Below are 121,896 nucleotides of genomic sequence, written 5' to 3' on the forward strand. Positions count from 1 at the left end.
ATTCTTGTCACACATGGTTGAGTCAGGAGACACCGCCCAAGGTTCCTAGGACAAGAAATCAAGATTTAATAACTTTATTTAAACACATAACTCAAAATTATCTGTAGCAGTAAAACACTTAGAGGACTATAGGGAAAAATTGATTATGTTTTTCAGAAAGGAGTCACTAGATACTATCAAGGGTTACTAAACAAGAAACAGAAGCCTAGGCTTATTATTCCACATTACAGCAGTAACTTTCAAGAGGACTGAAAACTGAAATTATTAAAAAATGGTCAACCCTGGGAAGTGGCACTGAGGAAGGGGAAGGGTTTGTGAAAGTCGTCAAAATCAAAATGGAGTCACTTGTGTTAAACAAAACAAAACACCCTGACAGACAGAACTGGGAAGGCAATGAAGAGAGGGTTCTTACACTTTGTATGCCTGATAACAAAACTCTCACAAAAGATTCTGCAGAAACCACAACCTTGCACAAAGGCCATTGCAACTTACACAGAAAATACTTCTGCGGGGACATCTGTTTAGCAGCTGCCTGTCCAACCTTGGACAGACGTCAGCCTTGTGATTGATCCTTGTAGCCAAGGATAATCATTTGAAAGCAAGTGTGTCATCCTCTTAATCTTTCCTTTAAAAACCTGTCTTCCTTTACCTCCCTGAATATGCATATAGTTTACCACGGTGCACGTATTCCCACTGCAATGCCCTAGTCCTGAGGAAGCCTCTTTTTCCTTTAGAGAGCCTCTGTTATTTAAGGTGACAAGTTGCATGATAGGCTGTTGTTTTCCATATTTCCTTTTATATCATTTAGTTTTCATATGCATGTATTATTTTAACGAAATGTTTCAAAATAAAGTAATCCAACAGTAAAATATGTTTCCAAAGTAGAGATGGAGGGAGAGTGAAGAAGGAGTAGAGGAGGCTGGAGAGCCATAGAATGGGGCCCCTCTTTCCTAGTCCCGGGTATCAGGTACCAGCTCCCAGAGAGGACAACTTGTAATGGACTGCAGAGTTCCCAAAAGGTCTCTGGTGTCACAGGGCCCCTGCTTGTGCCTATGCCTGAGGGCCCACATTTCATAAGCCACCTTTGGCACACTGGGGAGCGTCCATGCCAAGCTTGGCTTGGCTCACAAATCCGTGAAGACTGGGAATATGGGGGGATTTAAAGATTGACGTAAATCATCCAGGATGCTTTTTGTCCAAGAGTAGAAGTGCTGATGATGTCTAACTGGTCTTGATTTCGTTTGAAAAGGTATCCCTACCATTAGTATCTGTAGCAAGTGGCATGGCACGTTGCCAGCATTCATGGACTTGCAAGGCAGCCAGAAAATGCCGGGGTAAATTTGGAGTTGGAAGAGGTTTAATTTTTTTTATTAGAAAGGGGTAGAGAAGAGAGAAGTCATTTCCATCTAGTTCCACACAGTTTCCTCTCCCTCTCTCGCTCTCTCTCACTCTCTCTGCCTCTCTCCATTTAAAATTTATTTCAAAGATGGGTTTTGGAAGGCAATTTTGATTATGTAGGGGATATGTAGCTATGTCTGTCAAAGACAAAAAAAAAATGAACCCTTTCACTAGGTACTGGAGAAGGCTGTGCTCGGAAATGCAAGGCACTATCTACCACTCAACAATTTTGGGGGTAAAAATCTCACTTTTTGTATTCTTCACCAAGTTTGTTCAAGAATTCAGGCATTTGCTGTTTACCATCTAAAGCCCATAGGAGCAATGAGGACAGCTTCTCTACAAGATTCGGGAGACAAGGGAGAGTGGATGACAGCAGCTGTGATCTCCTCCGCATTCCTCAGGGCAAGTTCTTCTTGGGAAAATGTAAATTAATTTGCAAATGTAGAGCCAGGAACCTGGGAAATTAATCACTAATGCTGATACAGACCTGGAACACATAAATATAGAAAGGACTCAGAGCTCTAATTTGGGAGTAAAAAACCTGGGTTTAAATTCCAACTCTGCTTCTTAGTGGTGGCTTATTTGTTTGTCTGAACTTCAGTCTCTGAAAAAGAAGAAAGCAGAATGACCAGGTGCAGAAATCACTGGCTTTAGAATCTGATGGACTTGTATTTGAATTCTGGATTTGTGTGGATTTACCCTCTCTGAATCCTGGTTTACCCTATGAAATTGGGCATAAAGATTAAAGGAGACGAAGTGTGCAAAAATATTGGGGACAGTGTAGTGAATATTCCACCAGAAGAGGTAAGAGCTGAGGAGGTAAAAATAAAATAAAAGTCTGCCTATGAAAGTGAGGTAGGAGAAAGAGGGAGGAGAGGTGGGAAGGACTGAAAGTGAGAAAGAATCCCGATTTTGAGGACATGACTGGGAAGAAGACTCTCAGTTGTTCCTTGTCTTAGCAAAATTAAAGGTCCATTGGCTTAATGATATAAGTAGATCAGATATGATGAGTCACCATATATTTTGGGGTCCATTTGCTACTGCAGCTATGCCTACGCTGCTATTGATGACAACTGGAGCTGAGGGGTAGTGGAGATTGCCCAAGGGGAGTTTGTAGGAGAGCAATTTGGACAGAACCCCATGGAATGCCCGAGTGAGAGGAGTGGACAGAGGGAAAAAGAACCCACTAAGATGTCTGAGGAGTGGGCTTTGGGGCCGTTCAGAAGCCAAGGGAAGAAAGTGGCCCACAGAGTGGTTGCACATTCTTTAAGGAGGAAGGTTCAATGGCATGAAACACTGCCAGGGATACAAGTAATGACCTTGCCAGAAGGAGGTCTTGAACAATCGTGTCAAGATAGTGGCATGGTGAGGACAGGGTAAGTGGACACGGTGGGGTAATGAGGGCAAGGGGAGAAGTGGTAGTTGCAGGAAGATGTGCTTTCTTCCTTCTTCTTTTCTTTCTTTTCAGTTCTTTCCTTCATTCCTCCTTCTTTTTCTTCTTTGAGCAGAGGCCATGTTTAAATTCTAATGAAAAAAGGGAAATTAAAGATACAGGCAAATAATTTCCAAAACTCTCATCTACTGTCCAGGTGGCTGTCTCCTTCCAGGTGTCTTGTGTCCAGGTGGCTATCTCATGTCCAGGTGGCTGCCTCATGTCCAGGTGGTTGTCTCATACCAGGTGGTTTTCTCATACCCGGTGGCTGTCTCATACCAGGTGGTTGTCTCATGTTCAGGTGGCTGTCTCATGTCCAGGTGGCTGTCTCATACCAGGTGGCTGTCTCGTGTCCAGGTGGCTGTCTCATGTCCAGGTGGCTCTCTCATATAACAAATTTGTTGCCAACCCAATGGCTCCCTCTGGGTGTCCCTTGGACACTTGAATTTCAACATGTCTAAAACTGGCTTTCCTGTTTTTTCTCCCAGTCTCTTGCTTCTCTTATCCTCCTGCCTGGCTCCACCATCCATCCTCCCAATGGCCAAGTCAGATGCCTATGGACCACCAAAAAATCCAACTTCTCCCTCCCCACACAGTGCTGGCTTGCTGCCTCTTAACACCCACTGTCACCCCTTAGTAGGTGTCCTCACTGTCTCTCCAGGGACTACTGACAGAGTTTTCTGAATGGCTACCTTGTCTATATCCTCATTTCCTTAAGATCTTTCCGCAATTAAATAACGTAGTCTTTCAAGGAATTCTTCTCCTTTGGGATTCCAGCTGTAGGAGAAGGTTTGTAGCATTCCAAATGTGATGTGGCTTTCTTGTCTTTACCTGTTTGCATTCATCATCCTCAGCCTGGAGTGGCTTCTTATCCTCATGGCTCAGACCCAACTCCAGGGCTTAGTCTTTTCTGATTCCCAGACAGAACTGAGGACCACCTTTCCTTTGTCTGGGGACAAAACTAGTATTCTGATCTGACTTCATATATCTCTCTGTTCCTTCTATCCTACAGAGCACATTCTTTCAGGGCAAGGATAATATCTTATTAACCTCCGTACGCCTAGTAGCTGGTTCAATAGTAGGAGCTCCATGAATGAACAAATGAATGCATAAATGAATAAATTAAATGAAGAAGATAGGGATAAATGCAGTTTTGTGGTACTGATTCTTCATCCCACTTTTTAGGTTCAGATCCTTTACTAGGCAGAAAGCCCCCAGATCATATTGTTACTCTCTGGGCTCATTCCTCTTATTGCCCATAGGACATCTGCCATAAAAGGGCCTGCATGTTGGCTGCATTTCCCGTGGTTTGCCCCTAGGAACCACTAGTCTTTCAAGATGTTCTGTGAGAAAAGGATACCAAGGTCACAATAACTTTTGGAAACAGTGTGTACCCTTCCCTTCTTGGGAAGAAGTTTTACAGTAAAAAGCTTAGTTTAGTCGCCCAAGGCCTCCCAAACATGTTTGAAATGGAACCCTTTTTTCTTCAAGTCACATCTTGAAGTTTTAACATCTCCTAAAGTTCGCAAACGCCGTGCTGTCATCGTCTTTCAGTTTACTAACATGGTGGGCTGGCTCTAGTTAAGATAGCCCACTGGATTCCTGTGCAGTGACTCGGGCAGTCTTCTGAAAACAAAATGGCTATGAGTTTTCAACAGATTTCTGCTTTTCAAATGCACAATATATTTTGAGTTTATGACATGTTTTATAAATTGATTATTTTTTTCTCAATTAGGAACATCTATGCTTATCTAAGAGATTCCCTTTATTTTATGAGGTTTATATTCTTTTTGGTAGAAAACATTTTGTTCCACCTTAACTGTTTGAGGATTAATAAAGTAAGATGTATAAATGTTATTATTTTGATTTCTTAATTGAAATGTAATTTAAAGTTGGGTCTTGCTGCCTTTTGGGGCTTCGTGCCGGGCACCTGAAGGAAAGACAAATTAAATTATTCTCCAACGTGCTCTGGATGGTGAGCCTCAAACCTGAATATTTTGTGTTTTGAAATTTGAGTTTTCAGAGTCAGAAATTTAGAGTATATCCATACAGATATCCTAGAATAAAACATATACTTCTTATTTAAAAGTAAAGTTTAAAGATACTTTATCATTGAAATCATCCATCCATCTAGTTGATTTCTACAGGTGAGCTAGCATAATTAAATCATTTTCCTTTCATTTCCATTAATATTGGCTTTTCTGAAAGGATAACAGGAATCTCAAATTCTGTTATAGAGCTGATATTTAAAAGTTCAATTTCGCCATTTTTCCAAACCCAATTTTCTAAGTATTTTGATTAATTAATGCTATGTATACATCATACTTTCAGCCATCTGAAAAGTCATTCCTAGGGCATTTCATGAGTGAAGATTATGCCAGTGCTTCAGACATCACATCTGTAAAAAGATTTTTGATATTCTCTAACGGAGATTTCACAGTCATAAAATATCCAAGTGGAAAGATTTTTCAAATCAGTTTGTCTACCGCTATATCTGAGGTATAAAAATGCACCCCCATTGAACAAAAGTCTGCCAACAACACAAACTGAGGATCTTTTAGGTTGCATCTATATGATACCTGCAAGGGCAATGAGGCCATAAATCAACTCTCACTCTGGCAAGTTTCCTTTGTAAAGTTGTTGTGTTGGCATCACCAGCTCATGACAGGCTGCTCAGAAGCACATCCGAAAACGTCAGTGGAGCAATAATTAGCAACCGCGTCAGGCATTTGGGCCCATTTTGATAATGTGAGATCATGGCTTTCCTGCTCTTGGATGAACAAAAAATAATGGTGTTTGGAAACCACAGAAGACCTAATTTATTTTGTTCACTTGGGTATGGGGGAAGGTGTGATTAGATCAAATCATTTTTTAAAAAAGAGGTGCAGAAAATATGGATATTCTAAACTCATAATCAAATGAGTCGTTGGGTTTTCCTCAAAATGATTCAGAGAGCTAAGGAATTATTTGTAGAATATCTAGTGATATGTCCTGCACTACACTGGGCATTTTTCACACAAGAGAAATATAGAATACAGTGCCTGTGTTCAATAAGATTAAGGACACAATAATAACTTATTTAACACAATTTTTAAAAAGTACTGGTTAGGTGCAGTGGTTCATGTCTGTAATCCCAGCACTTTGGGAGGCCAAGGTGGGTAGATCACTTGAGCCCAGGAGTTTGAGATCGGCCTGGGCAACATGGCAAAACCCCGTATCTTCCAAAAAATATGACAATTAGCTGGGTGTGAGAACACACACCTATAGTCATAACTACTTGGGAGGATTGCTTGAGCCTGGGAGGTGGAGGTTGCAGTGAGCCAAGATCATGGCACTGCACTCCAGCCTGGGCAACAGAGAGAGGCCCTATCTCAAAAAAGAAAAAAGAAAAAGGCTGGGGGAACTTCCTGCTAAGGGTATGCTATTGAATGTTAAGTGGTTTGACGTGAGCATAAATATTTAGGAGTTAAGAGAAACAAGCAGAATTTAGGAAAGAGGCATGAGGGAGGTGAGATTAAGTGCAATTTGGAAATGGCAAGAATTTTGAAAAACAGTTAACATTGATCAAACCCTTCTTTTTTTCTGACTCTATGATGAGCAGTGGACTTACAGGGTTTCTTTTGTTTCTCCCTACAGTTCTACAGGGTTGATACTGTTATTTATCCCCATGTTACCAAAGAGGAAATGAAATGCAAAGAGGGTGAGCAATGTGTCTGACACATAGCAAATGAATGACAGAGGTGGAATTTCAGAGCAGCTTCTAGCAGTTGGCCGCTTGGCCACCTTGCTGCAATAGCTAGCTATGTTGATCTACAGGGAGTGGGTATAGATATGATATGGGTATAAATGGAGATGTAGATATTAGATGTGGTGTGAACGGGAGACAGTGATAAGAGAGATCATCTCAGATTGAAGAGAAGGATTAAGCACATGTATGAAGTGGGAATTGGCATGGGCTTGGGGGTGGTGATGAAAAGACTGACTGATAAAGAGGGCTTATCTTGCGAGGGGTCACATGATTGGGGGATGGGTTATGGAGGCCCCAGTGGGTTAGTGTTAGCATGTGACAGGAAGTGTTGGCTAGTCTAGAATGAAGATTCAAGTGTGTAGTTGTTGATCAAATAGGTGACCACCATACTTTTTCTGTGGGCTTAGGGCACACAGAATATTTAGGGACACGAGCCTAGATGCCAGGGATATCCCCTGATTTGATTGGAGTCCAGGAAACCTTTGGGAGAGAACTCGAACTCTGACTGTACTTGGGGTTCAGACATGCCAATCTGAGGGATAAACTGGAGCTGGGAGCAGTGGGAACCTGTGGGGGGCTGGAAGGGAAGTTCGTCCAGTTCCCTTTCACTCCTATCCAGAGAACAGAGGCCCCTAGTGAGTGTGCACTAAGAGATGTGAACCTGCTGTTCCTGGCATTCTCAAGCCTCCCACGTGTACACATCACCAATTGAATTGTTTACTTTCCAGCAAGATGATTCCTGTGCTCAAGCCAATGGCTTCATCAAACCCCTGACCAGAGAACCCATGATCTGTTCTCATTCTGGATACCGAAAAGGCATTCAACTATGATTCTTAACCATGTACTATTTTCTTCTTGTGCTCTGACTTAATAACTTGCCTATGAGTAAAATGCACATCCACAGTACACATGAGACACCCACACCCATCCTTGTCCTAGAGATTCCTAGAAAGGTACAAGAAGTGCAGAAAACTGTCAAAATGATGTTTGGGGAATTATAAAAATCAGTCCCTGGGAACTCCCAGAGACGTTTGAGTGTGAGACCACCGCGAGGACAGGGCTTCCTGCAGGACTGAAGAATGACCACTACTGAGGTTCACACGGAGATGTTGAAGGGGTTGCATTTGTAAGCACAGACAGTGATGCCCCGGAGAGCAAGGTATTAAATACAAACTGTTCGGAGGTACATTTAGGTGTGTTGTGGGATGTGCACACACAAGCCCTATGCACCATGCTGTATTGTTGTATTCATTAAGCAAAGATAGCAAGTCTTTTGCAGTAAGATCACTAATTAACACCAGTAACTAAAACAGTAAAAGAGTAGAAGAAACACAAACATTATTTTTTTCAGTAATGGCCTTCTTATAAGACTTCGGCTTGGGGAAATATGCTTGGTCACCATATTTGTAAAACTTGTTTCTTTGCCCATTCATCTTTAGATGAATGCTTATTTCAAAGCAGAAGAAACCCATAGCTGTGGCTTCCATTTCACTTGTCCTCTGTGTTATACCTAAGGTCACAGTCACAGCAGGTTGTAGACCACCCTCAAGCTACAGATGGGTTGGACTTCAAGAATACAGTTGTGAATTGATTCTCTATAACACAGAAGCATTTCCCTATAGAAACAATGCTAGGAAAGAAGCCTCGACTCTCAGGCCAGCCTGTAAAACTCTATTTAGCCCCCTGAGCTCTGAAGTGTCCCAAGAGCCCCCGTGCACCTGTAAGGCTGAAGATAGAGCAGACCTGGGAGGCGGGGCTGGATCTGGAATTCAGGGGCTGCCATGTCTGTTAAAGGAGGAGCACCAGGGTATGATCAATTTTGCAAAGTTTTTCAGGACTGGTTGTCCTGCTGTGTATCATCACTGAAAAAACAAAACAAAACAAAATGACTTTTTGTTCTGAAGTAGTTCAAGACTCACAAGAAGTTGCTAAAATAGTACAGAGGGGTTCTATCTACCCTTCAGTCAGCTTCCTCAATGACCATGTCTTTCAGAAGCAGAGTGCCTTGTCAGAATCAAGAAGCCGACGTTGATACAATGCTATTATCTCAGGTAGAGAGTTTATTTGGATTTGATTTATTTCCTTTTTTCTCCCTAATCAAATACAGTGCTCTGGAATTATTTTTCAAGTGTTATAAATGCTAAAAATCTTTATTTTTGCAACAAAAGCTTCCATTCTTCACTGTAGAAAAACTTTACTGACAATGTTATTTGAATGAAGACTGGGTAGGTTTTACATTCATACAAATTAATTTCAATATAAATAAAGCAATTTTTTAAATGTGTAGAATATACTGTAACCAAAAGGAGATTTATGAAATGAAGGATTTAAAAAATGAATTTGAGGCAGTGTGTTTATCACAGTGCATGGGCCTGGGCCCTATTTCCACTGTTGCTATAAACTGAGTAAAGTTGCTTTAGTTGAGTCATTTAATCTCTTTGGTCCTTAATTACTTTATTGTAAAGCAAGGAAATTAGATTACATGGCTTCTAAAACTTCTTTCAATTAAATAAAAATCCTAAGATACCTTCATGTCTAAGATATTATGTAGAGATCATTGTAGAACGCATAAAATGGTTTTATTTTTTTAAAAAAATACTAGAACTTAATTGAAAAGAAAAAATGCCTTGTCAGAACATAAAAGTCATGGGGAAAGTTGGAAAGAAAATGTAAAGGTGTCGCGAGTGTCCAGGGTACCAGGAGACCTGTGGGTGACCCAGAGCAGCAGGAAGGGCTGGCTGTGGGGCTCCACGAGGGAGCCACTTCAGCCCACATGACATTTGTACGACTGATGCCAACATTTCCAAGCCTCAGTGTCCACACTTGTGAAAGGCTGGCAGCCCCCATCAGTGTGGTTCTGAGGATTACAGGACCACAATATGTCCAGCACACAGCAGGGCCCCTGGCACAGAGCCCATTCCGTGGAGGACAAGGAGGGCCTAACCCGTGGGAATGAAGTATAGCCTGGGAAGAGTGCGAGTTGAACGATGCAGAGGGAACCGGGGAGCCAGCCTGCCTTTGACAGTGGCTGCTAGCTTAAGTGGGGAGCCCCTGGTTTCTGAGGAAACCCCTGAGGGGAACATGTTGCCATGCTTGGGTGTGGCTGGAACCTGGGCACTGACCGGGCTGAACTGAGGAATGTGAGTGGGCTTTCTCACAAGAGGTTGGAGAGGCACTCTCGGTCTCAACGGGCTCTGAATTGCAGAAAGCCAGAAATGCACAAACCAGAGCTCTCTCATTCATGTTTAGGAAAGGCAAACAGGTCCCACGTACCCTTTATCTCACAGTAAATCTGAGATCAGAATTTGGACTGTGGATTCTAGGGAGAACCTAAGATATCTTAATATAAAAACAAAACAACACTTTGGTGACTTGCTGCTCATACTAGTTTCTTATCCATGAACTCTTCTCTTCTGCCATTCTCCTGGGCTTTTCTCTGAATGTTTACAGTAGCATCTCAGATGGAGTCTTCCCATTGCTGCTACTCAATATAAATTGTAAAATTATCTAGACAATTAGTTACATAAAACAAGAATAAAAGACAGTTAAAACAGAAATATTTGTATATACTCCTGTCATTTACATCAAATTTCCTAATGATATTCTTGTTCCCCTTCTGTTTCTTTGGGACTCATTATAAAAAGTTTTCCTTTTAAATTTTTCAGATGGATTTCACCTTTTCATGTTTAAGACATAGCTTTAAAATCTTACAAAACCAAATATTTCAGGCTGGGCACAGCGGTTCCTACCTGTAATACCGGCATTTTGGGAGTCTGAGGTGGGAGGATCGCTTGAGCCCAGGAGTTCAAGATCAGTCTGGACAACCTAACAAAACTCCATCTCTACAAAAGATACAAAATGTAGCTGAGTGTGGTGGTATTTGCCAGTGGTCCCAGCTACTTGGGAGGTTGAGGTGGAAGGATGGCTTGAGCCGAGGAGTTTGGGACTGCAGTGAGCTGTGATTGAGCCACTGCACTCCAGCTTGGGTGACAGAGTGAGACCCTATCTCAAAAAAAAAAAAGAAAAAAGAAAAGAAAAATTTTTGAATATTTCATCTTCCAGTGTTCTACAAACTGCCTCAGAAAACCTGCCTTAGTTTGTACAGGTTTTGTACAAATATGTACAAACTGCGCGAAAAATAACCTGGATGGCCATAATTTATACATTTTGGTTTCATGATAAAGGAAAATAACTTGAATCCGCTGCATTTTACAACCAGGAAATGGTCTAATGATCTTAATTTTATTGTATTTTGAGGAAGAAATCATTTATTGGTTTATACCACAATGAGAAATTATGATTTGACTCAGAAAAAATCACTTATAATTAAAAAATACAAACAAAAACTAATTGCAAAAGTAATCTACAAGTAGAATGGCGACTGTAATTTAAAATTTTTTTTAAGTATCCCATTAATACTTTTCACAAAAGTTTACATCAAACCTTCACAGTGTTATAAGTGAACCTGCCTACTTTAACAGTGTTAGGAATTTCAGTCTTAGCATTTATTGTGCCAAATCCAATGACTTCTGAACCCAGCACTATGGGCTTAGCATTGGACAGGCTCTGAGCCTGGAAGGTGAAGATTGGTCACATCAGGGTAAAAACAGTTTAATTCGACTCTTATACAACCACATGTGCAACATTATTTGGATAGTGATCCTCTGCACGTAGAGATGAAGCTTCATATTCCATTTTAAGATTTCTACAACACAAGCAAACATAGAAGGCCAAAAAATCCAGGTTTCCAAATTGTTAGAAACCACATCTGTATATGGTTAGAATGGAATATTCTAAGAGAATTTCAGTAGCTCTGTGGGAAAAAAATGTGATTCATTAGATGAGGCACTTTATGATGTGACTTAAGGGACAGGATGCCTGCCCTAAGAGTTGTGGAGGCCGATGAGGAGTATTGTGGCAATGTGGTGCTTCTCCAGCTGCATTGATCAGTGGAAGGTTGACCACCTTTTCACACTCATTCTGCCACTCTCCTTTTCTCTTCCTGTGTTGGACATTCCTAACCAGCTGGGGCCTGTTTTCCACTCAGCCTCAAAGTCAGCCTCAACACTGTGCTCTAGATAGCTCCTGCCAAATGAGAGTGGTGGGGCATGAGCAAAAGCCTAGTTCCCATCCCTGCCCAAAACTGCTTGATGAAAAGATACGAACTCTAGAATTCTCTTGTTGTAATTCAACTCTGGAATATTTAGTCCTATTTAGCATTTTCTTTTTGGCTACCCCTTTCTCCAAAGGTGACTTTAAGTCTAAGATCCTATAGGCTTTAAATATAGAAAAAGCATCTATTTCAAAAGGTCTGTAATAGTTTCCCCAAAAAATGAAGACTTTCCTCTAACAAAGTCCAAATCATAATCCACTGGCAAGTGACAGATAATTATGATTGCTGGTCAATTTAACTCAACTTTAGGGTCTATTTATAGGCCATAGAATAATGGGAGTGCTCTGTAGATTTTATTACATTCACATGCTAAGGTAAAAAACAGCAACTCCACGCCAGATAAGGAAAGAATGAGAGACTTTCAGACATTCTTATCCACTTGTTAAAAAAGTAAATATGAATTTTCATTTTTTTTTTCTGTAGGCTGGAGCACATGTACCAGTTCACCTGCCAAATTTCCCTCCCATGAATCTTAGGAAAAAAGTCTTGAAACCAACATTTATTATAGCATTCCCAAACTAATCTTCTTAGTTCTTTACTCTTCCCAAACTGCATAAGTGTCATGATGACTTAGTTCAGCAACTCAATATGTGGTGAATATTCTGGTATTGGTATATTCATTTCTAAATGCAATAAAACTACCAACTATAAAACTTCAGATGAATAAATTAAAATGATTACCTTTTTAAGAAAAGTTAATGTCAGCATGTTTTTACAAAAGCCTGCGGTTGTGGGGCAATTGATTCTTATTATTGCTATTTAACCAACATTTATTGATTACTATGTGTTGATTAGCTCTGTGCACCAGAATGTCTGGTGGCGACTGAAATGTTCTCTCTCTCTCTCTGTGCAAGCCAATGTGTTAGTTCCTGCACTTGTGGCTGCTGAGCACTTGGAATATGCCTGGAACATAATTATTCATTTTATTTAATCTTAATAAATCTACGTTTAAGTGGGCACAACATTTTGGATGGTGCAGATATAGAACAGATAACGGATGTTTCAAAGATACAAAATTGAGAGTGATTCGGTTTTTCTCTCAAAATGCCTACAATGCCATGGAAGAAAAAAAGTGCATACGTGATTTAAAACTAAGACTTCAACTGATTTTTGTGGAATTTGATAAAATGTAAAGGTTGTGTGGAAGAAAAAGAGTCCAAGAATAGTCAAGGAAATTTTGGAGAGGACAAGGTGAGGGGAGAGGAAAGGTGGGATTTGTCTTATTAGATATTACCAGATTCAGTAGGACAGAATGAAGGCTCAGAAACAGATGGAAGCAGGGGCAGGAACCTAATTTAGGAGACAGGCAATAGTGTAAGTCAAGAAGAAGTTCAGTTAAGTGGCATCTGGGCAAGTGGTTGTCCATTCGAAAGAAATAAGTAAAGTTAGATCCCACCATTCTCTGCACAAAAATAACTCCAGAGATATTAAACCTCAATTTGAAAAATAAGATTTAATAAGAATATATAGAAGAAAGTACTTAAGATCTCACACTAGAGCAGGATTTTTAGAACAAGTCTAAAAAAGCAGAAGCTATGAAGGAGGATGATCAGTTTTACTATACGACAATTTAAAATTTGTGTAGCATCCAAGATGCTAAAAGTTAAAAGACAATCCCCAGACTGAGAAGATTGTATATATACAGCTGGCAGAGAAGCAGAATACACAAATATGCAAATAATTTCCCAAAAATCCAATAAGAAAAAAAACCGCCACAAATAACAAAGAGAGCATAAGCAGATGATAGGAAGAAGCAACTCACAGAAGAGAAAACCTGAATGATGAATAAATATGTAAATGTGTTAGTCACATCCCTGACTAGATCAGAACAATGGGGCCACATTTTTCATCCATAGTATCTGCTAGCGTGGTTGAGTCTAACAAGACCAAGTGTTGGTATGGACGTGAAGCAACTCATGTGTTGCTGGTGGGATGTCAGTTGAGGACAGCCATTGACAGCAATGTCTAGTAAAGTTCAAACATGCACACTTATGGTTCATCTAGTCTACTTCTAGGCATTTATCTTTGACCAATTCTTGCATAAATACATAAAGAAATATGCACAATATGTTCACTGCAGCACAATTTGTAATTGTGAAAAATTTTAAATGAGCTAAATGTTCCCCAGTAGGGGAATGGAAAAGTCATAGGATGACCTTTCAATAGAAAGACACAAGAAGTTAGAGTAAACGAGCCCGATCTCTATATATCAAGGCTAACAGGTCTCAAAAATATATTGTAGAGTAAAAAAAAGGAGGGACAGAAAGCTACATAGAGTATGGTACCATTTATGTAAAATTTTCAAAGCACTCTAAATACTATCTACTGTTTCGTTGCAATACCTGTGTGTTAAAGGCTTCAAACAGATAAGAATCATAGCTTCCTGCGAATTACATCTGGGCAAGAGAGGCCTGGGGCCTTGCGGGTGCCCACTCAGGCCCTACTCCTGACCTCCTCAAGGGGCAAGAGGTTGCGCTCACCTCAAGCCAATCACCCTCACTCCCCAACCCACTTCCAACCACACTCTGAGAGCTGGGACCCTGGGATTCCCTGCCCGGTAGCTCTGAGCCCCATGTCCCAAAGAAAAGACCTAATGGCTGCCCCAAGGAGGAAGGGAGGAGACAGAGGATAGGATCTGAAGCAACAGGAAGGAGACTCCAGTCGTGTCTGTGATATGTCAGGACTTTATAACAATATATCCAAAGCAAACATAAGATGATGTTTGCTAATTCTGGGGGTGGGTGGTGGTTTTATCGCTCTTTTTATTATTAGCTGACTCTTACCTAGCACTTATGTTTCAAGGCCTGTTCTAAGTGATTTGCATTAAAAATGAGAGGGTTCTATTATTACTCAGTTTCACAGAAGAGGCTAAATAACTTGCCCAATATCACTCAGCTATAAGGAGGAGAGGGGGATTTGAATCCAGTGGGTCTGGCTCCCAGGTCCACCATGTAGCTAGCAACTATACTGGATCTATCTGTCCATAGGCTGAGATGACTTCCTTTAAAAAAAAAAAGTAATTAAAATTAAAATACCCTGACAACCACAATACAAAAAAAATATAGTGAACTTCCATGAAAATTTTCTTAGATATGTTAGGAGCACTGATGGGGACTGCATTGCTGAGGGAGGAAGGCCGTGGTGGTGGTTGCGGAAGACTTTAAAGAGGGGCTGTTGACATTTGAACCAGGCCTTGCTGGGTGATGGGCAGGGAGGAATAGGGGGATGAAATTCTAAGAAAAGGAAACTTTGTGTGTACAGGCATAGATTTTAAAAATTTCAAGAAGAATGTGAAGATTGGCAAGTAGTTCTGTTTGGCTGTCCACAGGGAACAATTTGAGGAGAAATACAGGTTAGGAGCTAGAAAGGGAGAGTGAGAAAGGAGGATTTTAGAAAACAAGGCAAACTGCTGAAGGTGGCACCCCCAAGCTGCACTGTGGGAAGATGATCCCAAGTGCAGGCTGGACCAGAGGACAGGTGCTGCAGGGACAGAACCCTGAGGGGAGCCCAAGGCAATCACATAGCTGAGATGAGGGGACATGTGAGTGTGTATGAGTGTGTGTGAGTGTGTGTGGTGGGGGAGTCAAGAAGCATCTGTTTATTTCACAAATATTTACTGAGCACCTACAATGCACCAAGCACTGTTCCAGAAGGTATCGATAGAAGAAAATACAAAACTGTCTGCCCTCATGAAACTTGAGTTGTAATGGAGAGACACAGATAAGATAAATAAATAAAATGAATAAGTATAAATATAAATATATGATAAATGAATAAAAACATATCTATGACAATATATGGTGATGATAAGTGCTTTGGAGACAAAGCAGGAAAGGGGGGAATGTGCTAGTGTATGCAGAGGTTGGGGTGGGTTGTTGACTGGTCCCAGTTCCCTGAAAATTCACTGACAAGAGGCAGATGGCTAGAAGAAAAGGTGTACTTATTTATTTAAGGTGTACATGGGGGCCTTCAGAAGGAAGGCCCAAAGATACAGGGGAAATTGCCTAGTTTTATGCTTAGGTTCAACAAAACATGGAGAGCCCTGTCGAAATAGGATTGGACCAAAAGGGTGTGATCTGATGCTGATACTGAGTGAGGAAACCCAGCGAGGCCGGTGGCTCTAGATTCTTCTTGGCCTCTCTGAGCAGCCTTTTTTTCCTTCTGGGTAAGGGGCAGGTTCTTCTGTGGAATGGGAGGTCTTAGGACTGCAATCAACAAGGTAGAACAGTTGATTTCTTTATGGCCAGTTTTTACACAGACAAGTGAGGGAAAATCACAGTGATATTTTTGTTTTATGACTGGCTTTGGGGAAAAGCGTTCTGGTTTCGATGGCTAGCCTGGGGGAGAATGGGACCGAGAGACAGGAGGGCAGAAGATGACACAGAGACTGCTTCTGAGGCCTTCATTTTGGCGTATTGTTTTCTGAGCTCCAACATTGGCAAAAGGGGTTCCAAGCCGAGATGACCTAAGAGTACAGGCCTGAGGAGTGAGTGGTGTCCCCGCCATACTGAGGTTCTGAGTCTGGGCCCAGGACATGGTTGCACCGAAAGGCAGGGCAGGAAAGGGGAGCTGGGTTGGAGGGGGACAGACTGAGTCTGGGGTCCAGCGGGCAGTTGAAACTGCTGGTGAGGACATGAGGCCAGTTTGAATCCAAGCAGCCTGGCTTCAAACTCCTTGTTCCGGAGGAGGAACCGCAAGTCCTCCCAAGGCCTTGGAGAAAAGTGAGCTAAAGGCAGAACGTGGGCCGATAACGTGGGGGCGTGGGGGGACCGCGACCCAGCCCGGGGAAGGCGTCCCAGCATGGACCCAGCAGCCTGGGCAGCCTGGGCGGGAAGTTCTGATCGCGCTCTGCCGAATTGGCAGGCGCAATAAGTAAGCGGAAAAACCAGGATTCAAACCAACCACCAACACCCTTCCCTGGCGTTCAGACCGAAGGTGGGTGGGAAGGCCCTGGCGAAGGAGGTCTGCATCAGGCCTGGCCTTGAGGCGATCCCTTCTCACCCCAAACCTCCTGGACGCTGAGCAAGCCCCTTCGCCTGTGTGGGTTGCCCGGCTGCCCTCTGGGGAAAGTTGGGTGATCAAATCCCAAGTTGTAGCTCTCGATGGGTCGAGGGCGATGGCCAGCGCTGTGCTGGGAACGGGCAGCCCTGCCCTGCCCTGCCCTGCCCTGCCCTGCCCTGCCCTGCCCTGCCCCACATGGGCGCAGGAGGCCTCCGCACGCGCAAGGGCCAAGGGCTGGAGGGGGCTCTCCCGGGCACAGGCACCGGACCCGGGGCGCGCGCGCGCGTCCTTAGTCCCCGGGCTGCACTCCGGGCCGCTGAGAGATCGGGTCCCAGAAGTTCCGGGAGTGGTCGGGTGACCCTGGAACTTTCTTCTTCTGGAGCCCGACCTGGGGCTGACTGCAGAGCAGGCTGCTGGCAGGGACCAAAAGGAGCTCCGCGCCAGGCCGGAGGCTGCGCCCGTCACTCGCGGTCCCGGCCGGGTCCCTGGCGCGTAGTCAGGCCGCACCGCCCGAGCCCCACCGCGCGCCCACCCCGGCCGGGTGCGTCCGGCTCGCGGCCGTCCCTCCCGCGACCTGTGGCCCGGGGCTGCTGCGGGCGCCCGGGGAAGAGAGGCGGGGGCCGCGGGGGGCAGGAGGAGCGGCTGCGGCCGGCACAGCGCCAGGGCGAGTGAGGCGGGTGGCGCGGGGGAGGCGGCGGAGTAAAGAGAGGCCGCCGGCTGGGTCCGCGGGTCACTCCGAGGCGCGGGCTGCGGGCGGCGGGCGGCGGGCGCACCATGCCCTCCTTCGACGAGGCGCTGCAGCGGGTGGGCGAGTTCGGGCGCTTCCAGAGGCGCGTGTTTTTGCTGCTGTGCCTGACGGGCGTCACCTTCGCCTTCCTCTTCGTCGGCGTGGTCTTCCTGGGCACGCAGCCCGACCACTACTGGTGCCGCGGGCCAAGTGCCGCGGCGCTGGCCGAGCGCTGCGGCTGGAGCCCGGAGGAGGAGTGGAACCGCACGGCGCCCGCCTCCCGCGGCCCAGAGCCCCCCGAGCGCCGCGGCCGCTGCCAGCGCTACCTCCTGGAGGCGGCCAACGACAGCGCCTCCGCCACTAGCGCTCTCAGCTGCGCGGACCCACTCGCCGCCTTCCCCAACCGCTCGGCTCCCCTTGTGCCGTGCCGCGGCGGCTGGCGCTACGCCCAGGCCCACTCCACCATCGTCAGCGAGGTAAGGGCGCCCCGGCCCTTTGGAAGCCGGCGGGAGAGGACGATGCTGGCTCCCAGGCGGACAAGCCGCGTGTGAGACGCTGGCCGCCAGGGGAGGTCGGTGGAGACGGGGACCGGTCGGCTACCTCTGGGGACAGACAGGATTCAGCGCACCCTTGGAAGTGCCGCGTCGTAAATGCTGGGAAAAGCCTTTCGTTATCTGCCTGAGCCCGTGAGTTAATGCACAGATACTTTGGTTTCGGGTGTGAACAAAAACTTTCTTCGAAGCCGAGTTGTAAACGCCTGGCGCACGCCTGCTCAGGAGTCAAAGACCCAGCACCGCGTTCCTTATCTTTGAGGTGTGCGGGCGCCGTCATTGGAAATTATGGTTAGGTGCGCGATAGGGAACTTCAGTCTCTGGGGTGAGCGACGTTGGCAGTTCCGGATTCGCTTATGGTCTCCAGGGTCAAAGGAAAGGGCGAACCAACGTTTGAAGGCAGCAGCAGCTTTTTTCCAGTTGCCCAAATGGTTACTCAAAATGCAAGGGGACAAAGGTCGAGGCTTTCCCGGGGAATGGTTTTGGTAAAATTGCTTTGGGGCAAAGAGCAACATCTGGGATAAGTTGGGAAAACTGAAGTATTGGATAAATTTTAGTTTTTTTTTCTGGTAATAAATTTTAGGAACATAGCGGGAGGGCCACAGCCTTCCAACGCAAATCCCCAACCCATTTACAGGCGGAGGCTGCTGCCGGCGGGTGGGCGGGGGCGATCCCCACATTTTGGGCAGTCAGTGCATTTGGAAGTTAGGGGAGCTTCCTTCACCCTTGCCCTCAGTAATCTGTTTCTGCATCCTTGCTGAAATGGAAGATTGCCTCTCTGTGAGGTCCAGATATAGAGCAGAGTCACTTTGTAATAATCGGAACTCAGAAACGGCCTCAATTGAGCATGGGTTGCAGAGATGAGCAGTTTTACTGAGCTTTGTCTACAATCACAGCTTAAGTTAATTTTAAAAAAAGATTGAATGTGATCAGGTACATTAGGAAAAAAGGTTTGTCTTTTTTTTGTGATAAACTTTAAAAAATCACCTACTTGAAGAGTGGGGAAAACACTGGATGAGGAGGTAGGAGCGCCCTTTCTGCCGCTGTTGCTGTTGGTCTGGTGAGCTTATCTCGCTGCAGTTGGGAGTGTCGGTGGTTGCAATTGTACATGTTTTATACGCCATGTGCTGGTGTGTTCGCACAGTGGATGGCTCTATGCTATGTGCTCCAGGGATAAAACCCATGGCAGGACAGCCAGGCGATGTGTGTATGTGTTTGGGATCTTTCTGTAACGCCGTGTGCTGCTGTGTTCGCACAGTGGATGGCTCTATGCTAAGTGCTCCAGGGATAAAACCCCCTGGCAGGACAGCCAGGCAATGTGTATGTGTGTTCAGGGTGTTTCTATAATGCCACATGCAAGTGTGTTCGCACACTGAGTGGCTCTATGCTGAGTGATCTCAGGATAAACCCCCCTGGCAAGACAGCCAGGCAATACATATGTGTGTTGGGATCTTTAATTTCTACTTAATCCATGGTAAGGCTGGGGACTGCTTTATAATTGGTGATGGTCTGGTTAGAGATTTCACAGTTGAAAGGACAGGGCATGGACTTGGATGAGAGAGGGCATTATCTCTGTGAGTCGCATCTGTTAGGTGGCTTCTTCCACTCCACTCAGCAGCGCTGCCTAATGCTTACTTCCCAAGTGAACCAGAGGACCCACATGGAGGGCAGACAGCTGATTTTTGGAGACATTTAAAGATGAAGAATAAAACGAGCCTCAACAAGTGCTCAAGCGAGGTTTGCATGAGTGAGTATGATCCATGGACATCAAAGAAGACAGACATAAAAATCTGTAATTTAATGCTCTGACGGATACTTTGGAAGCATTCTGGAGTTGCAGGGTTACTAGCATCCCGGGGTTACAATAAGGTGATTTTATGAAGATCAGTGGCTACTAAAATGCAGTGTGGAATGATGGAGGGTCAGGGGCTGGCTCGGTCTCCAGCTGGCTGTGTGGCTTGGGTGAGTTACTCGCCTTCTCTGGGCTTGTATTTTTCCTCTGTAAAATTAGCCATTGGATTCAGCCCGTTACAATGCTCCAAATGCCATCAGGGTCACCACCTGGTTACTGTTTGGTGTGCCCAGAACAATGATTAAAAAGTCTTTAAGAAAGTAGAATGATATTAGGAATGTACCCCGTAAAGCCCCAAAAAAGTTTTTGAAATATATTGGAGAGATTCTTTTTTGTTTTGTTTTGTTTTGTTTTCTTTGAGACGGAGTCTCTCTCTGTCGCCCAGGCTGGTGTGCAGTGGCGTGATCTCGGCTTACTGCAAGCTCCGCCTCCCAGGTTCCTGCCATTCTCCTGCCTCAGCCTCCCGAATAGCTGGGACTACAGGCGACTGCCACCATGCCCGGCTAATTTTTTGTATTTTTAGTAGAGGCGGGGTTTCACTGTGTTAGCCAGGATGGTCTCGATCTCCTGACCTCGTGATCCGCCCGCCTTGGCTTCCCAAAGTGCTGGGATTACAGGTGTGAGCCACCGCGCCCAGCCTCTTTTTAAATTCCAAATAGTTTTGTGCTTCTTTTGGTTTGTTTTTCATGTTTGGTTTCTTAAGAGGAAAACCCCCATCTATTCATAAAGTTCAACTATCCAAAACAAGTCAGCAACTCTCTGAATTCTGCATAGCTAATATTTTGCTGTCTTTGGTTCAACTAATTTTTTTCTTTCAAATTCTGTCTGATGAAAGGAACTGTAGTTCCATCTTCAGCTAACATTATGTATCCAGTGTATTTTTATAAACTTGAAGCCTAAGATACAAATCATGCAAAGGGGTGAATTGGGAGAGTTTACAAAGTGGGCGGGATGACCAGACTCCAGAATGCCTCCATATAGCTATAATACTTCATCCTTGCACCATGGTGGGAGGGGTATCATTGTCCTGGCTTCATAGAAGAGAGACCTGAGGACCTTCCAGGGTCCCACGCCATTTATGTAGCCAAACTGGATTCAAATCCGGGGGCCTTGATTGTAAGTCAGTCCACTTTCCTCCATAAAGTGCTCAAAATCCTTCAAGCAAGTCCATGAAACATAGTACTCAGATCTCTCACACTTTATAACCTGCAGAAACCTCGTTGAAACTTTGTATTTATTTTCTTACTATCATGGTCCTCCAATGGGCTACTTTGTTTCATTTTACGGTGTCAGGATCCACAGTCAGCCAGACTGGCAGATGGGGAGGCTGTGCTTTCATTTGGTGGGAATGGTTCTCTAGCCTCCTGATGTGAAAGTTGCAAAATGGTCATTTAAATCTCATACACCACCTTCGCATCTTACAACTTGAGATAGTTCTAAGACACTAAGTCAGAAATCAATGCCAAGGGCACATCCCTTTATGGCCAGCTCCTAATTTGTGTCTCCTGCTCAAGGCAAGGCAGTGGATTTATCACCCACATTGAACTTCCTCAGTGGAGACTTTTCTAATGTCCGAATCTCGGCCTTATCTTGTTGTCAGATATTGGGCAGAATAAAATACAATGTAACGCAGAGAAGCGAGTCTGACCCCCTGTCCCAAATATTTCAATTCACTGCCCAGGGAGTGTCTTCAAGATTGATGCTAGGATTTTTCAATGCTTGCTAATATGGTATGGATGAAAAAAAAAGAGCTTTTCCCTAGGCTATCACTCAGAGCAGGGCTTCAGAACACCTTTAAAAATAGACTGAATCACATTTGTTTTTCCTTTCCAGATCATTTTGACTTGGAATCACTTTTTCCCTTCCAGATTACCTGGCTGAATCTATAAAAACTGAATCCATTGTTTGTTTTTATTAGAAGAGTGTGTCTTTCCCATACTTTCTGAAACATCAACAATTCAACAAAAATTTTATGTTGGCCCTTGTCCCTCAGAGTAACTAGTCCTTTCTGTTGATGACAAAAGTGTTTTAATAGTGTAATAGGTTTTTGTTTTGTTTTGTTTTTTGACAAAGTCTCGCTATGTCACCCAGGCTGGAGAGCAGTGGTGCAATCTCAGCTCACTGCAACCTTGCCCCCCGGGTTCAAGCAATTCTCCTCCCTCAGCCTCCTGAGTAGCTGGGATTACAGGCACCCGCCACCGCGCCTGGCTAATTTTTGTATTTTTAGTAGAGACAGGGTTTCAGCATATTGGCCAGGCTGACCTCAGGCGATCTGCTTGCCTAGGCCTCCGAAAGTGCTGGGATTACAGGCATGAGCCACTGCACCCAGCCTAATAGTTTATTTTTAATGGAGTGAAAGCAGGACTCTAATGAGTGAACAGCCACCCCACTAGGTGTCTGATTCTTGGTCTAGGCAGCAGAATGGCCAAACAGATTCATGCAGCAATGCTTTCTGGACCTCAGAACAAGGAAAATATTTACAATAAGGACCTTCATTATGAGAATGTGCAAGAGTATCTCCTGCTCCTCTCTGGCAGCTGATATTTTGGATTATCAACATCAGTTCAGCTGAAGTTTATTTAGCATTTATTTTATTCTAGGCACTGGGCTAGGCTGGGGATACAAAGATACACGAGTCTTTCTCAAAACAGCGTGAAGCTTGGCAGGGAAAATTGCAGCGATAATGTGATGACAGTGGCTGTGGGTGTGATAAAGGGTACCACCCTCTGATGGGACAGAGGAGTGAACCAGGGCAGAAAGTACATTGACCTTAACCTCAACCTCTGAGTACAAGGAGGAGTCCAAGAGGAAAATATGAGGGAAAAGATGTTCTATTCTCACACCCTCTCATCTTCATTATTTTCTCTGCACCCATTTATTTTGTGCCCTCAGGAGCAGTGGTTGGTGTGCATTCTCGGGTCGCACACACAGGGTTTGGAATCAAAAGACGAGGGTTGGAGTTCAGGAATTTTCCTTTTTCACAAACATCTAGGGCCCTTTTCAGATGGTCCATGGACCACACAGAGAGACAAGCTGGGTGTTTCTTAATGAGGAGCATGATGAGAATATAATGACTGGGAGAGAATTGCCAGTTCCACCAAGCACACCCTGGAGACTCTCAGAGGGGAACATTATCCCTTTATCCTCAGACAGGTATCCCAAATCTTATCAGATGAAATGCTGCTGTTTATTTTCAGAGAGCTTTGAGCTCTCCAGGGATGGGCAACTGATAATAAAATCCTGGAATTAACTGGGGAGCGGGGGAAGCCCACAGCTGAACCACACTTTCTGGGAGTCTTGGTAAACCTTAGAAAGGAGCTTTGGGCAAAGGTAGGGGACTCCAACAGATGTTGCAGAGACATCTGTACTTTTGGACCCACGGGTTATTTTTGGCATTGACATCTTAGTAGAGTGGAAAGAATACACATGTCCTTTGGTGTCAGATAAATCTTGTCCTAAATCCCAGCTCCTCTATTAACTTGAAGGGCAAGTCAACTGAGCATCTGCCTGAGCCTCAGTTTCCTCAGCACTAGAATGGGTACAAGAATGCCTGCCTTAGCAATTGGCTTGACATATGCTTGCAAAGTGCCTGGTCATAGGTGGTGCTCAGAACAGTTGGTTCCTGTGAACACATAAAGACCCTTAAGCCAGGTGGGAGTCAGGAGGGAGGGAAGGAACAGGCTATGGGCCAGATTTGACCCTGGAGCTGTAAGTTTGCTGATCCCTGGTCTAGCATAATAAATCACTGATAAATTTGCCTTAAATATAAAGAGTCAAAGCCTTGGCCAGTTGTGGTGGTTCATGCCTGTAATCCCAGGAGTCTGAGGCCAGCCTAGGCAGCATTTTGAGACTCCAACTATACAAAAATATTTTAAAATTTTTAAAAAATTGGCCGAGTGTGGTGATGCATGCCTGTAGTCCTATCTACTCAGAAGGTTGAACCCAGGAGGTCGAACTGTGCTGCTGTATTCCAGCCTGGGTGACAGAGGAAGACCCTGTCTCTAAAAAATAAAATAAAATATCTCGGACACTAATTTGCTCTAAAGGCTGAGAATACCGATACTTTCCCACTGGACCCCACAGGTAGGTCATATTTCCCAGCTTCCCTTGAAGCTAGAGAGGCCACGTGTCTGAGTCCTGGTCAGTGATGTTGGGGAAGTGAATGTGGAACTGCTAAGCCTGGAGCCGGAGCAACCTTCCTCCTGCAGTCCCCGGAGGATGGTGGAACTCTTACACGGAAGGATATGCGTTCCTGGAGGCATGCGAGGCAGGCAGGAGCCCCACAGCTCCCCTCCACACCAATTCATCTGCACAGGAATATGGGATTGCGAATAAGAAATAAGCTTTATTGTGTTACACAACTGAGGCTTGGGAGACTGCTTGTTGCAGCTCTTCCTGTTAGGCTGCTCTGACTCATACAGCATCTTAGTGTGCTTCCTGGCAGGGCACAGGTCACGAGGCTGTGGGCACCTGACAAAATGGTATGGAGGCTGGTGCCTCTAAGAGCATCCTCCCCTAGGTCTGGTACACAAGGTCTCTGTGCCTCCACCCCATGTCTCCGCCTATAGAGGCTTTTCCCTCTCTTAGCCCCCGGGGCTCCCACTCTCCAGGCAGTCACCCTGGGACATGTGCCACAGCTGTCCTCCCCTTGGGCTCTTGTGTGCGCTGTTTCCTTTCCTTTCCTCAAAATACCTGTCTTTCCTCGGCCGGGCACGGTGGCTCACACCTGTAATCCCAGCACTTTGGGAGGCCAAGGTGGGCAGATCACGAGGTCAGGAGATCGAGACCATCCTGGCTAACACGGTGAAACCCCGTCTCTACTAAAAAAAAAAAAAATACAAAAACGATTAGCCAGGCATGGTGGCGGCTGCCTGTAGTCCCAGCTACCGGGGAGGTTGAGGCAGGAGAATGGCGTGAACCCGGGAGGCGGAGCTTGCAGTAAGCTGAGATCGCACCACTGCACTCCAGCCTGGGCGACAGTTAGAGACTCTGTCTCAAAACAACAACAACAACAACAACAACAAAAAACTTGTCTTTTCTCATGAGGCTGTTCCGTTTTGTACCTTTACACACACCAATTCCAGACACACCTTCCCCACTGCTGCCTCTACCCAGGGCTGGGCTTGGCTTCCTTTATCTGTCTAGCTGCCTTCCCTCTACTCATCTTGTGCTCACTGCCTCATCAGACTCTGAGGTGCTGGAGGGCCGGCGCTCTGCCCTCCTAGCCTAACGCAGTGTTTGGCAAATATTTGTGATTAAATTAATGAATGAAAGAGAAAGGGATTCCTTGGCACGTGTAATGCTTTTTATGACCATGGCTAGGCCAACCCTGGAATTGGCTTTCAGAGATTAACCCAGGCCCTCTACCGATGGTGTTGCTTCCTGTTGACTCCTAACGCCGATTCCTTGCCTCATCCTCCGCCTTCATCATCTTCTGCCTTGCATCCATGAGGTGTGATCAGTCACAGGGTGAACAATCATCGGCGGCCATGGCCGCCCGCAGACCTCTGGAGCAGGAGGAAAACAGGCCTCCACTTTACTTGACTCCTATCTGCTCATGGGGTCTGTGTCCGCAGAATCCTAATGTAGGGGGTGTGACCTGGAACATGAAAGGGACAGGAAGGAATAGAACTGCTGGCTCTTTGGGGCCATAATTTTAATGTGCTGACGTCCATTGTGCAGAAGAGACTTTTCCCAGCTGTCCTGGCACCACACAGTAGTCTGTGTCATCAATCGAGCCTGCTCCAGGGCAGCTGGGCACAGGTGCAAGGCCCGGTGCAGGGAGGAGCACTGAAGGGCCTGGGCTGAGCAGCTCCCAGGGTGCAGCGCTGTCCCCTTCATGGCTATGGAGTGGGGAGCAAACACCACCTACCTTCCAAAACAAACTAAAACCTTTCCAACATTCTGCCTCGGTTTTTTCCCCACCCCCTCTTAAATCATAACCAAGAAAGGACATGTATTTATATTCTGTGAGGAAAAAGCAAAGTTTTAATGGTCTTTGGTGTGGCTTTTTAAAATGATAAATGACTGTTGAGCTTGTCAAATCATGGCTAATACTGTTTTATCTGGGTGAGATCAGTAACAGCTTTTTAAGGGTTACCATGCTGTTATTTCTCTTCGTGTTGGTAATAAAGCAAAATAACTCTGTGGCTGGTACTTGTGTGATAATAGAGAAAATTAGTGAGGGGTGAAGTTTAGGGGCTTAGAAGAAGGTGAATAAATAAATGTAATTTAAACAATTCTGGGGCAGGCATCCATCCCACCTTCCTTAACATCTGCTCTAGATTCTAGTGCCCTGTAGAGTCCAAGGAGGGGAGCTGTCCTTGACTGTGAGCATAGTGGAAACCACTGGATGGAGGAAGGGTAGGCACAAGCCTGGACCTGAGAAACAAAGGCACCTATTCTGCTTTCAAATTCAGTCCTGGGAGAGCAGGTGACCTCTGTCATAGGACTGCTATAGGGCACCAGCAGTGGAGATAACCAAGTGATAAGCAAGTCTTTGGCTTTCCATTAACAGAGACCACTGGTCCCAACATGGAAAAGCGTCCCAGAAGCCTTTCCCAGTTGCTGCGTCCACCTAGCATACACACAGGATGGCTCTGATTTCATGACACTTCTGCCAACGGGAAGCTTTGGGCAATCGACAGCACAAAATGAAAGACAACATGTGTGCTTCCAGGCTAGTGGGGAGGGACGCCGTAAGCTGATGCTTCTGAGACAGAAACCGAAGGGACAAGGTGCCAGGAGCTCCTATACTAAAAACTGTTTGTAGCACATTTATGGGGATTAAGTGGTTGTGGTGAAAACAGCCTGCACGTTTAATATTGATGACGTTTTAAAAAGCAATGCACTGCAAATATCTGTTGAGAAATGAATGCCCTTTAATTGTTCACAAATGAGTATCTTAAAGAAAATACCCATAGAGAAGTCACCTGGATAGTTAAAAACATTAACTACCCAGGGTAGAGGAGAAAATTAGATTGAAACTAATTCAGATTAATTTGGCATCAACTTTAAAGAAATCAAATAAATAAATGTCCAAGTTATTAGAGTGTAAGAAAGTGTTCCAGGAACCTTTTCCACAGAGGTTCTTGATCTTCCTGTGTGGCAGTTAGTGGGAAATTATGTGACAAATTTATCACATCTCTTGTCAGCTCCTAGCATCCTTGTAAGATTGCTACAATTCCCTATCCAGTCTGTATCTAATAGAGCATACATAATGATTTTTATTTTAATTCCAACCAAGTTGAATACATTATAAAACCAAATAAAATTGTCTATTTATCAACTCCAGAGATCATTAGATAATAACAATTTATTGTTGCAGAGTTTTGTGAAAAAATTATCAAATTTTAGATCCAAACTGGTTTAGTGTAGTGTATTGCTAAGGCAAATAGGTGGCTAAGAACGTAGACTTCCTAGTTTTGTGGATGCAAGCAAATGGCTGAATTTGAGGGTTTTTGAGCTCTGGACTAGCCCAGTCCTGAGATTTCCTGGTTTTAGTGGGGAGACTTAGGTAAATAAGGCATTCAAAGTGCTTGTCCTGTTGTCTGAGATATGTAAGTAGCTGGTGATGATCATAGATGCTGACAACAGATACTGAGAAAGTTGACTCAGAGAGGCAGCTTGGGCCTGGAAATTCAGGCAAATGGCAAGCCCCTAGGGCTGAGGGAAGCGTGCTTTAGGCAGGGCACCAAGATTCCAATACTAAGGACGTGGCCAGGGTCCACTCTCTGGAGCTGGTATAAACTGGAGCTTAGTAATGAAAACTAGGGAAAGGCCCAGGGTAGAGGTCGGAGCTACCAGATTTGGCAAGATTTCTCAAGCCCCCGTGGATTCAGTTGTGATATAGAGTGAACAATCCCCCCATCCGGGTGGCTCTGGGGACAAATGAGAAACATGCAGGAACCGCTGAGCATGTGGAAGGTCCTGGGCACATGCCAGTTCCCTCCTTCTTGCTCTTTGTCACTAACTGTGGTGCCCAAGTCCTCCCCTTGCCTGGTCTAGTCTGGGGTTGCTGGATGTGGACTCACTCAGAACCCCACACTTCTTTCCAATTGCAGTCTGAGCAGAGGGACGCTGGGACAGAGCCCTGGACTTTCCTAAAACCGGGAAATCCCAGGACAGGACTAGACCAGAGCTCAGTGAGGGCTGAAGACTCAGCTGTGGGGCTGCAGGGCTTGAACTCCATCGCATGTTTTCTCATGAGCCTGGAAATCCTTCAATAAATATGAACAACAAAAGTGCCCCAAAGGTGCTGTGTTAGAAAGGCACCCATCTGGCTCATGCCTGTATTCTAGTTGAGTCAATAAGGCAAATTTACCTTATGTTGTTTGTGGGCAGTTGCAATGGTCCTATAGGCAATGAAAACATCAGATCACAGTTTGCTTGTGTTGCTGTGAGAATCTGACCTCAAAGAAAATACTCCCCCAACCCAAATCCAAATCTATGAAATGAAGACACAGCAGTTGTGGTGGGGCACTAATTATGAATGTTGAGCTTCAGGTTAGGGTTGAAGTAAATTTGGGCTAAAGTGCTTTATATATTGAGCATTCCAATTCTCATAACATTGAATAGACACTAAAACTTAATTTACGAAAGTAGTTTAATAGCCAATGGGGACAAAAATTTATTCTTACAGTTATCAATACTCACTTCCTGCTTAGAAACTTGTTTTCTTCCTTAATTACCAGAAAACAGAGTACATTTAATAATCAATCATACTAAATTTAAAATTAGGGAAAGAGAGCTTATGGTGTTCAGCAAAAAGGGAAATATCAAAAAAGACATCTTAGCATCTGGATTTTTTGGCCAAAAGGAGAGCCTGCAGTTTAATTAATGGTCTACATCAAACAGGATATTTTATGAAGCAATAGAAAGCTGTAATTAAATCTAGCCTTCTGGATTTGATACATCACAAAACCAGGAGATAAAAACAACAGAAAATTGGTGATAGGGTTGAAACTCAACCTTGTTCAAGAAGCATTCACAATGGAAGCTGTTGACCTATATTCTATATACTTTACATTTCAACAGATAGTCTATGTTTGAACAGTGATTTTTTTATATGTGAAGATTTTCTGTAAAGAACTGTATTAACATTTGTAAACAGAGTCCAAGAAAAATTAATTATGACTCCTTTTTTGGATTTCACATTGGTACAGCATGACCTTTAACTCATTATCTTATTACAACTATTAGAAGAATAGTAAAAACATATTTCATATACTTTTCAAATATTTATAATCATAGTATTCTTTTTATAATAGTTTTCAATTCTTATTTGATAGCATGCTATACAATTATTTTTCCTTACTAAACTTTCATAGACATTTCACTTAAATGATTTTTCTTTTTTTAAACCATATAACCTGTCAAAGTATAAAAGACACATACAAGCGGCCGGGCACAGTGGCTCATGCCTGTAATCACAGCACTTCGGGAGGCCAAGGTGGGTGGATCACCTGAGGTCAGGAGTTCGAGACCAGCCTGGATAACATGGTGAAACCCCGTCTCTACTAAATATACAAAAATTAGCCAGCCGTGATGGCAGGCTCCTGTAATCCCAGCTACCTGGGAGGCTGAGGCAGGAAAATCACTTGAACCCAGGAGGTGGAGGTTGCAGTGAGCCAAAATCACGCCATTGCACTTCAGCCTGGGCAACAAGAGCAAGACTCTGTCTTAAAAAAAGGATATATACAAGGTACAAATTATTTGAATTAGTCTATATTGATCTCCCTTTTCATTCTCTCAGTTTCTCTTTATTAAACCTCTTTCTCTTAAGAACATAAACAAACAACAACTACTAGAAAAGCTTTAAAGTCCAGCATTAGTCAAATTGAAGTACTGTCCTGACCCGGAAAGCATTATCCAAGAAAGTGCATTTCAAGGCCACCTTTCCTAAACCAGTCTCAGGAAGGTCCACGCTCTATTTCCCTTTGCAAAAGCATTTAAGTTAATGCTGATATATGATTTGTATTTATTAACTCCCCCCCGCCCCAACCAATGTAGTCTTTTTTACCTTAACCTATTATTGACTTGGTGACAAGATATAGAGTGATCATGGAGCTGGGATCCATGTTCCTATGTGTCATCAGTTAGAAGAATGAAGAGGCCAAGGGAGTCATTCTAATATTTATATGGAAGAATAAAGGCCCAGAAGCAGGTAAATCATTCTAAAAGAAGGGGTAGGGAGTAAGAGGAGGGCTTCCTCTACCAGAAATTAAAGTGAAATTCCAAGCCAAAGTAATCAGAACAGCATGGTATTGGAACAAGAACAGACAAGTGGACCAGTGAAAAGATCAGAGCACTTGGAGACTGACTCCACCCAGGGGAACATCATATACAATAAGGATGGCCTCATAACTCCATGGGGAGAGGATGGATTGTTGGCTAACTGATGTTGAGAAAAGTAATGACTCATCAGATATGGAGAATGATCAATCTGCCTATCACCATGTACAAAGGTGGACTCAGGGTGAATTGAAGACTTAAATGTCAAAGTAAAAGGTAATATTAACAAAGGAACATACAGAGAAACATGACAAGGTCAGGGAAAGACTTTTTAAAGAAAAGTATAAGCCAAAAATGGATTATCTAGATTATATCAGATTTCTGCCTCATGACAGATACCATCAGCAGAGTTAATTAAGTGATGACAATGATACTGAGTAGAGCCATGCTACTCTAATCAAGGGTCGTTATGGGAGTTATACAATGCATATTGTACAATGCATATTGAAGCCAAAGGCTTCAATAATGTTCACTGTGTGCTCAACACTGTTGTAGACACTTGACATGTGTTCAACTCACTTAATCCCTACCCACTTCATGAGGCATGTGCCATTTTTGTAGATTTTTTTTAGAGGAGGAAAGGAAGGTACAGAGAGATTAGATAATTTGTCCAGAATCTGGAGCTGCAGGATAGGAGACTTGGAAAAGAAATTGCAATGTCTGAACCAACAAGTAATTAACTGACATCTCTAGAACAGGAAAAGAAGTTCTGTAAATCAACAAGTAAAAGATAGCAAGTCTTGCAGAGGAATCAGCAAAGGATACAGATAGTTTTCATGAGAAGAAACTTCTCCAAAAGGCGACTAAGCACATGAAGAAATGTGTGTGTCTGGGGAGCTTTCCCCTTCTAATACTAGGTCAGTTTCTGTGTGGTAACTTGAGAATACAATGAAACATCGTTTAAAGTAACCTGTGGCATGTTACTGGTACCTTGCAGGCTAAATACATCCTAAGTGTGCTAATACTGCAGATACCTTGATCCCCTTAGGACAGTTGACCCAAGCCTTCCCAGGAGCTGTTTACCTGGGGGTGTCACCTGGCTGCAAAACAGGGATGAACAATGCACAGATTTCAGGGGTCACCCAGGGATGCTGCGACCTCAGAACACGTCACATGGAAGATGCCTCTCAGTTTCCATCTGAAAAGCCTGGTATTAATCCAATAATTCAATCACCAAATTTAGTAGTTGCATTCCCCAGATTTTCTTTTGGGCAATCCACAGTTTGTAGAATGCTTTTCTGTGTTCCCAGGTTCAGAATTTCAGGGATTGCTTCTGTCTTCAAGGAGCACTTCAGCTTCCTGGTTAGGAAGAGAAGGTAGCAGACGTGTAGAAAACCCTCTGCGAGACTCTGCTCTGGCAGTTTTATGGGTAGGCGCAGGCCTGCCTGAAACCAAACGCTTTCCTTTTTCCTTCACCCTTTCCCGTTGTTGTCTTTTTGGTTCCTTTGGTATGGTAGTGTCTCCATGTGAGTTTCCAGGGAAGCAGAGGCTGAAGCGAGGGCGTGGGAGCTGTTTCATGCATTAGACTCTCTGGGGAGCAGCCACAGGGAGGGGACTGAGGGACACCGCGGGATGTCCAGAGAGGCCGGTCCCCAGCGGGTGGGGGCGGGCCAGACGGTGCGGAGGGGGAGAGGAGGAAGACTGTGTCCAGGGCATGAGCCTTCTGGCATTGTGGGTTCCCCCACGCTCCAGCGCCGGAGGGGACCCAGGCGGCACCAGCGCGTTAGGCTGCCCCCGGGAGCAGTGCTGCAGGAGCCCCGAGCTCGAGGTGGTGCCGGCAGCCGCGCGCTCAGAGCTCCAACAGGGCTGGGCCGCGGCCAAGGAGCCAGGAGGGTGCACGAGAACGTCCCATCCAGGGACCCACGGATACTTCGTTCCTGCCAGGGTCTCCTTTGGGCCGACAGAGTTGTCTCTAATTGAGTGCAGGCAGCCCCGGAGCCCGCCGAGAGCTGAGGCTGGGCTGGGCTCCCGGGGACTCGGGCAGCTATTTCAGGCAGACGCGGGGCATCGCGCCCCAATGCGCACAGTGTTGCCGAGGGGCAGAAAGAGAGGGTCTCAGCCTAAGCCAGGTGGAAGGTCCGAGAAGAGGCTGGAAGGGGGCGATGGTCCAGCAGGAGCTGGGATGAACAAGGGCTGGAAGAGCAGGTGGGAGTTCCAGGTGAGGGAAGTGACCTGGAAGCGGAGCAGAGGTCGCAGCTGGCCCCTGCTGGGCCTAGTCTCGCTTCTGTCGTGACCCCTTGTCTAGGAAGATCCCATCGCGAAGGCCTCATGAGTCCCACGTGACCGGCACGCCTGTGAGGCAGGAAGCTCAGAGTCCAGGCCCCGTGCCCCTCTTTGGGGGCTAGAGCTTCTCCCAGGTGCAGGCAGCCTGTTCACAAGAGCGGGGCCCTCCTGGGTGAGGCCTCAGGCTCCGGTTGTCACCCCTGGCAGGCGTGTGCCCAGCTTAGATCCACCTGCAGCTGGCTCTGAACGCTGGATGGGGCTGGGTTGGGGTTTTCCTGTGGCCTGGGGTGAGTCCCAGCAAGCCACCACCATCCTTGCCCACTCCCCACAGGACAGAGCATAGACCCTGTTCCTAATCCTCCCAGGCCACACTCCGCAGAATGCTGCTTCTCTGTTTCCAAGCGCCTGCATGTCTTGCATCCCCTGCCACCATCTTTTGTCCGCCTGAAGGGGCAGCCCCATAAACCTTACTTAGACATGTCCCTGCCCCCAGCACAGGGGCTGCCTTCAAGACCGCCTTTGTCTGTGGGGTTTTTCCTTGATGACTGTTCAGCATGCCGGCCCCACTTTCTTCTGCTTGCATCTGGGGTTCTCCCAGGCTGACCAGCTGTCCCCACTTGCTGGGAGTGAAGGGGTTTCCTGGGATACGAACTTTCAGTATTAAAACCAGGAGAGTCCCAGACAAACTGGGACAATTGGTCACCCTAACTGACCCACAAGTAGAAAAATGATTCATAAAATGTATAATAATGAAAAGCTGTGAATTATTTGCATGTATAATAGAGGGAGAACATGGTTAAATAAATGTGGTGTAGCCATTTGAAATAGCTACTACAGGGATGAGGAAACAATACCTATAAAATAACACAGAAATGTTGATGACATATTAAGGAAGAAGAAGTCTGGGTTATACATTTGTGCAAACTGTATGATTTCAACCATATTTGTACACTCCATGTGGTAGATGGGTTGTTGGAAGGTAAAGACTGGCTGCATAGGGGCCCTAAAGGTGAGAGCTTTTCAATACTGCTGCTTACGCTTTCTTCTTAACTAATTCAGATATTATTTTGCCAAATGCAGAGCCAGGAGGTGTGAAGCAGCCTTCATGGTGGCACCACATGTGACACAGATGAGTAGATGGGTGCAGCGTTGACAATAACTGCAGTCATATTGTTCATCTTGATGGGATTTCTGAGTAACAAGTCAAAGATGCAGAAATTAAAGTATACAAATTGGATTGGGTTTTCAGTAAAGGAAAAGGCACCAAATCGTTTCTCAGTAAGGCACAGTAAAGGGAGGCTATCAAAACCTATTGTTAGTAAAAGTACCTATTGATGATCTCTTAAGCAAAATTGTTACCTAGTTGTCCACGTGAAGGAAAGGACTCTCTGAAAAGAGGGGGCTGTTTAGAGAAGAATCAAGCCTCTGGCACCAGAGGGGACTCCCCAGTTAGGAAACTGTTGTAACAAAAGGACTCCATCGCTCAGAGCAGGATCAGATGATAAATCAGGCTGAAATGGTATAAGAAACCTACAATTACCTTCCTCCATATGAATAATTGAAAAGGCAATGGCTTCATTTAGGTTGTAATCTGACTTACAGCTTTTAATAGCTATGCTCTGTTAAAGTGTACACATTATCTTTTACCTTATTGAGTTTATATTGCTTTATATCAATATAATGATTTTTTTACTATGTAAAAAAATACACTTACATAGTAAGTATATTTACATAGTAAAATCAATAATTTTTTTTACTGTGTAGCAAAATACACTTACTTGATTCATGAACCATTAAGTTTTTAAAATCTGTGTGAGATAATGTATTCTCTGGGTTTATTTTGACTACTGAAAATTTCTAGTCACAAGACATTATAGCTAGATACATTCCAGGTGTTTTTAAATGTTAAACTGTCTTCAGCATCAGAAATGGCCTCATGAGGTAAGTCATTATTTTCCCCTATTTTCAAGGATGGAATTGAGGCTGGGAGCAGTTTTGTGACTCACCCAAGTTAAGATGTCATGAAAAATTGTTTCCTTGCAAGGTCTGCCACACCCTAAACCAATGTCCTGTCCCAATCCACCTGACTTGAGGGCTGTTAGATTTTAGATGTCAGAATCACATGGAGGGCTTGTGGAACCAGACTGCTGGGCCTCACTGGAGTTTCTGATCCAATGGGTCTGGGGTAGGGCCTGAAAATTTGCATTTCTAACACTTGCAGTTCCCAGATGTTGCCGTTGTCACAGGTCTTGGGACCACACTTTGAGGATCACTGGTCTAGAAGGAGGCTTGTATTAGCTAGTGATTTTTTTCATTGTGATGATGATGGCTAACCTTACACTTGAACAAAAAATGTGGCTTTCTTTAAAGAAAATCATCAGAAGTTCAGTTCTTTAAAATTCAGCTACTACTCACTGACATGGTGTATTACCCTGTTCTCATGCTGCTAATAAAGACATACCTGAGACTGGGTAATTTATAAAGGAAAGAGGTTTAATTGACTCACAGTACAGAATGTTTGGGGAGGCCTCAGGAAGCTTACGATCACGGTGGAAGGGGAGGTAAACACTTCCTTCTTCACATGGAGGCAGCAAGGAGAAGTGCTGAACAAAAGGGGGAAAAGTCTCTTAGACAACCACGAGATTCCATGAGAGCTCCCTCACTATCATGAGAACAGCAGCATGGGGTAACCACCCCTGTGACACAATTACCTCCCACCAGGTTCCCCCATGACACATGGGGATTATGAGAACTACAATTCAAGATAGGATTTGGGTGGGAACACAGCCAAACCATATCATTCCACTCCTGTCCCCTCCCAAATCTCATGTCCTCCCATCTCAAAACACAATCATGCCTTCCCAACAGTCCCCCAAATTCTTAACTTATTCCAGCATTAACTAAAAAGTCCAAGTCCAAAGTCTCATCTCAGACAAGGCAAGTCCCTTCAACCTATGGGCCTGTAAAACCAAAAGTAATTTAGTTACTTCCTAGATACAATGGGGATACAGGCATTGGGTAAATACAGCCATTCCAAATGGGAAAAATTGGCCAAAATAAAGGTGCTACAAGCCACATCCAGGTTACACTGATGCAAGAGATGGGCTCCCACAGCCTTGGACGGCTCTGCCCTTGTGGCTGTGCAGGATACAGCCCCGTCCCAGCTGCCTTCATGGCTGGCATTGAGTGTGTGGCTTTTCTAGGCACACGGTGCAAGCTGTCAGTGAATCTACCATTCTGGGTTCTGGAGGACAGTGGCCCTCTTATCACAGCTCCACCAGGAAGTACCCTAGTAGGGACTCTGTCTGAGGGCTCTGACCCCACATTTCCCTTCCACACTGCCCTAGCAGAGGTTCTTCATGAGGGCTGTGCCCCACAATACACATCTGCCTGGACATCCATGTGTTTCCATACATCCTTTGAAATCTAGATGGAGGTTCTCGAACCTCAATTCTTGTCCTCTGCCAACCCCCGGGACCAACACCACATGAAAGCTGCCAATGCTTAGGGCTGAGACCTCCTCAGCCTGGATTCCATTGTCCACTATCAGCATTTTGGTCAAAGTAATTCAACAAGTCTCTAGGAACTTCCAAACTTTCCCACATCTTCCTGTCTTTTGAGCCCTCCAAGTCTCTAGGAAGTTCCAAACTTTTCCACATTTTCCTGTCTTCTTCTGAGCCCTCCAAGCTGTTTCAATCTCTGCTTGTTACCTAGTTCCAAAGTTGCTTCCACATTTTTGGGTATCCTTGTAGCAGCACCCCATTCTCTGGAGTACCAATTTACTATATTAGTCCATTCTTATGCTGCTAATAAAGATATAACCAATACTGGGTAATATATAAAGGAAACAGGTTTAATTGACTCATGGTTCTGCAGGGCTAGGGAGGCCTCAGGAAACTTACAATCATGGTAGAAGGGGAAGTAAACATGTCCTTCATCACATGGTGGCAGCAAGAAGTGCTGAGCAGAAGGGGGAAAAGCTCCTTAGAAAACCATCAGATCTCGTGATAACTCATTCACTATTATGAGAAGAGCAGCATGGAGGTAACTGCCCCCATGATTCAATTACCTTCCGCCAAGTTCATGGGGATTATGGGAACTAGAATTCAAGATGAGATTTGGGTGGACACAGCAAAACCATATCACGTGGTTTCTTTTACTGAAGCATTTTCCCCTCCACTGCAACTTGCATACCTGTATTGCAACTTTCAAGTGCTATAAAAATAGCACATACCCCCATCAGGCATTGATAGCACCTCCATGTGCAGATTTTGAAGGTAACTGAAACTTCCTCTGCCCTGACAGGCCATGCTGCTGCTCAGTGTCTTCCGCTGCTGTCTCCAAGTGGTGTTCTTGTCATCCTGGAAGCCCTGCCTTGGGCCATGCCTGAAATGCACTAATATGCTCATTTGTGAGGTAGTACAGAGTGGTCAGGGCATCCAGGCACATCATGGATGATGGGGCACTGTTACGGGTGCTGGGACACTGCCATGAACAAGAGGCCCAGGTCCCTCCCCTGTACCTCTGTAGTCGGTGCCAGCCTCATGCCATTCAGCTACCTTCACCCATAATGTCCCTGCACCCTCTCTGTTGAGTCTACCTCCTCTTCCTCCTCCATCCAGCCTAGGTCTCTGGCCCAGTTCTTCAGCCCATATCTTCCAGTGGCCCCACTGCCCTTCCCACTGGCCTGCCTGGGCTGAGAGCACTGCTGGAGACACCACTCCCAGTACATGCTGCTCTGTCCTCTCTAGTTCCCGGTGTCCTGATATTGCCTGATAGTCATGTTGAGTGTCCTGACGTCCACTCTGGCTCTCCAGACTCTGTTCTCTGCCAACTTCCAACCTGCCCCTCCCCACTCATACCCTCTCCCCCTACTCTTAGCAAACCACTCACTCTCCACTTCCCTGAGAAAATAGAAAACTTGGAATAATACGCTTCTTCGATGTCCTGCACCAGGACAATCAACTTCTCTATCTCTGCTCCCATAGCTTCCTTCTAACCCCACAGCAGAAGAGTTATAATACTGCCCCCTGTTGAAAGCTTATTTTCCACCTGTGCTCTGGTCCCCACCCCTCCTGGCTTCTCAGGTGATTTCCACCTGCCTACCACACCCTTGATGCCTGTCTTCAGTCTCTCCTTCACTGGTGTTCTTTGCTTGTCCACCCTTAAACCTGCTTAAGTTCACCTGTCCACGCTTAAACCTGCTTAAGTTCACCTGCTATTTAAAGCAGTGTCCCTTATCCCTGTGTTCCTCTGCAGCTGAGCACCTGTAATTCCCTGTCATAGGCACATTCATCATCTCTACATTCTCACCTTCCACTCACTCCTCAACCTAGTGTGGTCTCCATCATCCCCGCCACACCACAGAATCTGTGCTTCCCAGGGTCTCTGATGACCTTGAGGTTGCTGTTCACTCACCTCCTCACCCCTGGTCTTATGTATCACACCAAAGTGTCAGCTGTGCAAAAGCCAGGAATAGGATTCCTACTCTGTAGGGACCCCTGTGGCTGGCGCAGGTAGCTGCCATAGTCACCGGTTCATATTTCACCGTTCTGCTCATTTCGTGCTCCCTGGTACATCTCTTATTTCACTGCTTGCATATTCTGTCCAAGCTCTGATAAAGCCAAACACATTTAACAGATGGACACAACTGGCCATGCTTCAGGCTTCTGATTCACCCATACTTCCAGGAGCCATGAATCTGAAATCTGGAGCTGGTCTGTAGAAAGCATTCTATTTAGTGAAATGTTGAAGGAATTTTAGGTCAACTATCATGTATTTCATTGTCTCCAATGCCATAATTTCCAAGTGCCTACTTGAACAGTAGATACTTTCAGGGGATTTTCATATCAATGATTGCATTTTGCCATTGTTCTTTATTTTTTCAGTAATGCTCCATCTGTAAACAACCCAAATTTCAAAGCCTGACATAGTGTATTGACAAATTATTCCTGGATGCCTGTTTTTATCAGGCCAAAATCCATAGTTATTCTAAAATGGATATCATACAAATAATGCTGCTGTAGCATGCTAACATTTTCCAGACTATTATGAAAATGTTTAGCTCATTTACAAGTCATGGGAAACAATATCGGAATTTGCTACTGTGTAGAACCATTACTATAGCACTTCCAGTGATGCCTGCTTGTGATCTTTATTGCCCACTTTATAGTTCTGTATTTTCATCTCCATTTTTTAATCCTTAAATATACAAAGTAAAATGTAAATATCTTTTTTGTGGGTCTTTTAGAATTATTTTTTAGCATTAGCACTTGTAAATTTACTGGAAGTTTCAACAATTTGTATTTCATGTTAGATAAAAGTAAGGAAGCTTTCAAAGAAAAGTCTAACAAATATAACACATGTACCCACCTCCCCAAATGAAAAAATGTTAGCATTTTGTTGTATTTTATTTAGATTTTTTTGCAGAGAAATAAGCCATTATACATCAAGTTGAAATTCTACTTACTATTGTTGTGCGACAAATTATCTCAAAACGTAGTGATTTAAAACAACCATTTTTTTTTACTCACAGATTATGAGAGTCATGAATGCCGAACAGGCACAAGAAGGAGTGTTTCTTTCTGCTCCACAAAGTGCAGCTTCAGATAGGAAGGCTTAGAGGTTGGGATGACCCAATGGCCAGGGCAGGAGCCGTCAGGGTGTCTTAATTTACTGATTTGGCAGAGAGTAGTGCTGTCAGTTGGGCCCTCAGTTAGCTGCAACAACTGCACATGATACCTCTGTGTAGCTTGGGCTTCCTCCTAGCATGGTGGCTGCAGACGTCTTACAAAGTGGTTCAGAGCCCCACAGGTGTGTTCTATAATAGCTCACAAGGCAGAAGCTGCATTGCCTTTCAGGACCTAGCCTCAGAAGTCACACTGCCTCATTTCTGCTGTATTCTGTCAGTTCCAGGAGAGTCACAAGCCCTTCCTGGATTCAAGGGAAAGGGAATTAGATGCCATTTCCTGATGAAGGTGGGGCAAAGTTTTGAAAGAGCATGTGTGGGGGACTCATGCCATCTTTGGATAGTCCCAGTCTCCCTCCTCAAGGACATCAACTCTTGTAGTTTGTCTCCAGTCCAAACATGTGTGGGCACTTTCCCTGCATATGTGGGTATCCACGTGAATGTCTCTTCATTGCTTCTCCATCTTTCTAAAAAGTAATCACAGAGAGTCATGAAATCCAGTGTTAGAACCAGGCATTGTTAATGCTCTTATGTTATTATTATTCAAGCTGGGCTAGGGGAATGTGGCATTAATAAAACAATATGTACATTGGATTTAGTTATACTATACTCTCTATTCTAATACTTTGTAATCATTAGTAATAAATAGTAGCATATTACTTCATGTAGGATTTTGCAAAGCTTAAACTATTTTCACATTTGTTCCTTCAGTCCAGGCTTCCTAAAAATAAAATATAATAAGAGTCTTGAGACTTAAGTTCATATTTTGCATGAATCAGATAAAATAATAGATAGTAAAATGCTTTGTAAACTGTGCAGAGCTATTAAGTTGCCCCTTATCATTAAGTTTTTAAGTCTGATTTTCTGATATTGTAATCCTGTCCTAGGCTTCCTCTCATTTCTTTGCTGTAATCTTTGCTTCTACCTCATTTCTTGTGTCCAAATACAATCAGTTATTCAAGGCCTGGCTCAAATGCTGCCTAGAAGCCTTTCCTGACACAGACCTCCCAGCTTACCTCCTCTCCCTCCTCTGTGCTTTTATCGCATTCTGTGTTTCTCTGGTAGATTATCTTTTGTATTCTATTTCACGTATCACATCACTGGGGCTCACCTGGAAGCTTCTAGCAAACCAAACCCCAGTCTCTGTAGCCCTTAGTGCACAACAACATGCCTCCCACCCAGGAGCAGGCTGTGAAAGTCTTTTTATTTTTTAATTATTATACTTTAAGTTCTGGGATATGTGTGCAGAACATGCAGGTCTGTTACATAGGTATACATGTGCCATGGTGGTTTGCTGCACCCATCAACCTGTCACTTACATTAGGTATTTCTCCTAATGCTATCCCTCCCCTAGTACCCTACCCCCTGACAGGCCCTGGTGTGTGATGTTCCCCTCCCTATGTCCATGTGTTCTCATTGTTCAGCTCCCACTTATGAGTGAGAACATGAGGTGTTTGGTTTTCTGTTCCCATGTTAGTTTGCTGAGAATGATGGCTTCCAGCTTCATCCATGTCCCTGCAAAGGACATGAACTCATCCTTTTTTATGGCTGCATAGTATTCCATGGTGTATATGTGCCACATTTTCTTTATCCAGTCTATCATTGATGGACATTTGGGTTGGTTCCCAAGTCTTTGCCATTGTGAATAGTGCCACAATAAACATACATGTGCAGCGTGTTTCTAGTAGAGTGATTTATAATCCTTTGGGTATGTACCCAGTAGTGAGATTGCTGGGTCAAGTGGTATTTCTGGTTTTAGATCCTTGAGGAATGGCTACACTGTCTTCCACAATGGTGGAAGACAATCCCACCAACAGTGTAAATGCGTTCCTATTTCTCCACATCCTCTCCAGCATCTGTTGTTTCCTGCCTTTTTAATGATTGCCATTCTAACTGGCTTGATATGGTATCTCATTGTGGTTTTGATTTGCATTTCTCTAATGACCAGTGATGACAAGCTTTTTTTTCATGTGTTTGTTGGCCGGATAAATGTCTTCTTTTGAGAAGTGTCTGTTCATATCCTTTGCCCACTTTTTGATGGGGTTGTGTTTTTCTTGTAAATTTGTTTAAGTTTGTTTACAAGTGGGATGACAGTGTAAAGTCTCCCACTATTATTGTGTGGGAGTCTGAATCTCTTTGTAGGTCTCGAAGAACTTGCTTTATGAATCTGGGTACTCTTGTATTGTGTACATATATATTTAGGATAGTTAGCTCTTTTTGTTGCATTGATCTTTTACTATTATGTAATGCCCTTCTTTGTCTTTTTTGATCTTTGTTGGTTTAAAGTCTGTTATATGAAACTCTGGGATGAAAATTATTGTCATTCAGAATGTCGAATACTGGCCCCCACTCTCTTCTGGATTGTAGGGTTTCTACAGAGAGATCCACTGTTGGTCTGATGGACTTCCCTTTGTGGGTAACCTGACCTTTCTCTCTGGCTGCCCTTTACATTTTTTCCTTCATTTCAACCTTGGTGAATCTGACGATTATGTATCTTGGGGTTGCTCTTCTCAAGGAGTTTCTTTGTGGTGTTCTGAATTTCCTGAATTTGAATGTTGGCCTGTTGTCCTGGGTTGGGGAAGTTCTCCTGGATAATATCCTGAAGAGTGTTTTCCAACTTGGATCCATTCTACCCATCACTTTCAGGTACACCAATCAAACGTAGGTTTGGCCTTTTCATATAGTCTCATATTTCTTGGAGGCTTTGTTTGTTCCTTTTCATGCTTTTTTTTGCTGATCTTGTCTTCATGATTTATTTCATTAAGTTGATATTCAATCTCTGATATCTTTTCTTCTGGTTGATTGATTCGGCTATTGATACTTGTGTATGCTTCACAAAGTTCTCATGCTGTGTTTTTTAGCTCCATCAGGTCATTTATGTTCTTCTCTAAACTGGTTATTCTAGTTAGCAATTCATATAACCTTTTTTCAAGGTTCTTAGCTTCCTTGCATTGGGTTAGAACATGCTCCTTTAGCTCAGAGGAGTTTGTTATTACTCACCTTCTGAAGCCTACTTCTGTCAATTCATCAAAGTAATTCTAATTCTCCATCTAGTTTTGTTCCCTTGCTGGCAAGGACTTGTGATCCCTTGGCGAGAAGCAGTGTCCTGGCTTTTGGAATTTTTAGCATTTTTGCCCTGGTTTTTCCTCATCTTCGTGGATTTATCTACCTTTGATCTTTGATACTGGTGACCTTCAGATGGCGTTTCTGTGTAGATGTCCTTTTTGTTGATGTTGATGCTATTCCTTTATGTTTGTTAGTTTTCCTTCTAACAGTCAGGCCCCTCTGCTGCAAGTCTGCTGGAGTTTGTTGGAGGTCCACTTTAGACCTTGTTTGCCTGGGTATCACCAGTGGAGGCTGCAGAACAGCAAAGATTTCTACCTGTTTCTTCCTCTGGAAGCTTTGTCTCAGAGGGGCACTCACCAGATGTGAGCCAGAGCTCTTTTGTATGAGGTGTTTGTCAACCCTTGCTGGGAGGTGTCTCCCAGTCAGGAGGCATGGTGGTTAGGGAATCACTTGAGGAGGCAGTCTGTCCCTTAGCAGAACTTGAGTGCTGTGCTGGGAGATCTGCTGCTATGTTCAGAGCTGGCAGGCAGGAACGTTTAAGTCTACTGAAGCTGTGCCCACAGCTGCCCCTTCCTCCAGGTGCTCTGTCCCAGGGAGATGGGAGTTTTATCTATAAGCCCCTGACTGGGGCTTCTGCCTTTCTTTCAGAGAGGCCCTGCCCAGAGAGGAGGAATCTAGAGAGGCAGTCTGGCTACAGTGGCTTTACCAAGCTTTGGTGAGCTCTGTCCAGTTCAAACTTCCCAGAGGCTTTGTTTACACGGTGAGGGGGAAAACCACCTACTCAAGCCTCAGTAATGATGGACACCCCTCCCCCACCAAGCTCGAGTGTCCCAGGTCGATTTCAGACTGCTGTGCCGGCAGCAAGATTTTCAAGCCAGTGGATCTTAGCTTGCTGGGCTCCATAGGGGTGGGATTCACTGAGTTAAACCACTTGGCTCCCTGGCTTCAGCCCCCTTTCCAGGGGAGAGAACAGTTCTGTTTTGCTGGAATTTGAAGCACCACTGGGGTATGAAAAAAACTCCTGCAGCTAGCTCAGTGTCTGCCCAAATGGCTGCCCAGTTTTGTGCTTGAAACCCAGGGTCCTGGTGGTATAGGCACCCGAGGGAATCTCCTGATCTGCACGTTGTGAAGACCATGGGAAAAGTGTAGTATCTGGGCCAGAATGCATGGTTCCTCACAGGATGGTTTCTCAAGGCTTCTCTTGGCTAGGGGAGGGAGTTCCTCAACCCCTTGCACTTCCTGGGTGAGGCAATGTCCCACCCTGCTTCAGCTCACCCTCTGTGGGCTGCACCCACTGTCTAACTAGTCCCAGTGAGATGAGCTGGTGCCTCAGTTGGAAATGCAGAAATCACCCACCTTCTGCATCCACCTCGCCGGGAGCTGCAGACCAGAGCTGTTCCTATTCAGCCATCTTGCCACCTGTGAAAGTCTTTTGAATGGATGAATGAATAAATGAATGAATGAACTGTTTTTTCACTGGCTTCATATGCTCATGCCTCACTAAGGTTGTAGAAAATACAGGATCTTGAATACTTTAAAGTGGCAATGTCTTGTGAGACAGACATCATCCCTGCTGTCCCAAAATTACCCAGCGTGTGTGGAGAGGCCCCTGGCTTTGGAGATGGGGGGCATTTCCCTTGACTCCCACCTCCTCAGCACCACAGGGCTCATCTCTGGGGACCTGGCTTTCCAGTTAGAGCAGACCTGGATCAAGAAGGGCCACAGGAAAGAGAAAAGAAAGACTTGGCAGTGGGAGGGCAGGGCGTTCAGGCCTCTCCAGGGAAGGGTGCCAACCTCTGGACTTAGCATGATGTTTTTAAAAGAAATGAATGTGTGTCTTGTCTCTACCTTCAACTTGTAAGGCAAGTGCAGTGCCAGAGGCTGGGGTATCTCTGCTGCCCAGGTGCACTCCACAGAGACAGAGCAAGAGCACGTGCAGACTGTGCTGTCCAACTCGCATAGAAGGCTGACAACCACTTCCGTCCTAATGGGGAAAGTGAAGTTGGCAAGGCAGAAATGACCACATGCTCACCCAAAACCTTGGTAGCAGCATGTCTTTCCAGAAATTTTGCAAGCCAGATCTGGAAATTTGATGGCTTTGCTCCTCTTTTTCCTGAAAGAAATGGAAGGAATCAGGCTCATGAAAAGCCAGATTTCACCTCCATGCACACAACCAGGACCCTTGCCTTCCTGAAATGCCCCACAGGCTTTCACAGAATAGATGCAGTCTTAGCAGTGGGCAGCTTGCTTGTTGTCTGGCCTAAGTCTGAGCCAAGATAAAGACATATAAACTGCCAAGGAGACACTCTATTCCAGAACCTTCTCTTCTTTGCAAAGCAAACATAATTTTAAGATCAAGATGCATAACTCTTGTAATCAAAAGCTTACACATTTCCTAGCCCCCCCACCACCCTCCACCCCCAAGCAATGGGTTCTAAGCAATATAAACTGCCAAAGTGGTGTGTAGAGGGAAATAAAAACCAGACTGGTAAGATACCAACTTTTTTATACCAGTTTCAGAAAGTGCTTATGCAGAGCAAGTGTGGGACAATATTCAATTGGCAAAAATATGATGAAAGTAGCTCACTTAAGAAAGGAATAAAGTCTTGTTTATTGAAAGAACAGTGACAAGTTTTTTTAAATTCTGAAAGTCTTGCATATTTCCTGCACTGTATATTTACCTAAGTACAAGTGTTTTAAGAATGATCTCTTGAGCCTGCTTAAATCAAGAACGCATATTTCAGCAATTTGAAAAAAATTGCATTTCTTTGTTCATGGCTGTTCTCGGGGTTGAGAGGTATGGACCCAGGAGTCAGAGGTCTGAGTTTAGGCTTCCACCTGCTAACTAGCTTGGAACCTCTGACTAGGTTTTTAAACCCTCTAAGTCTTGGGTTTCTCACCTGTAGAATGAGGATAATAATCATGTCTACCTCACAGTATTGTTGGGAGGACTTAATGAGATGTAGAGAAACTAATCTAAAGCCTGGCTCACAGAAAGGTAATGTGAAGTCTCAAAAAAAGTGAATTTTACAATAGCAAAGACATGGAACCAACCCAAATGCCCATCAGTGATAAAGAAAATGTGGTACATATATACCATAGAATACTATGCAGCCATAAAAAGGAACGAGATCATGTCCTTTGCAGGGATATGGATGAAGCTAGAGGCCATCATCCTCAGCAAACTAACACAGGAACAGAAAACCAAACACCACATGTTCTCACTCATAAGTGGGAGTTGAACAATGAGAACACATGGACTCAGGCAGGGGAACAACACACACCGGGGCCTGGTTGGCGTGGGGGCAGGGGGGTGGTGCGGAGAGGGGTGAGGGGAGGGCGAACACCAGGACAAAGAGCTAATGCTCGTGGGTCTTAAAATATAGATCATGGGTTGATAGGTGCAGCTAACCACCATGGCACACGTATACCTATGTAACAAACCTGCACATGTATCCCAGAACTTAAACTAAACTAAAATTTTTTTTTAAGTGAATTTTAGCCACTAGATTTTAGAGTTGAAGCATGCCATGGTACTTGTGATTAGGCATCTACCTGTGTATTTATTCACCTGAACACCTGGATGTGTAGAATAAAAATTGCTCAATTGTTGAAGGCTGCTGCATCGCTCTATGCTACTTGTTCTGTTAAAGTATGTTCAGGGAGCCAGCCCAGAGAGGCACCTCCTTTTAGCTCTGTGAGGCCTTAAAGCTGGGTCACCATGAAGTCCCTGTATATATATTTTTTGTTTTAATAACTCCAAGTAACCAAATGAAAACAATTATTTATAAAATGTATTAAGAAGTAAATGTTATCAATTTGGGACTTTGCACAACTATTATTAATGTGACCTCAGGTCCCATGACAAATTAGAATGGCAATCCTGGGTGAGAAGTTAATTTTGTCCTGAAGCTGGCAGAATCAACATGCACCCCAGTTGTGGGATAGGCCTGTTCTCTCACTCCATCACATCCAACACCTGGCAAGGACAGCTTTTGGTATGCTAAAGAATTTGGGAAAGATGCTGTTGGTGTAGGGGCGGGGAGACTAGAAACAAGATCTTTCCATGGGCAGAGCTCTTCAGAGCTTGATAACAAAGTTTGGTCTGCAGCCTTTGTCAAATAATTATAAACTCTCCAGTTGAAACAGGGAAATGTGGGCTGGCGTGGTGGCTCACACCTGTAATTCCAGCACTCTGGGAGGCTGAGGCAGGTGGATCACTTGAGGTCAGGAGTTCGAGACCAGCCTGGCCAATATAGTGAAACCCCATCTCTACTAAAAATACGAAAATTAGCTGGGTGTGGTGATATGCACCTATAGTCCCAGCTACTCAGGAGGCTGAGGCAGGAGAATTGCTTGAACCCAGAAGGTGGAGGTTGCAGTGGGCTGAGATCATGCCAACACACTCCAGCTGATAGAGTGAGACTCTATTTCAAAAAAAAAAAAAGAAAGAAAAACAGGGAAACGTTTGCAAAGCTTCCATCTCCAGGTTGACTTCAGTCAATAATCCTATTGTCTTAAGGCTGGAGTGGACTTCCTTGAAGCTCTTTGCCCAGAAAACCTTGCCAAAACTCTCCTAAGATTATTAAGAGTTTTCTCGAGTCTCTTTTCCTGATTCCAATCAACTGGAAATGTTATGAAAATAATTCTGTGGTCAAGTCTCACTTACTCTTGCTCTCAAACACAATCCACCAAAAGAACAAAACACAAAGTAAAAGTGGATGCAAGACACAAGAGGAAGAGGGGCCCTCTGCAGAGGCTGCTAAGCAAACGTAGGTTTGGCTCAAAGATTTTTGTTTCTTTGAATCAGTTCACTATTTTTAACCTGTGGAAATTTGTTCACTCATTCTAACAGTAGCTTTTGCTTTGTGAAATTGGTTTATTTAGTGTTATGTTCCTCCTGTAAACCTTTTCATTGTATGTTTTTCTCCTAATCTAATGGTAATCCTCTCAGTGATATGAGTAACCTGGTGTTTGTATTTAACACTCCTTCAACATTCACAGAATCAGAAAATATCAGAACAAGAAAGCCCCAGCCTTCAAGATTGTTTGATTTGTGTTCCCTAATTTTATGTGTGAACAAAACTGAGGCTGTGAAGATTCTAGAATAATATGTTGAGCTCAAAAATATGGTAGTAGAATTAGAATATAGCTTTCTAATATTTGTATAAAAGTCAATGATATTTAGAAGTTTAAAAAAGATACACATTAAACTGGGAAAATACTAAATATTTAAATTCTGTAGGCTAGTTTTCATATTCTGGAAAGGTGGATTTTCATATGGCACTGGTGCTGGTGTTTCATCAGGTCAGCTGTCTATGTCATAAGAGGGTGTTCTTATTAGAAAATGTAGGCTTTGGCAAGCTTTAAAAGGTACACGTGTTACTGCATGTTCTGACGAGATTTTGAAAATCTTTGGCAACTGTGCTTTCCAAGTGGAGAAAAAGGGCTACCATAATGTTGAAAGACGGAAATTAAAATCTAATCAGATATGGTGGCCCTTATCCTCCACCTTAGAATTTCTTTTCGTGGAATGTCTGGTGGACAGTAATATATAGAGGCTCCTCGACTTAGGATGGGATCACATCCAGATACACCCATTGTTAAATTGAAAATATCATAAGTTGAAAAATGCATTTAATATACCTAATCTACCAGACATCATAGCTTAGCCCAGCCTACTTTAAATTGCTCAGAATGCTTACACTAGCCTGCAGTCGGGCAAAATTATCTAACACAAAGCCTATTTTGTAATAAAGGGTTAAATAGCTCATGTAATTTATTGGATATAGTATCAGTTGTTTCCCCTTGTGATCGCATCACTGACTGGGAGTTGTGGCTCACTGCCACTTCCCAGCATATATGACTAGCCTGGAAAAAGATCAAAATTAAAAAACAAAGTACATTTCTACTAAGTGCATATCACTTTCACACCATTATTAAGTCGAAAATCGCCAAGTTGAACCATCCTAAGTTGGGGACCGTCTGTAGATCAGGCAATCCTTGACATTTTATGGCGGCAGATTGCCAAAAGAGATTGGAGTCTAGAAGTCCTGGAAGCAGCCCCAACAATTACACAGAACTCAGCATCATGCCCTCACATCAAGGCAAGGAGGGAGAGTTGTCCCTATTTTTCCTTTCCTTGAAAGGGATAGTGAAACTCATTCTGAGGTTTTTAAAAAATGTACTTTTTAATGCTTTTCCTCTATCTGTTTTGCTCTCCCTTGATACCCTGTCTACATCATGATGGCTGTGGCACTGCTCCTGCTCCTTACATGGGGTCTTAGAATGCACAAAGCTGCCCAATATCACTTTCTCTGTATTTGAGGAAAATTTCTAGTAGCAAAAGAATATCCTCTGACACTCTTTTCAAAATGCCAACTAAATGTGATAGAACTACTTTTTGCAACAGTGAAGTCCCAAAGTCTCTTTCTTCCTGATGGGTTAATTTAGTACCTTCCTTTTTCCAAATCAAAGAACCATAAAAGTCAGTGAAAATCTGCATTATTATTATCCTGTGTGTTTAGTTTTGCTTTTTAGTACTTACCATTATTAAACACTTGGCCCATTTTTGGCTAATTGTTGTGTAATTCCAAATACAAACCAGTCACCATGGATTATTGCAGTTAGAGTCATCAGAAAGCAAGGAGCTATGACTCATGCTCTGTTCTTGCCATGTTTTTCTGATTTGTATTTCATTTCTTACCTGTGCTCACAAGTCACATGAAGATCAATACATCTGAAATATATATGCTGACTATGTCACCAGATTTTATTTCTCCCATCATTGAATCTGGACAGGCTTCTTTCAAAAGTGTTGAGTCATTTTTATGTCTTTATCACACTCTTCTAAAGTCCTTAAAACTCCTAATTATTTCAGAGGATTATTGTCATATAAGGTATACAAAATCAATTATATGAAGAAGTTGTAATCACTATAATTAAACTGAGGCTTATCTAGACAGATCCTGTGTCATATTTTTCACATAATGAGGCTAAAAACTTTGTGGAGAAAATAATGGATATTTATAGAATATACTCAAGTGTATTTATTTTAGAAGGTCTGTTAGACATTTCACAAAAGAATCTGTAATCTACAGAAATTACCAAATTATGTTACATAATATTTTAAAAACTTGTTTTAGAATAAGTTGGAATGTGAGGTTTATAAAACAACTGGAATAATAAACTGAAATTATAATTTAATTTTTATACCCAGTGCATTTATTTTTCTTCCTATGACTTGACTATAGTTTAAAATTCTTATAGGTTTAGTATCCCTTTTTTGAAAACAGGTTTTCAATGTGTTTCTGTAACAATAATGAAAAGTAAAGGCATGTAATCTCTTTTCCAAAATAAAAGATTGGTTTGAGAATTATGATCATATATACAATGTACTAAATGCAACCTTTTATGATGATGATATAAAAGATTCACAGACTCACAAATCATATGCCACTCAACTAAAATACTAAGAGAACATAACTTTATCTTTATAAAACATATACATAGGCATAAATACATAGACAAAGGTCTAGAAAAATATGCATATCAGTGTGGAAATGCAAGTGATGATAATGATTTCTGTTGTTTTCTTCTAATTTCTATAGAGTCACTATGCTATTTAAATTTTCAAAAAATTAAGTTATGTGCAATAATCTTTTTAAAATTATTTGTTTTTTAATCAGCTTTTTAATCTGATGACATAGAATGATAACGTAGTAAATCATAGTTTCTGAACCAAAAAACAGGGACACATAGACTGAGAAGTGCCAAGTTCATTTTAGAGATTAAAAATACAACGGCATTGGGACTTTTCTAGAAAATTCAAGATATGTGGTCACAATTGAGGTGTTCAGCTTCTAGAGCGAACTGAACCAGATATCTGCTAAGGCTCTGATAGAGAACAGCTGGAAGCTCAGAAAGGTAAACATAATTCAAATATTGGTGAATATGCCAGTGCAGCCGAGAAGGTGACAGGATTTGAAAAATGTGCCAGGACACAATGAGAAAGGCCTTGGAATAAATACAAAAAGCCCAAACTTTATTCTGTAAAAGTGGGGAGCTACTGAAGGTTTTAATCAAAGCAGGGATAATCTCATTTCCAAGGCAAAAAAACAAAAAGAGGCATTCCTTCCTAATACCACATGTAGGAGCTGTTCTTATTCTATGGTGGATTATTACTTTAGTAGTATCTTATAAAGACAGTGCCTGAAGGTCTTTTATCTGTACATTGATGTAACACTTTTCAAAAGCATATCAGCAGACACATTTTTGGAAGCATGCATTCTGAAACTTGAACTTCAAATAGGAGTTATGGCTGATATCATGGAGTAAGGTAAAACAGAAGCTGACTCCTCTCCAGTATTCAAGGCTGACTGTTGTCTCTGGAACTGAGAATACTGGGAAAAGTGTGAGTTGGACACTGTGCACAACTCTAATTAACACTGTTCTAAAGGGAAAGTATATGAATATATTGTTTAAACACTAATAGTTAAAAGTTATACTACAATATCTTCAAGGTTTAACACATAAATTGAGACACACACTTAATTAGGCCTAAGAAAGAAGTGGAATGTAAACTCGTTGATTTTATTTTCATAAATGATTTATTTTACAACTATGAAGAGGAATAATAGAGGCCTTTTATTAGCAAAGAGATTATTATGATGTCTATTTTCAGCCATGATTTTTCTACCAATGGAAAGTGGAACTGAAAACCTACTTAGGGTGATGTGTTGGGGTTGGGATCAAAGAGACTACTATAACTGTCCTACCTCTGAGATTCCAGCATCACATGTGGTGACAATAACACTTCATTTAGTTATATTTCTAGTGAGTCCAGTGGAATGGAGAAAATTTTTTAAGTTAAAAATTCTAAAGGACATATGTATAATGGTAGGAATTATTTAGTCTTCTTAATAAAATAAATCATTTATTTTAGAATTATTTTGTAGTCTGAAAGCACATTTCCTATAATTTTTAAATGTGAAAGCAGGCAATATTATCTTGTAGGTATTGTATTATATTACAAGAGCCAAAGCATGCTGATTCCCAATTTCATCCAGTATGACTTGTCTTAGAAAAAGAAATAAAAATGCAGATCCATTTATTCACTTATTAACTGAGTACATTTCCTGAATCCATGTGCACGTTGGGTGATAGGAAGCTGAGGCCCTGCTGGCTAAAGATGTAAGAGAACAGAGCCTAAAACTGGCACACCAGCTGGAAATTAGGAGGGCAAGTTTCCCTAGAAATGGGAGAACCACAGATAGGATGAACCCCAAAATCTGAATATAAACTCTTTCCAAATACTTGGCTGACCACCAACTTATGCAAACATAAGGGAGACTTCAGTAGGCCAGCCTGAAACAAAGCAACTGCAGAAGCTGAAAAATTTAGGGATTTGTCAGTTGCTGCATATCACAGGAGAGCAGAGCTTGTAGTTTGAGTCCAGGTCAGCTAACTTCTTACCAGAACAATAAGCCAATGATCACCAGGAGAGCACAATAGAACTCAGAAAGGCTGCAGTGACTATTATCTACTAGCTTTAGGCCCTGTCCTCTGATATATCAAGCTAGTAAGACATGCAAGGAAACCAGGAATGTGATAATGCCTGGGGCTGGGAGATTATGGAAATTGTCAGTCACCCAAAACTGACTCTAAATAGGCCTCCATGTTGAATTTAGTAGTCAAAGACTTCAAAGCACCTATTGTAGATATGCTCAACCAAAGGGCATTAAAAGAATTAAAGGAAAAATTGTCTTAATGAATGAGTAGATAGGGAATCTCAACAGAGAAATTACATTATTAAAAAAATGGAAATTCCAGAGCTGAACAAGTACAATAATTGAAATAACAAACTTGCTAAACAGTCTCAATAGCATATTGGAGATGGCAGAAGCAAGAATAAGTGAAATTGACAATAGATTTTTAAAAATGGCCCAATCTTAAGAATAGAAAGAAAAAAATACCCACAAAAAACACTATCAAGGAGTCCAGCACACAAAATCCAAGCTCTGCCTGTGCATTAGGCTTCAGGACATGAGGGAATGGCAGTGAATTAGGGCTGCACTATGCCAGGAACACTCATTTACCACAACTGGATTTGTCAGCAGTTCGAGTGAACTTTCCTTAGGCATTATAGAATTAACTGTACTTAGAGAGAGGTTCTTGGTTAACCTCAGTGTTTTCACATTTTAAATTATTTCCTAAGTTTCAAGTGAAACTAAATATCATTTGAAAGACTTTTAAAGGCAGTCTGCCCACCCCACTCCAACTCACCCCAATTTCCACTAACAACTACTTCAAATGTAATTGTCAGAAAGAGCACCCCACTCCACTGCACCCCAAATCAGCCTCCGATAGATATTGCATCTGACCCTGGGGGGCCCTTCCCGCTTTCCTCTTGCTATGCTCACTACACTTTATTTCCCTCAATGAAAACTCCTTCCCCACCCTCCTAATGTGTGACTTCACATTCTATACATAGAATTTCTTTTTTTTTCCAAAGTGAATATAGTTTTATATATTTTTTAACTACATAAAAATAAAACACAATCAATACAAAAAGAAATGGATAAAACGCAAATGTGAAAACAAACTCACCAATCACCAACCACTCAGAACTTTAGGTCAGTTTAATAGGTGTCCTCTTCTGACATTTCAGTGTCCAGTCTGCCCTCCTTATCCATGGGGTCTGCATCCACAGATTTATCCAACCATGGATAGAATATATGTTTTAAAAAGCAAAAAAAAATATATAAATAAAAACCAATACAGTATAACAACTATTTACATAGCTATGTTGTATTAGGTATTGTAAATAATCTAGAAATAATTTAAAGTGTATGGAAGGATATTCATAGGTTATATGCAAATACTACATCAGTTTTGGTGGGGGGGATGGAGTCTCACTCTGTCACCCAGGCTGGAGTGCAGTGGTGCCATCTCAGCTTACTACAACATCTGCCTCCTGTGTTCAAGCAATTCTCCTGCCTCAGCCTCCTGAATAGCTGGGATTACAGGCGCACACCACCAGGACCAGCTAATTCTTGTATTTTTAGTAGAGACGGGGTTTTCCCATGTTGGCTAGGCTGATCTCAAACTCCTGACCCTGTGTGATCTGCCCACCTCGGCCTCCCAAAGTGAGCCACCACGCCTGGCTCAAATACTATATCATTTTATATCAGGGACTTAAACATCTGTGGATTTTGGTATCCAAGGAGGGTCCTAGAATGAATCACCAGATTATGGTCATCTCCTGAGGATGATTGTATATACATAAATTCGGGGTGTTTTACACCAATGGAATCATATGCCCAGTTTTATAATCTGATTTTAATTTTTACTCAGAATGTGGATATCAGTCCAAATCAATAAATATAGACAATAATTGACTTAGTTCAGCAGAGAAACTGGAATCTCACACTAAGGGTGAGGAAGGCGGGAGACAGGAGCATTCAGGGAGGGGCAACTCACACCTTAGAGACCAGGAAAGACTCAGGTGTTTCTAAGCCAGGGGAGCCAGTGGGGCTGAACACAAGAGAATCGTGCAAGCTTTAAGAGGAGCATCCAGATCCCCAGATCTCCGGTTCCTCCAGGCAGCCCCAGGGGTCTGGGAGGCTGGGTGGGAAGGAGATCTAAGTGCTCCCTCCATGACCTGCTGCTCGACTCCCACCTTCCTTCCACCCTCAGAATTTCTCTGTGGGCCTCATTGTGACTCCGCTCCCCTCCTTCCCACCCAGGGGAAGCCATCTCCACATGATGGACTTTATCTGTGTGCCTCATCATGTCTCCACTCACCTCTTTCCCATGCAGGGAAAGCAGGCTCCGCACAGTGGGCTTTCTCTGGGCTCCTCTTCTTGTCTCACAGTCTCCTCCTCTGTGGCTTATGCTCTCAGGTTCCTGGTGCATTTATCAAACCAGCGCTCCGGGTCCTGCTCACTCTCCTCTGGCTGCCAGTGGGCAGCTCCCTGCCTCCCAGTGTTCTTAAGTTCAGCAGTTATAATTTTCATCTCCAATGATTCCTTTTTGCAGGATGCTCCTTTTTCATGATTAATTGCTCTCATTTTGTCAATGCAGCAGACTCTTGTGTCTCACTGAAAGCATGAATTCAGGTTTTTAGTTACTTCTTGTTTCTTGTGTACTGTTGTGCATGGAATCATTTTCTCCAGTTCTGCTCTTCTGAAGAATTGTGCTGAGCCCTGCTGCCCTGCCTGGCCAGCATCTTCTCTTCATATCTGTAGATGGACAGAGTTGTTCGGTGTAGCAGGTGCCCTGCGTTCTGTCATGGGAGACACAGTGCCTTGTTCAATTCTTTCACTTCCCAGTTACTGTATTTTTTCTGGTTGGTGGGGCTCAGGGGGAGATATCCAAGGGTTCAGGAGCTCTGGCCACTTTTCCTTGTGAGAGTTTGATGGGGCTGAACAAGACAGTTAGGGAAGGAGGTAAGCCCTCCCTTCAGGTGCTCAGCCCCTCTGACCTCTGTACTGTCTGCCCCGTGGCCTCCAGTCCCTCAACACACACCTGCACCCAGGACCAAGCTTCCTCGGCCCTACTGTGCGCAGCTGGACCCATGGGCTCCTGCACAACTGGACCCCAGAATCCTCCCTGCAGCCTTCCTCTGCCTTCCAGCCGACGCAGGAGCTGTTAGTGAAGGGGAACAGAAAAATGGATCCATAAATCCTTGCTTACCTCCCTCGCAGGCTCTCTTGCCTGGGACAGATGACATGGCTCCTGCCTGCTCTGCTCTCTGTCAAAACTTCCCCAAGTATTGAGTCTGTGGGCATGACCATTCTCTAGTTTCTATCTGTGGCTTGGAATTTGTGTTAATGTATTGGTTGGGTCCTTTCAATTGGAATGGGGAGAGAGAGGAATCCATAAATCTGTGACTCAGTGACCTTTAGGAATTGGAAGCCAAGGTCTATTTCTTATGTCTTATTTTGTTATTGTGCATAGCAGTGTCTCTCAACTGTTTGAATCCAGGCCCCTGGAGATGAATGTGGACTGTCAGTGGTGTGGCTTTTTCCACCTGCACCTTCTGCAGAGCAGGGTGCACCTTGAGCACCTTGAGCACGGGCACCTTCTGCCTGTGCACCTGTGCACATGAAGGAGCCTCTTGGGGTCTTGCTGCCTTTGGGGCTTTTGCTTTCGCCTCCAGCTCCTTATACTTCTGCCCATATATCTCACTCTCTGTTTTCCAGCCTGTCTTTTCTGTTTTCTGAAGTCTGCCCTTTCCCCTTCATGGTTAGGTGAAGGAAGGGGAAATAGAAGGAAATATTTGAAGAGGAAAGGTTGTGGCACTGCAGGGTATTTGTGACTTTGTCCCCAATTGCATTCTTCAAGTGCAGTTCTTGGTTTTTAGGGTATCTCTTTGAGTGAGATTATCTTTAAGTCTTTTGTCCTTATTCTGAGAAAATCTTATAAAGTTTCCCTATATCTTTTCATAGCCTGGATTTCTCAGAAAACACATGGAGAAGCAAAGCTTCTGCTAGGTTGCTGTGGGAAGGGGAAGTATAGGCCCAGGCGGGCAGAGTGAGGGAAGGGGAGTGGGGCAGAGTGGGCAGGAAAGTGGACACATGTGGGTCCCCACAGAGCCCTCCAGATCCCATGCATAGAGCAGCTGCTGCCACCAGCAGCACAGACATCTTCCAAGGGCTGGCAGAGCCAGGGCACCTGCTCTCCAAGAAGGGCAGAGGTCGGCAGGCATGCACAGCACTTACCCCAAGGCATGGTGTCATTATTGCTGTTGCTTTGGAGCCTCTTATGGGACTGGAATCTGTGGAGAGGATGGAGAGAGTAATGCATCTGGAATGGACCTCCTGGCTCCTTCCTATTTCTCATCTTGATGGTCACACTGCACACTTCCCAGGCCGCTTGGCCACCTCACTGTCATGCAGCCACCAGGACAGCCAGATCCCTGCTCCAAGCACTGCAGGAGGAGTCCTCCTCCAGCAGGGTACAACCTGGCACTGCAGCTGCTGTGACTCATGCGCATGGCATCAAGGCAGCCATGCCCAGGCCCAGCTCTTACCTCTGGGGAAGATAGACAGCTGACAGGTCAGGACACAGACTTTGGTGGCAACTGCCCGAGCACCCACATAGCAAGTTGCCGAGGCCAGGGGCATGCAGAGCCAGGAAAACCTGGGAAGATGCATAAACAGGCCCAGCCCAACTTTGCTTTCTGTAGGTTTCAGGTTGGCAGAGGAAAGCAAATAAGTGAAGAAAGAGTGGTGGGGGAGGAGCATTGGACAGAGGGAAGGAGGCCAAAGACAAACTCTTCTCACTGCCTGTAAGTGAGCAGGAGTCTGACCCCCGGCTTTTCTCCCAGAGCCTGCTTCTGGCTTTACAGTTATCACTGCCACACTCATGAGCAGTATTTCCAATACTGCACAGCAAGAGGGGCTCCCAAGGAAATACATGTAGACCCAATCTCAGCTTAGGCAAAAAGATTTCTTTGCTACAGGATTTGTCAGAACCTTAAAATGTCAATGTATTGGAATGTCTGCATTCAGAAGGGCTATCCGAGACATTATACTAATGTATGATGGTCTCCACTCATGTTTTTGGAGGCCTCATGGGAGTAGTGTTTATAGGCGTCACCTTAGGAAATGCTGCCCTAGACTTTTCTGACTGTTTGCCAGCCCCATCAGGCTTTGGATCTCGTATCTTCAGAAATGCTGTCAGTATTTTCCAAGGTAAAAACTAGTAAAGAAAACCAAACAAAAATCCAGAAATGTGCTCAGTTAATAGTTCTCCTAGTATCTTCCCAGAATAGCATGTGCATTTCACCCTTGTCCTGGAGATAATGTCTATTACCTGGATTATAATCTGGAAATGAATTCTAACTCCTTTTATTATGGGCATGACCTTGTTTCTGTACTCCCAGCCTCCAACCAGCAAGAAAATGGGGGTCTCAGTCCCACAGCCACAAGGACTGGGATTCTGTAAATGCCCCAGATGAGCTGGGAGGCAGATTCCTCCCCAGAGCCTGCAGATGGAGTTCAGCCTGCCCCTGACACCTTGCGTGGGAGACACTAACAGGGAGAAGAGCTGAGCCTCCCCCAGCCTTCTGACCTACAGCACCATGTGATCATGAATATGTGTTATTCTAAGCCACTAAGTTGGTGGTAATTTGTTATATAGCAATAGAAAACAGATGCATTAAGTTTGTCTACAATGCCCATGCCTGCAGTCATATTCTTTGGCTTCCTAGAAGGTGACCAGCAATACATGTCAGAGTGTACAATTAGAAAAAAAAATACAAACAATACATTATGTTGTGGTTCTCAAACGTGAGTGTGCATCAGAATCCCCTGGAGAAGTGTATTCAAACACAGATTTCTGGGACCCACCCCTAGAAATTTTGACTCAGTGTGCCCGAGGTGGATCCCAAGAATTTGCATTTCTGGTAAGTTCCCAGATGATGCTGTTGCTGCTAGACCAGGAACCACACTTTGAGAACACTGTGTTAAGTCATGAGCTCTCCTTTTGAAAATAATGATTTACTAAGTTGCTGTATGTTTCTCAATCTCTACTTTAATTGCTTATTTTATGATAAAAAATATTTCTATAAAATGCTCATAGAAATGCCTCTTATTGTGAGTCCAGTCCCCATTAAGTTGCCTGTCTACATTGTGCTTCTGAATTTAGTCATTTTTCCCTTTGGGACTGTTCTATACACCACCTTATTCACTATTTTTATTTTCTTACAAATAAACTTTACAGGAATCAGCTTAAGAAGCTAACAGCAATTATCTGCAACAAGAATAAGTATGATGAAAATAGAGATGTTACCTGATTGTGGTTCTTTATTAGAGAGTAAAGGAACAGAGAAAGAATTACCCCAAAGCTGCATTGTGCATCAGCTGCTAAGTCATGGCCTGCTTGGGCAGGTACGAGACCAGTGTTAGGAAATGCAATAATCCAGACAACTGGAGCTGCAGGGCACTGGCTGTCAGTTACCCCCAAACCAAGGAGAGAAGCCAAGGGGAAGACTCCCCTCTTGGGCTCCCAAAGAGGTGAATGTATTAGATAGTCACTGGCTAGAGCATCCAATTTAGTCATCTTTCCAGAACACTCACGGTCAGATGACATGATGATGAAATATCTCGTATAGAAGGCTGATCATCTCACTTGATTAAAAAGTTGTGTGACCTGATTTTTCCATAGAATTGGCCCTTAATCATGAGCCATTTTTTTGTCTTGTATTTAATATCAGTCTTGTGCCAGTTCCTTGGAATATCCAACTGACTGATCCAATCAATGAACGAGTGTTTATGGAGAGTCTACCAAGTGCCAAGCAGGAGAACATCAATTCTGTCAGCCAGTCCTTGGAATAATCCAACGTGGCCATGTGGGAGGCCACGGCAAAGGATGGCCAAGCACCTTAACTGACAGGGTTCTGTTCTTGTTCACAGTGGGGAGGGTAATTCTCCAAAATTCAGTCCTGCCACTGCCACTGGAGCAAGTAAGGGGTGTCAGGCAACTGTCACTGTGCCCTGATGTGCAGCGTGGCATGTCCACTTGACTCTGTGACACGTCTCTCCTCCTAGCCCACTGGTAGAGCAGGTCAGAGATTGGTCCCTTCTTGACCATTTGTACTCCCAGTGTTGATGATACTACACCCAGATGGTCAGAGCGAGGCTGCAATTTCAGCTCTTAACTCATGCCCCGGCTTAGCACTCTTCTCTCTTAGTGGAAGGGAAACCCTGGTAGTGCCAGGTTTATGGCTGCAGGGCTGAGAGCAACAAAACCCATCCAGGCAGCAGGACCTGCTGGTTGGGCTGACAGCCTTGGAGACTGTGTTGAACCTGGTCAGCACTGGCTCCAGCAGGGATGGGGCAGAGTCTGTATAGTGAAGTCTAACGTGGTTGGCCTTGGGTGGGATTCTGTGTGGGTCTCATCCTTTTGGATGGAATTGCATTAAATCAATGCAGTGACTCAAGATGTTTAGTTCATGAAAAACAGTAGCTATGCTTGCCAAGTATTTGTGCCTTTGATTAACTTACTTAGAACTAATTAATCACCACTTATAATGTATACTTTTTTAAACAGACTCCTCCAAAATGGGGAGGCATGAATTTAAAATAGAGTAGCCCTATTCAGATGGCTATGATCCACTTGTTAAGCACTCCTTAGCCTGAGTGGCCTAAAAATCGGAGCCTGGGGCAAAAGCTTATATATTAATTCTTGATCAAGGGCTGCCATCCTAGGGAAGGAAGAGGGGGGAAAGCAAGAGCGGCAGGAAGGAGGGAGAGCAATTCAGAGCGAGGAACCCCAAGCCAGCCACAACTCCACAGCCAAGGCACTGGCCTCATTCCCCAGGGAGCTCTGCAAAGTCTAGTGGAATATCTGTGTCTCAGAACAGCCATGGAGGGGGTTGGGCTCCCTCTTCTCCTGTGCTCCATCTTTTACTGGTCAGAGTCTGTCCTGAGAGACAGTCCCATCATGGCTAGGTTGTCGGGTCCTCTCTGCTTGGGAAGCCAGTATCTTGCGGGTCCAGGCTGACACCTGAGAGGTGGGAAAAAGATGTACACTCTCTCCAGGGGGCTGCAACTGGGGAATGAGATGAGTGAGCCACCAGGGAGATGCAGCTGTGTGGACCAGGACTCAGCACAAAGCTCATCCCTGAATTCCAAGGAGTGAGAATGCAGAAGAGAGAGCTATCTTCCTTGTTGTTTTATTAATCTTTGTTTTATGTGAAACTGATAGGAGTATTCATTTCCTAGGGCTGATGAAACAATATACCAGAAACTGGGTGGTTTCAGAAAATAGAAATTGATTCGCTCCTGGTTCTGGAGGCCAGAAGTCCAAAGTCAAGATGTGCACAGAACCATGCTGTCTCTTGGGCTCTAGGAGAGGGTCTGTTCCATGCCCCTCTCCTGGCTCCAGCACTGCTGCCAGTCCTTGGCACTCTTTGGCTGGTAGATGCATCACCCCAATCTCTGTCTCTGGCTTCATATGGCCTTTTTTCTGGTATGTGGCTGTGTCTCTGTTTTCTCTTCTTCAAAGGATACCTGTCATTGGACTAGGGCCCGCTCTGATACAGCATGATTTCATCTTAACTCATTACATCTACAAAGACCCTATTTCCAAAGGTCAACTTCTGAGGTTTCAGGTAGACATAAAATGTAGGGTGTTGAGGGAGGGGGGAAGCCAGTCCTATAAAATACGCTGAAATTAACTATCTTCCAGCAGGTAAATAGTTGATAACCTCTATATCAACTGCATATTAGACTAAATCCTATTTAATTGGACTGGAGTTGGGCTCAGGCATTTTTTCATTTACCTCAAGTAATTCTATATATATATATTTTATTATCATCAGCATTATATCACTGATTATAATGCAATTGGTAACATTTATTGGACAGTTACTGTGTCTCAGGCACTGGGCTGAGTACTTTATGTATATTATACCAATGACTCATCATTCCAGTTCTTCATCTTACAGATAGGAACACAAGAGTCAACAATGTTGGAAAATCGCCAGAGGACACAGACCTGGGAGCGGCCAAGTCAAGACATCCAGGCTGTCTGGCTCCAGAACTAGGACTCGTCTTTGCCAAGAGAACCCAGAACATATTTAGAACCTTTCATCTTCTTCTCGTCTTTAGACAGTCTCAGTTATTTAGAGAAATTGTAAACATTTTAAGATGCGTAACTGCAAGCCTTCACTACAAAGAAATAAAACAGCCTGGAGAGAGAGGGGCTGACGTATCATATGTATCTTGTACAACCTGAGGATGAGTCACCAAGGGCAGAAGTTAATAAATGACAGGAATTATTATTCAAACAGATTTAATACTTTCATGTCTCCCAATTTCACAAGTTTAGAAAAAAAGTGATGCATTTAGAAGACATCTCTCCCTCCTATTTCGAAGCTTAGCTGCCTAACCTACAGTAAAGCCTGATAGTTATGAACCTTGGAGAACAGCTTCTATGACAAGTGAGGATCTAAGAGCCTATATCTCATAATGATGCCTCTCTGCATTAAACTAAATCACCCCATTCTGGGCAATCATTGCAGATCCCCTGGTTTCCTGTCTTGGCCCTGGACCCACACTCCCTTCCCCATCAAAGGTGGGATGGGGAGAAGCAGCTGCCCAGCTTAAAACAGTGTACTTCCCAGTCATGTGCCAGGCAGAACCTTGTTGGCACCCACGTTTCTGTCTCTGTGGCTGGACCTGCTCCTCATCTTGTCTTCAGTGCCCTTCTTTTTCCTTTGATTTCTACCTAAATCCAGCTCATTGTGGGACCTTCTCTGGTCCAACCTTCTTCAAGTCTCCAGCTGCTCTTACCTCCATGGGCCATTTCTTTGTTTGAAATTATCTTACATTTAGTCGATTCCATTCTGTTTAGATCTCAGCTGCTCTACATTTGCTTCACAGAAATTGACCTTGGCTCCCAAACTATATAACAAGTACCTCCCAGGGACAGAAACAAGGTGTGTATATGCCTGGTATTCCTCCCAGCCTTCTCGGCATAATGCCAAGCAAACAAAATTGGAGTGATCTCCAACATACCTGATAATTACTCTTTATACCTGTAGTATAAGAAGTGTTAACTTTTTGACATTAAATGAAGGTGCCCAAATAGTGCCATCAGATCATGTTAAAATTTTTTCATGGTGACCCAAATTAATAATGACATCCTTTTTCCTCATGGAAACCCAAACCAAATTATTATTTATGATTACTATAATTTTTAGCCATTATTAGGCTCTGTTATGGTACTGTGTGGTTGATTAAAAATGGAAGTTGCCCATGGAGGTCTACATGTCATTGTTTTGGCCAGTGCAAAATGTAGCCAGGAGCACACCACACCTGACAGTATCAGTGATTATTATTATTATTATTATTATTTTTAATACTGATGAAGAGTTTAGTGACTCCTGATTTCAAGCTAAGAGCTGATTAGGAAAGGTTCCATTGACAACTCATCCCTAGAAAATTAAAACAGAAGCACATAGATATTGCAATTTGACTTCAGAGACTTCCCTTTCTCCTAGAACAATGCACACCGCAAATGAGGGCTATTTCCGATGGCTTATAACTAAAGTAAAATACTGTGATATCGTCTAATCTTAGAATCTCTTAAGTGAGAATTTGTTCAAGAGGGCTAACCTAGAACCCAGTGGAAAAATCCAGCTGATGGTCACCTGGGTCCATTCCCTATGGTCTGAGGAGCAAATGAGGCCCCTCTCCTGAGTTTATTTATTTATTTATTTATTTTATTTATTTATTTATTATTATTATACTTTAAGTTTTAGGGTACATGTGCACAACGTGCAGGTTTGTTACATATGTATACATGTGCCATGTTGGTGTGCTGCACCCATTAACTCGTCATTTAGCATTAGGTATATCTCCTAATGCTATCCCTCCCCCCTCCCCCTACCACACAACAGTCCCCAGTGTGTGATGTTCCCCTTCCTGTGTCCATGTGTTCTCATTGTTCAATTCCCACCTATGAGTGAGAACATGCGGTGTTTGGTATTTTGTCCTTGTGATAGTTTGCTGAGAATGATGGTTTCCAGCTTCATCCATGTCCCTACAAAGAACATGAACTCATCATTTTTTATGGCTGCATAGTATTCCATGGTGTATATATGCCACATTTTCTATGCCTTTTGAATACTTGCATTATTTTCTGCCTTGCTTCTTACCTTTGACCTTTGTAAATGGGAGATTATTTGTTGCTCTTGTTTTAAGGATAATTTAGAAATGACAACTTTAGCATATATCTAATAATTACTTGCCCCAGCATTTCATCATTACAACTCAAATTAACATAATGTCTGTTTGGATTTTAACAAAGAAGAAAAGCTAAGAAAAACCTTCACTTGGAAACCCTTCAAAAGTTTCTCATTTGGCTACAGTTACTCAGGCTTTCTGCAAAACGAAGCAATGTTATCCTTACATTACACCAACAGTTGTTTGAGTCTTTTATCAGACTGACTTTCTGCTCATGCCAAAAGGCGTCATTTTCTTTGTGTAAAAGTGACTTTGAAGATTAATAAGTAACAGAATGGGTACACATGGATTTATGAACATTTAAAATTGCTTAATGTTTTTGCATGTGTATACTTTGAAAAAAAATAGGAGATGCCCCAGTTGTTCTACATAGATTGCCTTAGGAGAAGGACATAAATGTGCGTCATTGATTCAGACTTAAGTGAATTGTTGGTGATCCACAATGATCTCCCATTGACAAGAGGTGGGTTTTTGGTCTCCCAAGGAACTACAACAAGCTTTTAGTACTTTATATCAGAAAAAAGTACTTAGCCTGTGAAGCTCATGGCTTTGGTGCCCGCTAATCTCTCTTTAAACACGAAAGATACATCGCAGGCCCAGAGCTGTTGCATCAGCAGGCAGGCAGCAAGCTGAGAGCTGATTAGGAAGCGTCAGCCCCTAGAGGCAGAGGTCTGCCCCCTGACTCTATGAGCAAGAGTCAACATCAAGCCCTTCAATCCTTGGGCCTGCAGTTTTCCCTGTACAGGAAACACAAGCGTGTGTGGATGTGTGTGCATTTCTTTAGAAACACATAATTTGTTTGTTGCTTTATTTTCTACCTTTGAAAGATGGCAAGATCCCAGTCACAAAAACAGAAACCAGGCTAGGTATTTTAACCAGAGAGGGATTTAATAAAAGCGTTAGGATTTGAGCTGTTTTGGAAGAGCTGAAGAAGAAGGAGAGGACAGGGGTCAGGAAGGACAGTTCCTGCAGTGTCCTGCCCTGCTGGGTGGCCATTACAAAGCTGGCAGCTGTGGGGCAGTATCCCTTTGCCCCCATGTGGCCAGGCACACGGGGCACTGGCTGACTCCCACAGCCACCACTGTCAGGATTGGAGCTGGAGCTGCTGCCACAGCCAGAAGCAGAATGTCCACTACCTCCCTCCTACCTTCTGATTTTGCACTAGCTCCCTACTGGTACAACCTACACAGAACCCTGCCAGTAAAGGAATCTGAGAAATGTAGTCCCCTGAGGTACAGAAAACACAGAAGGGCAGGCAGTATCTGGCCCAGATGCCTATCATAAAGCTTTAGAAAATGTTGTGTTATCGCTGCACTTTAACCATTGAAGTATTTATTTTAAATTGATTCTTATTTAAATATCAAATATAAGAGAAATCCTATTTGACTATGCCTTTTATGGGACAGTCAAGAAGATAATCAGTATTATATTAAAGAATATTTTATGGGTTTAAAGAATATTTTGGGGGCATTTTAATTCACATAGTTCAAAAGCAGCTGAATACATGTATTAAAAGGCAAGCTCTTGATAGGCCTTGCTATGTCATCTACGAAAAGCACTCCTGTTTGCCTCTGCTAGCTAACTCAGCTATTTGAAGTACAGATGGATGAAGCAAATTCTACTGTTTGGGTTTTTATATTTGACACTGGTTGATACTTTTCCAAAGCAAATGTTGCATTTCCGCTGGTAGTTTGATTTCGCTGTTTGCTTTCTGAAATTCTATGTACTTTTATTTTAGTACATAGAATAACTATGCCTGCTTAATTCCAATGAGAAATTATTTCAGATAAATAATCATCAACTTGTTTACTTAAAATAAAATTTTTGTACCTCGAAAAACCAAAATTGATAATAAAAATCCTTTAAAATGACCATGATTACAACTATTATGCATATCTGTAAATCTCTTTACTTCTTACATCTTGACTGATCATCTCAGCAACTCTGTGAGAAGCCAACTACTACTGCCTCCAAATTTTTTCCAACTATGTTAGGTGACAGGTCATTAGCTGTAAAACCAAGGCAAGAAGTTGGACTTTATAAGTAAATACGATAGTTTACTTATGAATATGTATTTATGAGACTCCTCAAAATTCATATTCCAACCACATTAATTTTCTCTTCATGCTAGAGTCTAATGCAGTGGTTAGACTGCAGCATGAAACTGGGGTAAGCATACCACTTGGAGATTTGCAAAGATGATCACAGGAATTGTCGGCCTGGATAATTTTAAGGGAGCCAGTTTTCAGATCCTCAACCTACATTCGTACTCTTTCCCAAAACAAATTCGTCTAAGAATATGTCCCTTTTAAGGATGCAGGTTCCTACCCAAAATTGTACTTTTCCCACTTTGCAAAATTAATCATGCCTCTCTCTCATCTTTCTCTGAGGCATTGACTTGAAGTTTTAAAATCTTCAGGGCAACAAACAATGGGACAATTTGACATATTGTTCCAGTATTAAGAAAGTAACTTTCTTAATGTAAGACTAATTATAAGTAAATGTAAATGACTGATGACTTAATTAAACAACTTTTTGTAAGTCTGATGGTTTCCATTTTTTTCCTTAGAGCAGAACTGTAGGAGAACTTACATGACATGCTGGCTAATAAAAAAGTAAAAATAATTTGGTGATAGATCACTGTGAATCTTGGCATACAGCTGAGAAGGAGGTTAAAGAATTGAGTAACATTTCTGTAGCAAAACTCCCTTCATTCCCACTGATTTATTTATATGGAAAAATCTTCTTGGCCCATAAATTTATAAAAATGAAAAACAGAAATAGAATTAATTTTGAGCCCTAACTCATTCTAGTAATAAATAATATATCCACTGATTTCATGACCTAACTAGAAAAACTTAGACTCGCTTTTGGCCATGGAGACATACATTTCCAACAAAATTTTACTTCTGCATAATAATTATTTCTTAAAATTTATTACATCTTATTTTTTTATCAATTATGATCTAAAGATAATTGTAATTATAACCCAAGCAGAAAAAATCCAATATTTAGAGACTTATTGCCACAGGAAAATTTTAAAAATTAAATGTCAATTTATATATGTAACTTATTGTACATAGAAGTATGGTGACAAAACCTATAAAATATTTTCTACACGAAATACATTACATTAGAATAAAAGTCTGTGGAAATGAAAATAAGAGCTCAAAGAGAAAAAAATTGATGTCAAATTTCAGACTATTAAAGAACAGTCTGTTTATAGCAATTGGACACCTGATAGCATATAATATTCATACTCTATTGCAGCCATCCCTTCCTTTTTGGCACTAGGGACCAGTTTTGTGGAAGACAATTATTCCATGGATGGAGGGAGTGGGGGCTGTTCGGGGAGATGGTTTCAGGTGAAACTATTCTACCTGAGATCATCAGGCATTAGTTAGATTCTCATAAGAAGTGCGCAACCGAGATTTCATGCGCCGCCCACAATAGGGTTCACGCTCCTATGAGAATCTAATGCCGCTGCTGAGCTGACAGGAGGCAGAGCTCAGGCAGTAATGCTCGTGGCCCACTACTGCTCACCTCCTTCTGTGCGGTCTGGTTCCTAACAGGCCACAAACTGGTACTGGTCCATGACTCGGTGGTTGGGGACTCTTGCTCTATTCAATACGCTTAAAAGAATGATGTTGGCCAGGCGCGGTGGCTCACTCCTATAATCCCAGCACTTTGGGAGTTTGAGGTGGGCAGATTACGAGGTCAAGAGATCGAGACCATTCTGGCCAACATGGTGAAACCCCATCTCTACTAAAAATACAAAAATTAGATGGGCGTGGTGGCGCACACCTGTAGTCCCAGCTACTCAGGAGGCTGAGGCAGGAGAATCGCTTGAACCCGAGAGGCAGAGGTTGCAGTAAGCAGAGATTGCTCCACTACACTTCAGTCTGGTGACAGAGCGAGACTCCATCTCAAAAAAAAAAAAAAAAAGAACGATGTTATAACAACATAGTATACTGAAAATTACATCCTTTGCAGTTATTTAAACAAAGGATATTTATGTGTTAATGTAAACATACGTATGTGATACATTTTCAAAATTTATTTAAAGAGTATATGAGCAAAAATCTTTACAGATCATTGATCTATACAAAAGATAAGGTGTTTTGAAGATCTGCATTCTGGCATGTCTCCATGTGTGTTTTCTTTGTTTTCTCAGTTTGACCTTGTCTGTGTCAATGCGTGGATGCTGGACCTCACCCAAGCCATCCTGAACCTCGGCTTCCTGACTGGAGCATTCACCTTAGGCTATGCAGCAGACAGGTAGGTACCAATGTGACAGCCATTTTATGTCACTATAATACCATGCATTAATACGGGGAGAAAAATGTTTTATGTTAACTATTAAAACAATATTTTTGCTAAATTCGCAAACAATTCTTGATTCCATCATTCATGACATCCACACTTGGTTGGTTTGACTAATTCTTTTCTTTTCAAACTTCATCTCCTTATTCCTTGAACTTCACAAAGGTCTGAGGCTGTTCCCGGTAGGACTGAGAGCATCAGAATGAAAACACAGACCTCCAAAGCAGGAACATCATGACTGGGTTGATGCACTGTTATGCTGAATACTACAGAATCAATCAATTCGATGTGCTTCAGTAACAACTTACTGATTGTGGTTTTATTAATTTAGTCATAAGATTAGCCTATTCCAAATTTGTTTCACCTAATTTTTTTTTAAACGAAATCCTTGTATTTTATTCTACAAATGTAAAACTCTGTGAAAAAAATATTTTTCCAAAAACCACTAAAGGAGTTTTTTTCTATTATTTTGTATTCATAAATGCAACTGCCCAGTGGCAGGCATGGTGAGTGTGTATATTCAAGACATCATGCTTTCTATTTAAATATTCTTCTTCCTTAAGATTATTGATGCTAGCTATTGTATTCATGTTTAACTCTATTTTTAATTCCAATTCTAACTATGAAAATACTTGCAGTAATTTAATATTCCTCTCTATCCCCCTTAGCAGGAGTAATAGGAATATAGACTGGAAATTGCTGACTCATGGCTGTATCTGGCCTAATATTGTTCTGGTTAATCCATCTCTGACTCATGGCCATATCTGGCCTAATATTGTTCTGGTTAATCGAGCCCAGCCCATGGTGGGTTCTTGTGACTGTACCATTCAGTGGGTGATACTAAGTTTACCTTTAGAGAACTGCAAACAGCAATTAATTAGCTAATAGAACAACAAAAGGCCCCATATCCTGTAGCCAATTGAAGATCTGAGTTTAATCAGACCAGTGCTTCAAAATGGGTAGAGCCTTGGGTTTCATTTTCTGTCACTTTTTCTTTCTCTTTCATGTTTCTCTCTCGCCCTCTCCACAGCTGTCCTTTGCATGTGAGTTTCTGCTGGATCCTTTCATGTGTGATGCCCTTTCCCCTTTTTCTTCTTTTTATCGATGTCCTTTTCTCCTGTTCTACTTCTAGCCCTTTCAAGCTTCATCTTTCCTTTCCTAATTTCCCCCACATGCCACTCTTTTTTTGCTGGCTACAATTTGGAACTGTGCAGTTTAAATATTTATTTATTTTGTTTTGTTTTTACTCTTTCTAATTTGGATATTAGGTTTTGCTTCATCTGTGTTTTTTTTCTCTTACTCAGTCAATAACCATATCTCCAAACTAAATTAACGTTACTAAAGTGGGGAATTTCCCCTTCCTATATTCTCATAAGTGATTGAGCATCTGTCCTCATATAGGACTTGCTGCCTTGGAGGGGAGGGGCCAGACCTGGGAAAAAGAGGAGCCATGAATAACTCTGCTTCCTACATTTGGCTTCTTCTCTTCCTCCATATCCATGATTTATATATGTGAAGGAAGAACAAGAAATAACTTAATAGGCCATTTGTCAATGAGAGTACAGTGTAGGAAGGGTGGAAAGTGAATATAAAATCTAGATTGGGGCTTCTGGTTTCCTGTTCAGCCTATAAGGAGCTTAGAATTTGCCACTCAGTCTTGACAACAAGTAAAATGCTGAACAAACTGAAAAATCAATAATTCTTCTCAGATCCATAAGAGAAGTGAGATTACAGGGCAAACTACTACCTTCAGCATCACCCCGCACCCCCAACCCCACTAAATAGAAAGACAGGAGAATACAGAGAATCATAACACAGGCGCAGAAACCTCCTTGAGAGAGCCAGGGTAGATAAACATGAACTGTAATTGATGAATTCCTGGAGGATCACTGTGGATGACCTGAAGGATTAAAAACTCTAGAGGGACTCACTCAAAGGAGGGCCCAAGCTTTTGTGATTTTTTTTTTTTTTTTTTTTTTTTTTGCCACCTGAAGCTCTACAAGGTTCCAAAGGTGAATATTAAGGAAAATCCCTCATGCTCTGGCAGCCAGAGGGGAAAAGGAACAATTTTGAAATATGCCAGAATATCGTTCTTAACAATGTCTGCCCTCAGGAGAAGATGTTTAACCAGAGCCTAATCTTCTGGGGTTTTCTGAGAGCCTCATTGATCTGGGGGAAGGGAAATACCAACTCCAGCCCCTTCTAGCCTTCCAAGTGGAGAAAGAGAAACACCAAATTCTAGCCTCCTCTAGCTTTCAACTTGGAAGAAGGGAAATACCCAGCTCCAGCCCCCTCTAGCCTTTCTCCCCTAGTTCAGAGGAGAGGGATAGAGAAGCATTTGTGAAGTTCACCGTTTAGAGACATAGGTTCACTAAAAGACTGAGAGCTACTCATAGAACCACAGAATGCCTTCCCTCCCCCAACACCTCACCACCACATTACTAAAGGTCTATTTATAGCAGTTCCGTTTACCCAGTACACCATGTCCACCTATCAAGAAAAAATTACAAGACATACTAAAAGCCAAAACACACACACACACACACACACACAGTTGAAGAGACAGAGTAAGCATCAGAACTAAATTCAGATATGGCAGGGATGTTGGAATGATCAGGCTAAGAATGTAAAACAACTATGCCAAGAAGTCTGATGCATAAAGTAGCATGCAAGAACAGTTGGGCTATGTAAGTAGAGAGATGGAAATTCTAAAAAAAGAAACCAAATGAAATGCTAGAGATCAAAAACACTGTAACAGAAATGAAAAACGTTGTTACTGGGCTTATTAGGAGATTGGGCATAGCTGAGGAAAGAATCTCTGGCCTTGAGGATATCCCAGTAGAAACCTCCAAAACTGAAAAAAAAAAAAAAAAAAAAAACCCACACACACAATAACAACCACCTGAAAAAGCAGAACAGAATGTTCAATAACTGTGGGACAATTACAAAAGATATAATATATGTGTAATAGGAATACCAAAAGGAGAATAAAGAGAGCGAGAAATAGAAAAAATATTTTAAACAATAATGACTGAGAATTTTTCAAAATTAATGGCAGACACCACAGATCCAGGAAACTCAAAGGAAATCAAGCAAGATAAACATAAAAAAGTATACCTAGTTATATCGTAGTCAAACTACAGAAAGCCAAAGATAAAGGAAAAATTCTGAAAGAAGAGTGGGGGGATAATGTCTTACTATAGTAAAAGAGCAATGATAAAAATTACACCCTACTTCTTTTCAGAAACCAGGTAAGCAAGAAGAAAGTGGAATACTTAAAGTGTCAAGAAAAAAAATCCAATCTAGAATTCTATACTGTGCAAAGTTATCATTTAAAAGTGAAGGAGAAATAAAGACTTTGTTAGACAAAAATTGAGGGAATTTGATGCCTTGTAATAAATGTTAAAAGAAATTATTTAGAGAGAATGAAAATGATCTAGGTTAGAAATCCAGATCTACATAAAGGAAAGGCATTGGAGAGGAATAAGCAATTGAGAATATGTTTCTTATTCTCAATTGATCTAACAGATAATAGTTTATTCAAAATAATAGCAACAATGTGTTTGGTTGTGTATGTTTATATATATAAGCATACATAAGCATATATAGAGTATTTTTTGTTATAAGGTACTCATACTACTCATGAAGTGATACAGTGTTATTTGAAAGTGGATTTGAATTAGTTATAAATGTATATTGTAAACTCTAAAGCAACTACTAAAAAAAGATTTTTTTTAAAAAAGCATGACTGATATGCTAAAATGAAGAAAATGTGGAATCCTATAAACTGCTGTTCAATGAAACCACAAAAGCCAGGAAAAAGTGTGGAATACAAACATAAGAATAAAAAATAAGGGAAACAAATAGAAGATGATAACAAATACGGTAGACATTAATCCAACCATGCCAATACTCACTTTAAATGTAAGATGGTCTAAATGAGCCAACTAAAAGACAGAGATTTTCACAGTGGATCAACAAACAAGACCCAACCATATATGTTGTCTACAAGAAATCCACTTTCAATATACAGACACATATACACTAATAGTAAATGGATGGAGAAAACTATACCATGATAGCAGTAATCAAAGTAAAGCAGAAGTAGCTATACTATTATCAGCAGAGCAGACTTCAGAGGAAGGAAAGTTATCAGGGATAAAAACGGGCATTATATAATGACAAAGGGGTCAATTCTCCAAGAAGCCAATAATCCTTAATATCTATGTGTTTAGTAGCAGAGCACAAAATTATAAGAGGCAAAAACTGTGATAAAACTGGAATGAGAAATAGATTAATCCACGATTTCACTGGAGACTTCAACATCCCTTTGTTGGAAATGGTCAGATTCAACAGGTAAAAAACCTATAAAGATATAATTGAACTCAACAGCATCATCAATCAACTGTATCTAATTTTCCTCTTTAGACAACCTTATCTAACAACAGCAGACTTAACATTTTTTTCAAGTTCTAATGAAATATTCACATGCAATATTCAAGATAAATCACATTCTGGGCCATAAAACATATATTAGCAAATTTGAAGAAATAAAAATTATACAATCTCTGCTCCCAGAACATAGTGGAATTAAACTAGAAATTCATAACAGAAGGATAGATGGAAAATCCCCAAATACTTGGGGATGAAACAACACATCTATAGTAACACATAGGTCAAAGAAGAAATCTCAAGAGTAATTAAAAAGTATAGTAAACAAAATGAAAATGAAAACACTCAAGACTTTTGGAATGCAACAGAAACAATGTTTAAAGGGAAATTTATAGCATTGAATACATATATTAGAAAAGAGGAAATATATAAAATCAATAATCTAAGCTTTCACCTTAGGAAACTGGAGAAGAGCATATTAAACCCAAGGCAAGTAGAAGAAAAAAAAATACAAATTGGAGCAGAAATCGATAAAATTAGAAACAGGAAATCAAGGGAGAAAATAAAACCAAAAGCTGGTTATTTGAAACGATCAAAAAAAATCAATAAGCCTCCAGTCAGACTAAGAAAAAAGAAAGAGGAGAGAGAGAGAGGTTGAAGACATAAATTACTAATATTAGAAATAAAAGAGGGGACATTTTGACGGATCCCATGGACATTAACAGGATAATAAAGAAATACTATGAACACTCTGTGTTCACAAATTTGATAACCTACATGAAATGGACCAATTCCTTGAAAGATTACAATCTGCCAAAACTCACCCAAGATTATATAGACAATCTGAATAGGGCTATATCTATTAAATAAATTGAATCAATAGTTAATTACTTTTCAAAACAGGAAGCACCAGGCCCAGATGGGTTCACAGGTGAATTTGCCAAACGTTTAGAGAAGAAACTCTACCAATTCCCTAAAAGCTCTTTCCAAAGATAGAAGTAGAGGGATTGCTTTCTAACTTATTCTGAGACCAGCATTACTTTAATACCTAAATTGGACAGACATTACAACAAAAGAAAACTACAGACTAATATATTTCATGAACATAAGTGCAAAAATCCTCAACAAAAATTTGCAAGTAGAATCCAATAGTGTATAAAAAAAATTATACACCACAACCAAATACTGTAGCATACCAAGTGCGTAGTATCCCAAGTATGTAAAACTGGTTCAGCATTCTAAAGTCAATTAATGTCATCCATCAATCACATCGACAAACTAAGGAAGAAAAAATGACATGATCATATCAATAGATACAGACAAAGTATTTGTCAAAATCCAACATCTATATATGACAAAAGCTCTCAGTAAACTAGAAATATAGGGGAACTTCCTCAACTTGATAAGGAATGTCTATTAAAAAAACTACAGTTAACATCATACTTAATGACGATAAACTGTACAGAAGCTTTCTCACTAAGATCAGAAACAAGCCAAATATGTCATCTCTAATAACTTCTTTTCAATGCCATGCTAGAAGCCCTCGCTAATACAATAAATAAGACAAGTAAAGAAAATAACAGGTATACTGATTGGAAAGGAAGAAATAAAAACTGTCTTTGTTCACAGATGTCATGATTGTCTATGTAGAAAATCAAAAGAATTAACAACAACAACAACCAAAAAAAAAAACTCCTGAAACTAATAAGTGAGTATAGTGAAGTTGCAGGGTACAAGGCTAATACACAAAAGTCAACTGCTTTCCTATGTACCAACAATGAACAAGTAGGATTTGAATTTAAACACATAATGCCATTTACATTAGCACCACAAGAATACACAACACTTAGATATAAATCTAACAACATATGTACAAGATTTATGTGAGGAAAAGTGCAAAACTCTAATGAAAGAAATTAGAGATGATCTAAATAAATGGAGAGATATTCAACATTCATGGATAGGAAGACTCAATATTGTCAAGATGTCAGTTCTTCCCAACTTGATGTATATATTCAATACAATACTAATCAAAATCCTACAGAGTTATTTTGTGGATATTGACAAACTAGTTCTAAAGTTTATATGTAGAGACAAAAGACCCAGAATAGCCAACGCAGTACTGAAGGAGAAGAACAAAGCCAGAGGACTGGCACTACTTAACGTCAAGACTTACCGTAAAGCGACAGTAATCACGACAGTGTGGTATTTGTGAAAGAATAGACCTCTACCAATAGTTCAGTGGAATAAAATAGAGGGCCTAGAAATAGACCCACATAAATATAGTCAACTGACCTTTGACAAAGCAGAAAACAAAAGGTACTGGAACAACTGGACAACCACATGCAAAAAAAAAAAAAAAATGAATCTAGACACAGACCTTACACCCTTTAAAAAAAATGGATCACAGACCTAAATGTAAAATACAAAACTGTAAAACTCCTAGAGGATGGGATAGGAAAAAAATCTAGATGACCTTTTAGATACAACACCAAAAGCATAATCCATGAAAAAAAGAACTGATAAGCTGGACTTCATTAAAATTGAAATTTTCTTGTTGTGAGAGAGACATTATCAAGAGAACAAATGAAATGACAAGACACAGACTGGGAGAAAATATTAACAAAAGGCAAATATTTGATAAAGAACTGTTATCCAAAATATATAAAGAACTCTTAAAACACAACAATAAGAAAATAAACAACCCAACTAAAAAGCGGGCCAAAGATCTTAACAGATAGCTCACCAAAGAGAGTATACAGATGATAATAAGCATATGAAATGATGCTCTACGTCATATATCATCAGGGAAATGCCCATTAAAACAGCAGTGAGATACCACTACATATCTATTAGAATGGCCAAAATCCAGAACAATGCCAACACCAAATGCTGACTAGGATGTGGAACAACAGGAATTCTCATTCATTGCTGGTGAGAATGCAAAATGAAAGGTGACTTTAGATGACAAAATTCTTACACATTTTTGTAATTCTTACAAAATTAAACATACTTTTACTAAATGATCCAGCAATTGTACTCCTTGGTATTCCAATTCCAACCCAAAAAAGTTGAAAACTCATGTTCACCCAAAAACCTACACATACATGTTTATAGCAGCTTTCTTCATAATTGCCAAAACTTGGAAGCAACCAAGATGCCCTTCCATAGGTGAATGGACAAACTGTGATACATCCAGACTATGGAATATTATTCCATGCTGAAAAGAAATGAGCTATCAAGCTATGAAAATACATAGAGGAAACGTAAGTACTTATTACTAAATGAAGAAACTGATCTGGAAAGGCTACATACTATAAGATTTTAACTATATGACATTTTGGAAAAAGCAAAACTATGGAGACAGTAAAAAAAAGGATCAGTGGTTGCTAGAGGGTGGGGAGAGGGAGGGATGAACAGGCAGAGCACAGAGGATTTTTAGAGCAGAGAAACTATTCTGTTAGATACTTTAATGGTGGATACGTGTCATTATACACATGTCAAAACACATAGAATTTGCAACATCAAGAGTGAACCCAAATGTAAACTGTGGACATTGGGTGATTATGATGTGTCCCTGTAGGTTCGTCAATTGCAGCAAGTGTACCACTCCCATGGGGAATGTTAACAAGGAGTATGCTGTGCATGTGTAGGGGCAGGGGACAGAGTCCACTAAAAAAAATTTTAGATAAACTAAGGCTACTTCCATCTCTACTCTGCTGACTCAAGCAAGATGCTATATGTACATATTTTATGGAAATTTTTATGAAAAGATGTAATAGAATCAAATCTCTTAATGGACATTGATAGCAAACATTTACCAGACAATAATTTGACACCACTATGCTGAACCAATTCACACCAGTCTCTCAGAATGTTGTGCATGTTACCTTGTTCCTTTTCCTAAACTATTTAATAACACATATGCCAATGGTGAAAATAAAATACAAAATTTAAGAACAACTGACATTGGCTGTGAACTTTGTAGTTTATAAAACACTTTCACATTAACATCTCATTTGATCCTCTCTACAACCTCCCTCTAGAAAAAGGTGGGAATAAACAAAAACAAGCAAGCAAAACCTTCGTTTTGAAGACCTTAGGAATTAGCCCAAGGTCTTATGACTGGTAGATGGTTGAGGTGAGATTCAAGGCAAGGCCTTCTGGCCATAACACACCATTCCTTCTTCTTTCTGCCTCTCTGTCCTTATGACTTGACACATAAAAAATGCTAGAAAGTGTCACATCTGTACCACCGGGGAGACTCTGTGTGAAACAATAGTTTCAAGGAGGGTCATCTTTTCAGAAACTGCAATCACAAAGGATGCATTCTGTACTTTAAATTTTGTAATTCCAGCCTAGGCAACATAGGGACACCCTGTCTCTACAAAACATCTTTAAAATAAAATGATATAATGTAATACAGTATAATATGGTATGATATAATATTTTATGTTATATTTTCCCATTGTGTTGAAGAAAATGTTTAAGGTGAGCTCTTTTCCTGTCTTTCTCAAAAAGGTATGGCAGGATCGTCATTTACTTGCTATCCTGCCTTGGTGTTGGCGTCACTGGGGTTGTGGTGGCCTTTGCACCAAACTTCCCTGTGTTTGTGATCTTCCGCTTCCTGCAAGGTGTATTTGGAAAGGGGACGTGGATGACTTGCTACGTGATTGGTAAGACATTCTTACACCATCTTCTCTATTTGGAAACTAGGGCCAGATAGCCAACAAATGCTAGTTAATCAACCTTCCTCTTCCTCATGTGTCCTTTAACAAAGGAGGTTTCACTGCAGCTACAGTAATTATTTCTGCAGATGGGAGAGCTCAGAGGTAGGATTCTGAGTGCTTTAGAAACTAAAATACCACCTTACTTTGGGAGCCAAATATAGAATATTATAAAGCACTGGGGCAAACTACTTTTATGTACTTCTACACTGTTATAATATGGTTTCTAGCTTTGCTTTATAAGAAATTAATTTTTATAAAATCTCAGTAGCTTCTTGAGGCATTTTTGAGGCATTTTTAAAGCATTTTCTCTGCACTGTGTTATGTGATACAGTTTGAGATTACTTTCCTGTGTTGCCAACTCTCCTCTTTCTGTACAAGTGGGAAACTTTTTACTATGGGAGAAATAGGTTCTAAAAATGAGAAGTTCATTTGTGACCCTTGGATACCTTCTATAGCCAGAAAGTTTGACCTTCTGGTGATGGAAGAAAGAAAAAGTTCACTTTACTTTTTTCTCATGTCCCTTGGGAAAGCCCTGGCTACTCCTTTTGGTTCCATTTCTAGCTTGGGACCAGCCACTTACTTTAAGAGTAGTGGTGGATTTCTGACCAGGAAAATGTGAATTCTCATCTTAGATTATTGCTGCAGATCTTTGCACTTCCACTCTCCTCTGTCACTGCTATACAATCTCCAAGCAGTGCGCATTTTGGAGACCCCTGAAGACCTTTCTGTGAGTGGGAGAAGGAGAGAAGATGATTAGAGGGATTGGTTGTCACTGTCTGGAACAGAAGGAGTAACATTGGAAGGCAAGGCATTTTTAAGGAGACTCAGCCTAGGTGAATCTTCAAAGTTGTGATCTGAGGGCAACAATAAAGTAGCCTATCCCAGGATAATCAGAATATGAGAAACCAATTAGTGGGAAGGGGCAGGAAAGGAAAAGATTTCAGCAATAAAATTTCCCATGTGATTTTTAGAGCATATCCTGTCAATGAAAAGTATAACACTGTGGAGAGAATTATCATTTAATAGAAGTTGTCTTGTGATAACGAAAAGTCTTTGTAGAGTCTTATATTTATAATGAATCTTCTAAGGAGACTAGAATGTGCATATCTCTAGAGATACAGTGATAAAATGTAGCCATCTTAACATATTTATGTTTTGATAATTACAATTACCTTTTAAAATAATCATCACTGAAGCTTTCCTAAAACCAACACAGATATTCTTCGTATTTCCCTATTGTACCCAGAAGAGTGCTGGTCTGGGTGCATAAGAGGAACATGGCAAGTGCCTGTGATAAATGGCAGAGGTGAGAGTGGGAGAAAAGCATTTAGTATCAAGAAGGACACCTCCATCCTTTCTGCAAGTGTGGAAGCCTCCGTATCTGAGTGCTAGCGTGTTCTAGCAATGCTGATGGATGTAACAGGTGTAACATCTCTGTATTTGTTTGTTTATTTTGGAGCTGACCTTGTGCTTCTGTGACCTCTTGTGTTTGTTTTCCTTTAGTGACAGAAATAGTAGGTTCGAAACAAAGGAGGATTGTGGGAATCGTGATTCAAATGTTCTTTACCCTTGGAATCATAATTCTCCCTGGAATTGCCTACTTCATCCCCAACTGGCAAGGAATCCAGTTAGCCATCACGCTGCCCAGCTTTCTCTTCCTCCTTTATTACTGGTAATGTGGTTTTGGTTATCATCATATTTATACTGATTCTGCAGAAATTAGACTCCAAACAGACATGAAAATGAAAGCAATAAAGAAAATTTTCTTTTTTTTTTTTTTTTTTATTATACTCTAAGTTTTAGGGTACATGTGCACATTGTGCAGGTTAGTTACATATGTATACATGTGCCACGCTGGTGCGCTGCACCCACTAATGTGTCATCTAGCATTAGGTATATCTCCCAATGCTATCCCTCCCCCCTCCCCCGACCCCACCACAGTCCCCAGAGTGTGATATTCCCCTTCCTGTGTCCATGTGATCTCATTGTTCAATTCCCACCTATGAGTGAGAATATGCGGTGTTTGGTTTTTTGTTCTTGCGATAGTTTACTGAGAATGATGGTTTCCAATTTCATCCATGTCCCTACAAAGGATATGAACTCATCATTTTTTATGGCTGCATAGTATTCCATGGTGTATATGTGCCACATTTTCTTAATCCAGTCTATCATTGTTGGACATTTGGGTTGGTTCCAAGTCTTTGCTATTGTGAATAGTGCCGCAATAAACATACGTGTGCATGTGTCTTTATAGCAGCATGATTTATACTCATTTGGGTATATACCCAGTAATGGGATGGCTGGGTCAAATGGTATTTCTAGTTCTAGATCCCTGAGGAATCGCCACACTGACTTCCACAATGGTTGAACTAGTTTACAGTCCCACCAACAGTGTTTTCAAACATCTCTAAAATGGCTACATGCTTTGAGAATTTTTAGAGAATTTTAGGATTTAAAGAGAGTATTTGTTGATGATTTTATTAATAATTGTGAAGAAAAATGAATTAATAAAATACCAGAACGCAAAATTTTAAGTAGGGTACTGCATTATGTTTTGTTTTGTAATAAATAGCTTCATGAAAACTATAAAGTAACCAACCATATCTGCCAGTATTTCAACATGCAAATTAAATGCAATGAAGTCTATTTGTTTCTCTGTGTGTTCTATAAAGCAAATGAATATTACTCAGAAATTCTCTGAGGAATAAGGAAATGTTAAGAGCATCAAAAAATTACATTATCAAAAAGCAACAGAAAAGCATTTGATTTTTGTTGTTGCTGTTTTGAGATGGAGTCTCACTCTGTTGCCCAGGCTGGAGTGCAGTGGTGCGATCTCGGCTCACTGCAACCTCTGCCTCTCAGATTCAAGTGCTTCTCCTGCCTCATCCTCCCCAGTAGCTGGGATTACAGGCATGCACCACCACACCCAGCTAATTTTTGTATTTTTAATAGAGACAGAGTCTTACCATGTTGGCCAAGCTGGTTGCAAACTCCTGACCTAAAATGATCCACCCACCTCGGCCTCCCAAAAGGCTGGGATTACAGGCCTGAGCCACCACACCCAGCCAGCATTTGATTTTTATTGGAATGAACATGTTTTAATGATTCTTCTAATTTAATTTTAATATATGGGCAAGTCAGTTTACATAAATCAGATTCCTAAGCTTTTCTTAATATTTACTAAATCCCAATTCTTTTCATATATGGAATCAATATATTGTAAGATAGCCTGGTTTTGCAAGAGCAATGTCATGTTGATTATTTTGATGAGCAATGATCCAATTATCAAGCTAGCATTTTTCCCCATCCATTATAACCTTGCAGGAATAATCTGTATTTCAGGGACCTATTATCAACTCTTATTGACTCCTAAATGTATATCTAATTGCAAGATCCATTTTGATAGAAAAACTCAAGGCAATAGATTTTAGCGTTTGAAATTCCTAGACATAACTCACAACAGCCTCCTTCTTTGCCAGGGTGGTCCCTGAGTCTCCCCGTTGGCTGATTACTCGGAAGAAAGGAGATAAAGCATTACAGATCCTGAGACGCATTGCTAAGTGCAATGGGAAATACCTCTCATCAAATTACTCAGAGGTAATTTCTTTCAGTATGAGTAACAAATATTGCTAAAGCTGGTGAATTGATTTTGTTGCTTCTTGTGTACTTAATGTTGCTTCTTAAATTTATATACAAAATATGCATATTATATATATATATGTATGTATGTATATATGTATACACACACACACACACTACCAAACATCTGGGAAATCATTTTCAGTTTGACTTAACTGAAAAAAATCTAGGGAAAAATCATAGGACATATTAAAGAAGAAATGATTATGAAGCTCTATTAGCATTATAGCCAAGGTTAATTGATCATTTCAGTACATATTTTAATAATTGCACCAAGTTACTTGAATTATTATACTTTACTTACTGTAAGCCCCATAATATTGAATCATTCATCTTGATTGTACAAACTGTAAAACTTTTTTTGACTTTTAATTTAAATCTTTAAGTTTGGCCCTGAAAAAAAATCTGTTTATTCATACCAGAGCTTGAGCAGTAATGTAATATTTCAGCCTCTAAACTCCTATATGCTGGTCTTTCTCCCTTTCTTCTTTTCTTCCTCCATTCCTTCCTTCTTCCAAGAAAGGCTTTTTGGATGCCTCTGCATCAGTGTACCAAGAAATAGGGGAGGGCCGGGTGTAATGGCTCACTCCTATAATCCCAGTGCTTTGGGAGGCTGAGGTGGGAGGATTGCTTGAGCCTAGAATTCTAGACCAGCCTGGGCAACATAGCAAGACCCCATCTCTACAAATAGAAAGTTTTAAAAACTATGTGGGCATGGTGGCACGCACCTGTTGTCTCAGCTACTCAGGAGGCTGAAGCAGGAGGATCATTTGAGCCCAGGACTTTGAGACTGCAGTGAGCCATGATCACACCACTGCCCTCCAGCCTAGGAGACAGATCAAGATGCTGTCTCTAAAAAAGATTTTAAAAAAATGAAATGGGACAAAAATTAAAAGCTTTTGCCCTTTGGAATATTTGATATGCACTTGAGGATATAACATATATTTAAAGCAACCCATAAATAATTAGAGAATAGCATATAAAGAAAAATATGATGATGTTTTAGCTCCAAAGACTAAGTGACTACAGAATAACAGAAAGGTTGTTATAAAAGGAATGTTAGAGAAGAATTTTTGGATGATATGAATCTTGATTTAAGACTAGGTTGTCAACATTGTTTTCTTCATAGCATTCAGTTTGATTTCACAGGAACCTTCTGATAAGAACGTTCTGATAAGAACTGGGTTTTGGGGCTGGGTGCGGTGGCTCACACCTGTAATCCCAGCACTTTGGGAGGCCAAGGCAGGTGGATCACCTGAGGTCAGGAGTTCAAGACCAGCCTGGCCAACATGGTGAAACCCCATCTCTACTAAAAAATAGAAAAATTAGCGAGGAGTGGAGACGAGCACCTGTAATTCCAGCTACTTGGGAGGCTGAGGCAGGAGAATCACTTGAACCCAGGAGGCAGAGGTTGCAATGAGACAAGATTGCCCCACTGCACTCCAGCCTGAGCAAAAAGAGTGAAACTCTGTCTAAAAAAGAACTGGGTTTTGTTGGTTCTATTGTCCCCTCCCCAGCCCTTGAAGCTTGGTCATGTATATTTGGATTTCTGCCTTCTTCCTCTCTCTTATATTAAGTGGCAAGCAGTAGGCTCTTTTCCAAAGGTTTCAACTGAACAGATGTCACTGGTGCAATGGTGCAAGTACATTAATGATGTACCTTGAGGTTTACAGATCATAAAATGTGTGGTAAAGATAAAGCATGATCTTTTTAAACCACTATGATTAGTCCATCCTTGTCACTCTTTGAGTGAACACATTTGAGCTGTGTGTTCCTTTTAGGGAAAAATAATATACCCCTGTTTCCCAGCTTGCACTCATCCATTGTCTATAGTCCTCATAGCCAGGTCAAAGATCTGATCATTTGTATTCAATTTTAATCATCCAGTGAATAATCTCTGCTCTTTTGCACACATAGTCCAGAGGTAAGTCCAAGGTTTTGATCTTGATTTAAAGGTCTAAATATAGAAATATATTTAGGAATATAGAATATAGAAGAAACAAATATAGAAGGGAATATAGAAAAATAGGATCATAGAAAATAAATAGGAATAAAGAAAGGAATATATAAAAATAGGAATATATAAAGTGTTCTAGAAAAATAGGCATCTAGAAAGGAATATAGAAAAATAAGAATATAGAAAGGAATATAGAAAAATAAGAATATAGAAAGGAATCTAGAAAGGAATATAGAAAAAACAGCTGTGTGCTGGTAGCTTGTGAAATATAATGTTGGATTAACCAGGCATGTCATGTGTGATGATAGTGAGTATCACTGAGAGATGAGTCTGATTCCCCGAAGCAGCTGCTGTTACACATCCCATGAGTGTACAGTTTAGCACTGCTCCCACAGACCCACTGACCCAGCTTTATTCATGAGCACCGTAGAGATCATGACAACAGGTAAGTAGTTCAATGTTCCACATGGCTGTGCTTATGAGAGATCATGAACTATGGGATCCAGTGGCTTCCAAGTCATTTTAATTTTAATATGGAAATTTCCAAACATACTCAAAAATACAAAAATAGTTGAATGAATCTCTATGCATATCCCTCAGCTCCAACAGTTACCAACTCCTGATCAATCTTAGTTTTTCTATACTCTGCCTAGTTTCCCTATCCACTGAGTAGGAATCAATCCAGCCATCATAGCATTTCATCTTGTAATATTTTCCTCTAAAGTAGGAACACATAGGTATCTCTGGAACTATGTGTGCACTATCTTCAGGACACTGCTGAAGGAGGAGCAAGAACTATTCCTGTGGTTCTTAAAATTCAATACAAGTAATCACACCTTTGATCCACCTGTGGGGACTGATCCCTCTTGTGGGAGCAAAGATGGGGCCATGGTATATAAAATATAAATATAAAACTAATATCAATGTCATTGTCCTAAGAAAAATAACCATGATTCCTTAATATCAAGTCAGTGTTCCACTTCCCTGATTGTCCTACAATGTTTCACCCTGTCTATGTGCATTAGACTCCTCCTGAAGTTATGGATTATGAATTGTTGATCTCTTTGGGTTTATTTAATTCATAGGTTCCTGCCCTTTTTCATTTCATTCCAACTTTGGGAATAAAAAAATTCCTGGGGTTTTTCTCCTGAAGAATTTCCACAGTCTAAATTTTGTTGATTATATCTGTAGGATCCTTTAACACGTTTCTCTGTCTTTTATATTCCCTGTCAATTGGTAGTTAGATCTAGAGCTTAATCAAGTTCAAGTTTAATATTTCTGGCAAGACTACTTCATAAGTGGCTTAGTACATTTCCATTGAGAGATACCTGGTAGCTGCTTGTCTCTTCTTTTGGAACATTACTTGCCACTGATAATCACTGCCTGGATTTACTAACTCATCAGAGGTTGCCAAATGACAATATTCTCATCTTATCATTACTTCTTCATTTATTGCTGCAGTGCTTAAATAAAGACCAATTTCTCCCATCAACTCTTGGTGACACTGAGATATAGCTCATATAGGGAAGACAAGACATATGCATCATTTTTTCTTTTCCAAATAATAAATTGGCTCCCTACATCCTCCCAAAGTGATTAATGAGTTGAGTGTGTTTATTTAAACATAGTTTATATGTTTCAATCCTTTGCAATTGCATTAGTCTGTTCTCACACTGCTATAAAGAACTGCCCAAGACTGGGTAATTTATAAAGGAAAGAGGTTTAATTGACTCACAGTTCTGCAGGGCTGGGGAGGCCTCAGGAAACTTACAATCATGGCAGAAAGGGAAGCAAACACGTGTTTCCTCACATGGCAGCAGGCAGGAGAAGTGCCGAGCAAAGGGGAAAGCCCCTTATAAAACCATCAGATCTCATGAGAATTCACTCACTATCATGAGAACAACATGAGGGTAACCATCCCCATGATTCAATTACCTCTCACTGGGTTCCTCCTATGACACATGGGGATTATGGGAATTACAATTCAAGATGAGATTTGGGTGGGGACACAGCCAAACCATGTTAACAGTTATTTTGGTGAGTACTCTTTCGGATGCTCAAATTGCTCCATCTTTGGGCACACGCAGCTTATCCAGAGTCTGCCACCCTCTAGTAGCTTCTGAATACCTCCTTGCTCTTTAGCACGATGAGATTTTCCAGTCTCATCTTGTAAGTTCCAGTCTCACACATGGAATCACCTATTTCTCCAAGGGAGCTTTGGTTTTTGAAACATATGTCTTCAAACCGAACCTACCCATCTTTAATCTTTTTAATTGTACAGCGTAAGCAGAAAAGCAAAGTGTTATCTTCAAGAGAAGGATTTAACATTTAAGTTTAAAACACCTTGCTAAAAGCGGAATTCAGCCACATTATGGGCCACGTCATAGTTTTCCATCTCAAAGGTCCTTATGTCCCCACAAGCACCATCCTGAGCAGAAAACCTCTTCGTGATGACGCAGAAGGACTGGCCAGCAGGGTAGGCACTGTACTTGAACTCCAACCCCAAAAATCACAGCAGGATTCCATTATAGGTTTTGTGCAATGACAGGTATGACCAGTATAAATTACTCATATTTTGTGATTCAAATACATACTGTCCGTGTCTATGTTAGGATAGCCTTGAAACTGTATGTTTACACAGTTACTTTCACATTAACCCACATCCCTCTCTCTGGATACAGTTTCCAGGATGTTCAGACCCACGACTGAAGTTCCCAGCAATCTCTTTTTACTTTTCACAGAATCTCTCTTCAGTAACTTCTGACTTTTAGAAGACGTTATCACTGTGTAAATGACCTCATCCTTCACGACCTCTCTAATTCCCACCTCATTCTCAGGGTGCCCATTATAGGGTGCGGAGAAGGTTAGAATGGATTTGAAAGAATGTGGTTGGATTCAAAGAAGCCCTAGGAGACCCAACAAGTCAGCATTTTTCTCTTGTGAAAAGAACCACCTGCCAACCCCAGCCTGTTCCATTGCTGACATCAGAGGATCAGGTATATTTAGGAGAAGCTAAGGACCTAGCTTAAATCTACCCAAGGATGTTCCATATTACAGATAAGCTAAATTAACTACAAACTAAGATTACACCAATCTCCAGAGCTTTAGTGAGAGAAGGGAAAATATGAGAGGAAAATAGTATGACAGATTTGATCCAACATTGAAACAGGTGCATTTTGAGGGTTGTTTATCCTGTAAATCATCTCAGTTACAGTTCACATGGATGTTACTCATTTCATGGGTAGGCAAACTCTGTCTCTGCCTCACTTGTTCCTAGGCTTCCATTTGCCAAGGTTTCTGGCTGGCCTCTGGCTTTGTTGAAGAGATAGCTAGCACTAGCAGGGAGAAATACAGGTGATCAGAGTCCAGGCTCTCTGAACATACAAACAGTATAACTGTTGTTCACTAAATGGAAAAATCCCAAAATCAAAAACCAATGCAAAACAGTGAAGTGGCTTGAGCTCCTAGGAGGTTAGGTAGAAATTAAAGAGAATCAGTGGATGGGTAGAATTTTAAGCAGTAGGTAGTTACCCAATGTAGAACGAGGATTAGCTTAGACACCTAGTCTGGTGGTTCTCAGCCTTTCAGCATTTGCATACGATAACTTTTAAGGCTTACTTAAAAAAAAAAAACAAATTATGGGTAAGTCTACAATAATGATAGCACAGGCACAGCTACAGCATGACAGCGTCTCACAATGTCTTCAGGAGCATCCACAATCATCCACTGACCCCAGAGAGCATGTCAAGGATGAGAACTGCTTTCTGCCCTGGCCACACCCTCTGTTTTGCTCATAATGCAAAGTTCTTTTACAGTGCAGTAAATGTGAAATTTTTCTTTGGTATTAGTTAGACATTATTCCTGCTTGTTACTTGTAGTGCCCTGTTTCTTGCCTTACACCTGGTCACTAACCACTCAATTCAACTTTTCACTCTCATATGATAGACAAGTAATAGTACTGTGTGCAAGTGTGAATAATGGATGGAGTAACAATGCTTATCTGAGGATATGGCCATTGCCCCAGGTACTGAATTTGTGTGCTTGTCAAAATAAAAAAGAATGGGCAAGTACTTCAGAGTGTCCACACTTCTGGTGGTAGTAGACTTGGTCTATTGGTGAGTAATGGAGAGCTGGGATTGTTTCTAAGTAAGCATGAACTGCTAATATCTGTGATAAATTGTATTAATCCTCTCAGCTATTCACTTCCTCTCTGTAAGAGGATTTTACATCCCATTCCCACCCATTGCCAGATGATTGACAGCAGTATCTCTCTGTAGGCAATATACTTCCCCACCCAGTGTCAGGCTTGGCCACCTGACTTGATTGCGCCCAAGGAGCAGAAGTGGCAGAATATCAATTCAGGGCAGAAGCTTTGAGAGGCATCATGAATTCCTGACAGCCCTCTTGCTCCTTCTGTCTGCCACAAGAACAGCAGATCCCAAATCAGTGCTGTTCCTTCAGGGTGGGTCTCAGAAGGAGAGCTACAGCCTGGAGCAGAGCTGCAGCAGCTGACCTACAGCTGCTGTATGGGACATGGCCAAGAAAAAGCTGTTTCCCCAGTAAACTACTGCTCAATGTGTCTGCATGTACTACAGAGATTTGGGGGTATCTGTTCTTGCAGCCAAATCTAGCTAATGCAATTGGTCATATTACTAGTTCAACTGCCAGAGTAGGGTTCAACACATTCTTTGGTGATGCAGGGGTATCTGATTGTGGTAGATTAAATTACTGTTTGGAGAGATTCACATTTTCCCTCATTTCCAAGGGATGGAAATACTTCCTGGGTCTATAAATGTTGGGCATGGCAATGATATTGCTTTGGCCTCATGATAGGTGCAGTGGACTTCCTGCCCTTTGATGTTGGGGTTGACCATGAGACCTGCTTTGGCCAATGGCAGGTTGCTAGATGTGATGCAATAGAAGCTTGAAATGTGCTTGTGTGGTTGGGCTTTATCTCTGCACCTCAGCCATCACCATGAAGAGAAAATTCCCAGGCTTACCTATGGGCCCCAAAGGAGGCTGAGAGACATTCAGAATGGAGTTGACCTAGCAAAGCTTCCTCAAACCTACACTAGCAGGCCCCAGCCAGCCCACAAACACATGAGATAAATGAATGCTTACTATTCTATGCTGCTAAGATCGATGGCTCTTATGCAGCATTATTTATCAATAGCTCTGATGGTAAAGTGTCAACTTGATTGGATTGAAGGATGCCTAGATAGCTGGGAAAGTATTGTTTCTGGGCGTGTCTAGGAGGGTGTTGCCAGAGGAGATTCACATTTGAGTCAGTGGACTGGGAGAGGAAGCCTCCCCTCAATGTGGGTGAGCACCATCCAGTTGGCTGCCAGTGTGGCTTGAACAAAGCAGGCAGAAAAAGGTGGGATAGGATGTCTTGCTGAGTCTTCTAGCTTTCATCATTCTCCTGGGCTGGATGCTTCCTGCCCCTGGACATCAGACTCCAGGTTCTTCTTGCACTTACATGAGTGGTTTGCCAGGGGCTCTCGGGCCTTTGGCCACATACTGAAGGCTGCACTGTTGGTTTCCCTACTTTTGAGGCTTTTGGACTCAGACTGAGCCACTCCTGGCTTCCTACCTCCTCAGCTTGCAGACAACCTATCGTGGGACTTCACCTTGTGGCCGTGTGAGCCAATTCTCCTAATAAACTCCCTTTCATAGATATGTAGATCCTATCAGTTTTGTCCCTCTAGAGAACCTTGACCAATATAATAGCTGACTGTGTCAACACTGAGTGAGCAGCCACTGTCACTGTACTGACCTGGATGATGCAGCTACACAGGTAGTAACTGTGGCAGCAGTTTTGGTTTCCTTTTTACTCCCAGGATCTTAAAGGCCTTTATCCTAAAGATCCCTCTCCTCTGCCCCCAACTGCCCATTCCTCCCGTTTTTGTATGGGATATACTCATAGAGAATAGTAGGTTACAGTTCTAGCTAACAAGAAGTCTCTGATACTACAGAACTGAATATGCCCATATTTGTTAGTGATATTTTATCCTATACTGGCGCAATAAACCCATAAGCTTTGATCGTAGTTTCCTTATTTTTTGGATACACTTATGTATTGTTTATAGTGAATCTACTGCTTTTAAAATTAAACATTAGATGTTATATCAATAATGTTCACACATAAACATGCTTGAGGCAGTTCCCATGGTGGTATGTTTATGTGACATCAGGAACGGAATTTGAGCTTTCCAATTCCAAAGGGATTCCTTTAGGCCCATCATCAATATAAATGATACCATTGTTTGAAATATTTGCAAAATAGAAAAAATTAAAACCTCATTAGAAAGTGTCTTACTGATTTTTTTTATTACCTTAGTTGTCAGGGAGACTTCTAGACCTTAATAGCTACCGTCTTTTCTATAATTTAATGAGCAGTCACACAAACACCAATATTGCTACAGAAAGGGACTTTCCAGCTTTGGGAATATCTGTTTCTGACATTTCCTTTCAAAGGGGGATTTTTATAAACATAATTTTTCTTCTTCCAAAAGAGGAACCACACTATGATTCCAACTTCCATGGAGCCCATCGGGGATGGTGGTATTTCAGTTCAATTAGGGTGCTGTCTTTGTTAACTGTTGTGTTTAGTTGTGATCTCAGACTTCAGATTTGAAATCTCTCTTCGGGGAATTCATTTCAAAAGATCCAGATAACATAGTTTAGGCACATGGAGTATCTGAGGGCAGTCCAGTGTTGGAATGAGAAAGATTGAGTCTCAAAAACAAAGAAAGTCTCAAAAACAGTTATTAGAAAGAAAGTCACTGGGAACCCATCCAGCACTTTCTCCTGACAGGGCTGTCTTCCTCCTCTCACTTTACAGGATGAATGGTGCCAATTCTACCAGCAAAGCCTTCATCTTTAAAATGACTCATAAAAATGGTAACTGTAGTATGTGTACCATCACACTCACTTTGACTTAGAATATGCTTGAATGCATAAAAATATGTCAGGACACTGGACATACTCAACACAGAATGGAACTTTGTAGCCAATAATTAATTTAATAATACTTCCTATTTTAAAAAATAGCCTGAGTTCTAGAAATGGTGTGTATTTAAATGGATTTGTTTACTTTCCATGTCTTTAGCTTTTTGAAAACAAGACTATATCGCATAAAATGAGAAAACTGTTCATGCTACAGTGAAATAGCCATAAAGACTGTACCAGTAAACAGTTCCATCCACAGCATGTCAAGACCCCCAACTTCCTTTCTCAAGCATGGTGCCCAGCACTCATTTCCTTCCCCAAATGGAAACTCAGCCTGGCATTGCTCAGGTCAGTGGGCTGTCATTCAACACCGAAAGATATTGAGGGGAGGATGTTCTCCTACACCTTTAATTGAAATGGAAATTCAATTTAAAGGTGCTTTAAAGAATGAGATTGCAGCCTTGGAGCAGGCTAGGCAGACTTGTGGGATGCCTCATCAGACAGCAGCATTTTGCACAAGGAACTATGGTGAGCCAGGGCCTTTCCCCCTACTCACCCAAACTCATCTTCCAGATTTCCTCTGGGAAAATAAATCATTGGGCCATGCCTTTATCAAAATGTTAACTATCTCTGCTGTACAAGTTAGGGCTTGAAAACTATTCGTCAGAACTGGGAAAGGAAAGCATTCCACATTATGGTCCCATAAACTTCCTGCATTCAGTACTTGCAATCAATTCTGGTGTCTAAGGACATATTACTAAAGAGTGAGTGTATTTACAGAACCTAGGACAACAGAGGGACTCAGGCAGTGTCCAGCAGGGTGGCCAACTGTCCTTGTTTGCCCAGGGCCGGGGAGTTGGGAGTTTCAGAGCTAACACCAAAAAAATGTCTCAGGCAAACTGGGTAGAGCTGTTCCCTCCATGACTGGGTCAGTCCTCATCTCCCCAGTTATGCTCAGAGGAAGATTCCAAAGGTCTACACTTGCAGGCGTCACAAGTCCTCCCTGCCCATCCCATGGGCCCTGATGCCTAGAAGAAGACACGGGATTCCCGCCTGGCTGGAGGATGGGTCTGGGATCTGCTTGCCAGCCGTTCCCGGGATTGGGGGCAGGTTGCTGAGCCTGTCTAGTTGCCTGCCAGGCTTCCCCTTTCTTTCCGCACCCCTTCCTCCGCAGAGCCTCATGTCTACCTGGTTCTTCATCTGGTCCTGAGTCCTTGCCCATTCTACTGTGGCTCTGGCCCTGCTTCATTCCTGCCTGATTCATCCTCAGAAGGCAGGTTTCTGTCCTGTCCCTACACATCCATGGCCTTAAAGCAAGATGCTGACGCTGTCTTGATGGCTGGACCTGCCCTTCCTAGAGACGGCTGCTGCCAACCCATTTCCCAGACAAGTACCCAGGCCACAGACAGCAGGGCCAGCCCACGGAAAACACAAAGCCCTTTTTTCCCTAGCTAGCCTCTCCATGTGGAGGAACAAGTCCTATTGCTTGGTGGAGAGCCAAAGCCCTTTCCTTTCTCACTTACTCTTCTCTCACTGCTACTGGGATCCTGGCAAACCACACAGGCAGGTCCATGTGGCTTATGACACAGGAGTTCCGAGCTTTGCGACATGACATTGGCAACTGCTCAGTTATCCGTGATTAGTTATGAATCTAAATGCGTGGGCTTCCCCCTTTTCCTTCTCAAAGGCTGAGCTTCCCCTTGCCCTTTAGGAGCAAAAGTCTTCCCCTTTCTACTCCAGCACTCCTTGGTAGGCAGAGAAGCATTTACTTCTTCCCTGCCTACCCTGAGCCCCGGCAGTATTACAAACAAAAGTAAAAAGTAAAACACAAGGCAAAACTCATCAGCCACACGGGCTTGTTTTATTCCATTAATATTGGTTGTTCTCTTTTCTGGGAGTTGTGTAGGCATCTAATTTGATTATTTTAGTTATGTGTCCCTCTCTAATAGAAAAGAGGAGTGAGTTTGCCTGTCCTTTTTCCGTTTCAAGCGTCTGCTGGGGAAGGGCCTTCTGATACCCTCTCTGGAATCCTTCCACTCTATCAGTGTGAGGGAAGAGGCTCAGCTTCTTCATGTATGTTGCTCCTTTGCCATTTGGTCCATTCTTGTGTTTTCAGCAAAACCAGTTTCCACAATCCAAATTACTGTGCTTCTCGACTGTGGATAAATGAGAAAATACTCCTCTCTGTGAACGCGCTCCTTCGTGGAGACAGTAATGAGTACAACTTCCAGAGCTCTGCGCAGCCAGCAACCCTGGCAGGAGTCCCTGTGTTATTCATAACCCAGAGCTGTGTTGCCATGGCAGTACTGCTTGCTAGACCTTGGACCCACCAGGAAAATTATCTTTCTTCATGAAATAATCCTAAGAAGAGAGATGTGGCTTGAGGAGCAGATGAAATTCATTTAAATTCCACAGCACTAGATTGAACATTGATGTACACAGATGTGCCCCTTTGACATAGATGAAGCTGGAGGAAATTGTACTAAAAAGTAAGTAAGTGAGAAAACACATTGTCATTCAATCTCTTGAGGTCCCATCCAGGAAGATGATAAAAAAGGTATCAGGTGCTGGATTTTCATGGAATCAATCCTGCTTTCCCTAGAAAGAATTAAAATTAAGATCCATCTCATAAATGGGTGGATGAACACCTGGGTTGTGTTGGCATAGCAACACTTCTTCATGTGGGGGCTGATGGTGGGACCCACCCACTCATACAAACAGCGTGCGGCCCATGCAACACAGAGATGGCTAGATTACTTGGTCTGGAAAAAATAAGATGGTCCTGCTCTGTTTTCTTTTTTCTCTGAATTTGGTGCTATTTGAGAGACGGAAATAGAATTTCATATACAGAAAGGCAAACAGATTGAGACAAAGTCTTTGTAAGGTGTCTGAATAAAGGAGGTGTTAATTGGTGATGAAGTCCTTTTATCCTTTGCGGGAGAAGGATTTAGATGATGTTAGGGAAAACAGCCAGAACCAAGAATATTTTTCTGCTACAGGAATCTTTTGTGTAACAGCAAAACTATGTCACCTTCTTTTTTTTTTTAAGTTATACTTTAAGTTCTAGGGTACATGTGCACAACGTGCAGGTTTGTTACATATGTATACATGTGCCATGTTGGTGTGGTGCACCCAGTAACTCGTCATTTACATTAGGTGTATCTCCTAATGCTTTCCCTGCCCCCTTCCCCCACCCCGCAACAGGCCCCGGTGTGTGATGTTCCCCTTCCTGTGTCCAAGTGTTCTCATTGTTCAATTCCCACCTATGAGTGAGAACATGCGGTGTTTGGTTTTTTGTTCTTGCAATAGTTTGCTGAGAATGATGGTTTCCAGCTTCATGCATGTCCCTACAAAGGACATGAACTCATCCTTTTTTATGGCTGCATAGTATTCCATGGTGTACATGTGCCACATTTTCTTAATCCAGTCTATCATTGTTGGACATTTGGGTTGGTTCCAAGTCTTTGCTATTGTGAATAGTGCCACAATAAACATATGTGTGCATGTGCCTTTATAGCAGCATGATTTATAATCCTCTGGGTATATACCCAGTAATGGGATGGCTGGGTCAAATGGTATTTCTAGTTCTAGATCCTTGAGGAATCGCCACACTGTCTTCCACAATGGTTGAACTAGTTTACAGTCCCACAAACAGTGTGAAAGTGTTTCTATTTCTCCACATCCTCTCCAGCACCTGTTGTTTCCTGACTTATTTTTAATGATTGCCATTCTAACTGGTGTGAGATGGTATCTCATTATGGTTTTGATTTTCTCTGATGGCCAGTGATGATGAGCATTTTTTCATGTGTCTGTTGGCTGCATAAATGTCTTCTTTTGAGAAGTGTCTGTTCATATCCTTCACCCACTTTTTGATGGGGTTGTTTTTTCTTGCAAATTTGAGTTCTTTGTAGATTCTGCATATTAGCCCATTGTCAGATGAGTAGATTGCAAAAATTTTCTCCCATTCTCTAGGTTGCCTGTTCACTCTGATTGTAGTTTCTTTTGCTGTGCAGAAGCTCCTTAGTTTAATTAGATCCCATTTGTCAATTTTGGCTTTTGTTGCCATTGCTTTTGGTGTTTTAGACATGAAGTCCTTGCCCATGCCTGTGTCCTGAATGGTATTGCCTAGGTTTTCTTCCAGGGTTTTTATGGTTTCAGGTCTAACATTTAAGTCTTTAATCCATCTCGAATTAATTTTTGTATAAGGTGTAAGGAAGGGATCCAGTTTCAGCTTTCTACATATGTCACCTTCTTTAGTGATGAACATGGAGGGTAAGCAGACAGGGAATCCTGGATGTTCTTGTTAACACATTCTTGTCTCCTAGCCGCTGTAACCTCAGCCCTGGAGTTGACAAAAGAATCTGTCCCAGTGGGCCACAGATCCTAGGGATTATGGAGTTATTGCAAAGATCCACAAACCATTAGCAACCAAGCCTTGTCTGTTGAATGAATTAATACATCTTGGATTAAAAAAAATGTACTTTCTTCAGATAAAATTAAATACAGTTAGAATTAATAACCAATAATAAATTGAAAGGTGTTATTAAATCATAGTAAATTTGTGTCATTATGTGGTCTCAAAGAACAGAAGTGAAGAGCACAATTCCTGTCATGTGGGCAATCTTTAAATTTTTTTGACATTAATCAGACATCCTCATACTCAAAAAGGATGAGTCACTGTAAGCACAAATAAGGTGTCTCTACCTGTTGCTGAGAGTCTTGACATACATAAACTTCATGACAACAACTTCTAGGATCCCTTCATTTCTTTCATTCAATAAAATACACTTGAGTTCATTATATTTTTATCTTCCACTGACCTTAGGGACAAATTCTGCATGTTAAGTAGGGTGGATTGAGTGCTGTGACTCCCAACTGCCTACTGTCTCTCAAAGGTGAATAGGATGGGTTGAGTACCACGGTTCCCAGTTGCCTGTCTCTGAAAGATGAATCTTGGCCTTTTCTGGCTTACATTTCAGAGCCAACACATGACAAATAGTTTAGATCTTGAGGAAGACTGAGGAAGGCTTATGGAATACTCAGCACAATTATTTTTATGGCACAGAGTGAAATAGAGATTGAATACTTACACACGTTTTGATTAGTATGTGTGTTCCACCAGGCTTACACACTTCTCTTTGAGATCTGATCTAGACACATTTTTCTAAAGACATTTCAGGTATTCCCTCTGCAGTTCATAACAGTTTATGCACTGCATTGATACAGGCTGCTCTCAAGTTAGCAGGGGACAGGTTTTTGATGTCAACTAAGTGAAATATAGTATCAACTTCATGTAGGGTTGCTTGCTGCCATCCCCTTTCTTTCCACAATTCTGTAAACAACTTGGTACATTTTGTTGTCTAGAAATAGCCAACCTCTAAATTTAAACAGGTTGAGTATTAAATTATTGCAGTGAACATTTTTTCACATTAAAAACTGAATCACAGAATTCTTATTTGATCACCACATGTTTAGAAAAACTATTTTAATGTCACTGACATGAAGTTGTCCCAGAAACGAAAGGGTATGGGTATACACAATGTAGCAGTCATTTATCTTCATTTGTTCCTCCATTTATTCAGCAGATAGTTACTGGGTGCTGTATTCAAGGCATCTATTTTTAAAATAACCTCTGTGAAATGTTCATTTCAAAAATGTCTCCCCAGATGCATTCAAGATGCCTTCTATTTTCTCTAATCCTCTATAATTGCTTTTCTTTTTCCTTTTTTCTTTTTGAGCTGTTTTCCTTCTCTCCCTCCCAATAATAGGTCTTTATTTAACTATACTTATTTTCATCATATAAATATGCACAATATAACTAAACACGAAGTTGAAGAACATGCATATAAGACATGTCTTATATGCAATGTCTGGAAATCACTACAGTGTGTTTTAATTTTGATTGATGTACACATAGCCTTTCACATTGAAATCTAGGTAAGGTAAGTACAGCTATTAATTATGGAAACTAGTCTATATATTTGTTGGAATATGATAAATCAAGTCACCGTTCAAAGTTGAATAAATAGTGAACACAATATAACATTAATGCAGATTAATTACCATGGCCCAGAGACCAGCCATGAGACATAACATGCTTCGCTGTCAACAACATTCAGGATTGGAATTCCAGAGATGGCGTGTGCTACTGGCTTATGGCTGATACGTAAGAGAATCTCATCTATCTCTAAATGTTCTGCCTTAAGCCGCACAAAGGACGTACCAGTGAACAATGAGTTACCATGTGCAGAAAATATTCTGCAAATCAAGAACCAGAAAAGTAAGCAACCCGCAAACTCCAAAACTCATTACATGATTGTGATCTTTATTTTGAGGTGCATCTAAACTGATCTTCAAACTCTTCAGCTATACCTGACTTTCTCTGGAATACTTCTCAGCATTTTCAAACTAAACCAAAGGCTTTCTGAGTTACATAAGGAAGGCAAAATTTGGATATTTGACAAATTTGGAAGCACTGAAAATGGAGGAAATTCCGAGATGACAGTGGTTTTGGTTCTTGTGGTTCTTGTGGTTTTGGTTCTTGTTTTTTGAGGGGTGCAGAGTTGGGTTACTTAAGACTCTGTGCATGGCTCAGGCATCATTGGGCTGTGCAACACTCGTCTCATGTCCTACTTGATTTTCTTCTCCCTTTCCTCCTCTATTCCCACTCTTCCCTCGGCAGGTTCCCACTCTAATGTGTCTGATTTATATGTTTGCTATTAATGTGTTCTTATGAAGTGGAGTGTGCTGTGTGTATTCAGGTGATATAAATGGTATTGTGCCACTCCAGATCTTGTATTTCTTACTTTTTCACTCAACTATGTGTTTTAAGTGTCTACCCAACTTGTTCATGTGTGAGTGCATTGCTTCCAACTGTCGTGTGATTTTCATTAGGCCATACCTGCTGTGTCTCTGGTCTCCATCTTCCTAATGATGGGCACCTGGGTTGCCTTCAGTAATTGTGATCGGTGTTTTCATACATGTCCTTTTCTGACCTGCGTAAGGCTCTCCATGGAGTTCAAGGCCTAGAAGCGGATCCCTTGGGTCCTGGTGTGCAGGCAAGCTTTGGACCCTGAATAACGCCAGCTTGCTTTCTGTGTCTACCGCACTAGTGGGACTTGTGGGTCCCTATTGTCTACATCTAGATTTAGTATGCTTCAGTTTCCTAATTTTTCCAGCCCCCTCAGTGCTTTAAGTTGCACATCTCTAGTTACTGGAGATTCTTTGTACCTTCACTGGAGCACTTGGAAAACAGAAGAAATCAAAGGGCAGTCAGGACTCTCCCAGCAGGCAGGGACCAGGTCAGAGTCAGGATGAAGACAAAGCACCCTGAGCAAGAAGCAATGGAAGAGATGCTTGTGACCCGAGCTGATGGGGAAGGTTGAGGGCAACGCAGAGACCCCACTGCCGACTTGCCAAGAAAACGTGCAGGAAATGAGGGAAGGCTCCATTTTCCTGAGAAAAGGGATGGAGGAACATAGGCAGCATCAAGCTCCAGCTACTGGCTCTTTGAGAATGTAGTCGGGACTTGCCCCAGTCACCCTTGCCCTGAGAACTCAGTGACTGGGGCTAATGTCACCCTGGCTGTCCTTGACCTGTGCAGAAAGCACTGCCAACCCTGGACAGTGGGGGAAGGGCCTTATGTGCCCAGGCCCCAGCAGGAGACACCTACCAGGAATCTAGTGGGACAAGGTTTCAGGGATCCTGGAATCCTGCCCACACCCAACAGCTGGAACAGTTCCCTCAGCTGGCGAGTGGACAGGTGGTCTGATGAGCTCATATGTTATTGATGATGATGTTAAAGACCATGTTCCCATAGAAATAATTCCCAAAGCATTCAGAAGACTGAGAAGAAGTGATGATAAGAATTGTTCTGGGCAGGAGTGTGTAGTTTTGATTTTTACTTGTGATAAAGCAGAGGATTTGCTTGAATTCACTCAAACTTGCTTTTTCTCTCTCTTCAAAACAACTTTGGCTGACCAGTGTCTCATAGACACTCAATTTGCCTTTTCATGGAACTCAAAATTTTGTGTATCCATACATGCTACCATAGTTTCAGGCACTGGGCATTTCAAAAATGTGATATTTAGAACCTTTCTATTTCCGTGATGACTGTTGGCATAGATGCTGCTGGAGATTTCGATGACATGTTGGATTCAGTCCACGCAAGTTTTGATGCATATTCCCTTAATTTCTGAGCCTTTAGAGTTAGAGTTTTAGAACTGAGAGTACATTCTCTTCTTTTTTCCTTTCTCCTCTTATGTCAACAGGCTCCCTTCCCCACCCCCCCACCCACACACACAAACAAAAAATAAAAATAAAACGCTCTCAGCTTTGCTTTTAAGAAATGAAGAAATGTTCCAACATGTGACCCACAGCTGCAATCCGTTCACCTTTGCCAATACTGAGGCTGCCCTCTGGGTCCCTCCTGGGACTGCATAGATAGAGGCCCATTTGCTGTTCTGGGCAGCATGCCCAGTCATCTAGGAGGTGGGGGACTGGGGCACTCTTTCAGGCCAACTCAAACTAATGGAATAAAATATCTTCTCCATGCAGTGTCTCAAAGAAAGAGCCACCTGGGCTGCAGGTGACCAGACTCGCTCAGTGCAGCACGGTAGCTCCTAGCCTCATGTGCAGTCAAACACATGAGATGTGGCAAGTCTGAACTGAGATGTGCTATCAAGTAAACTGTACAATGGATTTCAAAGATTTAATAGGAAGCAAAGAGTATGGAACGCCTCATGAATAATTTCATATTGGTTACACCTTGAAATGATCATGTTTTGGATCTATTGGATTAAATGAAAAGTATTATAAATTAATTTCCCCTGTTTCTCTTTATGTTTTTTAATGTGGCCACTAGAAAATGTAAATGTACTCGTGTGGCTCACATTATATTCTTACTGGACAGCATTGGTCCAGAGGACTGGGATTTATTTTTAACTACTTTAATAAACATCAAACATTTGTGATAATTTTAATACAAATATTTCCCCATCGTATATGCTCTTGCATGGTAAATATTTTATCTACTCTTGTTTTAAAGGATAAGGAGGTTTTCAAAAATTGCCGAAGTACTACAGGTAATTTGGCAAATTCTCTTTTATGGGTACCAGATAGTGCTATTTCCACCCAGAAGCTGGCTACAGCTCTGTAATGTGACATGCTTACTCCTGGCTATTCTGGGCTGGTCCTCGTCTGACTAATGAGCTCATTATCCACTGGGCAGTGGGATGGAAGGACATGAGCACCTCAGCTGTCACTGCCGAGCTTCCTCCCAGCCCCACCAGGCCCTCTGGTTCCTGATGCTTGTCTGTAAGACCAATGGGTACTTTAACTTTTGAAGGTGGTTTCTGGTTCCCCCAATCGGTGAGCCCAAAGACCTCAAATAACATTTTATTCACACAGACTTCTTAGAGATGAAAAGTTTCTAGAGAGCAGAGCCTTTAGGGAACTAGTGATGATGCATTCACTGAATAAATCACAGTATTATACTCAAGAGCAAATACGTTTTCTTTCTTATTGGTGTCATCTTTCCTTGTGAAATACGGCAACTGATGAAGAAGTCTCCTATTGAGAATAACCAGACGAAATCACAAGGCTAGACAAGCAGCTACTAACACCATCCCCTTCCCCCTGCCCATGGTAAACCCTGCTGGCAAATGTATTTCTCCCTCCTAAACCTGGGAGGACTCACGTTTCTGCACCCAGAGCCCCAGGTGGAAGTAAACAATGGGAGTGAGCCGATGAGGTGGGATTGCTGTTCCTTGACTCTTAGTGCTTCTCATGCTAGTCTCCTGGGGATGCAGTTAAAATGCAGATTCTCTCTCTAGATCTGGGGCGGGGCTTGTTCAGCAGGCTCCCAGGGGAGACCAACGCTGCTGACTTGTGGGTCATACTTTGAGTTGCAAGGTTGCGTACGTGGTATTTGCCAGTGTGCACATTCATGAAAAAGTATCCTGCCTTAAGCCTGGTAGATCCACAGTTCCAAATCAACATTAAATACATCTGGTATACTTAAGAAAATTCAACATAAAAAGAAATCCATTTCTTAAAAAAAAAAAAGGCAGAGCAACCATTCTCTTTATCTGAGGACCTTTAAAAGCATCTGCCTTTATGTGTCACAGCATTAGCTACTAATTACTAAAGGAAAAAGTGCTGGGTGAATTATCACCTGAAAATAAAGTAACTCTCAAATGTTATAAAACATAAGATTAATGTTGACAGCCTCTGTTACTATGACATATTGTGTGCCAGGTGTGTGTGTGTTATAGGTGCATATATGTATATATATACACACTTGTATGTATCTGTGTATATGTACACATATCTATGTATCTATATAGACAGATGGGTTATTTAAATGAATTTTCAAAACACTAATAAGGTGTGATTTGATAAATGAATAATATTTAATAATAATATTAAAATAATATATTTGAATATTATTATTCTCCTGCTACTGATGAGAAAACTAAGGCTCAAACAGTTTAAGTAACATGCTAGTAAAAAAATGTTCTGAGTAGAATACCACATGTCTGGCCTAACCCTGACTGTCTTTTTTCTGACCCGAGACCAGTCCTCCACGTGGGGAGCTCTGAACACCATATTTATAACAGATGGTTATTTATAATGTCTTTCTCTTCTTTGGCAATTTAAATGAAGACGTCAACTTGAAGAAATGTTTCACCAGGAAGAATTGCAAAGAGAGCTGAATTAATCAAAGAAAGACGAATAAAGTGTTCTTTTAATATGGAGTACATAATTGTTGATGGAAAACACAGTCTTGGCAGAATTAAAAGATAATCAAAGAGATGAATAGGGCAAATAGCAATTCAGCTCATTAAATAAATACAAGGAAACTAACCTCTGCAGTTTAACCTTGAGCGATACCTTTTCCCATGAATAGAGAGTGTCGATACTAGGCAACAAGCCTCTGAACAGATAGTGTTACCCGGAACATCACCCTTTTCTCCCTTTGCTTCAAATCAAAACCAGCATCCCCCATTTAGACAGCATAAAAGGTATGACAAAACGGGACGCCAAGTGAGACACTGTTGATTCTGTTTCTATGAAATTCTAGAAAAAGCAAAACTGTCATGACAGAAAGCAGATCTGGGTTTCCAGAGCCCAGAGTGGGGGGAGGGGACTGACTTCACTGAGACACAAGGAAACTTTTGGGGATCATGGAAAGGGTCCGTACCACGGTTGTGGTGGTGGTTATAAGACTATATATTTGTCAAAAGTCTTCAAAGTGTGCACTTAGAATTGCTGAAGTTTATTGTACATAAATTACATGTAAATATCATAAAGTGCATGTAAATGGTATGTGAGGTAATAAAGCAATTTTTTAAAAACAATTTTAAACCTGGTATAGCATTTTGTTTTTTTGTGTGTCTGACTCAGACCAGGCAAAATTTAGTAACCCTTTGGCAACAGAAAATCAGCACAGATATAGAGCTAGAAGTTATTGTAAAAGAATAATAGTGGCGGCCGCCACGGCGCAGGAGTTGCCAAGATTTTCCTGGATGAATTCCATCCAAGATACGGTTTTAAGTCTCTCAAGGCCTTTGGATGCCTAGAAAGTGGGTCATCTTTCAGAATATCTGCGTCACTGTGGAGATGTTAGTAAATCAAAGACCAGCTGGATTTGTCCTTAAATGTAGCAAAATATGTACTTGCTTGGAAGTACTCTTAATCCTTTCATTCACTGGACAGGGAAGACTGGTTTCACAGTCCTGACTCCCTTCATTCGTTATCAACACCTCGTATTTTTTTTTTGGTAGATGATATATATGAGGCAGTAAACTTGTGGTCTGGAAAAGCAGAGATCATATTACCACTCTGTTTTAACTTCTAAAAGTTTGAAATTAAGACTTATACCAGGTATTTTTATGGAGTGGATTGGAGTATAGAAGCAATTATTTTAACTATTTGCTAAAAAAAAATTGCCTAAAATATTCAGTTATTAAAGGAAAAGCATTGTTCTGGATTGGATTCTTCAGATAATTCTGCTTTTGGCAACAAGTAACAGAAAACCAACTTAAATAGGTTTGGACAATAAGGACATTCACTGGCTCGTGTGTCTGGAATTCTAGCAACAGCAGCATTCAGGGTTGGCCAGACCAGGATCTCAACAATCTTATTAAACCATGGTTTTCTTCTCCTCTCTCCACTCTGTTGACAGGATAGCTTCATCTTAAGACTTGTTGTCTCATCAGTGTAAGATGACTGCTAAGTTGTATGTGAGCCCACAATTTCCTCATTCATTCCTTGAAGGAAGAAAAAAGATTTCTTCAGGAACTTCTGACTTAAAAGCAATGAAGGACTTTCCCAGAAGTCCATTTCTCATTGGCCCGAATTGGGTTGTATGCCCATTTCTCATTGGTTCAAATTGGGTCACGTGCCCAGTCACTGACATGGAGGATACGATTTCCCTAAACTAATCAGGCCTCCCGCTACAACTAGAAGGAGACTCAGCTCCCACAAACATATGAATTGATGGTGCGGGAGAGTGTAGTGGGAATTCTGTTAGGAAAGAGAAGGAAGTCAACAATCGGGTACGCTGTGTCTAATTTAAGTCCATGACTTTAAAAGTGAGCTTTTTTTTTTGTTACAAAAATAATGTAGGCTTAATTTTTTTTTTTTTTTTGAGACGGAGTCTCCCCGACACCCAGGCTGGAGTGCAATGGCACGATCTCGGCTCACTGCAACTCCGCCTCCCAGGTTCAAACGATTCTCCTGCCTCAGCCTCCCGAGTAGCTGGGATTACAGATGCCCACCACCAAGCCCAGATATTTTTTGTATTTTTAGTAGAGACGGGGTTTCACCATGTTGGCCAGGCTGGTCTCGAACTCCTGACCTCGTGATCCGCCCGCCTTGGCCTCCCAATGTTAGGCTTAATTTTTAATTTTCAGAGATTATTTGTAGCTGAAAAGAAGAAAGTAATTAATGAAATGATACGGCATACTTTTAAACAATAAATATCATATTCTACATACTGCAGACACATTACCGCATAATGGTTAAAAATACAGACTTTGCTATCAACCTCCTGGTTCATCTTCTTACTGTCTGTGTGTCCTCCTTGGGTAAGGTACATAGCTTTCCTCCACCTCAACTTCTTTCTCTCTGTAATAGGAATGATAGTAGTATCTGTACAAGTTTCTCCAGCACTAAGCCTCTCATTCAGGGGTCAGCAAACTACAGCTTGCAGGCCAGACATGCAGGCAACCTGTTTTTGTAAATAAATTTTATTGGAAGCCATTTATGTATCGTCTATGACTGTTTTCACACTACGATGGTAAAGGTAAGTAGTTCCAACAGAGGTCTTAGAGCTCACAAAACCAAAAACATTTAATATATAGCCCTTTGCAGAAAACGTTCGCCAACCTCTAGGTTAATACATAAGATCTTTATTTTCTTGTCAAAATCTAACATGTCATAATTCTGTGGTCATTGAGTGACTGGAGATCTGCCAGAGAAAGGCAATTATCTACAGAGCTAACATGAAAGCAAGAGATGCTCCTTTATTTTATCACTTAAAAACAGTGAAGAATCATGAACAACTGAAAAATCTACAAATGTGTTTAAATGTCAAATTAGGCTGGGCATGATGGCTAATGCCTGTAATCCCAACATTTTGGGAGGCGAAGTCAGGAGGATTGTTCAAGCCCAGGAGTTCAAGACCAGCCTGGGCAACACAGCAAGACCCTGTCTCTACTACTACTACTACTACTACTACTACTACTACTGCTACTAATAAGCCAGGTGCTGTGGCATGCACCTGTGGTACCAGCTACTCAGGAGGCTGAGGTGGGAGGATTGCTTGAGTCGGGAGGTTGAGGCTGTAGTGAGTCATGATTACACCACTACACTCTAGCCTAGGTGACAGAGAGAGACCCTATCTCAAAAAAAATTTTTTTAAATTTTTTTAAAAAGTCAAACTATCTACCTGAACTGACCAGAGATCTTGAAATATGTGATGTAGGATTTCCCTTCAACTCTGGGATGTTGGAACTGGAAACTTGAGTGAGAGTGAATTTGTTCACACTCATAGCTAGTGGATAGAAGTCATAGCTCTCAGCAGAAGTCTGAAGAGGAAATAAAAGAGAGCCAGTAATAAATTGCTGTGAATATTTCTTTTGAAAAGCAAAGAAAAAAGTATTGCCACCTGTGTGTGCTGAATGGACAGTGGTATTGATATGTAGACAAGGGATCCTGTCAGGGAATCCCTGGAGAGAGAAGAGTCTGAGACTGACACTGCCCGGCAGCCCCAAGTCTGAGTTGTGGAAAAGCCCTCAGTAAAAGGAAAAACTCATGGCAACGAGTTGGTGGTGATACTTTCATGGAGGAACATTGTCCTTGCAGGATGGGTGGTTTTAATCCTGAATTTAAAGATCTTTAAAATCTAAATTATCTAGTCAAATTTTTTTCATAAAACAATGTTTTAATTAAAGATTCAGTTTTAGGTCAAGTGCACAGTGTCTTTCTTTAAAAATATTTAGATGTGGCCATCAACTATCAAGAATGTTTCTAGAATGAAATATATTCAGCAGTGCTGTGTGGGGATCAGGAACACAGGCTCCACCAATCAGTTGCCTGGTTTCAATTCCTGGCTGATTTACCTGTGTACTATTCACTCCTGAAAGTCCTAAGCCTTGTTTTCCTTATTTATAGAATAAGATTAACAGAAGTACTAACTTTATAGAGCTTTGATGAGACTTAAAATAATCCACGTAAAGTGCTTAGTCTAGAATCTAATATCACACACTCCATAAACACTAGCCATTTTAATGTATTAACACATAGAAATGAATTGTAGAAAACATTTTGGCAACAAACTATACCATAATATATATTTGTAATCTATGGAGTTCCTATCTTTCACTTTTGATATTCCTGTCTTGTTTTTTGAGCAGCAAAGGTTAAGGTAGACACAGAAAAATCCCTCACTGGGGTCTTCAAATTTAGAAGGTTAGCTCAGGGGTCATCTTAATAGACATTATATTAGTTAAGATCCAGGTCAACTTGCTAATGAAACAAGGCCCCAAAAATACAGTGATGAAAAAGATAAAAGTGTCTTTCTCTCTAGCACACGCACACAGAGGTGAGCAGCCAAGCTCTAGTGAGGCAGCTCTACTCCATGAGTTCCATTTATCTTGCATCTCCACCATCGCCTACACAGGTGGTATGGTTGAAGCTCACCAGCATCTTCTTCCAGCAAGTTATTACCTTTTTAAATGCAGAGACCTAGAACTTATACACATGACCCCTACAACCACCTCATTGCTGAGGTCTTAATCACAGTGCCACTCACAGTTGAAAAAGAGGATAGAAAAAATGACTGTCACTAGGCTGCCATATGCCCAACTAAAATTCTACGTATTCTCAAAAGAGGGAAGGGAAGCATGGATGGTGGAATCCATCAGCAGTCTTCCACGGCGATTGTCATGGAAACTATTGTTTTGTTGACTCTAGACACTATTGATTTTAAGACACATAGTCATTTTATGTACCACTAAGTAAAGGAAACCATGTTGTTTAAACTGGGACACATTTCTTTCTTACCAGCTCAGTTGTAGGACACCTTCCAATTAAGAGATGTTAAAATGTAGAAAACCAATGTGTCTTGGTATAGAAGAAATACAGGATTGTGAAGACTTTGGAAAAGAAAGTGACCAAAGGCATTCATTTTGCAGTCTACTTTTGTGTGTGTGTGACTTTCCTTGGAGCAAAGATAGGCATAAGATATCAAGCTTTGGTTGATCTATTGAATTTACTGTTTAGAATCTGTGATTGACAAGGTACTATCAGTGTGTGTATGCTCTAAGTCAAATTCCTGTGATTACTGGTAGAGAGACTTTAGCTCAAAGCTTTGGGGAAAATGTGCCTAGATTTTCATTCAATCTGGGCCAAATCTGGAGTTGTACAAATAGATAGCATCGGTCTTGTCCTTAGTAGCCAGCATTTTTGTTTAATAGGAGGAGAGAAACCCAGGACGACACTGAGGAACAGATATGACCAGGGCACTTGACTTCTTGTTTCAGCACTCAGTCATTACACAAACAGTTGTTGAACACCAGGCACTTTGCTTGGTGTGACAATGCACTCCCGCCTTCCAAGAGCTCCAGACCCACAGGGGAGTGCTGTTGTACAGGTGCTAGGATAGAGGTCCGGGGAGTAGAGGCAGAATTTGGGAGCCATCAGTTCTATCTGAGGCTAGGAAAGGCTTCCCAGGGGAGGTAAAATCAGGACTGAGGAGGTCAAAGAGCCCTCCATGCAGAGGTAAGAGACTGACAAGCACAGGAAACTGGAGCTGCGGTCACTGCAGGGTATCATGCTCTGATGCTTCCGCATGTTAGACTGGAGGCAGGATGTGGGGATTGGGGGGTGTCCTCTCCAGCTTCGCTTTTTTCAGTGTTTTGTATGTAGTTGGCCAATAGCAGTATTTGTTGAATTGAATTGAAAAGACCAGTTTCTTGGATGGCCAGCTAGAGATGAGCTGAATTTTTCTGGATCAAAAAGATGTTAGATTACAATAAATGGGCAAAAGCAAAATAATACCTTTGGTGCTTACTCTTAAACTTAACATTACTCTATTTTGTTTGTGAAAGTCAGATTTGAGGATTTAGTTTATAAAGAAACCCTTAATTGGTTGGATCCCACTTGCTTCACCCACCCTGACTCTCATTTCCCCCAATGTAATAAATGTGCATATGTATTTAGAACATACAGAGCAGTTTAACATAAAGTACTGAAATTATCCTAAGAACAGATTCTCAGTGCAGCAATCCTATCTTTGTGAATTTGATGTGTTCTAAATGCAAGAGCAGAAGTGTTTTAATTGTCAGGTTTTAAGATATTATGAAAGCCCCTAGTCACTTCAGTAAGATCATTTGATTCTGGTTAATGACAAGTCTATACTATGCAGGTTTTTTTTTTTTCTGTCTATTGCTACTGAAATCTGCTTTTCTTATATAGATCACTGTTACAGATGAGGAAGTTAGTAATCCATCCTTTTTAGATCTGGTGAGAACTCCCCAAATGAGGAAATGCACACTTATTCTTATGTTTGCTTGGTAAGTTTGACTTGTGATGGATTTAAAAGCTTGCGTTAAATTTACAATACATCCCTTCCTTCAAATCAGCTTGAAGTTATCTCTTACTTGTTCTCTGGTGTCTTTCAATGTTGCTACAGGTTCACAAGCGCAGTGGTGTATCAAGGACTTGTCATGCGCCTGGGAATTATAGGGGGCAACCTCTATATAGACTTTTTCATCTCGGGCGTGGTGGAACTGCCAGGAGCTCTCTTGATCTTACTAACCATTGAGCGCCTTGGACGACGCCTCCCCTTTGCGGCAAGCAATATAGTGGCAGGGGTGGCATGCCTTGTCACTGCGTTCTTACCAGAAGGTAATCTTACCCCACATCTGTTTGGCAGCCAAAGGACTTGAAAACACCTAAATCCACAATCAAGTATAGGGAGCCACTTGTTCTTAGGAAATGTGCAATGGAATCACAGTCTTTCGTGATGTCACTCCATTTTCTGCTTAATCAGCATAAAAACTTCGAAGTAAGAGATTGGTTCTGTAGATGATTCTCTTTTCTCAATTGCTAGGATCATTTATGAATGAAATAGATATTGTGCCCAATCTAGCTGATAGCGATGTGGTTTCTGTTACTCATCTTTATGTGACTTACTTTTGTGATATCTCTGATGTTTAACTTATTTCCTGAACCTCTGCCATGCTGCTGGCACCATGCTAAACGCTGAGGTTACACATAGAAGAACGCAGTCTTGACTTCGAATGGTTCACAATCTATTAAGGGATACAGATACTTTAATATTGTCACGATTCTTATTGTCATGAATTATTTGTGAGATTTAGAAACTAATTAAACTATTTACAAGATTTAGAAATATAAAAAAATAGATTGGGGAGGAGTGATCAATCCAGAAGGGGATTCAAGAAAAGCTTCCCAGCAGTGGGAACTAAACATGCGTGAAGACTCAAATGTGCCAGATATCAGGGAGAGAGAGGACGGACGTTTCCAAACTAGAGAAGAGTTTCCAGAAGTATGAAACACCTTTGTGCATGCAGGAACTGAGGGTTCATTGCTGTGACTGGAATCCAGACAAGGAGCCTGAGAGATGATCTGTCACCAGCATGACCAGCCCTGCAGGTGGTCCTGTGAGCTTGCGGAGGAGGAGGAGTGAGTTTGGCATAACTGCAGCAGTTTAGAGATGGCTATGAGCAGGGGGAGATGCTGAGAGCAGGAGTTACAATTGGGGCAGTCAGACCTAGATGAGAGAGGGTCATTTCATTTCAGAGATGTTGCAGAGTTAAATTTTTCAGAGCTCCATGCCTGGTAGATGGGGTGCAGGCCAGAAGGAAGCAGAGGGTGCCGTGACTCCTGATGTGTGGTGAGCAGCACCCAGAAGATCCTTACCCTAGAACACACCAGGAACTGGGAGGAGGAGGGCTTCACATCCCAGGGGATGTGTGAAGTAGAGCAAGTTCATCATTCCCCTCTTCCAGGAAAGGCAAAGTGGGGATTACAGAGAAAGCTGGATTCTCCAGGCATCCTTTGTGTCTGCACAAAAAAGGCTGTCTTTCTTTGAGAATCCTCTGAGGACCAGCCAAGAAATGGACAATATAGTGGGAGTCAGAACAGTCAGACATTTACAGATGAGTTTATTAATTAAATGAAGGTTTATGAATTCTTAAAACACGAGGTAGGCCCTATTTGAATAAAATTACAGGAATGCCAATATTCGGAACACACACACACACACATACACACACACACACACACACACACACAATGTACAAGTCCCCTGACATGTTGGAATGTTTGATGATGAACAGCAACCACCTATTTACATTTCTCTTGTTTTCCTTGAGTGCATTCGCTTCCCAGGGCTGCTGTAATAAGTACCACAAACTCACCGGCTTGAAACAACAGACATTTATGCTCTCAGGGGTGTGGAGGCTGGGAGTCTAGAATCAAGGCATCCAAGGGTGCTTATGTCCAGAGGTTCTGGGGAAGGGTCTCTTCATGCCTCTCTCTGGCAATCCTTGCAGCTCCTTGGTGTCACTCCTATCTCTGCCTCCATATTCACAGGACATTCTCTTCTCTGCTTGTGTCAGTGTCACCTTGACTAATTACATCTGCAAAGACCTTATTTCCAAATGTAGTAGCCTTGAGGTTCCAGGTAGACATGAATTTTGGGAGACACTGTTCAACCCACTACATGGAATTAACATATTATAAGAGTTGGAGGATCTGTACAATAGCTATCTCTTAATACGTATCTATTTAGTATCGACTAATTGCCAGCCACTGAACTAGGAGGGGAATGGAGAGGTGAACAAAATAGACATAATTCCTGCCCTCAAAATTGTATAATTTAAGAAGAGTGAAAAATCGCAAACATTGGAGACGTTACTGTTCTATTTTACTTTGGTACTTTGGATATAACATACAACTGTAGCTCCCTGAGATGAAGTCTTCTGTTCTCATCGTATGTGGACTAGGAATGAATGAAATATTCATTGTATATGAAATTAGAAATGCAGCGAGAAAGATGCATGCTTCGGTGTGTCCCCTCATTTCATGATATATATATATACTTTACTCTATAAGATTTTCTCTGGTCCTAGATTGATTGGGATGACTTTAATGTTTGTTGCATTCAGAATGACCCCAGAAAGCATTCAAGGCTGTGTGTCCAAATCAAGACAGAAGTAACTAGCCGGATAGTCATATAACTATTTTGTAGAGAATTCTTTCATATATTGGAAAATATAACACCAAGAACAGACTGTTCTCCCTTGTCTAACCAGTTTTATTTTATAGATATAATTTCCTGATTGAAGCTTTAGAATTGTTCTCAGCAAGACTGAAAATGAATTGCTCTTATTCTAGACACATTTTATTTTTACCTTCTGCAGACTTGGCTGCTTTTATAGTCATATGTCAGTCATGACTGACTGGCAAGAATACATTTCAAATCCCTAAACTGAGTTCCAAATATTAACAGACGATCCTCCCTTGAGTCCTTCCAATTTAAAGACCCATTGGACTTGATTCCAGCCACTGGTTAATTAGCACGAGAAAGGCTTTTCTGCTCAGCCATTCCTGACGTCAGTAGTAGGTCGCCAGCCCCTGGGGAGAATACAGATGAGCTTTTGGAGAAACCAGCTCTAAAATAGTCTCACAGCAAACACTTTAATCAGCTTTCCCTCCACTCGACCCAACTTTTCATGGTCTAAAGAATGGAATTCTGGAAGAAGAAATAGTAGTTCTGGTTGTATTCTCATCTCAGACTCACTGCTTCTAGTCCAAATTTCTTAACACTCATTAATGTCTGGAAAATAAAGACCTTTCTTTATCCATACCTGTCTGCCATCTTTAATTTGAGTTTATTTAGGATGACCACAAACCTAGCAGTTTGGATAAGTCGTCTTCTTGAACTGGAAAACTTGTCTTCCACTTTTATTTTTCTTTAATTGAAAAGTGAGTTCATGTATCTTAATTTAGACATTTCTACTAGAATTTCTCACTAAACTTTATTTCAGAACTCAGAGTAGATGATCCATTCAGAGGACATATAAAGTTTTGTTTAAGTCCTGCATCCTTTCTTCAGGAATTGAGGTATTATTCCCAATCATCTCTAGTAGCTTGACCAAATCCACATTCAGAAGAAAACATTTTCTTTGTTCTCATGTAATTCCATGGAAGACAATTTTAGTTTCAGTACTCATTTTTAAATTGCCCTGTGGTTTTTGTCATTGCTACCAAAAGATGTCTATGGCCACCTCAAAATGAATTTAGCTTATTACTGGAATCAAGAATTTCTTTGTGTGTATATATTTATTCATACTTCCTACAGTTTTCTTTTCACTCTTTAGTTAATGAACCATGCAATGCCTTAGAAACTTTTCTTTGGTTACACATTTCAACAAAATCTCTGTTCCAGTATAGTTTGATACTGGACTCTACTGCTTGGAAAAGAGTTGGGAGTCTTTCAGATTAAGGTCAATGTTCCGGACAGACCACATCTCCACAAATGGGGCAACTTGGCATTTTCTGAATGTTTTACTGAATTGACTGGCTATTTATCTGAGTTAACCACATATGTTTATCATGGTGGAGTGTGTGTGTGTGTTTTAATTTGGTCTCTGGCTTTTGTTTGGATTTTTCCATGAAACACCTTGCCTCGGTTATAAACCCAAATTGCCCTTGAATTTGTCGGTGGGACTCAATTTTAGAGCAATCTTGATTTAGTGAAAAGAAACATACAATGGAAGAACCCAACCTGGATAGTGAAGCTGTTTCCTAGGTAGCAGGCAGCCTTCACTGCAGCCCGGGAGTGGCAGGAGATGGTCCCATCGGGCTGGGACCCAGGGAATCTGAGTCTCTGCTCCCACTTTCCCCTTCCAGTACCACATGCTCATTGAAAGATGGAGTGGAATGCATTACCTAGTCTCCACTCCCCCCTTTTCTTGGTCTTCATAAAGAAGCAAAGCCTAAATAACACATGTTGACAAACCTTCTGCTCCAGAGCAGACAGTGGCCCAGCACATCAGCACAACCCTGGCCTCCTCACTGCCTGATATAACCGTTAACGTGACAGCTACAAGGGTTCTCATGTGGGAAAAACATCAAGTGCACCAGGATGTCCTTGGCCAGTTTGCAGTCAAAATATGTAAACTTCAGACTCCCAGAAATGGTTTGGATTCTTGAGCCATCTTTTCCTTACACCTGTGCTCCTGGGCAATTGTTTTATTTAATGAATTTTAGCTTTTTTTTTTTTTTTTGACTTGGCTATTCTCTAGAGAGAACACACAGAAGTCTACTGGGCTTGATTCTCTTCTTTCATCCTCCTCATTCATTTCTACTAAAAAATTATATATTCAGGAAGGTTCAATAATTCCCCTAGGAAACAGGAGGACTATTTAGTGCTAAATGAACATATGTGTTGGATATAAAGGGAAAATGAAAGGCACATGAACACTGGACATGCTTCGTTTTGCTTTGGAGAGCAGATATGGTCTTGTTCATGCAGACATATGTCCTCAATACCAAATCCCCTAGGAAAGGATGACATCAATTGCACAACTTCTAGGAAAGCTAGAGCAGTGACTTTTTAGAGTAAAAATGGTTAACTCCTCTGCCCTTAAAACATAAAAGAAAGAAAATATTTAATATAGAATGTTTGGCATTTCCCACTAGTTAGTAGGGAGGAAAGGAAAATTTCTTCATACAACCAGAGCAGTCCTAAAACAGTTCATTTTAAAATGGACGAACCAATTAGCATTGATGAATGTGGCTCCTTCTGGATGGTTTATTGAAGGAAGTAGTACAATGGGGGATGAAGAAGACAATGAGTGACATTTGCCTTAGTGGTAACACACAGAATAGATGTCCCCTTCCAAAGATCCTGGTCCTCAAAGCTTGCTCCACTCTAGAAACCAAGGTCAGCTCACGTGAGGAACTCCCCAGGTGTGCTGGGAACGGCTATTCCTTGTGTCACCACCGCAAGGTATGCACAGAAAGGACAGCTGGGCACCAGCTGTGGGAACGTGGTGGCTCAAAGGCATGACTGGAAACTACCACCTGGACAAAAAGCCAGTGTGCTTTGGCTCTCTAGGAGGTCATTGCCTGGAACAATGTTCCAATGTAGTGGCTGCTCATGCTCAACAAACGGTTCTTGAATTGTACTTCCTATAATCCAACCTGCTCAGAAAGGCATCTAGCGCTCTAAAATATTAGCTATCATCTAGTTTCATTGTTGTTGAAATTTGGTTACATTATTAGAAAGTTCTATCATTTGTGCTTAAAATTGGCAAAGACTTCAGACTGGAGGCCACTAAGCAAATACTTTTTGTTGTTCTGTAAAATGTTAATGAAATCAGACCCCTAACTCCTCCCTTTCAAACTTTCTGTGTTTGCAGGAATAGCATGGTTGAGGACCACAGTGGCTACATTGGGAAGACTAGGGATAACCATGGCCTTTGAAATTGTTTATTTGGTAAATTCAGAATTGTACCCAACAACATTACGGTAATTCTAACAAACGTTATAGTTTCTCCTAAGTAACTCTGTAGACCAGCGTTTTAAGTTGATTTAGTTAAAAACTATGAAGTCGTTTCCTTAGCTCAGTGATATATTAGCCTAGGCTGAATCCAGCTAGTAAAGAAGATATGCTTTGAGTTATCACTGCTTTCTGCATTGCTGCCTGCTGCATTTTGTGATAAAAGTATTTCTCATATTAATATCTTCACACACTGTTACGGTTTTGAGGAAAGGCCCTTAACTTGAAACCAGAAGACCTCTAGGTGCCCTTGCTTAGACTGTGGGTTAAATCTGTATCCATCAGCATCACCTGCTGCAAGACTATGGCCTCTCTTTGACTGCATTACATGCATTGCAGTGGTGAGCAGCTGGTTATGAAGGATGAAATGAAACAGTGTGCACGGATTAGTGCAAATCAACCTCCTCTGCTGAGGAAGCATTCCCTGGGCACACTTCTCCCTCAGATGAGGAAACCAAAGTAGCACAAAGTGACCCAGAGCAGGCAGGGCAGTGGGTTGCTGATGGATAACACCCTCCACCCACGCTGGAGACTTCCTCACTAGCCTTACTGTGAAACGTGCAGAATGGAAATGTTTTGCTTAGAGTTCTGAGAGTAGTCGTTTTCAAAGTTAGAAAATGCAAAGTATCTTCACACTTCCTTTGGTTTTTTAATATGTCTGAATATGTTGATTATCTTGAAGTCACTTGTTGAAATAGTTTTCACTTAAAATTACTTTTCATTCAACAGAAATTTCGGAGTTTCGCTCTGTTCAGGTCTGTGTGATTTTGGGGGAATCATAGCCCCATTTCTGCTCTTTCGGCTAGCAGCCGTGTGGCTAGAACTACCTCTGATCATCTTTGGTAAGAACTCATTTGCTATTCTTAAGAGCCTTCATCTACATTCTTTGTACTAAAAGAGACCTATAATAATTGTTAGGTTCAATAATGATAATGATAGTCATTTATCTTATTATAATAACTATTTCATTGATAATTATGATATTAATTTCATCTTATTATAATAACTATTTCAGTTTTGAGAGCCAATTCAGTTATAATGAATGGTTTTAATTTACTTTATATTAAAGGGTGCTGATAAATAATGTTCAATTAGCATTCTTTGGGTTCTGAGTTAAATGCTGTGAAACTCTTATGGTATTGGAGAACATAACCAATAATTTTCAGGGGACTAAATTAAATATTCAATATGTTTAAAAATGAGGGCCAGGTGCAGTGGCTCACACCTGTAAGACCAAAATGGGAGGACTGCTTGGGCCTAGGAGTTCAAGACCAGCTTGGGCAACATAGCAAGACTGCCTTGACAAAAATTTAAAAATTAGCTAGGCGTGGTGATCCATGGGTGCCTGTAGTCCAAGCTACTCAGGATGCTGAGGCAGGAGGATCAAGGCTGCAGTGAGCTATGGTCACGCCATTGCACTCCAGCCTGGGCAACAGGGTAAGAACCTATCTCTAAAATAAATAAATAATAAAAAATAACAAAAATAAGCCTAATGTCTAATTGTATTTCTGGTGTTCTCTCTCTATGGATATCATATCTTCATTGGCCCGATGCTAAAAATCCATGTGGAGGGAGCAGGTGACACAGGATCCCGGGCACACATTCCATCACCTCCTCCAGGTCCCTCGAGTGCACCTCTCCTCCTACCTCCAGCTTCCATAGGACTTGTGAAGGAACAGAATCATAGTCTAGGAGGGACCTTGGGGAATTCAGTGTCCCACTTCTCCAGGGCTGCTCCAACGGTCCTGCCTGGGTTTCACACACTTCCCCTGTGCCCTCTTCTGCAGTAAAGGATACGGGTTGGCCCCTTTCTCACGCAACCGTTTCTCTATCTCCACTTCCTTACTTCTGGTAGAGAATGTTTTTCATTTATGGTTCAGCAGTTGAAATTTGAATGAAAATACTGAGCCCATGAGGACAGACCTTCTGCTTCATGCAAAAGTCCTTTGACAGTGTGAGGGACAAAGAGTCGGCTTCTACCACTTGACACCAGTGACCTCAATACAGGATCACCTCAAATTATTGTATGGGATTTGGTCATCAAGCTGAGTGTTAATTCTGTGGTCAGCATGAAAAAGCAGAAAGTGCTACTGTCCAGCAAAGACAGAGTAGTCCAGGAGACAAGACACATGACCTTCAGGACTGCAGCCCACAGCCCAGTGGCAGGCAGGCGGGGCCTGAGACTGCGAGGGGAGACAGCCGAATTTCTAAAAACTCAGCGACAACAGAATGTGATAACTGCTGAGACCCTGAAAGCAGAGGCTCCTATGAGAATAGGTCACAGGGACCCTTGACCCCTGAGTGGAAGGGAGCAGGCCAGGGAGGAAGGAAGCAATGTCTAGGCCAAGAGGGGCTGGCTGTGCTCCAGGCAGTGGAAAGTTCAAAGCAAGAGGATGCCGCATCCTCAAGCACCTGGTGCTAGAGGATGGAGTGCAGTTGTGAGCTGGGCCTGAAGAGAGGTGGTGCCAGGGCAGGGCAGGGACTGGATCCGGAAGGGCCTCAAGGACATGCCAAGGCTTTGCTCTTTATACACACAGCAGTGGAAAGTGACTGGACAGTTTCACCCTGAGGTGGACAGAGCTGGCCTTGCATTGTAGAAACACAGATATGCAAGTGGGTTGGAAGGACCCCCCAGCATCGTCCCTCTGATGGTAGATATGCAAGTGGGTTGGAGGGACGATGTTGGGGGTGACAATTCAAGGATGTCATCATCAGGAGATCACAGTGGCTTCTTCTAATAAAGGGATGGCAATGGGAATGGAGAGGGTGGACAGATTGAGTAAACATCTTAGAAGCCAGCTGGGCAAGATGGGATCACTGATGGGCACAGGGAGAAAGCATGGTGACCTGAGAAGCCCAGGTGCCTGGGGAGAAGCAGGTGGCACAGGCACTGTAGCAGCAAGGCTGAGGGTCTGCAGGGTGATGGGGCTCTGTGTCCGCTGTGCATAATTTGAGGCACCTGGAAGAGTTCAAGTGGAAATAGAAACCAGCAGGCTCAACACCGCTGAGCTCAGGAGGGAAGAGTGGCCTTGGGATGAAGAGCTGGAAGCCACCTGGCAGTAGAGAATGGTTGAAGCTGAGGGAGTGGCCCAAGCCCCCCAGAAAATCAGGACAAAGCAAGAGGAAAGCAGGAGGCCTAGGACAGAGACCTGAGGGGTGGCAAAGTGACAGACCTAGGCAGAAGGAGAGGAGGTGGCCAAGGAAGTGGAAACCAAGTGAGAAGCCCGAGGCAGGAGGGCACGAGACCAGGTCCAACCTAAGGACTGAAAGTAGCACATGTGGATCTGGTGGCCAGCAAGAGGCAGAAGGAACCTGACTGGAGCAGAGCCAGGGAGAATATAGGCTGAGTCTGGAGGAGGGCAGGCAGAGGCAGGACCTGGAGCATGGTCCTATGCTGGTGCTGGCACCTCCCACTCACCAGGGCCAACTGCTACCATATTAGTTCGTTTGCCACTGCTATAAATAACTGCCCAAGACTGGGTAATTTATAAAGAAAAGAGGTTTAATTGACTCACAGTTTCACATGACTGGGGAAGCCTCAGGAAACTTACAATCATGGTGGAAGGGGAAGCAGGCACGTCCTACATGGTGGCAGGTAAGAGAAGAGCAAGGAAAATTACCACTTATAAATCCATCAGATCTCATGGGAACTCACTCACTATCACGAGAACAGCATGGGGAAACCTCCCCAACAATCCAGTCACCTCCCACCAGGTCCCTCCCTCAACATGTGGGGATTACAATTCGAGATGAGATTTGGGTGGATAGACAGAGCCAAACCATATCAGCTACATTTTCAAGAATTTTGTAAGCCAGTCATCAAGCACAGATATCATCAAAAAGTAAAGAATATGAAATATATGAGAAATAGAGGCAATAAATGCCCAACACTCATCAGTCCCTAATTCAGCTACTACACCTTCAGTATTACCTGTGCTCCTGAGATTGTGTCTGCTGCATCTTTATGGTGGAAGCCCCATTGATGGGGCTCCTGCATCACTTCCCAGTGGCCCAGGCAGGGATGTTGTGTCAGTAGCCTGAAGGGCCCACAGTGGGAGCATTTAAACCATGCACATTGGCAGATGCTGCCAATCAGGGCTTGATTGCCCAAAGAGGGTTGTTAGGCATTTACCAGCACACCACTAGGCTACAAAGAAGTGGAGAAAATAGGGGAGGGTGGCTTTTCAAGAAGTTTGGCTCTAAAGAGCAGAAAAAGAAAGGATGGTAATGGAAGGATGAGGTGAGATTGAGAGAAGGCTGGTCAAACAGGAAAGGTCTGAATGTGTTTGAAAGCTTCTCCCAATAGGTTGAAGATACTGGAGGAAGGGTTGATCCCTACAGTGAGGAGCCCAAAGAGACAGGCCTAGGAGAAGGCTGGTCCCGGAGTAGACACCAGGACAAGCTTTCCACTGTAAGGTAACAGGAGGAATCGGAGGGAGAGGGGCAGGTAAGTGAGAGTGTCAGTGAGCGGGCGCAGAGGGGACTCCCCTCCAGCACTTCTGTTTCCCTGTGATGCAGGAGAGGAGGCCTTGGGTGTTGGACCCTAAGAAGGAACTCAGTCAATCACTGTGAGATGTGTGAGTGAACACATGGCTGCCAGGTATACAGGGGCCGTGGTGCTACTCAGGGTTTGAGGAAGGGAGAGAACCTTTGAAGCTGTGGTAAGGGAGAGCTGGGGCATTGATCTGGGATGCAGAGGTTGCTGTGGTTGAGAGCTACTCCAGTGAGCAACATGATGGCTTCAGAGTGAGCAGGCCCCATGGGAGAGGGCCCAGCTGTGTCTTCCTGGAGCGGTAACACCTTTCCCCTATTCCATAGGTATCCTGGCATCCATCTGTGGTGGCCTTGTGATGCTTTTGCCTGAAACCAAGGGTATTGCCTTGCCAGAGACAGTGGATGATGTAGAAAAACTTGGCAGGTACTGTACAAAATTCAATGCACCCTAAATAAAAGCAATATTTAAAACCACGGGGGAAAGAATGACATTGAGAAAATTGAATATCCACAGGGAAAAAAATAAGAATAAATCCTCATCTCATATTGTAAGCAAAAAATTCAAAGTAGATACAAAAGGTTAACATAAAAAAAACCCTCCAGAGCTAGATAAGAGTATGCATTGTTTTTTTTAATGTGGTTGTGAAGAGAGAAGCATTTTCACATAAGGTGCTAAGACTCAGAAGTGATCTAAAGGCAGGAACTGCTGATGTGGGAAAGTGGAAATTGCTGGGACATACAGCAGCAGGGGATTAACAGTGTGGCTTACTCTACAGAGTGAGGATGCGTCAGGTCTGTCTAGATGGAATGGCATAGGCAGGTTTTCAAGACTGACTACAAAGTGAAATGTCACTGAACAACATGTTATAGTATTTATAAAAAACTAAAACCAAAGGTGTTTTCTCTCTGCAGCTGGATAGGAAGACAGATGACACACAGATGATAGATAATAGGTAGATGATAGATAATAGGTAGATGGATGATAGATAGATATAATAGATGATAATCATAGATAGATAAGTGATAGTAGATAAATGATAAATAATAGATGATAGATGATAGATAGATACAGATAGATAAATAGACAGGTAGATGATAGGTAATGTCTGGATAGATAGGTGGATAGATAAATAGATAATAGATGATAGATAATAAACATTAGTAGGAAGATAGAGAGATTGAGTTTTGGAGGGGGGTGTTTAAATAGGGTATAAGTAAAACTAATACCCAGCCAATATATTAACATGAGGAGTAATGTCAAGAAAAATTCACATTACACAAATTCTTTCTAATTGTTTGAAATTTTTTCATTAAAACATAGAGATATGAATATGAGAATGTATAGTACAAGATGTAAAATATTAATATGTGCCCTCTGTGGACACAAATGGGCTGGGAAGAGGGGTAGGGAAGGGAGGACCATCACTTTCTTGCCAGAGACTTCCATACTGTTTGATTTTCTTTAAAAATTAGAACACGTAGTCTTGTGTTGCTTGTGTAGTTTTAAAAAATGATGTAACAGCTAATTTAACAACTAAAAAGCAATCTTAATAATGACTTAGGAATTAAGAACATGGAGCTCTAAATATTTTTAATATATAAAAAATCCTGAGGAACAGCTTTCTTCCCTTTGATTCTATTCCACTGACTGCCTTCTGTTTACACAATGAGAGTGATGCTTTCATTCTTTATCCCCAAACCAATCAGGATCAGATTTGCAAACTCATCAGGAAAAAATGGAAGAAAAGGGAGTCCTCTGAAATCAAGACTTTTCTACTGCTTCAGTAACATTAAAAATAAACAGCTAGGAGAGGTTTTTTTGTTTTTGTTTTTGTTTGTTTTTGGCTTGGGGAGTGTGGGTGGAAGGGGGTTGTCTAAATGGTGTGCAAGGAAAATCAATACCCAACTAACATATAAACATGAAGGATTATACCAGCAAAAATTTAAGGTACCCAGATTCTTTCTAATTTTTTTCTGTTTATAATTTTTCATAATGAAAAGTTGGGTACATTAATTAATTATACCTAGTCTCTATACATGAAAAAAAATATAGTAGAAGTATGGTTTACAGTGCTACAATTTAAGCACATTAATTGTGATCCATGGTTATTTACTCTACAAAAATTACTTAGTGCTAAATTACTAAAACTTGCTAGCATTTCCCTTTTAAAAATCACACTGGATTATTTTATCGTTTCTGCTGGTTTTTGTTCATGTTAACAGCTCATTTCCAAATATATGTTAATTCAGTAGAAGTTCATAAAGAACTTAAATGCTATAATGCTAACAAACCCCTGTATCAGAGGAACCAGCCCCCAATATTTCAGCATAGGTTCTATTTTCCATAAGTGTTGGCCAGCTGAGAAATAAAAAGAGTACAAAGAGAGGAATTTTACAGCTGGGCCGCTGGGGGTGACATCACATATCGGTAGGACTGTGATGCCCACCTGAGCCTTAAAGCCAGCAAGTTTTTATTAAGGGTTTCAAAAGGGGAGGGGGTGTAAGAACAGGGAGTAGGTACAAAGATCACATGCTTCAAAGGGCAAAAAGGAGAACAAAGATCACAAGGCAAAGGGCAAAAACAAACATCACAAGACAAAGAGCAAAAGCAGAATGACTGAAAAGGGTCTATGTTCAGCGGTGCATGTATTGTCTTGATAAACATCTTAAACAACAGAAAACAGGGTTCTAGAGCAGAGAACTGGTCTGACCTCAAATTTACCAGGGCGGGGTTTCCCAATCCTAGTAAGCCTGAGGGTACTGCAGGAGGCCAGGGTGTATTTCAGTCCTTATCTCAACCGCATAAGGCAGACTCTCCCAGTGCGACTGTTTATAGACCTCCCCCTAGGAACGCATTCCTTTCCCAGGGTCTTAATTATTAATATTCCTTGCTAGGAAAAGACTTCAGCAATATCTTCCCTACTTGCACATCCATTTATAGGCTCTCTGCAAGAAGAAAAATATGGCTGTATTCTGCCCGATCCCACAAGCAGTCAGACCTTATGGTTGTCTTCTCTTGTTCCCTGAAAATCGCTGTTACTCTGTTCTATTTCAAGGTGCACTGATTTCATATTGTTCAAACACACATGTTTTATAATCAATTTGTACAGTTAACACAGTAGTGGTCCTGAGGGACATACATCCTCAGCTTACAAAGATAACAGGATTAAGAGATTAAGGTAAGAGATGCATAAGAAATTATAAAAGTATTAATTTTGGGAACTGATAAATGTCCATATTAAAATGAAATATTCACAATTTATGTTCAGAGATTGAAGTAAAGACAGGCATAAGAAATTATAAAAGTATTAATTTGGGGAACTGATAAATGTCCATATCAAAATGAAATCTTCACAATTTATATTCCTCTGCTGTGGCTCCAGCTGGTCCCTCCATTCAGGGTCCTTGACTTCCTGCAACACCCCTAAGGTCTGAACACAGACAAAAAATGATCCTGGAGACAGATATTGTTGTTACCTTAGAGTTGGGTTTTCATGAATGTATTTGATCAAAACCAGCTATACTATTAAATAATAACAGAACACCCTCTTCTAACTAGTTACATAATCTTTCCTAAAGACTTTCTCCTTTGTTTTTTCAGTCCACATTCCTGTAAATGTGGCAGGAATAAGAAAACCCCAGTTTCCCGCTCTCACCTTTGAGGCCCCCGACAAAGACAGAAAGAAGGAGCTATCCAGGAGCTGATCCTCCTTGCAAAGCTGTGCCTTGCAGAGATGCACGTGTGCATTTCAGCTACATCATGCCGCGCTGTTGTAATACTGTATAAAGACCTCAATCTATCCAGAGTATTTTTATATAATGTTGGATGAGTTAGGATTTGTAATGCTGTTGAAGTTTCTGGGAACACATAATATGTAGCCAGTTTAACAAAGAAGCTGTCAGGTGCACAGCCCTTCCTGGGTTTTTTTCTTGTGTTCCCTGTGGTCTCTGACCCATTAGGCTAAAGAGAGACAAGAGAAGCCCCCAACCTGATTCTCATGACAGCTCCATCAAGAATGTGGGATGTGCCGACCAAGGATTTGAGAAAGTTGTACAGAAATGTGTTCATCAAATCTGGTCAAGGGACTAAGCTCCTAGCTGACCATTCATTCTGAAGATTGCATGGAGGATGAACATCTGGGAATCCTGTTAATGAGAAGGCTGAATCACAGGCACCTGGGCCAAAGGGTGTGAGCATTCATGTTCTCTGCTCACCTTGGTTTCCGCACACCTTCGCAATGTGAACAGGTCAGGAGTCCCTCCCGTCCACCTCCTCTGTAACAGCTGGGGTTCCAGGCATGGTTTAGGCCCTGTTCCAGCAATAAGAACCAATCTGCTGTACAATCTGAGGACTTGGCTCTGTTATTTACAAAATGATGCTGTGGTTCTGAGATTATTTGGGACATTTTTGGCTCTCCTTTAGTGGACACCTAGAGCCACAGATTCCCTTCTTTACTAAACAAATCCCATGGATTCTGATTTCTGGGTCTTAGGATTTTAAAAGTGAAGGGATATTTTTCTTATATTTGTGAGTTCAGTTCCGATGGTGCCCGTGGTCAAAAGCGAAAAACATGGACAATTCCTATTCATTCTTAGCACTTTGACATGTCTTGGGGAAAAGCTTACATTTTAATTTAAAAGAAAGATCAATTATATCCATGCTTAACAGGATCAGCAGGAGCTTTATAAATGACTTTACAGAGACTAATAAGGGATTTGATCTTTCTTTTTTTGTTATCGAGGCTTTTGAAATGTGGAACTTGTGTGTTCTGCTTTATATGTTATATTCAATATCTTTTCAGATGCAGTCTATATTTTATGCTGAGTTTTAAAAATGAAATACTTTATGCAAACAGGCAAAATTGGTACCAAAGGGAAACATTAACCATGAGGAAGAGCATTTTTCTAAGGAGAACAGGTGACAATATACACATGTGCGCTAATCGTAAAATGAGCATCTTAGTCTTTAAAACACATCAGAATTGAATACGAATAATCTATTTGTCGATGAAATAAACACAACTCTTTGAGGATTTGAGACTACATTCACCCTTTATTCACAGTCACTTGCAGTTTTGCTTTTCTCTGCATTTCTCTGCTGTAAGATGACTGTTGCATTGTTGAATTGTATTTTGAGTGGATATTTTTGTTTGGTAACAATTAAAATTTTAAATCGTAAAAAATGTACATTTGCCCTTTCTCTTCCTTCTAAACATGTGTCTCTCCCACAGGTCATTCTCCTGTGACACGTGTACTGCAGAGTGTTTCAAAACCGGGCAGGCAATTAGCAATGGGAAATAAGTGGTCCACCTTCAATATTTGCTTGTTGTTCATTTACATGCTCTTGGCACCAATCCTAGACTCACGTGTGCCCCAGAATAACATTCAGACTCTC

At 41.9% G+C, this 121,896-nt stretch overlaps 1 protein-coding gene and 1 long non-coding RNA gene across 9 annotated transcripts, besides 1 other annotated feature; one reads left to right on the forward strand and one right to left on the reverse strand.

Moving 5' to 3' along the window:
• Window positions 1-17,484: 17,484 nt before the first annotated feature.
• Window positions 17,485-121,684, forward strand: SLC22A3 (solute carrier family 22 member 3). Of its 8 annotated transcripts, none has more exons than XM_005267106.6 (11): window positions 17,485-18,165; window positions 67,086-67,189; window positions 76,148-76,302; window positions 77,860-78,028; window positions 79,836-79,953; window positions 105,887-105,984; window positions 106,104-106,318; window positions 111,868-111,976; window positions 112,737-112,849; window positions 116,826-116,925; window positions 120,103-121,684. In XM_005267106.6, the coding sequence occupies exons 1-11, from the start codon at window positions 18,130-18,132 to the stop codon at window positions 120,161-120,163; spliced, it is 1,278 nt and encodes a 425-aa protein (XP_005267163.1). In that variant the 5' UTR covers window positions 17,485-18,129; the 3' UTR covers window positions 120,164-121,684. The 8 variants fall into 8 exon arrangements, with proteins under 8 accessions (XP_005267163.1, NP_068812.1, XP_047275218.1 ...); NM_021977.4 differs by having other exon boundaries at window positions 17,485-17,955; XM_011536076.4 differs by lacking the exon at window positions 17,485-18,165 and adding an exon at window positions 18,187-18,292.
• On the reverse strand, window positions 38,793-61,260 carry LOC124901453 (uncharacterized). Its single transcript, XR_007059843.1, has 3 exons — window positions 53,958-61,260; window positions 52,761-52,851; window positions 38,793-39,553 (listed from the first exon to the last, which is right to left on the reverse strand). It is a non-coding gene; the product is annotated as an uncharacterized LOC124901453 (long non-coding RNA).
• Window positions 55,516-56,017: an enhancer, noted in NCBI's record as "H3K4me1 hESC enhancer chr6:160807441-160807942 (GRCh37/hg19 assembly coordinates)". NCBI's record gives its function as "activates a minimal SCP1, AML or CMV promoter by ChIP-STARR-seq in naive H9 embryonic stem cells {active_cell/tissue: H9 hESC(naive)}" and the evidence as "EXISTENCE:reporter gene assay evidence [ECO:0000049][PMID:30033119]".
• Window positions 121,685-121,896: the final 212 nt, after the last annotated feature.

This window comes from Homo sapiens, chromosome 6, assembly GCF_000001405.40.
Source record: "Homo sapiens chromosome 6, GRCh38.p14 Primary Assembly".
NCBI classification, from domain to species: domain Eukaryota; kingdom Metazoa; phylum Chordata; class Mammalia; order Primates; family Hominidae; genus Homo; species Homo sapiens.

Bases quoted from the DNA above. Each gene is read 5' to 3' on its own strand.
- SLC22A3 (NM_021977.4), top strand. From the start codon at position 17,527: ATGCCCTCCTTCGACGAGGCGCTGCAGCGGGTGGGCGAGTTCGGGCGC. The intron at 67,190-76,147 runs GTAGGTACCAAT...TTTCTCAAAAAG, and splicing joins TTAGGCTATGCAGCAGACAG to GTATGGCAGGATCGTCATTT. The intron at 76,303-77,859 runs GTAAGACATTCT...GTTTTCCTTTAG, and splicing joins GATGACTTGCTACGTGATTG to TGACAGAAATAGTAGGTTCG.